Genomic DNA, 138418 nt, shown 5'->3' with positions numbered 1-138418 from the left:
AGTTAATTAGCAGCTAATAGTGTAGCACATGATTAATACCCCAATTAATGGTTTTAATATCTCACTCCTGATTTCCTTGTTGAAATATTGGAGCTTATATTAGAACTAAAACTTTAAACTGTGTGTGCTTTAAGTAGTTTGGAATTTAAATTACTTCCTTTTGTCATAACATGTATAACTTGATTTATTGTACTCTGTAATTTCCTACAGTACAAATAATTACTTCTAATTATATATACAGTACACCCACACCTCTCTCTCTCTCTCTCTTTCTCTCTCTCTCTCTCTCTCTCTCTCCATTCCTGTCTTCTTCTTTTTGTGGATCTCTCTCTCTCTGCCTCGTCATGCTGACCCCTGACCTCCGCAGACACCTGGCTCAGAACCCCTTCATGTGCGACTGCCACCTGAAGTGGCTGGCCGACTACCTGTTCGACAACCCTATCGAGACGAGCGGTGCGCGGTGTAGTCATCCCCGCCGCCTCGCCAACAAACGCATCAGCCAGATCAAGGGCAAGAAGTTCCGCTGCACAGGTACACAGTCTCTCTCTCTCTCTCTCTCTCTCTCTCTCTCTCTCTCTCTCTCTCTCTCTCTCTCGCTCTCTTTCGCTCTCTCTCTCTCTCGCTCTCTCTCGCTCTCTCTCGCTCTCGCTCTCTCTCGCTCTCTCTCGCTCTCTCTCGCTCTCTCTCTCTCTCTCTCGCTCTCTCGCTCTCTCGCTCTCTCGCTCTCTCTCTCTCTCTCTCTCTCTCTCTCTCTCTCTCTGCACATGTTCACAAAAGTCCAGTAGTTCGATGAAGGCCCAGGCTTGGCGGGCCACGTAGGAACCGTCCCCGTGCCCGCGTGGCCTTGGCCAGCAAACGGGGCCCCCCGCGGATCAGGCAGTATGCAGGGGTCAGCCGAGTCGACCACAGTCGCCGGACAGGTTTACCCTCCGGAATTCTGTGGGCAGGCTCGCGTGCGTGCGTGCATGTGTGCGTGCGTGGTGGGGGAGCTGTGTGGCATCCTCAGGCCTGTGGCAGTTCTGGGTTACATACTGCCAGGCTTCAGAGTGCTCATGGGACGTCACCAGGAAGAGGTGGAGTGGCTCCAAAAAAGGCAGTCAACACCAGCACCACCTGACCTGGTACAGGCCAGCGTCAGTGTGTTGGGCGCGTGGGCGGGTGGGTGGGGGGTCTGGGAGACCTTCGGACTGTCCTTTGAAGTGCAACCGCTGCTTGCTTTGGTATTAACCCCTGGATTTCCCCTAATTCCAGCTCTGCCTGCATCCATATAGCAGCACAGTAACCGGTACACACCAGCTGGTCCTAGGGCGACGCTCCGGAAGCTTCTGAAGCCGAGTGTGTATGTGTGTGTGTGTGTGTGTGTGTGTGTGTGTGCCTATGCACAGCAGCAGAAGGCTTCACTCCATTCCTTTTCTCCTGTGCCACATCCTGTGCGTATCAGTGTGTGTGTTCCGTCTCTCTCTGTCTGTCTGTATCCTGGCGTCACGTCGTCCCGGTAACCGCACCGGGGGACAGGGATGGGGCGGCCCACCCGTCTGCATGGCGTCCCGGTTCTTCCCCGGGCGGCTTCCCGCTCTCTACCTGGCTGCTCCGCTCCTCTCCCCACCTCTCCGCTGCGCTCCTCCTCCACTCTGGCCCCCCCCCGGCTCCGGGCACGGGGCCCTCTGGGCCCCCTGGTGCAGCTGTCTCTTGTGCTTGATCTAACCATGTGCCTCCGCCTACACTCGCCTCACATGGTTCTGTCAAGCACCAGGGACCGCTGGACACACTCGCACGCAGCATGGCAATCTGGGATAGCGTGCGGGCGAGCACCCCCACCCCCTCACCCCCGAACTGCCGCGAGGAAGAGGAGCACGGCGGCGTAGGGACCCGCATCTACGAGTGCCACTGCCTCTCTCTCGTCGGCATGCCCCGGAAAGGACTGGAAACGCGACCCGCACAGGCCAGGGGGGGAGGGGCTCCTGGACCCGGCTCCTGGACTTGGCTCCGAGATCAGCCCTGCAGGCGGCTGAGACTGAGGCGGGTTTTAGATAAACAGCGCACCCGGAGAGATACCAGTGATGAGAAGCAGATACGGTGTTCCCCAGAAACAGGCCATGTTTTGCTGTCAAAACACATTCCAGGAGCAGACGTCCAGCGATGGACCCGACGCCCCTCGGACTGCGTTATCTGCCCTCTCCTCAGGATGGATGTTTGTTTAGGGCCAGTCAAGCACAGGATGTTGTGTTTGTGCACTAGTATACGTGTATCTGCTCATGCGATTGATTAACGTGACTCAATGCTTACATTTGTATTTCTTTAAATACGTGTGTGTGTGTGTGTGTGAGTGAATAAGCTATTTCACAGCCTTCTGCTCTTTCTCTTTTTCCTTGGTCTTTCTTTCCCCCTCCCTCCCTCCCTCTCTCTCTCCTTCTGTCCCTCTCTCTCCCTCTTTCCTGGCATGGTCAGGTTCGGAGGACTACCGGAGCCGCCTGACTAGTGAGTGTTTCCAGGACCTGGTGTGTCCGGAGCGCTGCCGCTGTGAAGGCACAGTGGTGGACTGCTCCAACCTCAGACTGACCAACCTCCCCACCCACCTGCCTGAGCACACCACCGACCTGTGAGAGAATACACACACACACACACACACACACGCGTGCGCACACACACACAGATCAATCAAACCTACTCACCCACCTTACACATATACACAGATGACCTTCTAGCCACACACACTAAACACCTGCAAAAGGTCAGCAAAAATTCACACATTCACACATACACATATACACACACTCCACACATCCACATAGGCACACACTCCACATATGCACACATACACATATGCACACATACACATATGCACACATACACATATGCACACATACACATATGCACACATACACATATGCACACATACACATATGCACACATACACACATGCACATATGCACACATGCACATATGCACACATACACATATGCACACATACACATATACACATATACACACACTCCACATATACACACACTCCACATATGCACACATACACATATGCACACATGCACATATACACACACTCCACATATACACACATACACATATACACATATACACACATCCACATAGGCACACACTCCACATATACACACATACACATATACACACATACACATATACACACATACACACATACACATATGCACACATACACATATGCACACATACACACATACACATATGCACACATACACACATGCACACATACACACATGCACACATACACACATGCACACATGCACATATGCACACATACACATATGCACACATACACACATACACACATGCACATATACACACATGCACATATACACACATACACACATGCACATATACACACATGCACATATACACACATACACACATGCACATAGGCACACATACACACATCCACACATACACACATCCACATATACACACACATACACACATACACATATACATATACACACATATACAGATACACACATATATACATATACACATAGACACATACAGATATACAGATATACACATAGACACATACAGATATACACATATAGACATATACACAGATACAGATATACACATATACAGATATATATATATATATTTACACATATACAGATATATACATATAGACATATACAGATATACACATAGACACATATAGACATATACAGATATACACATATACACACAGATATACACATAGACACATACAGATATACACATATACAGATATATATATATACACATATACAGATATATACATATACACATATACAGATATACACATAGACACATATAGACATATACAGATATACACATATAGACATATACACATATACAAATATACACATATACACATATACAAATATACACATATACAGATATACAAATATACACATATACAGATATACAAATATACACATATACAGATATACAAATATAGACATATACACAGATACAGATATACACAGATACAGATATACACAGATACAGATATATATATATACACAGATACAGATATATATATATACACATATACAGATATACACATAGACACATATACACATAGACAGACCAGGTTTTAGCCTGTTCATAGCGAATAAAGAAGGGAAGCGTCTGATGGAAAGTGCAGTAAAAGATTTGTTTATTATGTTTGTTCTTTTCACTCTTTTATTTTTATTTTTATTTTGACTTCATGTCAAAATGTTTAAGAACCCACTCCAAACGTCCTATAGACAGGGTCCAAACAGCAAATACCGAACAGGGAAGACCAAACAGCAGGCACCAAACAGTAAACACCACGGCATGCCCCAAACAATAAACACCGAACAGTAAACACCACGGTGTGCCCCAAACAATAAACACCAAACACTAAACAGCGAGTTCCCGTGGCCAGCTAAACTGAACTCCAGCCATCTAGATCAGCAGGCCTTATATACTGGCAGGACACACCTATGCATCAGTGGGACCCATTTACCATGAACCTCTGCTTCACAGTCTGCCTGTAACAATCCTTAAAGCATCTAGACAAAGCAAAGGTTCGTCACAGCATACACACTCCACGTGATCTCTTCTGTCATCCCTTACTAGGGTTGGAGAACAAAATCAGATATCAATATGGCACCCATCCCTATATAACTGGTATTTACCAGACCAACGCGCGAGGCAGAGTTCGATGCCTCATTTCCATGCAACTTAAAGTTCAGCCAAAAATAACATTCCCATGTAATTTTTTTTCTTTTTATTGCCTCAGATCGACCGAGAGTTTTTTGGAGTTCATCTTTTGCTTCTTTAGTTTAGAGCAAAAGATGATAACGTTGGTAACAAAGAATGGAAGTCAACAGCAATGGTAACAGCCATCGTAGAATTGCAGAGTTGCGTGTTCACAGACTTCTTTCAACCTGTTGAAAGCGCGTCCAGGGTACTGGCCACAGCCCTGTCCTAAAACACATGGACTGGTCTGTGAGGCATTTTTTAACACCTGCATGCGGTCTGAGCAGGTGGCGAGAAGTTTGTGGGCATGTATTTATGAAGGTTATGTGGGTTTCTGTTGATTTCCCGTGTTCCCTAACAATGTTAGCAGTTTGCAACTTTTGTTCCAAAGAAACACAACTTGTCCTCCAGACATGTCTAATCGACTACATATGGTGTAATTTTATTTTTCACAAAATCAAAAAAAGACCCCTTTAAACGGCTGAGCCGTCGATTGCAATATTTGCCCTCCAGTGCTCCAAAACAGACACTAAACAATGATTAATTGAAGTATGTCACGTTGCCATCGCTAGTTAACATCACACTTGCATAAATGCCTAAAGCTAAATGGTCTAAAGTGTGGTTGAAGAATATACTTTGAAGTTCAAATTTTTCTTAGCAATACCTCCTTAAAAGACCTCCTTTAATGTTTTATTTTTAAGTGCCGCTTCTAACAGTGTTTAGGCACCTGCGCACGGATACCCAGCGAGATACCCAGCCCTATTCCTCACTTCTCCCTCACATATCTGACCTCTCTCTCTCCCTGGTCTCTCCCCGGCCCCTCTCCCCGTGGTCTCTCTTTCTTGTCTCTCTCTGGGCAGGCTCCCAGCTCCGGCTGAGGCGTGGGGAACGCTACAGGCTTCTCCCGGGCCTTCAGCCCTGCGCCACGCTGGGTCTGTCCCCCAGATATCACTTGCCCTTCGTCCCCGGAGCAGAGGACACGTCACGTCACACTCTTCCCCTCTGCAGACTCGTCCGCTTCGCTCATCCATCACCCCCTGACACCTCCCCCCCTCCCTCCCTCCCTCCTGCTCAGCTTTTCTCTCTCCCGTCTGCAGTGCGGCTGCTTATTTATGGAGCGCTCGCGGAGGGGCCGGCAGTGGGCCCTCTGTGTCTGCGCGTCCCCTTCCTCCGCTGCGTCCCGCTTGCCATCCCCGAGTGCTCGCGCGTCCTCCCCGCCGTCCACGCCTGGAGAACGGACCCGATGACTTTAAAAAAAAAACAAAACAAAAAAACTCGCTTTTCACTCTCCTCCTTCCATTCAGCCTCGACATTCCTCTTTCATCCTGTCGTTCTGCCTTTACGTCGTCCCATCTCACCATCTCGGCCCACGTCACACCCAGGCCCACGCGCAGGTGTGTAGACCAGCGTAACATGGCACTGCTGTTGGGCGAGCAGGGATCGAATACCAACGTCTCCGCGCGTCTCGGAGCCATGACGTGCTCTCGCTGCGGCTCAAGGCTTCTTTTCCTTTTTCCACCTCCTCTTTGCTACGACTTTATCTCCGTTCCACGCTGCGTTATGAGTCATCCTCACCGGTGTGCCATTAAACTCTCTCTCTCTGTCTCCCCTCCCTCTCTCTTTGTAATCCCGTCTTCACCAGGCGCCTGAACGACAATGAGATCTCATCCCTGGAAGCCGCGGGAGCCTTTAAGAAGCTGCCAAACCTACGCAAGATGTACGTCTTTTTTTTTTCTTTTTTTTTTTTTAAGAGGCACGGGGCCGAGGGGCCGAGGGGCCGGGGGGGGGGCGTTTCCACGACAGCACCGCGAGCCGCACACGGGACAAAAGCGACGGATTACCCCGGCCAAACGGGTGCAGGCTTGGTGGGGTATTCCACCCGCCCACCCACCCGCCTGGGCGGCGGACAACAGCAGCGGTCCCTCACAGAAAGAGGACCGCTGATTTATCAGACACGAAATTGCTTATGACCCTGCACTGTCAGGATGGTTATAAATGAGCGCCCTCTCAAACATCCCCACGCACGCTTTCCTGAGGCCCCGATTACAATCGGCTAGTGAATCACCAGAACACACCAGAGATAACACCATGCCAGAAATCATAAGTGAGCGTTTAGGACATGATTACAAATGAAGAACATATTAAACTCTTGGTGGCGAGCCAGTAATGTATTCATCCGTTTTGCAATTTTGCCAAAGAACTGCGCGGACGTGTCTTCTGCGTGGACCATTGGGACTCGTTGACAAATTGGACAACCAAAACAAATAAAACTCGCCGACAGTGACATGTTAATATTTTTAAGGCGTCAGAGGATTGTGGGGATTAACAAGGCGCTCAATAAATTCTGTTCTTTTTGTTGCTTCGTTCCAGAAACCTGAGCAACAACAAGCTGCGCGAGATCCAGGAGGGCGCGTTCGACGGGGCGTCAGGCGTGCTAGAGCTGCTCCTTACTGGAAACAAGCTGCAGGCCGTACACGGGCCCATGTTCCGGGGCCTGAGCGGCCTCAAGACCCTGTGAGTACAACCACCCTCTCCCTGCACCCCCCCTCCGTACGACCTCCCAAGGTGAGGGGGCGTGGTTTCACCGTGCGGCCGCACGTATGCCGTGGGGCTCGGACGGGTCCGCTCGTCTATTTTGGGGGGGAGGAGATGCATGTTGCAGGAAATTCCGTCCGTAGGTTAGGGACCAGCATGCACTGGAAGAAGCAAACTTCGCTCATCCAATTAAGACGGCAACCGCACCAACCCAAACCAGGAGTCCCAGCGTAACGAGCTGCCTGGTGCACCATTAAAGCACCAGCCAGAGCTCCTGGCAGTTCGAGGGACCGCGTGCGGGCCCCCGCCGCCTGCTTAATTAGCCAAATTGGAGAGAGAGGAGTGTACAGTCTCAAATGAATAGAATCATGGCGGGCAATATTGAGTTTCGTGCCTTTTAAATCCCGGGAACATGGCAGCCAAATTGAGTTTGCCTGTCTGGGGTCACTAACGTCACATCTGCAGCGGTTCAGGTTTTCATCCCTGAAGCCTCTGGTTTGCATTTGGTCCATTTGCACAGCTGGACTCCTTTTAGAGGCCCAAGATTAGTCTGGCTTCCCCCCCGTTCACCACACCGCACACGTGCACATACACACACACACACACACACACACACACACACACACACACGCTCACGCTCAGTTGAACAGGCTACTTTCTTCTTCCAGCCTTACAGATTCTCAGGAAGATATTGCATGGTTGACTTAGGGCACTAGCCAGAACAACACACACACACACACACACACACACACACACACACACACCCCCACTTGTAATGTTCCAAAAGCCTCAAAACCTGTCTGACAGCTGAGCTCCCTTCAGACTGCCAGTAGGTGGGCTCTGGGCGGGCCTTAGCTCCCAGAGCCTATCATTCCTTCCACCTGTCCGACGCATGCCGGCTCCCCGTGCAATTCCCCTCCAACCATGTGTGGCGCACACCTGAGTGCGCACGCACGTATGCACACACGTGTGTGTACGTCTTTGTTGGTTTGCGCGTGCGTGTGTGTTTGCGCCTGTGTGTGTGCGTGCACGCCACGTGCTAAACGTCGGTATACAGTGGAATGCTTGATTGCTTCCGTCCAACCTTCACACACTGATTAACACATTCATGCTCACGTGTCTTACCTCTCTGTGTCGCATGGGTGTGTGTGTGTGTGTGTGTGTGTGTGTGTGTGTGTGTGTGTGTGTGTGTGTGTGTGTGTGTGTGTGTGTGTGTGTGTGTGTGTGTGTGTGTGTGGTGTGTGTGTGTGTGTGGTGTGTGTGTGTGTGTGTGGTGTGTGTGTGTGGTGTGTGTGTGTGGTGTGTGTGTGTGGTGTGTGTGTGTGTGTGTGTGGTGTGTGTGTGTGTGTGTGTGGTGTGTGTGGTGTGTGTCCAGGATGCTAAGGAGCAACCAGATCACCTGCGTGGACAACGCCACCTTCACAGGCCTTGGCTCCGTGCGCCTGCTCTCGCTCTATGACAACCACATCTCCACCATTGCTCCAGGGGCCTTCTCCACCCTCCACTCCCTCTCCACCATGTAAGTGCTCCGCCCGTCAACGCGCAGACACAAAAACGCTCAGACCGCCAAAGAACAAGACAAAGGCGAAAAGGATCGGAAAGTAAGCCGCCCTCTGAGCGCGAGCGCGGCCCGGGCTTTTTGCGAGATTAGAGCTCGCTTATTCCGTGTTATTCTGTAACGCAAAAAACGTAAGATCACAGGATCTCACAAAGTCATTTGTCACGCAGCCATCGCAGCGGGACGGAGGTCCCGGGTCACCCTTTGAGCCGACGATTTGAGTGGCGCGGGGTTAAAAACTGCGCTCTGCTGCGGTCCGCGGTGCGGAGACGTTAAACACTGTTATCGCAGCAGGCCGAGCACGGGGGCCGGGCAGACTGCTCCTTTGTCTTCACGCGTTATTGTTTGCAGGTGCTTTTTCGGTTCCTGGGGTCACCTTCTCTGCTTCCCAGCTTTTTCCCTTAGATATCTAATGTCAGGATTTTGGTTTGGCTGTCTCCATCCATGGCCAATGACAGAGAAGGATCAAAGGAGGCGGCTGCAGATGTTTCTTCGCTAGGAAACGGCGTTCTTTGATGGCGATGTCCGGAACATTCCAAACCCATTAAAATGACAAAACGGTACAACGCTAGGGTTAGCGCTAGGGTTCCGAGTGCTTGAACTACAGTATTTGTTCATTATTAAAAGAGTCCAACATAATGTTGCGGATTTGAACCTATGAGGGCAATTAGAAATGATTTTTTAATGACATTCAGAATTGCCAAGGATTTTGTCGCCTTTTGGACTGAAAATTGTGTAGTAGTGCAGTGTTCCGTGTTTGAAGACATTGGAAGAGTACAAACGCGCGGTACCGACACATCCAGCAAACCAGTCTAAATTACTAAAATTGCCTTCAGGTAGAACGTTTCTTGAAACGTGGAATCAATCGGACCAGAGTATACACTTGTAGGTCTGCGTGTGCCGGTCTTTTTTTCTGATTTTGCTTTAAACAAGTGTTTTTTGTTTTAAAAAAACCAAAGATTTGGCTCATGGTCACAGGAGTGACACGCAGGTTTCCAGGAAGGAGAGAGTTCTGTTTGTTGACTCGTTTGTTAGGGCTGGCCCTGCCAGCTGTGTGGAAGGCTAGGACTAATGAGCCTCTCAGGCGTGGCTGCATTGATCTGAAGGAGAGCCTACGAGCACGCCTAGCAGGCTGACTCGCGGCGCGCGTGATCTGTGAAGCGCAGGCGACAGGTTTTAATTAGGATGCATTTCTGAACTGTGTCGGGGATGAGGGCGGTACTCATTTGTCTGCATTTGTCGTTGGCACAATAAAGACGAGTTGAATCAAAGCACCCTCTCTCTCTCACTCTTCTCTCTCTGTCTGTCTGTCTGTCTGTCTGTATTTTTAGTTGCTTAGTGTTGGAATGGATCAGTTTGTGTCAGCTGCAAGGTAATTAGAGAGAGAGAGAGAGAGAGAGAGAGAGAGAGATATCCAGCTGTTCTCTCACCACCTTTGTGCATTTTGGCTCTTTACCCAGCTGCTTGCCCCTCCTCCACACAGGTTACTAGACTGTTGCTGAGATTGGGGATTAGGTTCAGTAAAGGTCGCTTTCTTTCCAGCTACTCATTATCAACAAATCGTTCTAGGCTGTCCCACGGCTTTTATGGTTTTTTCAATGGGTTCTCCATCTGCCTTTGTCATTGGAGAATGTCAGTATAAGCCTCTCTCTCTCACCCTCTCTCTCTTTCTCTCTCTCTCTCTCTCTCTCTCTCTCTCTCTCTCTCTCTCTCTCTCTCTCTCTCTCTCGCTTTCTCTGAAGATAATGAACCTATTTGGTTTTGTGTTGTTTATGGAGCACAGCCTGAATAATTAAAGGCAGACACATGGCGGGTCGGCTCTGCTACCCAGTGTCTGTCAGCGGCGCGCTCGAAGGTCGGCTCGCGTAATTAAGCCGCGCCCTTGGCTGGAGCGGAACGGTGTCTCTCCACCCGTTCCCATCCAAGGTGCTCCGCCCGGCCTGCCATGGGCGAGCCCTGTCCGGACCCCTGCTACTCCAGTCCCCCAGCCCCCCACGGCTGTCCTCTCACGGCTGAAAATTTAGGAGTCAGGTCCCTGTAGCCCCCCTGGACCCTCCGAGCTCCCTTGAAAGAGGACACTTGAAAAATGGATCAATAAGCCGACTCTGAAGGCCCCACTCCTGTGGTTAGCATAGCCTTCTGGGAAACGGAGTTCAGCGCCTGGATCGGGCTGTCACTGATAGGAAGGTGTTTCTTGTGTTCCTGCCATGACCTTCTCCTGTAGCCTTCAAGATGAAGATAAATCACAAACACCTTACAAACTACATCACAAACACCTTACAAACTACATCACTGCTCTTCAATGAAGGTCAGCACTAAATCTGCAGTTGTTGTACATGAACAACAAAAACGTTTTGACTCGCTGACCGGGCCGGACGGCTCTCTCCTCCCCTCCCGTGTGCGCAGTAACCTGCTGTCCAACCCGTACGTGTGCGACTGCCACCTGGCCTGGCTGGGGTTGTGGCTGAAGAAGACGCGGGTGGTCAGCGGAAACCCCCGCTGCCAGAAGCCTGCCTTCCTGAAGGAGATCCCCATACAGGACGTGGCCACGCCCGACTTCACCTGCGAAGGTACGCAGCCAGGCATCCTGCCGGCGCGGGTCTGGCTTCCTGACAGGTCGGATGCTCTGAGAGACCCTCCCCGTCACGGGCGTGCTGCCGCCGCACTGTTCGTTAATGCCGTGTGTGTGTGTGTGTGTGTGTGTATACACTGAGAACAACAACATAAGGCTAAACTGATTTGCACGGAGGTTTTTTTTGGCAGTTTGAAGAGGCCCAGTCGAGGTAAAATGGGCCTCGTTCCGTCTGCTTTCTCCAGTCCACACCATGTTTCTCTCTCTCTCTCTCTCTCTCTCTCCCTCCATCTCTCACATTTTTCTCCCTCTCTCTGTCCCGCTCTTTATTGGCATGAAGGTAATAAGATACACTGTTGCCGAATGAGTTAACAAGAAACACATAAACATAAACATAACATAAATAAGAGGAAGGTAATATTATAGATTGGAACAGAACAGCCGAAACTCGGGAGAGATGCATATCATTTTCATACAAAATCCATTTCTAGTGGAAACATATTTAGAGCATTCTGTTAGGAAGAGCTCAGCTCTGTCTCCACCAATGGGAGCTCACGGTGAGAGCACAGCCAGGCCTCTCTGGGTAACAGCTCTGTCTCCACCAATGGGAGCTCACGGTGGGAGCACAGCCAGGCCTCTCTGGGTAACAGCTCTGTCTCCACCAATGGGAGCTCACGGTGGGAGCACAGCCAGGCCTCTCTGGGTAACAGCTCTGTCTCCACCAATGGGAGCTCACGGTGAGAGCACAGCCAGGCCTCTCTGGGTAACAGCTCTGTCTCCACCAATGGGAGCTCACGGTGAGAGCACAGCCAGGCCTCTCTGGGTAACAGCTCTGTCTCCACCAATGGGAGCTCACGGTGAGAGCACAGCCAGGCCTCTTTGGGTAACAGCTCTGTCTCCACCGCTGAGAGCTCATGTAATCTCGATTTAGGGCAAAATAGCATTGAAGTCTTTGTTGGCGATGTGCATTTTCAGTGCAGTGGGTGATGTTATTGTGTTTTTCATTGGTTGGGATGATTTTGGCCTTGAGCGTGTGGTCAGGCTGACTAATGTTGTTGATGTTGTTGAGTTTTAGGTTGCTGGGGCTGAGGGGTCTCCTTCACATGTTCAGCTCATGACTGGCCAGTGCTTTATAGTGGAGTGAATGGGAGTCACTAGAGTTGATATGCTTCCAGAAATGTAGAGATCTTTTCTAAATATTTACTAAAATGTTAAATATCTCTCACTCTCTCCCTCTTTCTATACCTCTCTCTCTCCCTCCCTGTCATTCCCTCGCTCCCTCCCTCCTGGTGCTGTGTGCAACCTGTTGTTGTTGTTGTTGTTGTTGTTGTTGGAGCGCTCCTGCTCCTCTGTACCTCCATTGAACTCTTAATTCCCTGGTTCCGTATTAATCCGGAGGGCCACTCAGGCCCTTAGCAGATAGTGTCTCCCCGGCCAGGAGGGAGCACGGGAGCTCCGCCTGGGGAAGGCGGAGACCCGCCCCAGCCAACAGCAGCATTTAACGTAGGAGCCTTAATTCCCGCGTGCCATTCCGCCTGTCAGGAGGGAGCACTTCCAGCGCCGACTGTCGGATCGCCGCGGCATGTGGCCAGCAGGGCTCTTTAGGGAAGAACTCTGCTCAAATCAGTTTTGGCCCAGTTGTGCGAACACACACACACACACACACACACACACACACAGACACACAGACACAAGCGCCATCGCACCTGTCTGTGTTCTCGGTGCCATTCTGTTCTTTTTTTCTCCATTTCTCTTTTTCGGACCCTCTCTCTTATTTATGAACATCTATATTAAACCTTTGTCAGCGACGTGCGATTTTTCTTTTCAGGGTGCGACGTCTCGATAAAGAAGCATTAAGAATTAAACGTTCCCCGTACACCTTCCTTTCTGTCTCGCCCTCTGAACGCGTGTCTGTCTCCCTCTCCCTCTCTCTGAGCAGGTGTCGAAGACAACGCCTGCCTGCCGCCGGTTCCGCGCTGTCCTGAGCCGTGCACGTGCGCAGATACGGTGGTGCGCTGCAGTAACCGTGGCTTGCGCGCCCTGCCCAAGAGCATCCCCAAGGACACCACTGAGCTGTAAGCCCTCTCCCTCCATCCCTCTCTCCATCCCTCTCTCCCTCCCTCTTCTCTCCTCCTGCTACCTTTCTTTCTCTCCCTCCCTCTCTCTCCATCCCTCCCTCCTCTCGCTACCTCTTTCTCTCCCTCCCTCTCTCTCCATCCCTCCCTCTCCTCTCGCTACCTCTCTTTCTCTCCCTCCATCCCTCTCTCCCTCCCTCCTCTCTCCTCTCGCTACCTCTCTTTCTCTCCCTCCCTCTCTCTATCCCTCCCTCTCTTTCTCTACCTCTCTTTCTCTCGCTACCTCTCTTTCTCTCCCTCCCTCTCCTCTCCCTCCCTCTCTCTATCCCTCCCTCTCTTTCTCTACCTCTCTTTCTCTCGCTACCTCTCTTTCTCTCCCTCCCTCTCTCCCTCCCTTGTTCTAATTCACTTTGCCTCTTTTTTTCCCTCTGCTGGTCCTGTTGCTCACATTATTCTGTCAGCTTTCTTTCTTTTTCTGTGGTTGCCTCACCGGTTACCTCACCGGTTACCTCGACGGTTGCGTCAACGGTGTTGAACCCCAGCTGGCCACGGGCTGTTCCAGTAATGCGCTTGCTAGGAGTGCTGTAGTCTCCTCTGTCTCCTGTTACATGAACCCAGCACCACATCAGAGGGGATGTCCAGTCCTGCCATGGCCACGGTCCCGCAGGGAGTGTCCTGCTGGGAATGTCTGAGGCGGGACCCTCCGAGCCATTCAGCAGAGCATGGCTCTTTCCATTCCTTTAACACAGGCTGAGAGAGAGAGAGAGAGAGAGAGAGAGAGAGATGGGTAGACTTTAAAAAGTGACTCTATTTAAGGTTCCATCTACCTATTCTATCAGTGTGTGTGTAATGATAGACTCCAGTGTGCGCGCGTGTGTGTGTGTGTGTGTGTGTGTGTGTGTGTGTGTGTGTGTGTGAGAGAGAGAGACTAGACTCCTCTCCTAGTCTTTACTGACAGGCTTCATTAGCCCTCTGTGTGATATTGAGCTGCTTGAAGCCTCCATCTGCTGCCTGCGCCTCTGTCTTTGTCAATGAACCACACACTCTCAGCCGCCTGGACTGCTCAACACACACACACACACACAAACACACACACAGGCACAAGCCATACCGACTTTGACAGTACTGCCTACACACCGCATTCTTGAGCTGGTACCAGCATGGCGGCATATAAAGAGCCATAATGCACCAGAACGCAAAGCCCCTCCCACAGGCAGGCGTGACTATACCCACCATGCAGCCTCCGGCTCTCTCTCGAGCAGCGCCGGCTTCCCATTCACCAAGCCTCTCTGGCTATAATTTCTGCCTCCCCCACGCCTCCTGGCAATGGCCGACGCCTCGTACGTCTGGCTGCGGAGTGGTTGTGATGTGTGACGCGTGTGTGTGTGTGTGTGTGTGGCGCTTAGTAAGAACACGTTTGTCTTCCATGGCACAGGTACCTGGAAGGAAACCTGCTGACAGCCGTCCCTAAGGAGCTGGCGCACCTGAAACAGCTCATGCTTGTGTAAGTCTCTCCATTCCTCCAAACCCAAACAAAATCACCTTGACGTCCTTCCACCTCGTGTCCAGCTGTCGAGCCACTGTGGATAAACGGACATTTTGTTAACTAGAAGTTGCCAGATAACGTTCGAGCACCTTGAAGGCTGATTTGATGTGTTTTATTAGTGGTGTAAAGCAGTGAGGCATGGGATTTGTCCGTGTGTTTGGTTAATCGTGTGTGTGTGTGTGTGTGTGTGTGTGTTTCTCGTGCTCCACAGGGACCTGAGCAACAACAGCATCAGCTCCCTCACTCCTCTCGTTTTCAACAACATGACTCGGCTCTCCACACTGTGAGTCACCGTGGCTACTGTCTGCTGCACGACGCTGACAACATCCGCAACGCGGCGTCGGTGTGCGTGTGAATTTGGATGTGTGGGAACATAAATGTCTGGGTGTAATATCACTCCCTGTGTGTGTGTGTCTCTCTCTCTCTTTCTCTCTCTCTCTCTCTCTCTCTCTCTCTCTCTCTCTCTCTCTCTCTCTCTCGGTCTGCAGTATCCTGAGTTATAATCAGATCCGCTGTGTGCCGGTGCATGCGTTTGATGGACTGCGCTCACTGCGACTGTTGTAAGTCCTCTTCCTGCTTCCACCTATGAAACACACACACACACACCCACACACACACACACACCCAGCTTTATTATCTTATTAGGTGACTGTGAAACAGAGCAGGTTTTGGAAGGAAAATGAGTTTCTGACCTCTGCAGGTTCGACCCCCACTATATGGAGAAAGAGATTCCCCCCCCCCTCTTCTCCACACCCATCACTCACTCTTAAGGTCAGTCTGGAGGTTATCAGGAGCTCTTAGGCTCTGCCTCTGCAGCCCTGTTGTGGCAGCAGGACATGGTGGCCCCACTACCAGGCATCACTCTCAGTTGCTCATTTCCCAGAATGCCCCTGGGGCACCTCTGGCATGGCCTCAGCGGTGCAGGGCTGTACGGTCACAGGGTCTGATTGCTGTTAGACTGACACCTCTTCAGACCTTTCTGTGTGTGTGTGTGTGTGTGTGTGTGTGTGTGGCTTCAAATGAGGGCAGTGGAATAAGCAGGACAAAGTGACACAGTGTACTCTACACACGATGAATTTTCAGTGCTCAGTCCCTGAGCGTCGGAGCAGAGCTCTTCAGCAGAGCCCCCGTCCCGTCCTCCCGTCCTCTGGGGGGTGCCAGCGAGAGCTGCTCAGCACTCCACGTTATCTTGTTTTCAATTCCTCCTTTCTTCTCTTTCAGAACACTCCACGGAAACGACCTTTCAACTATTCCAGAGGGAGCCTTCAACCACTTGACATCTCTGTCTCATCTGTGAGTGTGTGCAAGCCCATGCAAATATGCTCGCTCTCTCTCTCTCTCTCTCTCTCTCGCTCTCTCTCTCTATTAATGACAGGCTCTCAGCATCAAACTCGGAAACTCACTCCGATTTTTACGACCCATAGAGGTTTGCCTTCATTACCGGGCACGACCTGGAAGTGGAAGGAGTGAGTGAGCAGCGTTCCTAAAGAGCCCCAAAGCACCTCCCCCCCCCCCGGGAATCTTTGTAAAATGTTATTACCGCTAAAAGGCATCCGTCAGCGAGCGCTTCTGACCAGTTTATTCTCTTCGCCTGTGGCTCCTGAGTTACCAGAGGGCAGCCATTACCGGCCCCGACAAAAAGGCTGGCTCTTCTGGAGAAGGGCCCTCTGTTTCATTAGCAAGAGAGCGAACGGAAGCACCTTCCCCTGCTCTTTAGCAGATGAAGAGGTTCCCTTTGTGCCTTGAAGTAGGATGCACAAGTGTGGGCGTGTGTGTGTGTAGGAGCTTGTGTGCAGGGTATTGTGATGAACTCTTGTTCGGCTGTGCGTGGGGCTAAACCATCTTCCTTGATGTGCGTGCACGTGTGTGTGTGTGTGTGTGTGTGTGTGTGTGTGTGTGCGAGACAGGGCGCTGGGTGCCAACCCCCTGTACTGTGACTGTGAGCTGCGCTGGCTCTCCCAGTGGGTGAAGGCGGGCTTTAAGGAGCCTGGCATCGCCCGCTGCAGCGGGCCGTCCGACATGGCTGACCGCCTGCTGCTGACCACGCCCCTCAACCGCTTCCAGTGCAAGGGTAAGTCTCTCCTTCCACCACCCTACACCTCTATTCCTATCTTTCTTCCTTCCTTTCCCCCCCTCTCTCTCTCTCTCTCTCTCTCTCTCTCTCCCCCCATCTCTCTCTATTTCTGTCCCTCTCCCACAGCAAGAACCAAGCAGCCAACTGAAAGATTTAGACCCCAGAAACCCCAGAAAACCAATTAGCAGAGCCAGAGGATTGATGGGAGGTTAGTGGCAAGATTAAGGGGATTTTTAAAATATATTTGGACAGAGCGGTACTTAAAATAGTGGTGGTCTTAGCGCAAATGGCCTTCATCCCGTGTCCCGCCGGTAGACCTCCACCCCCCGGTTCTGTCTCCCTCCTCTGGACACACTCCCTCTCCCTCTGTATCTCGCAGGGCCCGTCGATCTGCACCTGATGTCCAAGTGCGCCCCCTGCCTGGCCAGCCCCTGCCAGAACAACGGCACGTGCGTCGGCGACGTCACGGGCTCCTACCGCTGCTCATGCCCATTCGGCTACAAGGTGAGTGAGGCTCCGCCTTCTGCGCGAACCACGCAGCCCTCTGAAATGTGCATATCCTTGCAGGAGTGCAAAAGGTTGCTGCCATCACTCTTCCTAAGCGCGCTCGATATATCGGAGGCTTCTCTGCTCATGCATACGCAACGCTGAGCGAGAGATCAATGAAAAAGCGCTGACTTGGCTGAGTGCAGCTTTGAAGTCCTAATCAGGGTGTTTTTTTCCGGCTAAACTACACATCGGTCTGTCTGCGCATATTACCGGGAAGCGTTAGGAGATCGAGGCTGTCTCCGGCATGCAGATCAGTCCAAACGGGGCTCATCCATTCATTTCTTACCGTTTGGGGGTAGAATGATGAGCAGTCTGCTGTAGATCAGCGTGAGACATCCGGGGCTTTGCAGGGTATTTGGTTTGAGTGTGTGTGTCCACGCCTGTGTCTGTGTGGGGTGTGGATTCCCGTGTGAAGTGAGTGTTTGTGAGTGTCTGTGGAGTGACGTGTGTGTGTGTGTGTGTGTGTGTGTGTGTGTGTGTGTGTGTGTGTGTGTGTGGCCCTGTACCTTTGCTATTACAAAGATACCCTTTCCCTCAGTGTTCAGCCACTTTTAAATGCCTTTGATCAGTGACTTGTGAGGTCCTTTAAAGAATTTCTTCTTTCTGTGTGTATTTCATGTTTGTTTGGGTGTGTGTGTGTGTGTGTGTGTGTGTGTGTGTGCCCTGACAGCAACATGTAATCATTAGCCTTTTGTTTGATTATGGGATTCCTCTCAGTGTCCTGCTGCAGTGGAACTGATAAGAACTTAACCTTTAGGCCGCTATAACACAAAACCAGTGACTCTTTTTTAATTAAAATATCTAGACCCAAGGTGAGCGCGTGCGTGCGTGCGTGTGTGCGTGGGTACGTGCGTGGGTACGTGTGTGTGTGTGTGTGTGTGTGGGTGCGTGCGTGTGAGCACATGTGTGTGTGTGTGTGTGTGAGAGTGCGTGGGTGGGTGTGTGTGTGTGGTTGTTTGCCAGACTCTCTCATTTTCGACAGCCTTCAGTCGGTTGGCTTTCCTCGCCTTCTCTCGTCTTCCTGTGGTCTAGATTAATTAAAAGGTGTGAAGAGAATCAATCACAAATGCTAGCGTGTGTGTGTGTGTGTGTGTGTGTGTGTGTGTGTGTGTGTGTGTGTGTGTGTGTGTGTGAGAGAGAGAGGGAGAGAGAGAGAGAGAGAGAGAGAGAGGGAGGGAGGGAGAACACAGTAGCTATTAGTGGAGGTGAGGACATACGCATGGATGGGTGTCTTGTAACTGAAACAGGCAGAGAGAGAGAGAGAGAGAGAGAGAGAGAGAGAGAGAGAGAGAGAGAGAGCGCAAAAGCATGGATGGGTGTCTTGGTGTAACTGAACCAGGCAGAGAGGGAGAGTCAAACGTGTCTGGGTCCATCAGCAAACCCCCATATCAACATAATTCGCCTTTTCCCACTTCTGCACCAAGATGTGGGAGACAGAAGCACAAACCAGGTGTGTGGGCTTACGGCGCTAAAGCTGCCGTGTCAGACTTTTAAAGGCCAGCGTCCCCACAAAGCACAGCCTGGCACAGCTGGGCGGGTGGCAGCGGTTTATCCAGAGAAATGCACTGTAGCAACAACTGGCTACATCTTCAGTGACATCAGAGACTCGCCATCCAACTCCAGCGCAAGCAGAAATGTGCATGGTTAAAGCTACAAACGTTGACTTTGTCATTCCGTAATTATCGCATTTTTCGTTTGTTCAGTGGTTTCCTATGTGAGTGTTTCAGCGTCATGCCTAGTCTCATTACGTGTACTCTGCTCTCAGAGTTATTGTCACGTTAATGTACAGCCTGACGCTCAGCCCGAGTCTCGAGTGAGGTGTTTGCAGCGGACGTAAATCCACCTCTGCTTGTCTCTCTCAGGGTCGCAACTGCGAGATCGTCATGAACGCCTGCCTCAGCCAGCCTTGTAGCAACGGGGGCACATGTCACCTCCCACCTGGCCAGGAGGGCCAATACAGGTACCCGCCAAGCCTCACCCGTTCCCTGCCGCGCCGTGCTCGTCCATGCTGGCAATCTCAACTCCGGGAACCTTAGAGTAGAGCTACTAAATGCATGTAGTTTTGATGATATTTGCCCGGGGCACTTTAAGAAACCAGGAGGCAGACAGGTTCGGTTTTATGTGCCAGTAAATTTCCTGCTTTCGGATGCTCTCCGCCTCCTAAATCACCCTGTAACCTTTAAGCACATGCAACTTTGCCCTTTTCTTCTGATTACCGAACGGCCCCGGCTGCTGCGGCCAGACAAAACAACAAACAAGCCGGCGTCGGGTCCTGCATTGACATTACAAAAAAAAAAAAAAGCAATGAAACGTCTCTGGAGTGCCGTTTGGGCGGAGTGGTGTCAGGGTGGCGTCAGCGGCGAGGGAGCGGCAGGTGATGTATCGGCTCATATACGCGCGCTGCCGTTCGAGGCTGAGGCACCGATCCGGCCGCAGCACCTGGGGGGCTTCACGGTGCCTCTCTTCTTCTCACTCTCCCCCACTACAGCTGCGCGTGCCCTCCCGGGTTCGAGGGCCAGCGGTGCGAGGTGAACCCTGACGACTGCGAGGACCACGACTGCGAGAACAATGCTACCTGCGTGGACGGCATCAACAACTACACTTGCGTGTGCCCCTCCAACTACAGAGGTAGGAGGCCCGCCACGTCCGTACGGCGGCCGGGTTGTAGCGGTAGGAGACCCGCTGCTACCCGGATGGGGAATTCCATCCGCACCGGCAACTTTGTCGCGGCGGTAACACGGTGTTTCGGCCTCGTTGGCCGTTTTTAGTTATAACCCTCGTCGTGTTTATCCGGCCACACGTTATACGCTAGGGTGGCTTTGGAGTAACACGGGACCCAGAAAGTGCCAGAAGGCAAAGCGTTTTTAAACGACTGGGCCTAATGCAGCTGTTTGGAACAGGCCATTTGGAGAGGGATCGTTGTAACTTTTACACCGTATGACCGAGAGGAGAGGAGACATGTAGCTGTTCTCAACAAGCCCTGTTATTACTGCAGAAAGTCTAATTGTAGCCTCCCCTGGGAGAGGGTGTGGAGTGTGTGTGTGGGTGCAGACACATATGCGCCTGTTTGTACGTGTGTGGTTTGTGTGTGTGTGTGTGTGCGCGCGCACGCCCACTCTGGTGCCAGGTTTGGACAGGAGAACACAGCTGTAGACTTGCGTTATACCCAACTGCTGGACAGCCCGTGTGAAAGGCAGGCGGGACAGGAAACCCCGTAGCAGACACCAAGAACCCCTTCAAATGAACCGCTCCTTCTTTTCCTCCATCCCTGTGCCCTGCCCTGGCGTGTGTGTGGAAACACAACATTGCCACTGCAAAATGCACCTGTGCAGGAATGAAACAACCAGCGAGAGAAACCGAGCTCTAAAGGGAGGCGGACAAGCTAAGCCAGTGTCTTTGTGTTTGTCCCAGTGCATTTTGGGAACTGTAGTTTCAAAGTGAATGTGGCGCTCCACCGTGACCCTGAATATTTGGTTCGCCGACAACCTGCCCAGGGGCATGACCGACGCCGACTCCAAGCACAGACGGAACTTCCTGCGCCCATAGCCAGCCTCCTGCTCTTTAGAAGGGGTCAAAGGTCTGCCCTAGGCAGTGCTCCCTCCCTGGGTTACTGGGCTGATCTCTCCTCCCGCTGCGCTGCGGCGAGCAGCCCAACTGCAGGCTGCCTGACAGCCTCTGCCGGCCTCTGCTGGGCTGCCTGGCTGCCTGGCCCCGCCGGGGCCCCGGGGGGGAGGGCGGCTGGGCAGGCAGAGCTGGCAGCCTGGCCTGTTGCCTCCTGTCTTTTTCGGCACGGCGGTCTGCGCAGCGCTGAGGTACCGTGGAGTACCTCACACTTAAAGGGGATGAAGGGGATGGCCTGGAGGGCCTCAGGTAGGAAGTGTTGGAAGATAAGGGTGTGTGTGTGTGTGTGTGTGTGTGTGTGTGTCCAGTAGCAGGTGCAACAGGACAGAATCTGTACTGAAGGGAAGGCTCTAGCTGGCAGTGATCTTTTAGATCTTTTAGAGCAATAGGGGCCAGCTTGGCTACACACGCACACACATACACGCACACATACACGCACACACATACATGCACACACACACACATGCACAAGCGCACACGCATGCGCACACACACACGCACGCGCACACATGCGCATACGCACACATACACGCGCGCACACACACGCACACACACACATACACGCACACACACATACACGCGCACACACACACACACGCATGCACGCACACGTACACGCTCGCACACACACGCACACACACATACACGCACACACACGCACGCACACACACACACACACACGCACACACACATACACGCACGCACACGTACACGCTCGCACGCACACACACATACACGCACACACACACACGCACGCACGCACACACACACACACACACGCACGCACACACACACACACACACACACACACACACATACACGCGCGCACGCACGCGTTCGCCTGTTTTAGGTTGACATGCGACCCATCCCACCCCTTCCCACACCAGCTAACAGCGTAAAGACTAAAAGTGTCAGTGATCCTCTGAGGAGCCATCGAGCGCAGGCTGTGTGTTTGATCAAAGCCAAACACATCCCCCAACTGCTGGCTGACGTTTACACACACTATCACGTATGATCTCCAGAGCGTGCGAACAGCTATAGGTTCTTGTGTAAAAACAGATGTGAGAGAGGTTTGACAGTCTGTCTGTGTGTGTGTGTGTGTGTGTGTGTGTGTGTGTTAGGAGACCTGTGCGAGGAGGTGGTGGACCCCTGTCTCCTTGGCTTTGACCCTTGCCAACACGACTCTAAGTGCGTGCCCTTGGGTAGAGGATACAGGTGAGTGGCTCTGCTCCAGAGAGACCCATCTCCCATGACCTCTGCATTAAGGTCAGAGTTCAGGGGGCAGGCCTGTGTGAGTGCTCCAACAGATGTCAGGTCTGGTTCCATCTGCTGATCAGACAGCACAAGTGTGTAATTGCTCGCAAAATGTCTTAGTTAGAATCGAATTAGACATGCTTGAAAATATTTAATATGTTTTGACTACCACAAAGGGGTATGTTCAAAGTGTGCGTGCGTGTGTGTTTGTGTGTGTGCGCGTGCTGCAGATGTGAGTGTCTGCCAGGCTATGTAGGGCAGCGCTGTGAGCAGGACTATAATGACTGCGTAGAGAACAAGTGTCAGCATGGAGCAGAGTGTGTGGACGCCATCAACGGCTACACGTGTGTGTGCAAGGATGGCTTCAGGTGAGACACACACACACACACACGAACTCACATACGCTCCTACTGGCACACACAACAAATGCAGAATTAATGTTTGGATTAACTAACGTTTGTCGTTCTGCACCGTGCATCGTTTGGTCATTGTAAGTACAGCATTGACATAACACTGACATTAGAGAAGGCTACAAAAGAATCCCTGGGAATGAACGTTTTTACTGGGTGCTGGGAGTGTCTCTGGTCTCGGATGCTTCAGGCGAGTGCTCAGCGGGTGTCCTCTGGGTGTTTGGAGGATTTGCATCATTCACACTGTCCAGAAAATGCCAATCATTTTGGTCAAAATTAGACGGACCTGTGTTTAGCCATGTCACACGGAGGGACCATCACTGTGTTTGAATCTGGAATATGTAGCATATAATATTGCAGTAGCAGTATGATAGTGGTATCATGATTGAAATGGCCGTATATTTAGCAATATCACACAGTTCTAGGAAGTATTGCACCATTCATATGGCTCAGTAAGTGTCAGATTATTCCAAAATATACACACACATTCATATTCTCTCTCTCTCTCTCTCTCCCATACACACGCACACACACACACACACACACACACACACACACACACACACACACACACACACACACACACACAGACTAACCTCCTGAGCTCCAGATGGTGCTTTATTATATGGCACTGGGCTGTCTCATCTGAGGCAAATGGCAGATGAATCTCCATGTGGCTAATTATAACGCTATAAGTGTGGGACTGCCCTGTGCATCAGAGTGAGGTGTGGTTATAGGTATTTGTGTGTGTGTGTGTGTGTGTGTGTATCTATGTCTATTGCATTCAGTGCCAGCAAGGAGCAGCTTGGCACAACCCATCATTATCTTCTGAGAGTGTTATGCAGTTTCTGCAGCCATTGGGTGCACGTTAGCTCTCTCTGCAGTGCTTAGCCCCTCCCCCTGCTCCAGGTGCACGTTAGCTCTCTCTGCAGTGCTTAGCCCCTCCCCCTGCTCCAGGTGCACGTTAGCTCTCTCTGCAGTGCTTAGCCCCTCCCCCTGCTCCAGGTGCACGTTAGCTCTCTCTGCAGTGCTTAACCCCTCCCCCTGCTCCAGGTGCACGTTAGCTCTCTCTGCAGTGCTTAACCCCTCCCCCTGCTCCAGGTGCACGTTCGCTCTCTCTGCAGTGCTTAGCCCCTCCCCCTGCTCCAGGTGCACGTTAGCTCTCTCTGCAGTGCTTAGCCCCTCCCCCTGCTCCAGGTGCACGTTCGCTCTCTCTGCAGTGCTTAGCCCCTCCCCCTGCTCCAGGTGCACGTTAGCTCTCTCTGCAGTGCTTAGCCCCTCCCCCAGGCATAGCTGGTAATTAAGTGTTAGTGGCTTTAATTTGGCTCACCACCTTCCCTGGTGCTTCGTCAATGCTGTAACACAACACTAATCAGAGTAACATATAATATAATGAAAATCTAGAAGTGCATTGGGATGACAAAACTGTTCCGCTACTGAGAAAGCAAACTGATGAATGTTTAGGAACATTTATGGATCGGAGTGATTGTGAGCCTCTGTGTTTTTCTCTCTCGCTCTCTCTCTCCTTCTCTCTTGCTTCCTGCCCCCAGCGGGCTGTTCTGCGAGAACCCTCCTCCCATGATCCTCCTCCAGAAGACGAGTCCGTGTGACCAGTCGGACTGCCAGAATGGCGCCCCCTGCGTGCTGGTGGAGTCCGAGCCCGTCTGCCGCTGCCTGCCGGGCTTCTTCGGCTCCAAGTGTGAGAAGACGCTCACCGCCCACTTCCTGGGCAAGGACTCGTTCATAGAGCTGTCCGGCGCCAACGTGCGCCCCTCCACTCACATATCCCTCCAGGTATGAGCTGCAGCCCCCACGCCCTCGCAGCAGACGCTCCGAGCGCTTTTTCCGCGGCCTTTCGCAGCCTATAAGTAGGCTTATATCTGTGCTGCTCAGGATTGGGGTTTGTCTGCTCCTAACACTTCTCTAAGGCTGGGTAATTAGCTCACGTATCGGATGAAGTGTCTAGACCATTCAGTGCCGGAGATCTCTGCAGGACTGTGAGTGGGTTTGACCTGGCAGATTCATCGCCGGCACCACGACCTGAACGTCTGTAAACGCGGCGCTGTTCCTGCTCCCGCCACGACGTTATCAGAATGCCACCTTTTGTCCGCCGGCGGGAATAAAGTCTCCCCGGAAGACACGTGTTACGGTGACGGAAGGCAAACCGGGTGCGTTATCGCCCAAGATCAGGAGCCTGACCAAGCCACACACACCCCGCCCCCCTGCCCCCCCGCAGCTGGACTGCCCCTCGCCACCGACGGGGCAGCCGAATGTTAATTAAAAGAGGAGGAGCTAAAAATAACCCGCCTGCCTCTCCATCGCTCTGAGCTGCTGGTGTCGGGCTTCACGGGAGAGTCGCTGACACCTTCAGAAACCTCAAGGGTTTGTGGGTGGGGTGGATCAGACACAGCCGGCGGTCTGTGTTGAAAAAGAAGCTGTCAGCTGTTTAGAAAACACAACTTTTTGTTCTATTTATTATTAGTATGAGTAGTAGCGGTAGTAGCAGCAGTAGTAGTAGTGTATGTTAGACCAAGGGAAGCCTGGGAAACGTGTGGCTTGGCCATGGCAGTTAACGCTTTTTTGAGCCTCCGCTCGTGCGGTAGGTCAGCGTCGCTCGGCTGCCTCGCGAAATGTCCTTTAGCTGAGATTTGGCGCTAGTGCTTGTCCAGCACGCATGCTAGCTGCTCACACGGCTACAGGCTACCGGGCAAGAGGCTGGCGACTCCACCGGGGCTCGTTCGACGTGGGCTTGGACCTTCCACACTTCATAAACCCCGTTTTCTTCTGTCTCTCCCTCTCTCTCCCTCTCCCCCGTTCGCGGTCGCGATTAGAACGAGGCTGCTGGCCCCGGGTTGTTCGCAGGCGTCCTGTCTGACACGCTTGCCTGAGCTTGAAGCGTTTGGGACTAAGCCCCGCGGCTCCTCACGGGACCTCCTCCCTGCGCTCTGTGCAGGTAGCCACTGACAAGGATCACGGCGTGCTGCTGTACAAGGAGGATCACGAACCCTTAGCTCTAGAGCTGTACCAGGGCCACATCCGGCTGATGTATGACATCACCAAGTACCCTCCGACCACCGTGTACAGGTAAGGACCGAGCAGAGCCGGGTCTCCAGGCTTCCTATCTGCCGTTGCTCATTGTGAGGCAAGTCTCACATACACGCATGCGTACATATACACCCCCTCCCCACACACACACACACACACACACACGTCTCATCCTAACAAGGCCATTTCGGCTTCTATGTCTCATCTCCTTGAGCCCCTTTGCTCAGTGGAGCACCATAATGACATTTTCAGATCAGTGGTCCCTTTGTGCCCACCTGTGGGTTCATCTGAGTACACAGGGTTGTTGGCAGTCATTTAGAAACCCCTCTGAGCTCCTGCTAAATTAGATTTCCTATCCCTCTGTACGCTTACCGGTCACTTTATTAGAAACCCTAATAAAGTGCATTTTTATAAGGTGCATTTTTATAAGTGTACATTTACGGACTGTAGCACATCTATTGACAGCCGTCGTTTATAATACCCCCGACGACCGGGTATTAGTTAGGTGTCAAATGATGGCACTATAGAGCAGTGGCACTTACACATCAGGAACATGGCGGTGGGCATCAAGACCAAGTTTATCGGACCCAACGGCATTGTGGAGTTCGTACGCGTCGTTCTCACCCCTGGGTTAAGAGCGTTTTCTATCCAGAAACTCCCAGGCAACGGTGATCTCGCGGTCAGAAGGTAAGCGTGAGTGAAGGGCTAAAGGGGGGCTGGCCATGTCGAGCCGGAGAGCCTGCTTCGGCCGCGAGGCGTGTCCGAGTCGAGTTGCAGGGCGAAAGTCTCCAGGTGTGCCATCCTGCCTCCCGACTGAGCGAACAGGAAACTCCCAATCCGCAGATAGCGGCAGATGAGACGGGCTTCTGTTTAATGGTCTACGGGGGAGACCCAGGGCCGAGCCAGTCGTGTAGGCCCTGCCTGCTAGAGAGACCGTATCAATCCAGGGGCAAAGCGCCCCTCTTAACTCACGCCACCGGCCAGGGCCTCGTTCGATTGCTCCTTCAGGAGTGTCACGGCATGGGAAAATGACGCTCCGTCTAGGAATGGCGCATTTGTGCCACATGATAGCCCGACTCGTGCAAAGACCTGATCCTTCTGAGGTCACTACTACCACAGGGGTATTAGTGTGGCTATCCGGTACACCCGCGCGGTTTATCTGTGTAGTGTGTTTATGCGATCTGTGCGTGCACAGCTCCTGCTGAGCGATAAGACGAGGTGAACCCGGCGCGCTGGTTCCGACGGGGGGATGCGTTCTAGGAGGTGCCAGCAGCCGACAGGTCACGTCCGAGACCTGCCGCCCTACCGCTAAGCCCGGTCAGGGGATCCGGAGCTTGTCTGTCTGCTGCGGGTCAGCTCTTGGGGAGGGAGAGCGCAGCTGGGGCACGCACCTCCCAGAGGTTCCGGAACCGGCCGGGCGATCGGCTTGGAACGCCACAGCGGTCCACCCTTCCGCCCGCCGCCTCGCCCAAGCCAACTAGAAAGCCAGAGGAAAAGAGAAAAGCGGCGGAAATATATTTTTCGCGAGAGCCAAGGACGGCGAGCAAGTAGCCGGGGGGGTCCGCGGAGAGGAGCAGACTGAGGAAAGACGGATCAGACCCCAGAGAGAGTGACTGAGCGCTGGCAAAGGGTGAAGGACAATTCTCAGTGCAGAGCGATCTCGGCGGACGGGGTGGGGCGGAGAGAGGAGGGTGGGCAGTAAAGGATCATTAGCGTCGGATGAATGTGTGGGGCCTCGTTGCCCGTGAACACGCTGAACGCTGTGCCCTTTCCCAAATGCCACACTAATCTCACTATTAGTTTAAGGGGCCGTGCAGGCACTCCTCCATCCGCTGTGTCTCTGCGGCCATCGCAGGTCTCTCCGGACCCCCACCCCCACCCCCTCGCCCGCCCAGCCCTGCACCACGCCTAACCCCACTCTGCAGAAAGCAGCCGGCGTTCGCCATGGCGACCGTGTCGAGTGTGGCCGGGGGTGGGTGGTTATTGGCCGTTTTCTTTCCCCTGCACTTGGGATCAGTACTCACACACTCAGGCCGGAGCAGAAACTGGAGTCCTTCAGAGGTGCAGCCAAGAGAAGCGAACCCAGAGGACATGGTGGAGATGGAGCAGAGCAGCCTTGGGCTGGCCGGGTCAGGTCGGACCCGGGCCGGGGGACCGGGCCTTGAACCTGCGGTCGGGCTAGCAGTATGAGCTGGGGCTGGGCTTTTGAGCTGGACTGCAACACCATTTTAGATCAAACCAGGTCCGATCCGAGTCCATTTACCCATAAAGAGCACGGCTTCTTAGTACTCTGCTCCTGTAATCCCCTGAAAGCACAGTTCTGAATGTCTGAATGTTGATTTTGAAACATGTAAACACCTCTGCACACTGATCGCTGAACCACATATCTGATGACAGCTCAGCTTTCTGAGGCTAGTGGTGCCTGTATATTTGACGTTTATAATGCGGGTTCTCAGAGAGGAATCTGAGTATTTTATTTTCTCCTGACAAGAAACTGACCCCATCACACACCCCACCTCACCCCTGCTCACCCCCCCCCCCCTTCAAAAATATTATGATCTCTGGAAAATTTCTGCCTGTCCAAATGCAAACAAAAGCCCTATACTGGTAAATGCTGCGGCTTCAGAGTTGCTGGCTTAGTCTCTGGTGACCCCTAGTGGTACCGTCAAGCATCGGACATCATATTCTCACTCCTATATTGAGAGAACTGGGTTCAAAACTTTTTTTTCATCGTTTAAGAAGCAGGGCCAGGCTATACCGTAAAATAATGCCTGAGGAACAAGGTGGTATTTGTTTATCAAAGGGTCGGGCAGCAGACGTTCTACTCTGGAGGACCCAGCAAGCAATCTTTATCGGTTGTGAAGAGCATGTTACGAAACCCAGAATTCGAGTTATGAGGCAACGCCCCTGACCACACGGATGGGTCCGGACTGGGCCGAGGACACGATCAGCGCCTGCAGCCTTCCCACGTCTGCGATGGAAAAGCCGCGCTCCGGCCAGCTCAAACACGAGCACGGGTGCCCGGTGCCGGCCCGGTTGCCTCGCGCCTCCGATCATGTCCAATGCGGGATGGCTGTAGCCAGCCATTGGGAAAGGGGGAAGCATAGCCGGACTGGTAACGGTCAACACGAGTGCATTTTATGAGACGCCAGGCCTTTTCCCAGAATTTACACCCCATTAGTTTGAGCTGTTAACCCAATGGTTGAGCAACCTGACCTGCAGCGCAGTTGGAGGAAAGTGTCCGATTCTCACCACGCAGAGACTCGATTTTTTGACACATCATGCCCGTGTAATGGTCTTGGCCAGGTACTCGTCTTTTCGTAGAAAGAGATGGCAAACCGGGGCAGAACACACGGCAAAGAGTTGTGTTTAGTGGGGAAGCCACACTCCGCTGGCCGTAATCTCTCTATCCCTCTCTCCTTGCTCCCCTTCTCTCTCTCTTCTTTTTTTCCCTCCATTTTTCTCCAACCCACTCTCTCTCTCTCTCTCTCTCTCTCTCTCTCTCTCTCTCTCTCGCTTCCTCTGCCAAACCACTGTCTCTAGCTGTCTGTGGCCGCCTGTGTTCCCTCCAGGAATAACTCCTGCAGCTGAGTTTTTGTAGCCACAGTCGACCTGCTTTCTCAGGCTCTCATGTCAGTTCGCAGGGGCTCAGCGGGGTCACGCCCCCATACGCCATGCTCAGACAGAACGCAATTGCCCTACTTCACCGGGGCCAGGCTAGCATGGGAAGCTGCAGCTCGGCTGTGGGCGTATTCAGACTTGGGGCCGCGGGAGCGGTGTGTTATCCCCCCTCCAACGGGGTGGGAGGCTCACGGTCGTATCCCGGGCGCTCCGACTCGCCGACCCGGCCATCGGGGGCCACCGTCGCGGCTCCGTCCGTGCGAGTGGTCTTGCTGCGAGTGTCGGAGGGGGCGCGCACCCACTCGGGAGAGGACGTTTGGGCTCTGCAGTGCGCCTGAGGGAAGGCCCTCGGGCCACGCACGCTCCTCGGGTTCCGCCGGCGCCAAACCAGAGCTCACAAAAAGCACAGCCGCCAGAATCATCAGCTTAGCCAACGCCGGAGCGCGCAGGCCAGACTCTGTTCTAGTATGACATGCCAAGATGGAGACCATGTAGAGTCATTAATATACCCTCTCTGTCTCTTTGTCTGTGTGTGTGTGTGTGTGTGTGTGTGTGTGTGTGTGTGTAAGTGTGGAGTCGGTGAATGATGGCACCTTCCACACAGTGGAGCTATTGATCCAAAATCAGACTCTGAGTCTGGTGGTGGATAAGGGAGCCCCTAAGAGTCTAGGCAAACTGCCCCGCCCCCCTGTAGTGGAGCCCAGCACCCAACTCTACATTGGAGGTCGGAATCAAACACACACTCACGCCTTGAACACTCGCCCTACTTCGAAGGCTAATTAATATTAAAGTCATTTCATGGCTACGATCCTGTCTTTTGGTCTAAAAATGTTAAAAGGTGTTTAATATTAATATTTAATACAGAAATACAGTATTCAGCATATAAAAGATGTTTTTAGTTTAGCCACACAGTACTGACTAGCGTTACGACCAATCGGCCGCTTCCAGGTGTGCCCTCGGCGCTTGGCTCCTTGGCCCTTCGCACGGGGCCCGACCGCCCCGCCCAGTCCTTCGTCGGCTGCATCCACAGCGTGCGCATCAACGGCGAGCTACAGGAGCTAGTCACGGGGTCGGCGGGCTTAGAGGGCGTGCTGGCGGGCTGCCACTCCTGTAGTGTATGCACGGGGCAGGGCCCGTGCAGGCAGCGAGGCGAGGTGGGTGTCACCTGCGAGTGTCCCGCCAGCAGCAGCGGACCGCTGTGCGAGCAACGGAGCTCCCCCAACCCCTGCCTGGGCAGCAGGTACACACACACACACACACACACACACAGTCGCATTTCGTGTTGTGTTTTGCCTATTCACACTGCGCCCTCTCACTGGTGTGCGAGCACAGGTGTGTACAAGGCCTGTGTGTGCCTAAGGACTCGTCCTACAGCTGCAAGTGCGCGCCGGGCCACTCGGGCCAGTACTGCGAGAGGAGAGAGGAACCAGCGGCCTGCAGGGGGCAGCACTGTGGGAACGGCCAATGCAAGGTGGACGAGGGGGGGGCGCCTGTGTGCCACTGCCAGCCAGGCTACACGGGAACAGACTGCAACACGGGTAGGCTGCTGTACTGTTGATGATACCAAAAAAGAAATCAATCAGAAATCCAACCACGCCCACTTGCATTAGCCGTTTATCTCCAAAAGCAGACATGACATTTAGCTGACACTTTTGTACAAAGCAAGTTACAATTCTGAGTGAACGCAACTTGTGCAACTGAGGGTTGAGGGCCTTGCTCAGGCAACGTTGGGGCTTGAACTGGCAACCTTCTGATTACAAGTCAAGTACTTAACCACTGAGCTACCACTGCCCACCAGGCATAACCAGGTTTCATAGCAAGTCAGATGGTTCAATGAGTTCGGAATGTCAAGCACATTTAATACTGTACTGCAGTGACACTCACAGTTCAGTCCTTTATGGTCAGAGATTCCAGGTCTCCCGGTTTCCTCCCTTCAACTAGTGGTAAAGAATTGTTTGTGTCTTTTCAGTTGCACAAATTAAACCATTAAACTAACAGTAATTAAAATTAAACAAGGGCAAGATTTTGATTTAAGAGGCACAATTGGCTATCTTGGCTGCATTTAAAGAGAAAAGCATTTGGTGAGTCGTATGGTTCCATCATTGAAGTCAACGCATCCTCCATGTCTCTCCTCCTCTTCCCAGAAGTTACCTGCCAGGGGGAGATGGTCCGTGAGCCGCTCAAACGTCACATGGGCCACAGGACGTGCACATCCACGAGTCGGGTGCCCCGTGTGGAGTGCCCCCGCGTGTGCCACCCGGGCCTCTGCTGTGCCCCCTCCAAGAGCCGCAGGCGGAAAATCAGCTTCAAGTGCTCCGACAGCTCGTCCTTCTCGGAAGAGATAGAGACAGCCCTGGAGTGCAGCTGCTCGAAGTGCCCCTCGTAACGACGGAACCGCCGAAAACCGCCGGAACCACGCTTCTGACCACAATTTCACAAGGAGCCAGAGGGAAAGAAGATATATTGTAAAATAAAAAAACAAATAGAACTTATTTTTATTAAGGGATTTTTTTTCTAAAGAAGAGACTGTTTTTATGAAGTTTCTTATGTGTGAATAGTTATTTTGTATTAATGAAAAGAAAAAAAAATCACACACGCAGATTAACATTCCTGAAAATATATGAATTTATATATATATATATATATATATATATATATATATATGTATATGTATGTATATATATACATACATATACATGTATATGTATGTATGTATGTATGTATGTATATGTGTGTGTGTGTGTGTGTGTGTGTGTGTGTGTGTATATATGTATGTGTGTGTGTAAATCTATATAAGTATACAACCTAACCTAAGGATTAATTTGGTTTGTGTATTGCATGTCTGTGTGAAGGTGTGAAAGGAGTTTTCAGGACACTTGAAGCCGTATTAAAATGTGTCTGTGCTGCCAGTCATGCCCCCCCCCGACACACACACGGAGTGCGCCAACCCTTCGTTGTGCTCTGCCGGTAAAAACAGGAACTGTGCCTCTTCTGCAGCCTGCCTTGCGATGGACTCCAGAGAGCTCACCTGTGGAGCTACAGGAATGGACCTCTTACCCAAGCTCTGAGCTGCTCGCCGCCTTCCCGTGCCAATCAGAAGCCTTTTCTGTTGGGTTTGGTTGGTTTTTTTTTGTTTTTGGTTTGTGTGTTCGTTCTTATTTTTGCTTATTTTCTTTGTTTTAACCATCCGAGAGCGAGGGCCGCCATGTCCCTAGACGGACAGCTCCGGACTGGTCCTCGCACGTCAGAGCTGAATGAATCTCCCTGCCATTTCCTTGCACGGGAAGTGCGTGTAGCTGAATGTGAACTGCTGCTCTGCTGTGGTCTAGTGGAGCAGCGACAGCCGGCGGTGGAGGGGTGGGGCATCCTCCCCTCAGCCCGGCCTTACCCGGTATGCTTGTCTCCTACACACCTCCTGTAGCACGGGCCAGCGGTACAGAGCACAGCTCCGATGGAAAGAAAGCTCTCCATACTGACGCAGTATTCCACCATAATCATCCCTTACTAATATATTAAACACAAATATGTTACACCATTACTACTGTATTTTGTATGCTATACCTGTTGTTGTTGTTGTTTTTCCCCTTAAACAAGCAAGGTTTTATCAGTGTCCATTTCAAAAGGAGATTGAGGGTGTGTAATTTCCCATAGGAGAAGTTAATTGGCGTTTAAAAATAAAAACATTCCATGTAGCCTCGGTTTGTACAGCCCAGCCCTTCATTAAGGAAACGTATGACAAGTAAAATGAGCTGACATGCTAACATCTGTAAAGATCAAAATGATGGAGCCAATAGCAGATCATTTGTGGTTGAATATGACCTAGAGAGTGATGAATAACATACTATGAATGTTGAATTAAAACCTTTAGTGAAACTGTTTTGTTTATTGATGTTTATTAATGTACCAGGGCATTTTGCTAACTTTGAGGACTGAGAAACACTTAGGGCCCACACTTACTGGGGGGGCAATATATATATATAAAATATTAGCACAACCAAATATTTTCCTTTTTTTAATGAGTTATCCGCTGTGGCTCTTTCCGTAGTACTTTTTGTCTTCCACTAGATGGCGCTATTCACGTCTTTGGCCAGACTGCGTATATAACGTTACTTCACTCTGCGTGGTCCGGGGCTTAAACTGGGAGACTGCTTGACAGATCAGCGCCCCCTCTGTGTGTTTACGGCTCAAAACAAGAACAGCGTAAACTGCAGATAATATGAAGGTTGCCTCGACTTACCGACTCCTCACTCGCCTCATTATCCCATTTCATAATCCCGTGGAAAGTAAAGCGTTATGAATGACATTCTTAGCGTATTAAAGGAGTATAGCCGGCTACAGCCCAACAGTGCCAGTGTGATCCGCGGCCGGACTGGGAGGCTTGCCCCGTGGAGTATCAGCCTGTTAATTACGAGAGCTAATCTGGGTATATAGGCCAGGGCCCAGCGAGGATGCGTGTTTACGAAGGGAAGGAGCTCTCTCTTTTCCATGCCTGTCAAACCCTTTCACGTCGTCTCTCATTATCTTCAGTGGCTCGTCTCCGAAACTTGGCATTCCCTCTCAATCCCCTCGATTGCATTTCTTCGCCCTGCAGGGAGGAAAAGGCCGTCTTTGCAGTGCTAGGGCATGTCGGGTTATTAACATGGAGGGGGTTTAGATTTCAGGAGCTGCTTTTCATGGGGGTCGGCGGGGAGCTGCGCGGATCCCGCCGAACAGCTGGTTGCGGCCGGACGCAGAAACTACGCAGATGGCGCCCAGCTACCAGTGTGGTCACCCAAGGACCCGAAAGATGCCCAAGAGCGCAAATTCGAGACCAGTGCGGGTTTGAAAGGGGACTGCTGGCTACATCAGTTGCAAAACAAAACAGCACAACATCATACAGCGGTTAAAACGGTCCTTTATGCAGTTACTCATAAATCTAGTTGTTGAATGTGATGCCATCAAATGCTTGGTTAATATAATGAGGATTGCGATATGTTTTAAAACTGCACAATGACCCGTTGTGGTTCAAAGGCCAATGTGTCATTTCTGGTAAATTGTTGAGGAAATGCTTCTTTATTGTAGTGGAGGATGGCGAAATAGTTAGCAGTCTGATCATGCGAAGTGGAATTGCGGATTGCTCATCCGCTATTTTTCTCTTTTTAGGGGGGTCTGCACATTGGAAGTCTTCCGTGGCGCCCCATTATTGTTGTGTCCTGTATTTCTTAACACCGCATTCATAGCCATACCATTAGGTGTCAGTAAACGCTTTGAGCGCTACAGGTAGAGAAGCGAGGTTGTTGTATGCCTGCCTGATAGAATAAATTTATGAGCTGAGATGCCCCTCGCCTTTTGGTCAGCAACCGTAGTCTTTTGGGCGGCCGCGTCTCACTTTAGCTGGCAGCTCTTGCGGGATTCATTCAAATAACGCTTGAAGAATGTAAAATGACATTTCGCTCGTACACACAATGTTTTCCTAGCCTGCTTGCTGTATTAACTACAGTGTGTGGATACGTGTTTGCCGACAGAGGTTCAATCCGATGCGGGTCGCTCGGTTCAAGCAGCCTCCAAGACTCCATACCTCCAGGTTCTTGCATATGGATACCCCTTTTTGGTTTTCTGTCTGTTCCAGGGCAGCCTGCTTGCCATTCCATTCATGACCTTGGAAAAGATATTTAAAAACTCTTGGCCGTCAATGTCGACGGACAGAAATTGACTTGTACTACACTACTACTACACTGTCTAGACCCGGAGAGCCAGCGAATATTCTACATGGGTGTCACGTTGGATTTGTCTCTGATTGCTTTGCATGGCTACTTCACGCCAAAGGTAAACGCGGTGGAGTGACAAACGAATACAGTCATTTAGCCGATGAGTCCATAATACAACACACTGCTGCTCTGCAACAACTACTTGCTACATGTGAGTTTGATAAGGACATGATACGAGATCAGTTAGTGGGACACTTTGGAAACCCCCCCCCCCCCCCCAAATAGAAACTGACACTGAGACTATTTACTATTTTACTATTACCATTGCTATGCAAATGGAGAGTAAGATAACAATCTGTTACTTAGGTGTGCAAGTGGTCTAATTACAGAGCAAAGCTAAAAGTAGACAACCGCAGAGAAATGCACATTCGGGAACTGCTGCTCATTCTACATGGTAGCCGTACTGCTTATCTGCTTTTGCATGGTTCGGATGGGCATCTGGCAAATGTACCCAAATGCCCAGCAATTAAAATGGTGTGCAAAACATGCAGTAGAAAGGGACATTTTGCACGAGTGTGTAGGTCTGCACCGACGTCGTAGAAATAGTAGAACACACACTGCTCTTACTGCAGCACTCTGAACCACCAGCAAAGCTCTGTTGCACGGTGCACATTCATGCTGAGGAACACAAATGACTGTTAAAGTGAAAGCGGATACAGGCACTCGAGTGTCCGTTTTACCAAGATGCACGTATGATGACTGTTTGAAGGGAGTGACCTTGGAGCTGCCTGCAGATTGCCTTGTTGCATACTTCAGTCAATGTGTTCAGTTGCATGCAAGAAAAGGGGAAATGCATGGATGTAAACTGAACTTATGTTGGCGAGAGTGGAACGTGGATGGGCATGGACCTCATGTCTGCCCTCAAGTTGTGTTTTCTGACGTGCCTGCCTGCACTTTTCCCTCCACCTCAGTGCTGCAGCTCTCCACAGCCAGTCCGAACTCTCAGGCTGTGTGAAAGGATTCACGCCCAACGTCACAGCCTTTGAGTCTGCCACACCTGTGCAACAAAAACTACGTGTGTCCTTTTCTGTGAGGCCTGAGAAGTGTCTGACGAATTGAACTAGTTGCTTTCCGCTGGTGTAATTCTGTCGGCTTCACCTTGGGTGTCACCAATTGAAGAAAATGGATGGCATAAAGATGCGTGTAGATCCCAAAGAGCCCAATAAGGCCATTGAGGTGGACAGTTATCTTCTACCACATATGGAGGAATTGCTTGCTACCTTAGCTGGGTCTACAATTATCTCAACAATTAACCTTGAAAGTTCGTATGATCAACTGCCACCACACCATGATGGCTGCAGTTTAACAGCATTCTAACACGAGAATGCTATTGCACTTCTGCTGCCTGCCATATGGCTTGGCATCAGCCCCAGTGATGTTCCAGTCAATGAGGTCCATAATTCTGGAAGGTGTGGCCAAACGTTCAGATAACGTGATACGCTTCAGATGCATGCAAGCTGAGCACGATCCTGCAGTGCTCTCAGTGCTGAGGCGACTCAGCGAGACGGTCCTCTGTTTGAACAGAAAAGTGTCGGTTCAGATAACACAGCTGTTGCCTTTTTTTGGACACGTGGCGATTGCACAGGGCATTGAGACCTGCAGAACATGTACGAGACATCACACAAGCACTTCCACCCAGGGAGGCAACCATCTTACATTCTTTCCTGGGGATGCTCCCATCATGCAACAAACACGTACCCAACTATGCAATAGTGGAGGAGCAACTGCATGCTTGTGTCCACAGAGTAGGGCCTCCACAACCTGTGTGTTTACAGAAAGATCTTTGAAAATCTGAAAGCATTTCTTCAGTTCTCCCATTTGTATCATGCCTGTATCATCTTCAAACAGTGTGGTTCATTATGGATTTTCCTTGCCCACTAGGGCACATAGTTTGTACGCTACTTATTCGGGGCATTGTGGAATGGTTCTAGTGCAATGGATATCCCACACTAGGTTTCCTGACACCGCTACAAGATGGCGGAATGCCAAAGTTGTGCACTATATAGCATGTTGTCAATCATATCACAATGGACTGTGGTATAACATGGTATATCTGCTGTCGTACATTAATGAGCTAACATGCATAACCTAGCATTCAAACATTGTTCACTACATTGATCAATTCTGTGAACTTTACATCCACCTGTGGTATAATGGTGTGTATAGGCAAAATGCTCCGGAGCAAACCGGAGTTCAGAAGGCAAAATGCTGCCCGACTTGTTCATCCCTTCACTAGCCATGAACGGATAAGAAAGTGAATGTAAAGTACTGGATGATATCTGGTTTTGGAAGGGATTATCAGCAAATGCAGGTTATCTGAGACGTGCGACACAGGTGTATGGGTAAACAATCAGCATCCTTGTTGCTTCTCTGGCATGTTGACACCTCTCTCTGACGTTGCCGTTTTGCCTCCTGGCCCTGGTACAGAAAACTCCACTTTGCCTGGCGTGGAAGACTCCATCCTGCCTCCGGACTACGGCATGGAAAATGTCACTCTACCTACTGTGTGAAACATGCTCCAGTGTGGAAAATGTCACCCAGCTGCCTGCCTTAGCTTCCAAACGTGCTACCACATCTCCTGTATACTTTTCTGGAAATATCAGACCCACACCCATGCTCTAACAGGACTGCTACCATGCTTCCCTCCCAGGGTAACATGACTGTACGACTAGATCCTCCCACCATGGCTGCTGCACTTTCACAATTGCCCGACTTTTGTCTTTTTACAGCCGCCAGGACATCCAAGCCTGCTCAACCACAGGGCCGGCTGACCTTAGCCGTCTCATCAATTCCTGGTCCAGAGTCAACTGTGTTGTCTGCTCCCAGCTCCGGGTTAGGGTCTCCACCTCCATAGGCTCTGGCCTACGCCCAGGTCTGTTCTTGTGTCTGCCTGCATCAATGTCCACTTCTATATCCATTTCTGCTTCTCCTCCCGCTTCTATTCCCATATCTATGCCTGTGTGCATTCCCCTATCTACATCTGTGGCTATCCCTGTGTCAATGCCCAGGTCTGTCCCTGTGACTGTGTCTGTCCCTGTGTCTCTGCCTGTGTGCATTCCCCTATCTACATCTGTGGCTATCCCTGTGTCAGTGCCCAGGTCTGTCCCTGTGACTGTGTCTGTCCCTGTGTCTCTGCCTGTGTGCATTCCCCTATCTACATCTGTGGCTATCCCTGTGTCAGTGCCCAGGTCTGTCCCTGTGACTGTGTCTGTCCTTGTGTCTCTGCCTGTGTGCATTCCCCTATCTACATCTGTGGCTATCCCTGTGTCATTGCCCAGGTCTGTCCCTGTGACTGTGTCTGTCCCTGTGTCTGCCTGTGTGCATTCCCCTATCTACATCTGTGGCTATCCCTGTGTCATTGCCCAGGTCTGTCCCTGTGACTGTGTCTGTCCTTGTGTCTCTGCCTGTGTGCATTCCCCTATCTACATCTGTGGCTATCCCTGTGTCATTGCCCAGGTCTGTCCCTGTGACTGTATCTGTCCCTGTGTCTCTGCCTGTGTGCATTCCCCTATCTACATCTGTGGCTATCCCTGTGTCATTGCCCAGGTCTGTCCCTGTGACTGTGTCTGTCCCTGTGTCTCTGCCTGTGTGCATTCCCCTACCTACATCTGTGGCTATCCCTGTGTCTCTGCCTGTGCCAGTGGTTACACCCCAGCCTGTTCAGGTGTGTCTGCCCCGACCTGCTCCAGTTCTTCACCTCACACTTCATCCATTATCCCCTAGCCTGCATGGCCTCTTCCTTCCTGTGCATTTGCCAGGATGCCATATGCCCCCTTGGGTACCTGGACTACAGTGGTGCTTGAAAGTCTGTGAGCCCTTTAGAAGTTTCTATATTTCTGCATAAATTTGACCCGGTCAGATTGTCACACAAGTCCTTAGAGTAGATAAAGAGAACCAAATCAAACAAATGAGAAAAATATTAGACTGTCATTTATTTATTGAGCAAGATGATCCAATATTACATGAGACAGGCTGAATTGTTTGCTGTTGACAGTCTTTATCAGTGTTCTGTGACCTGGGTGGGTTGAGTCCTTGATAATTATTAGTTACATTTATATTGTGCCTTTCTCAAACTCAGGGGCGAGTTTTACAAATGAGAAGCAGCAGCCAATTTTGCACACAGCATACACTCAATCAGGGACTGCACCAGCCATCACTGAACATATATTCTGGACACATACGAGTGTATGTGTAATATATATATATATATATATATGCAAAAATGCAAACAGGACTATATTACAGAACTTCAGCAAGCATACACAGAAAAACAAAGAAAAAACCCAGTACAGAAACTGAGGCTGTTTTAGATTAAACTAAATGGAAGTCCATGTTCACATGGTTATTGCAGCTAATAGAATGTTTAGTACCATTCCCACGGGAATTCCGTAAAGCTTGTCCTCATTACAGGTGTCAAAGCGAAAATATTTTTCATTTGATTCCCATACCCATGGACCTTCATGTTATACCATCCCCATGCAGCTCTCGGGTCTACATACTTTAACACTGTGCTACGGAACGCAGAACGCGGCTCATCAACAGTTTCGGCGGTTGGACAGCTGTGGAGATTCGGCTCAGTCAAGAACCATGCAAAATCTAGGCTAAGTGAATTAAAAATATATGTAGTATTTTGTGTTTATTTAATTTGCCTCAACTAATGATTGTAATCGGTTTTATTAGAATTAGCCTATAGCATGACATCAATGTTGCAAACTAAAAATTTCTTCAGATTCTGCTGGACCTTTAAATCGGTTTGGCCGATTTACATGAAACACACTTGTCAAAATTAAAATAAATATACATTTTAAATGTTCAAATAAACATGTGCCAGTTATTCCTACATATGGCTTATTATTTGAACAAGGTTTGTGTGGTTCAAGTTGGTTATCTCTGCATGATTTCTTCAGTACCTATTTGAGAGGTATATTAGTCCTAAAGGCCTACAATTCAACTAGATGTGTAGAAATGTGAACCAAATCCTTTGAGTAGTAGGACCTGTACAGCAAATATGAAGTCAGTAGAGTAGTGTCATCTGCACATTAATTTTACAGGTCAAAGTCATACAGCTCTGGAAAAAAATAAAAGACCACTCCAATTTTTGATTAAATCAGCATCTCCACATGTACAGCAGCCATTCCATTCAAGTGTTTGTTGAATTCCTTCACAGACACACCTCATTCTACTTAATGAGATGCTGAATAGGTGATCACCTTAACAAAATCCTATTCTAACGAGCAACAGTATAAAAACTACTGCATCTGTCATCACTATTCTCTTGTTGTAGAACCAGCTGAATGGGAAAAATAAGTGTATTCAAAATACAGCTACAGGCCAAGCCCGAAGAGTTGAAAACAAAGGTTCTTAATCAGGAAAAGAAGGGTTCAATTGTAGCGTTACTGGCAGAGGGATACAGTGAGCGTCAGGTTGCCTCTATCTTGAAAATTTCAAAAAGTACAGTTCATAAGAACAAGGCCAAGCAGCAAACACATGGGACAACAACAGCTACAGACGGGCAGAGGTCGAAAACGACTCTCTACTGACCGTGATGATCACTACCTCATTAGAATGTCACTTAACAACCGTAAGATGACGTCAAGCGACCTATAAAAAGAATGGCATGCATCGGCTGGGGTGAATTGCACAGTGAGGATGGTTCGAAACAGGCTTCTGGAGGCAGGGCTGAAGTCGTGCAGAGCTAGAAAAAAGCCCTTCATCAATGAGAAGCAAAGAAGAGCCAGATTGAAGTTTGCGAATGACCATAAGGATTAGTCAGTAGAGGACTGGAGTAAGGTCATCTTCTCTGATGAGTGCAATTTTCAGCTTTGTCCAACACCTTGTCGTGTAATGGTTAGACAGAGACCTGGAGAGGCCTACAAGCCAGAGTGTCTCACACCCACAGTGAAATTTGGTGCAGGATCTGTGATGATCTGGGGGTGTTTCAGCAAGGCTGGAATCGGGCAGATTTGTCTTTGTGAAGGACATATGAATCAAGCCACTTACAAAACTGTGCTGGAAGAAAACTTGCTTCATTCTGCTCTGACAATGTTCTCCAACTCTGATGATTGTTTTTTTCAACAGGACAATCAAAGTGTGGATGAGGGACCACTAGATCAAGACCCTATCATGGTCAGTCCAATCTCCAGACCTGAACCCCATTGAAAACCTCTGGAATGTGATCAAGAGGAAGATGGATGGTCACAAGCCAACAAACAAAGCCGAGCTCATGGAATTTCTGTGCCAGGAGTGGCGTAAAGTTACCCAACAGCAATGTGAAAGACTGGTGGAAAGCATGCCAAGATGCATGAAAGCTGTGATTAAAAATCAGGGTTATTCCACCAAATATTGATTTCTTGACTCATCCTAAGTTGAAATATTAGTACTGTGTTGTTTATAAATGAATATGAGCTTGTTTTCTTTGCATTATTTGTGGTTTGAAATATCTGTAACTCTCCATTAGTCATTTTCATTAAAAAACATGCTCTAAAATACAATATTTTTATCTGGAATTTGGAAGAAATGTTGCCAATAGTTTATAAAACAAAACAAAACTGCTCAGCCTGGTCAAACATATACCCATCAATTGTAAAACTAGAGAAGCTGATCGTTTTTTAGTGGTGTCTTATTTTTTTCCGGAGCTGTATGTTCTTCAAATGCTCCTTTGCCCAGATAAATGGGTGGCACCACTCTTTAGTGTGGTCATGCTTCCCCTTTGCCACTTCACGTATAAATCCTGGGCAGGCCACTGCCTGACAAGCTTTTTGTGTCCTTTTAAAAGAACATAAAGGTGTATATCAGGTTTACCCGAACCCAAGCTCAGCCAAATCAAAGCTTACATAATTTATATGTACTACTTATTCGAGGAAGCAGCCGAGCTTGTAAAGCATACTGGCCTCCGGAAACATCTTGAACAAGATGCCCTGCTGCTCTGACTAAAGTGGTTGCATCATCTGCAGAATGCCGAAATCGCGAAATCGCAACGCAGCCGAGCCTCCCCAGGAGGGTCACGCTCACCTGCCTGCGTGCGCCTCTGTGTGAGGGGAGCTTGACACAACTCCGCTAGCTGCCATCTGCTCAAACGCCGCTCCTCACCCACTCAGAACCAGCCAATCTCACAGTCTAGCAAACAACACCAGGGCATAGCTGCCCTACACATGCCTCATTAATCCCAAAGACCCCGACCTGGAAAAGGTAACGTCCTTGACCGTGGAGAAAACATGGCAGCAGGAAACTTTTTTCTTTTTTTTCCTCTATTCGCGACGGCCGCTTTGTGTCAGACAACAGAACTGTTCTTTGGGGTAATTCATCATTCATTTGAAGCTCCCACTCATGAGTTGGTGTTCAAAGGCACAGAAAGGTCAGAGGCTGGACGCTTTGTCTCGGAAGGAAATCCCACAGTGATATAATAGACAATATGCGCACGAAAGCCCGCGCAGAGCCTTTTAATGTCATTGTGGAACATCAGGGCCGCTCTCAACCTGCAGTGAACTGAAGTGAGCAGCCTGTGCACAATCACATTTGTGTTGGTTTCAACTGGTTGGTTTCGGGTTTCGGGTTTCTGATGCAGCAAAGCTCAAGTCAGAAATGCGATGCTTTGGTACACATCAGTCATGTGTTCAGGTTTCATGCAGTTCTATGATCATAAAGAATGGGCAAGTGTACATTTTGTTCAGGCATGGACAACAACATGCATTTGACCTGGTAATTTGATGGAGGTTTATTTGTTCAGAGTACAAGGTCATCTTTGGAATCCAGAAACATCTGTTGTAGGGTGGGTGTGGGTGTCTGGGTTCGTGTGTGTGTGTGTGCGCGTATTGTTTGACCTAGATACTCCACCACATTATCGTTACATACCATAAAGCACACCTAGATTACTAGTTGGAGCCCCCAGGAGCATTTGATGAAATTCCAGGGTAGTAAATCTCCTGAGCTGTCCACCACAGCGGCCAGGCTTTCAGCGCTTGGGCATGAGCACTGCACCGTGTCTCTCACCAACACTTACATCTACCTGCCCCCTCTGTTGCCAAGATCCCGAATGACTGATAGCCTCTAGATCTGTCGTCACTAGCTACCCAAACCATTGTTACGGGGAAGTCACGAGGAAGAGTGATGTAACGCTTAGAAACATCCAGCGTCCCTGAAGGTCAGCGGCACGCGTGACAAGGTCAGACAATGGCCAGACCAGTGCTAGCGCTAGAGCCTACTCTACTGTTAAAGAGAATGCACGTTGCGGATGTGCTGCACGCCTGATGGCTGGGTTAATGCGACCAGAAAGCACAGGGGTTGACCATTTCGCTTAATGGCCACTGCACAAGAAGCATCTGGGTCATCAGCCCTGGTATCTCCTCAGAGGACATCAGCTGGCTGGCGTGATGTGTTTTATGACTTTTACAGTAATTACAGGCCAAGCATGCCTCCTCTAATTGCTTTCTACCACTCTTCTTCCACATTCTGCCCAGTTCCTGTGAGGGGTGTCTTCCTCCCCTTTGCTGTTATTAAGTCTCACCACTCACGCTTCCTCCACTCAGTCAAATGCAGGCTACATCATGTGCCCAGGCAGGTTGCCATTGGCCCTCTAAACAACGCTTCTTCTTCAGGAAAGTAACCGGAGGTCTTGTCTCCCTTCTCGCAGCGGCCCCTCCACTGACGAGTAGAGAGAGGGTGCCCACTGTCGCACCACAGACACTGACACGTTACTAGTAAAATTGTGTCGCAATATTAAATACTTATTTAACATGGCAAAACACGAGGCGGGCAACAAGTGCAGCTCGCATTCAAGGATGGGGCGTCCTCTGCTACGGCGTGTACCCCTCCACGCCCCTCCCACCTCTGCACGCCCCCAGTACATCATCAGTCCCTCCCCCCTCACTTTGATTCCCTAATCTCCCGGGACAGACATCTGCCTTCGATCCAGCTGCAGGCATCCGGCGTGCGAACCGGAAGAACAGGAGAGCTTCCGTAACCACAGCGGGACTTCTCATACCACTAGCTCGTTCAACGCAAACTATAGGCTCCTGCACAGAAGAGGCAAACTCTACGGTGTTAGGAGTGATGCTTAACATGGTCGCATGCTCACAGCTTAGAGCCCACCCTTCCATGTCTCATGCTGGTGTTGACTGAAGAGGGGGCGGCTCGGTGATACCGGGGTGTCGGCAGCGGAAGAGCAGAGCAGAGTAGAGCTGGCATTGCGATAAGCCTAAAGAGCTGTCGGTCGGCAAAGCGGTGAACGGTGCACATTTCTTTCACCGGCGGCGAGCTGTCAGGTTTCGGTCTGCTACTGTAAGATGGCTCCGATTTTCCAGTCGCGTCAGCACCTAGGCTAAAGATCTGGTCGCGCTCGGCTTGAGACACGAGGCCCCTCTCTCAGTCAGCAATGGTAACTGACAATGGGGACCTGTCTTATCAAGTCTGAGAGGAAGAAACACCCCACAGCTCATAACTCGGGGCTGGGGGGATTTACAGCCCTTCATGCAAGCCTTGGGACTGTTGTTTGAATGTATTGAGTAAGTGATGATAAACATTACGTTTCAAGGCTGGCAGAGACAAAGTATTAGCGGCTGTCCTTTTTTGGCAGTAATATCATTACATGCACGTTAGCCCATTTAACACCACTTGTAATAGCTGTTTTTAGGAACTTGAAAGAATCTGTTTAATCTATTTGTCCATTGAACTGGATAGAGGAGTCCACAAAATAGCAGTCTTTTCTGTGTCCATACTGTGTGACCAGTATGCAGTTTACAGTCTTACTTGCACCATGCAACTCTTGCCAAGTACAGCTGTCGTCAGTGGGGTTTTGAATTGCACCATACGATGCCTTACATATTTCTTATCACAAAAAAATCGACACTATTCGTGTTGTTTTCTGACTCCACTGGAGAAGCAGTCTGGGCCCAGTGATCCAGCGCGCACTTCCACTAGATGACTGCACTGCCAGCTGCACTGCCAAGTCTGCCTCAGCGTCCCCTTTGACTTCTCCGAGTTCTGAGGGAACACTTTCACAGCATATTAGTTTTGAGATTTCAGGAAACTATTGGGGTAAAGAAAAATTACTTGTTCACTTTTGGTGCAGATCTTTTTTACACTATCTGAAATCTTTTACATTTTTTACACTGATTTTATCTTCTTTTTTTTTAAATCACAAATGTTGTTCTGCGGGAGTGGTGCCGCTGTAATAATCCGTAGGGATTCCTAATGGTAGCATGTCAAAAGCCTTTTGTGTCCAGCATGGACAAACATGCCAACTCCCTCAGCTGCGAGCTTGATGCACAGCCCATTCGCACACACATTCTCCCAGAACGTATTCATTTAGCCGAGATATTAACAATTTTCGCAATATTATCTGAGCTAATTTATTTCAATATCTCTAATGTCAACATTCGGTGGTACTGTTTAAAAACTTTCAACTCTTTAATTAGTATATTTACGTTTTATTCCGTCGCTTTCCCACCACGTGCTTTTGCTTTAGGTGGTCTGTTTTGCAAACCGCTTTGGGCATATCGCCAATTTACAAAAGATTGTTTCAGTGGAAAATTCCATTCTGTGAAATCCTTCAATGCCAGGTTTATCTCTGACACTGTCACTGAGAAGCGCATTGCTCTCGGGTTGTCGTCCTCTTCCTCTGTTACAGCTGTATCGGTGTAGCATGCGCGCTGCGTGATGCATCTCAGATATTGCACGTATTTGACTGCATAACAACGCAACATGCCAACCTGACAGATTTCGCCAATATGCTAAAAGGAAACAACAGGGATATTATTTTCGGTGATTTATTTTGATATTGACAATGTCAGCATTCGGACGTAATGTTTAAAAGGCTTCAATGTTTTAATATTCACTGACGGTTTTATTCCGTCAATTTACCAGCACGTACGGTTGCTCCCGTTGGTCTGTTGGAATGTGCTGGGAATGGCGGATGCCATACCGACGGATATCATGCCCTTATCTTGAAAACGCACACGTTCGGTACTATGCAATTTATGCAGGAATGCAGCCTATAAATAATTCCCCCAGTAATATGTTCAGCAATGCGGTTACCCTGCCTGAAGTCATTTGCACCCGTTTGCAGTTGCTTAAGGGAGCAGCATGATGCATGTGTTTTATGAGGGTATGCGCGTGTGGGATGCGTGCTTGTTGCCATTTGTACTGAGCACGGACTGGCGTGAGAGACCCGCGCGCTCACGTCACCCTCCAGGCTCGGCCATCTGGCCCGATCCCTTGGGACCCAGCTGACTGCATTTATGTAGGAACAAGCACAGCGAAAACGTTATAACGGGGGATAATTACAAAGTGTTTCCAAACCAGACCAAGTCAATGTAAAAAAAAAAACAAAAAAAACCAACAACTATATCATTTGTACACATCACGACCTTCATAGTGGTTTGGACTCTAGCCAAGACTGAGCAGGTAAATGCAATGGAAAAATGGACATGATTCCATCCTGACACCCTGTCTGAGGTGTGCATTACGTTAGACACGCTCTTTCTGTTTGTAGGAATATATACATTTTCCTTACTCATTTTCCTTCTTCCTTCCCCCATATAGGCTCGTATTTGGCATTCTCTCTGGGTAGTTTCTGCCATGTTTGCCATCTGTCTTATATGTTGGTTAAATTTGTCAGTGTAGCGAAACAGATGACATGCTTGTGGTGGATGAAGAAGACTCGAATGGCAAGCATCGCCTCCCTACTTGAAGCAGATAACACGTGTTTAGGGGATGTTTTCTAAGATGAAAATGCATTATGAGTTTTCCACTTCCTTGTTCCCAAACCAAGGAAGAGTGCCACATACCACTTAAACAGGACACATGTGTGCTGGACAATTCACCATGCAAGCTTTCTAAATCACCAGTTATCTAATCTGGGACCAAACAAAAGTGCATGATTTCCTTGTTTAGATATCTGCTGCGTGGGGGGGGGGGGGGGGGGGGGGGACTATCTGTCTGTTCGGGTTGAGTGAACATGTAGATACCTGTGGTATGTGTGTAAGGGTTAAAGGTTGTGTAGATGGGCTTGTTACAACTGTGTTTGTCTCAGCCGGGTCGGTTCTTTTCAATGGCTTTATTATTACACCAAGCGATTATATAACATTCTGATCTCCTGTGCTGGCTTGCTGCTTGCCCCACATATCCCCCAGAGCTTTGAGACGAGATGTCCTCCTTTCATATGCAAACACGTTTCTTTTAATTCCTTTGTCTTTTTGCCAGACGCTTTTGTGCATGCCGGCTCAGCACGGTGGCATCTTCAGGTAATTTAACGGTTGTACCCACGAAACCGCAAAGCAGTTGCCTCACGCCGAATCCGCTCGCATCGGTTGCGAAAGAGAAGCTGCGTGAGGTGCTCGTAGAGTTTGAAGCACGGGACCTTTGGCCTGAGGAAAAACAAATGACTGAATTTGCACCCACAGCCACACACTGTGTGGATTCCTTACAACCGCAGAAGAGAAGAGAGCAGTGTGTGTATTGCGTAGTGCATAGACTAATAACACTCTCTACTTTCAAAGTGCAAGGTACTCTGTGCAAGCAGATAAGCTGTAATAACTTCAGGTAGGTCAAATTTTGTTTGTACTCTGCCCACTGCTAGTAAAAATCTCGGATCAGGTTCTTTGACACGTACCCTTTTAATTACGCAGTTCACTGTGCGTGACTCATGTTTCTCACACTCCATCAAGAAGCGTAAGCCAATCGTTGCTTTGGGTTACGGTGAGACGTGTTGTTTTTGTTCTCCTTTGAGACAGTATTCCCGTTTGATGCCCCACACTTTTGCTGACCACTTTGGGACTTCAGGCTAAACAATCCTGTTGCGTTAATCCGATCTTTTTTTGCCGTGACGTCACACGGCAGCACAGTGATTATGATTATGTTACTGGTTCAGAAAGCTCTACTTATAGATAAGGGTTGGAAGGAACAAGGCCCATCATGATTAGTGCATAAAGCTTTATTGTAAATGTCAGTATTACCTGGGGGAGGCTGCTTCTGCCTCTAATGAGCTGGAACTGATCTCAGTGCAGGGGGTGCGCTCAAAAACACTGACCTTTTGCCTCTCATTCCCACTGAAGGTCCCTGTAAAGCACCAGGGGTTCTATAAACTTTGAATGGGCCAAATTAGTTACTATCTAAACCCTTTTTTTTTTTTTAATCATACTTCCTTTAAACCATCTTTTGCACAGAAAAATTGGCTTCACGTCACTGGAACCACTCTAGTAGAGATTCTAACTCACACAGCAGATCACGCGTTCTCCTTCATTTGCCCCACGGGATTGTTCTGAAGCCTCCCCTACCAGTGATGCTCATTACTGCCAAGGTGGTTCCAGGTTTCAGCATGTGAAACTTGATAGAACCGGTTACCGTATTATTGATAATAATACCAATTTGAACTCTCTCTTAGCAAGCTTTCAGGCATAGCATTGCCTGTTGCCGTGGAGAGGACTACAATAACATGGAACTCAGACTCTGAAAAATGCATATTACAAAAGTCCGGAGCATGCAGGGAATCCTTAAGGATCTGGCATCCCTTTAATTGCCACATGGAAACATCATTACTTCTGCTTGTTGAAATACTAAAAATCTTAAAACGGTCCATATCTAACCATGCCAAAAGGATCTCTTTGATAATGTAGGGCTTAGTGTAAATCTATGGATTATTGCTATTATCTTTAAATTACTTTCATTATATTATCTTTATTATTTTCTGGGGTTTTTTGCCTTATCTGTCTTTTGGGTTACTTATGCTGTTTATGTTAAAGTATTTGTATGAATAAATGCATAATGGAAAATTAGAAATTGAAATATATAGAAAAAATGTTACAGTGGCTACATGGATCATGATACATCAAATCTGTTTAAGATTCTACGTTCTTTGTACTGCCTAGTCTCACCCTTGACTGTGAAGGCACTGTAAGCACAGTTAGACGGTTAAAGACTTGGAAACTATTGGACGAACACAAGCTCATCTGTTTTCAGCCGTTCTTCTGTTAGTCACCACAGTTTGGCAACAAATCCTGAAATGCAACGTATTCGGCCCGTGTATGGATCCTTGTTCGACTCCCCCCTTCTGAGGAAGCCGCGGCATGCTGAAGGCGACCGTGGTACGCGGGTTGGAAGGGGTGCAGCCACGGAACAGGCCACTGTACAGGAGGGGGCTCGGTGGGTGTACACACCGGCGACGGGGGCTGCTCTCTAGCCGCTGTGGCAGGAGCTCTCGAGAAGCCCACAGGGCCGTGTGTGGAAAGAGTAATTAGCTTCCCACCGATGACAGGGGCTTTGAAGGAGCCTCCCCTGCGGAGCACAGGACAGCAGGAACATCCTGCCTTCACCGTCACCTCTGGACACCCATATGGAACTGCACCACCACTGTGGCAACCTCCCACTGCTCGGTCCCAATCGCGTTTTCTTAAGTGCCGGAACTTTGTGAGTTCTTTAGAAATAACAGGAATGTCATGTTTGTGTTTCATGGTTGCTTTGTAAGGGATATATTAGTCCAAACCTGGTGGAGGGCATCTAGACAACAGCACAGGTGATTCTTTGCTGCATCTGTAGTCAGCCGACGTTTCAAAATCATCAGGAATTAAAGTTCTTTAGCAATTGATGCCAGTCTACACTGTGTTTTTGTTTTTTTTTTCCCTGCCTGAGGGGACAAGGAATTCACACCCTCCCTCACTGCGAGTTAAACTGTCCACACTTTAGTCTGTGACTCCTCCATCTGTTTCGTGCTATTTGCCAATGGAAAATTGCTTGCTCTTTGCCAGAGTAGCTGGGGACAAAATCCCAGCTGACCACCATAACAAGGAGAGCAGGGTTCTAGGTTACAGGCCTTGATATTTTGGTGCGGTATGTTGCACCAAACAGTTGAAAGGGGGGGGGGGGGGTGCATCTTATAATTGTAGTGATGACTAAGCAAAATCTTGCTATAGTTTTTCTGCCAGTTAGCCATGACAAATGGAATTGATGTAGTTAGATCTTCCCTATAAAAAGAATACAATTTCTTTTTGTGATTCACAGGATGTTCTGGTTCTGTCATCCTCTTCAGTGCCGTTATTGAGTCTAAGCAGCCGTTTGCATTGTTATTTTTCCCAGTTCTCTGTTGTAGTGTTAAAGGTGGGCTGTGACGCACTTTCTCAACAAAACAAAGTCTCCCGCAGTGACTCACGGTAGGCCGCATCTCAGCACTGCATTGTCCTCAAAGCTGCAACGTGGCTTATGCTCGGCTCTTCAAACTGGAATAACTCTCCATTGTCTGCGCATCGTCCCTTTTCACAGACTAAGAGGATGTTCATAGCTCATAGTTATCTATTCACACCGGGGCTTTGGACACCTTACTGCTTCCATAATCCAAAGTGTGGGAAAAAAAAGTCTGTTTCTTGTAGTCTGTGGGAAATACATTCTAAGTCATCCTGAGAACTGAGGCTAATTACTAACAAACACATCTCACAGCACATTGATTCAATCAAGGTGATTTCCAAATCCAGCATCAGAAACCATTTTCGTCTTAAAACCAAATTTTCAACTTGCCAAATTAAGATGCATGTAGATATGGTGTTGAGGTAGACAAATGGCAAAAGAATGCCAAACTGAGTATTTAGACGGTCTGTTCATACATTGTTCCACATGTTGCAGCAGGCCTACTGTAGATAATGAGGGGAATATACTGTGACTGAAAAGACGTCAGAACCTCCCCCTCAGTTAACAACAAAGGGCCCGTTGTCTTGTAGCTTGCGTCCTTATCATTTTTGTTTCATAACCTAGTGATGATTCCAATGACTACATCTTAAGAATGATTGGATTTATAATTTACGTCACAAATCGAGGGGTTGGGGGTGGACATCAATTACCAAATGTCTGCGTGACCTTTCCACGGGAGAACTAAGGAGGTGTAATAATTCACTAGTTGGCGTTTCATCCGCTTAAAATATTCTGTCAGCCGCACGTGGGTTGAGGCTTAAAATATTCTGTTAGCAACACGTGCGCTGAGTCTGGGAAGCTGCTGAACAAATTGCACATACTCACCTTTATGCAATTGGCCTTGGTTAAGTGTAAGGCACACTGCTGTTGGGGCAATTACGCCGGTGGGCATCTGCTTTCTGCCCCGTGCCACCCATTCCAAGTAGGTTTCCCCATGCCTGGAGATAATGAGTGCACAAAGCTACCATTATGGCCCGTGAAGAAACGGCCCTCTACCCTGGACGCAAACTTGCCTCCAGACTTGTGTCTCATTCACAAATAGTTTTCGCAGCGGGTCAATGGCAGTTGCTAAGATCCTGGTCTGGATGCCTGTTCACAACACCTCTTCTCAGGCCAGGGTTCAGAACTGAGAAAACGGGGCGCACAATGTCACGCTACAGCAGCGATGTTCACTTGTGGGGCAAAGTTTTTACCTGGGCTGAAGATGGCTGCATGGTGACATGTAATTGTGGCAGGGGGCGTATATACCATTTATGCTTACAGATGCGTAAAGGTGGGAGCAGAAACAGGAAACTGAGGGGCACGTGAACAGAGCACCGTCACTTTAGCGGTGTGTAGCATCACGTCAAAATGCTAATGCTATAGCAGCGTTGGGTGACGAAAGAAAAAAAGGACCTGCAGTGTTGCCAAAAATAGCTCCTGCTGAGGGAGGCTGAACAGGGCTTTAAAAATTCACCGCTCTCATGAATAGCCAATGAGCAACGAGCTGAATGCACAGCCAAGAGCAATTTAGTTGGATGATAGCACCTTCTCCTTGGGTTGTATACCTTACACACAGGCAATCCGTGTGCAGTCTCAGACTGCATGGGGATCCATTTACATGTCACATTAACTATTTAAAATTTTAGTTGCGTTACTCTAAAACAGAAGAAAATGTCTTGTTGACCCATATCCTATACACAATGAACAGCTGTCAGTAACACACTGCACAAAACTACTGAAAAAAAAAAGACTGCACATAAGAATGACACAAAGTTTTGACTTTGAGTAAATGTTGATGAGATTCACAGAGGCCTTGCAGTTGGTTTCTGATGAAAAGCTGCTTCTGTAAAGCTGTTGTTAAATAGTGCTATGTAAATAAGACTTTGATGACTCTTTTATCATTTAAATCCCCCAATGACAGAAGTGTGTGTGTGTGTGTGTGTGTGTAACGTAGAGCAGTTAGAGGCAGGGCACATGCTGAGAAGAGCGATATTTATGAAGGGCAAATACACAGCAGTAGTCGTGAGAACAGGCCAGGGTCAAAAAGCCATAGGAATCAGATAGAGAAACAAAACCGGAATACATGATTACAAAAGGAAGAGAACATGAAGGCAAAACACTGAATAAATATGCAAGAAACTAAATCAGACACGGAACAGGAAACCAAGGACAGAGAGCTATAACATAGGACATGGTACAACAAACATAGCACATGTAATATAGCACAGCAGCCAGGCGAGGGCGGGAGCAGGGACAGTATGGCGTCAACGAGGCCTTGTGGGAGGACGGGGAGACGAGACGGGAGTCTGTACAACAGGGGAGTGGACAGGATGCCGGATCGCAGAGGATGAGGCGAGGAACTGAAGGACAACAGAAATGGGCACAGGGACCGAGAGGGCAACGACAACAGGCACAGGAATAGATACGGTGGTAGGGTCCAGAAACGGACCCGGGAATGGGAGATGGGAAAAACAGGGGCAGATGAAGAGAAGACGCCAACGAAGCAGCCCAGGAGTCACGGGGGCCGACGGAGCGGACGCAGGGGTCACAGGAAGCCGGAAAGGTCATCAAGGTGACCACAGGAGGCTTGAAAGCTCATGGAGTGGCTGCTGGGAGCGACAGGAAGGATTAATCAAGTTATTCACTCTGCACAGATTTATTACTCTGTTCTGTGTTTACTTACACTAAAATGTTTCGATGATGTTCTGGGCTGCCACTTTGACAGCTAAAACCTGCAGTTTTCCTTACCCACAAAACTTCATTAAGATCCAAACACATACAATCTGGATTATTGCGGGTTTATTCCTATGGGATATGTGCTAAATCCAGAGCACTGGCCTGGTCAAGGCACTAGCACACTATTTGTCACTCTGCCTTGTTTTTGAGTGTAGTGTATGATGTTTGGAAGATTAGTTTATCGCATGCCTGTAATTGATTGCTTCATTTCTGCTTGACTTCAATAAATATCACCTAGGTCATGTTAAAATGATCATTTTTTTAATTAAAATGTACTAAATGTAGTGTTTTTATCCTGACCTGTTAATCAAATTTAGTGTTTTCTGAAGCCTTCCTGTGCATGATATCCAGAGCACAATGTCCAGTGCATAATGTTCAAGTCCAGTTTTATCATGGCTGTCTGTAGGACTGCTGAGAGGATGACAGGGATATGGTATTACATGTGGGGACTTGTGATATCATAACACCTTGGGGGAGAAATCACCCACCTTAGCAATTACATGAGGGCCTCTATTGTTGACCCCACCTCTCGATTACATTATTAATAGCTGCCTTCAGTGACAATACAGATCATGTTGTCAAAGGTCATTTTTGGCATCATGTTGTTTTGTTGTATTTTAAAAAATTAAGCAGTGTACAAGGATCAAGGGCCTTTTTTTATCTTCCTCACGTAGATGAGTTTTAAAATCCATTTTTAGATTCGTGCTAATGCCTCTAAAGTATCTGCAACATTGAAAATGCACCGAAAAACATGGCAACACCTCCAGAAAATGGTAGCATGTGGGTAGAGTAAGCCTCGGGTACGAGCTAAAAAAAAATACCGGACTGACGTCTACAGTCAACCGTGATTAGAACCATGGTAGCTGAATCCGCGGTTATGTAACATTATCAGCGATCAGTGACCTCAGCACACACAGACATGCTGAGCATAGAAAGTACTCTGGGGGCATGCGAAAGGCAGAGACGGACAGAGAAGACGGAAACTTGGCTGGAGTCCTCCGCACTCTGAGCAAGCGCGCCACAGGGCAACCGAGCTCTCCGGCTCGCCGCGCGCGCTAATGCTCCTGCTGTTTATGCCAAAAATGAGCCGCAGGAACATTTTGGTTTAAGAGCGAGATCCAGATTTCGGTCTCTAGAATAAACTGCTATGACAAGAGAAACGTACTGCTAGTCACAGTAAAAGCTTTTCAAGTGAGAAAAGGAGACACTGTGTCTGAAACCGAGGTCGGCATGCACCTGGCCAACACGCACGCAGGCGCGGCACGTGGTGCGGGCCTAGGAGAGAAAAATGGGGAAAGATTTGCGATGAGAATCTCCAGAATGTTTGGCTCATAATTATCCCCTCTGCCTCCACCAGAATGCCTTGTTGGCGAGTGTCGGGAAACACAAACAAGGAACCAGAAAGAATTTCACCCCTACGGGCCATACCTCACTAGAGCTACACACATTAAGTGCAATTAACTCCTTTCACCTGCTCACCTGTGCATACTTGTCTGATGGGCATGCATACAGCTACTGTGCTGTTCTTTGGAGCAAGCCATCCAGTCCGACTGAGAGCAGTATATTTATTTTAGTTTTGAACAGGCTCTCATTCTCTAATTTAGTCCCTTGTCTGGAAGAAAATCAGGATTATTCCATTATCTTACGAACAGCCCTGAGACATCACTGCCTGTTGTCATATAGCATTTAAAAACCGCTTCCCTGTTGTTCCAATGAGCCAGTGTAAATGTATCCATAAAACTCGGAGCACTGAACTCAATTAAAAATGGTATGAGCTGGTGTAGATCAGCTCAAGAGAAACCAGGTGCGTAAGAGCAGAACACATTACGGTGGGCAGACTGTAACTAAGACACAATGGCCTGAATAGCCAGAATAGTTGTGTATGGTCAGAGTGTCCTTGGCTGTCCTGCGTGAATGGGCTGCGTATGAGAATGTGACGGCATCTGTAAGTTGCATTAGATATTTGCGATAAAGTGTGTGCTTTGAGAGTCCGCTGACCCACATGGCGAAAGGCCTAATCTCTATTTCCCAGCCAGGACGGTCTGTGGATCCTCCTGTGCAGGCTAATTAAGAGGCCACAGACATGGCTTTGCTCTTCTGCCTATATCAACACCAGCATGGCTCGTGGACAGTTTTGCTGATAACTTCGAGGGCTGGCTCGCTGAATGTGTAGGCCGGAGCACACATTGATGGTATCCAGACAAAACCCAATTACCGTTTCACTCGTGGGTAGAGCGAGCCTTATTCGCGGACATGAGCTGGGCTGCGATGGTTTGCATGGCGTGGGAGTAGAGCCTGTGGCATTTCCTTAGTGGCTCCCTGACAGGGGTATGGTGTCAGACACAGGCCTCTCATGGGAGGTAAGAGGCAGGGGGAGACGGAGATTACGGGTCTGCCTCGTTACAGCTCAGCCATGAACTGAGAACGTTTCTCCAAGATTCTTCAAACTCAATTAGAGTGCAATGTGTGGGGGTTAACCCATAATAAAGTGGATGATTCTGAGATATACCAGAGTTGTGAGAGTTGCACACATCTCTCTAAACGTCCTTTCTTCTCAAAAAAACAGCAATAGCACTGCATAAAATAGTATGTTCAAATTATATATCTACAAATGATTACCGCACAGTCTCTGACGCTAGAAACAACTGGTCATTGTTGTGAACTGGAGCCTAGATTTGCTATGTTCTATTTATATGAATGAATGTAGCCTACCTCTCTCTAATTCTAAATCTCAAAGATGAAATCAACCCTGCGAAATCCACAGTAAACTGTGTCTGTGCTTTAAAAGTGTACAAAAAACTGACTGCAACTGTTCGAGTTGATTTGCCCCTGCCTGGAATGCTGTTACTGTTTGTTATCATTCTGTCTCCATAGTATTTCTACATGAAGGTCATGAGAGTCAGACTGTGAGTGACAGAAAGCACCATGTTTAATTGTCATGTTTGTGAATCCTCGTCAGCGATTGGTCGCAGACAGGCGTCTGATCGGCCAGGCCAAGGGATTGGCCGCAGACCTAGGCAGGGCAACCGTGATGATTCAGTCTGGTACCTCCCATCATGGAGACCGGAGGAGGAAGGAGACGGTCTTCTCAGGGCTTCTGCCAGAGAGCCGAGCCGACAACTCATCAGCACTCCCATGTTTTATATTTCAGCTACCATATGCATAGATAAACAAGATACGAGAGAGATGAAACTTCAACAACTCTGTTATGGATCAAACTCAGTTGTTTACTTGATTCAAGAATGGAAGAATGGTCTGAGTGATTTAAGGAATCCAATTTAGACCAATTTAGTCACCCACTAAATTGGCACCAATGTAATTTGATGAGGTTGCAGGTTTCCAGGATGATTAAACCATCTCACCCAGCTGGTCATGCTCTCTTATTCCGTCTAACACTTCAGTACAAATACAGATGCTGAGAACTGTTGTTACACACTCCATAACTCTTGACTAGTCTGTTTTATAAGCATAGTTATAATTATTTGCTTCTTTGAATTTGCATATCATCCGGCCTCTTATTTGCCCACTCTCATAGAAGACTCTCTAATACATTTGTCCTTTCTCTGGTGCCAGGCTATGGGAGGCATGTGTTTAAGTAATTAATATGAATTCAAATTATCTGAACTTTCTCTGTGTCATGATAGAAATCAATCATTTCGTGACACATCTCAAGATACACAAAGTTCTGCACTGGCTACTGCTGCAACTTAAATATATTGTATGACAAATGCCAGTGATGACTCATTGGAATGGTGGAGAGATTAGTGTCAACTCTGCACAATAGTCACCATGGTGCAAATGTGTAGGCTGACAGTAGTGTTATTTTCAGCAGTCGGATGTGCAGCAGGCTATATTATGAGGCCAACCAACCAAAAGTCATTGTTTAAGTGCAGCATAAATTGTTATAGGTCATAAGCCATTTTTTGTGTTAGTTACATAAGGAACATTGGAAAGTAATTAATATTATGCAAGACCTGCGATGCAATAAGCCTAAGTACAAACATGACGAAAGGGAGGAGTGTCTGCGATACTGAGAAGCACCCACCTGGAACCTGAGGTCTACCAAACAAACAAAAACTTGAAATAGGCCATATTTATCTCTCCCTTTGATAAGAAGGTTGAAATTATCTGCATAAGAGCGTCTCCTAGTTGATACAAACTCTTAATCAGAACTAAGGTGGAAGTGCGTTAAAAAAACATTCAGTTGTTTATTTGTGAAATCATATGTGGGGGCAAAAATCTCAGGCGTAATACTGTCCGAAAATATTCTCGTGTCCAACCATTAGTTGCCTGAATTAACGCCTTCTGTGCAAAATCACAGGCGTACATAATCTTGTTTGAATCAATCGGAACGAAACAAACGGGAGCCAAGAAAAGGTGTAAAAAAAATCCTATCTAATTATCTCCCCTAACAACCAAAAAACTCTTTAAATGAACTTTTTAATTACATTTCATTGCGTTCTTCCTCCTCTGCGTTTACGGTCGTGAGAAATCGACCGAACTCGTCGGGCTAGTCGTGCATATTAATGAGGCGCAGCCCGGCTTTTTTTTAAAAGCTCGACCACATCTCGTCAGATCGCAAACAGCGCACTCGACGGCGCGAGGGACATCTCGCGGAGCTCGTTCACCCTGCCGACTTCGCGCGAGCGTCAGAGAAAGCGGATCCCCGAGGCGCGCGAGAGAGATAGAGCGAAAGAGAGAGAGAGAAAGAGAGAGAGAGCGCAGACGCTGGTAGACGCGTTATAGTTTCGCAGAGAACATACATAGGCGGTTCTGTGGAGGTCCTCAACAACTGCTGCGATGAATCGTTGCGCAGCCGCCTTTCTTTTGTTGGTGATTGCCTTGCACTCGCTGAACACAGAAGGTAAATGTTTTCTTTTATCCTATCCTATCTATAAAACATTTTAGATGGAAGTTTGCCACATCGATTTTCCAGCGCGGTACTGGCTACTTTTCGGAACGATGCAATTGTCACGTTTTGCTGTGTTATCTTTGGATTTATGAGCGCCGTTAAAACACGTTCTTGCTGCTGAACGCCGAAATGGTAAACAGACTAGTGCTTTGTGCAGATGTATTTCGTTGTTTATTCCTTTGTTTGTCTATGTTTAGATTTTAGCCTTACTTATTCGCTCTAAGAGAAAGCAATTCGCACTACAAAAGTTGGCCGACAGTAAGGTGTAGTGAGCCTTGTTTTGGATGAGTTGGTTGCGGCCCAGGTCCTGCGAGGCTGTAGAAGGAGGATGCTGATTGAAAGAGGAGAAGATTGATGAAGTGAGAGATGCGGGTCCCTCCTCCCTTTCAGTGCCAGCAACACAAACAGCTGCTCACCTTCCATTTGCCCCTGCATGGTAGAAGTTGCTAGAAACCATTAAATGACACTTTCCTGGGACTGTTGCAGTTGTTTGCCAGTGCGGCCCGTGGTGTATGTTAAATGTGTAGTGCTGGTTGCTATTCCATCTCCAGTACAGTTTTATGTTGGACACCTCTGTATTTCTCAAGAAAGCAATTGCTGGAGTACATTCCTGTTAAACACATCATTATATGATTATGTAGCTCAACCTGTTTCCATTTCTTCTTACAGCATACAAGTGTAGATGCACACGGAAAGGGCCAAAGATACGATATAAGGACGTGCAAAAGCTTGAGATTAAGCCCAAACATCCATTCTGCCAGGAAAAGATGATATTGTAAGTTTTTTTTAACTCTTCCTCAGTTTATTCTTTTCTTTCTCTCTCTCTCTCTCTCTCTCTCTCTCTCTCTCTCTCTCTCTCTCTCTCTCTCTCTCTCTCTCTCTCTCCCTTTGACTCTGCCTTCTTTTATCAGTATCCTATATACCAATAGTAAAAAACAGATCCGGTATAGAGCCAGCCCCCACTTGTCACGTTCAGCACTGCGAGCTGAGAAACATCACAGGGGTGCTGCTTACCTCATTCATTATTGATAGTTTAGACCAGCAGAGCCAGTGAGAGTCTGAGTGGGATCTCATTAGAACTTCTTGTCACAGGTGTTGCAGATTTACAGTCTGACTGTAAAAATGAATAATTAATTCCCATTTTCTCTGCACCTATCCTATTATTTTGAGGTTTTCTAGTGGTAATAAAATGGTATTGTTTTCAGCTTAGAGCATTGTAAAATATTTTATTTTTGTATTTAGGGGGTTTATTTAACAGAAATGTGGAAATAGCTGATTCTTTATTATTAGGTATGTTGACGTTATGTGAACTGATCATGTGATAATGTGTTTGTTTTGACTTAAGTTTATATACTTAAGTTTATGTTCTAATCGATTTCAAATCTGGATGTATGTAGTCGGATATGCAGGGTAGACGCTGTCATTTACAATAAAGTATGCACGCCTGCCATCTGCTGTTCTGTTGAGGAATTGCGAAACTATGCAATAAATAAGTTAGTATTACTTGGCGCTCATACGTTAAAGAACGAAAATCATCCTTGAGTTTCCATAATATGAGACTGAGAAGGAGATGTCATCTTTGTATTCCATGTTGATGTGGATGTTTTACAAAAACAAATCCTTTTCCATGCAAAATTGCTCATAAGCAGACAAAAGCACATTGATATGAAAAAAATATAACGAAGCACAGATTTGGTAGTTCATGGTAATTATGTGTTATAATACAAATATCAATGTGTGTTAAAACAGACAAGCCAGAAAATATGAAACTGGAGATCAGACAGTAATTATTCACTTTACAAATAATATAGTCTCACTATTAGTTTATGATGGGAAGAACTGGATAGTTGGATTAATGCATGTGTAATGTCTATCTGTCGGAAATTACATGTCTAAGTGAAAAACAACCATGCTGTTTACAAAACAAGAGCCTTCTCTCTCTCCCAGTACCTGGTAGCAGACTCGCTCTCAGAGTTTAGCATTCTGGAGGCCCCATATTAGTTCTCTCTCTGTTCCCACAATCTAGTCAAGAGTTGGAAGTGAACAGAAGGCTCTGCTGGCTATGCTGGTGAATAATTATGTTGAGGGCACAAACACTGCTAAAGAGTTTCAGCACCTTTGTGCTCTGCAAAAGGATAGCTTAGAGTCTTAGTCAGCATATTTCACAGATTTACATAACTTCTAATGAAGTTTGCTATTTCATTATTCCGAATTGTATTATGAATAATTAGAAAAGATTGCTCTTAGACTCTGGCGACAATACTAAACTGTCATCCAGCGAGTGTTGTACTGTGCCAATCTGGGGGCATAGCAGGGTGCCTTTGTGCTACTTGGAAACCAGCCAGTTTTAACTGCACTCTCTGCAAATCTCTTTTGGTCTGTTTAGGATATCTTTCTATGTCCCACCACTGCATCTCATAAATCATATGGGAATTATTCTCACACAACTGTATACATCACTAACAAACTGTGAGGAGAATATAAAGTCCAAGCGAACAAGAAACTTCATTTATTAGTGCAACATACCGCAGAGCTCAAAAAGCCTTTATCCAACATTATCCTCCTTCTGCTCTCCTTCCCCTTTTTCCATTCCCATATTCCTTTGACTCTTTCTCTCCGGTTTAGTGTCACCATGGAGAATGTGTCCCGTTTCAAAGGGCAGGAATACTGCCTGCACCCTAGACTGCAGAGTACTAAGAATCTGGTGAAGTGGTTCAGGATCTGGAAAGACAAGCACAGGTAAGTTGCACCATGCAACAGGAGAATGTGAGAATCAAAATGGATTATCCTCTTGCTGGACTGTATTATCTGTGTCCACAAAGAAGAGAATACCTTGTGTTGTGTACTCGTGTGTACTTGCCAAATGCCAAAGTCCCTTTGGCGAATCTCTCCAATTCATCTGTTGGCATGTAATTATCAGGACAAGAACAGTCAATATCAGAAATGAGGGGTTTTAGAAAAAGAATTGTCAACCCAAAGTAATTTCAAAATTAGCATATAGTGGCATATGTTGCCATTCTGTTCCTCTGAGTTTTAGACGGGTGATTCCATTGTTTTTCAGGGTGTACGAGGCCTAAAGCGCCACATGGTGAGTCAGTGCAGAGGCTGAGGCTCCTGTGGAATGTACAGTACTACCAGCGGAACTGTCACTCAGCAGAGGACCAGTTTTCAGAGAATAACGAGGCAAAGTTTATCAAGCACAAGAGACCTTTTCTTCAGGAACAATGTCTAGAGAGACGTCTGTACAAAAAATGTCATTAGCTATATTTCAGACATAATTATCATCCAAAACAAACACTATTTATGCCAAGTGTCAAACTTGCAAATAAGACAGCATAGGAAAATGCATAGATAATCTCTGTGAAATAAAATTTAATGCAAAAAAGTGATCACTACCTTTTCAGGTATAAGATGTTATCAAGTTATCTATTCACAGCCTGACTCGTTATCAAACTACCTGAGAAATGCTTTTGTATAGTATAGTGTGCCATCTACATGGTTCAAACAACAAAATAACTGATTGAAAAGGAGTCCCCTTTCCCAGTTTTCTTTCCTATGTGAATACAGATCATAATATTATACATTATATACATATTAGATTAATCTGGTGAAATACAGCACACACAAATACAGGAAAACACTGACATGACTTGTAAAAATAATCCTCTTGTGAGGGTTTACTCTGTGCCATGCCACCAGCTGGTAAAATGAGTCAATGGGCAATTTCCCATCACTTTCACTGGTTTGCCAGGAGCATGTCCAGCTAGACATATTTACTAACCTTCTCAGTTATCTAGCTGAATGTTAGAATTGCATCAATCTACACCAGTCTTGTTCTTGCTCTCTTGATGAGCATGTGTATATCTGACATTCTGCGCAGGTATGTACACTTCCGTGCATTTTAAAATACCATATGGTTTATTTAGTGTCCGGGGCAACGTGTGTTGATGGCACGCAAATGATTCCTAAAAAGTGTGCTCTGGTTCTGAGCTATGAGAGTTGAGGCCTACAGGCAGTCAGCATGTTTGCCTTGAAACTTTATATTAAACAATATCCCTTCCACCACCACATGTGGCCCTCTTCTATGAGGTAATATTTTTTTATCATTGTTCTGGTATTTTTGCCACTAAATGGAATATTTTATTTTTTTCTGCCATGTAAATCAGATGCATAAGCATACAAGTAAGTATCTTGTAAATACAACATTTGACCTAGGTGGCTTCATTTAGAATTTCATAGTGAAGTTATGTATTGTATTACAAATGTTTCACTATTTAAATATTGAATAACAGTAATGTTGGAGTCTTTGTGTTTGGATTTACCCACCAAACATTGTACCAGCACAGCAATAAAAATATTTAAGTGACTCTGTTTATGTATCTACTGCTTACTGTACTTTAATGTTATTCCCTTTTAGTCACATACTGTAACTAGTTTACATGCCGAACTATGACGTTAAATCCGGCTCTTAATTTTATATACAGACAGCAGGTGGTGGCAGTGCAGTACAAGTAGGGTGTGTTTACCAAGTTTATGTACGTTTCTCATTTTCCCCTCATTTCGTGCTAGTTTTTCACCATATAGCCTACCATTTGACCTCAGGTTTATTACAAGCGATGTTTAGAGTCCCTTTTTTTTTTTTTTTTTTTTTTTTTTTTTTTCTAACACACCTGAGTGAAGGGTTATTACTGGAAGAAAATGTTTAAAATATTTTTTATTAACTGAACCAGGTTTCTTAGATGCAAGGATAGCCAAGACATGAGCGGACATATAGACTATCTTAACAGCCTCTAAACATATAAATTAATCTAACCACATTACATATAGGCTGCTGTGTGTGTGTGTGTGTGTGTGTGTGTGTGTGTGTGTGTGTGTGTGTGTGTGTGTGTGTGTGTGTGTGTGTGTCTGTCTGTATGTCTGTCTGTCTGTCGGGGGATTAGGTACCTATGCATTAGAAGTAGAGAAGGAAACTGCTGCATTCGAAAATTCTAGAACAGAACGTTCAGCGATCCTACGGGAGGGAAGGTTGGTGAAACGTGCGCCTGTGCAGAGGGAGGCGGGGCCTACGTGTTGGCATCGCTACTGCTGTGGGTGTGTAGGCTGCACTGTAAACTAGCTTACGGCCAGCTAGAGCTTCGGTTCTCTCCATTTTTGAGCAAACAAGGAAGCGGCTGGAAAAGAGCTGAGTATGCCTTCTGAATATTTTAGCTAGTGTTTTGTTTTGTTTTGTTTTTTTTTCGTTTTAAAAAGGTAGTCCGCTGGGACAGCAGATTTCCAAACCAGTTCATTGCTCTCGATTGTCCTTGGATTTGACCTGGTAAGTGCATAGTTTAGCCAGGCTTTTCGGTGCTTGGTTGGAGTGCTTAAGTAGCTAACCTAGCTAGCATAGCTAGCTAGCCGACGCTCACTGACTTGCAAGGTAGCGTTGCTAACTTATGACCTGCAAGACCAGTAAAGTAGAACTTCTTTCTTTCTCACTTTATTCCTACGTAATACTGTGCTACTTTAATAAACCATATTTCCGTGGAGCTGCGTGGTTGTTTGGAAGTGTAGTATTCTGGCTAGCTAAAGCCTTTGTGCCTGGCATCTGCCAGCCTGGAGGAACTGACATTACTCCATGGATGATACCAGGCACCTAGCGTTGGCTAGCCTCACTACTTATACTATTAATATAATGTTTGCAACATGACTGACGGGGATGGGATAATAACATAATTTATTATTCACAGACATACCATTTAACTTATTTTTCTCCTCTCAGTACTTTTACGAAAAACCTTTATCTGGCCAGCTCGTAAATATTTCTGGACTCCCAATTTTGTCTATTCAAACTAGCTAGCAAGCTAGTTTGCGTACAAACTGGATAGCCAGGTTAGGTTAGCTAGCGTTAGTTAACAAGCTAGAAGCCTAAATATTTCACGTCTTTAGCTAACGTTACCTCAATTAACTGGAAATTAGTGTAGTTGGCCATCTAGATTTTGTCCTAAACGACTAGCAAGTCAATTTGAGCTGTCACATTCACCTAGCTAGCTAGCCATCAAGAAACAGATGTCTGGCATATTATTTAGGTGTTCGCTAGCTTATATCTCAGGATCCAAGCCACTTCTGTTTTATGTGGGAAAGGAAACCGAAACTAGACATCATTCTCCTTTGATCAGGGCGTGAAGTACACGATAGTTTGCTTCAGTCCAGCCATATCCTTTTTGAATATTTTCTTGGGGCTTAATAAATTGCGCCCCCTCCTCACCTATTTAAGAAGGAAGACTAATCCTCACGAGAATACTCCACTGTCCAACAAAAGTCCAACATCCCACACCCTAACCCCAAAACGCTCCTATATATGACTTGCCAGTGACACTGTTGAAATGGTGACTGAGTTCCAAGTTAACCAGTACCAGTAAAAGGTAGAACTAAAATGGTATCAGCTTATTATTTGTTGTCACAAATAGCGACATGTAAAAACTTACCTATTTATCCCGTTTGTTTTACTTGACTACATGTACATGATTCCTTAGACATATTTTACGTGGTGAACTCTGCACAGAGATTATAAAGATGTGGTAACCTGTCTGCCCCCTACATTTTCTGTGTTAATGATACAGAGTTCTCTCATAGAAATTGGGACTTTCTATGTAAACCCACAACTCATCACTGAAACTGTGCTTTAAAAAGGAACCAGACAAATAAAAAGCTACTTTTAATTTTTAATGATTGATCTGAAATATTTTAAAGCACATTTGGTTCCAGTTCTTTACTGGCCTGTATGGTCCAAATCATTCCCAAATCATGGCAGCATTCACACTGTAAGTAAAAGTGGTCCAAATCTTGTGTATGTATGATCATTTCATATTTTTAAAACCGTTACATGATTTGTTGTGTGGCAAAGCAACTTCAATCCTGTAACTTAAGTCAGTCCAACTAAATAATGTAATTTCATGCTGGACATACCTGTTTTGCAGAGGCAGAACAATTCAATGGTTCATAGTAGACTTGTGCATGATTCAACACAAAACATGTCATAAGTTATTTAACTTATTTAACATTAATTTAGTTTTATGGCATTGCAATGATTGTATTGCTGAAGTATAATTGATAGAAAAACCTGAGGACCATTATTTGTCTGTAGGCTCCCAAGCAGATTATAAAAATTGATGTTTGTGGCCTAATGTAACATGTATCAAAACAACATCCTTGACAATAATAAACCCACTTGAAATTTAGACTTCACTATCAAATAGAATAAATCTTACATACGCCCATGTAGTGTATTTGCTGCAATCATATATTACTTCCAGACTGGAGCTGATTTGAAAGAAATGTATATCCTATACTTGTAAATATGAAGACTTAGAAGCTAAGGTTTTCACAGTATGCTTTGACACCCCTGTGTCTAATTAAATTCAAAGGAGGTGCAGGAGTTCATTGTACTTTAAATGGAAACTTAATTTCATAACCAATATTTCAACACCTCTCTAACATAATTTCATGTATAGTCTAATAAACACTGCACTTCATCCAACTCCAGGGTTAAACTTTACTCACACTGTCTTTGTTTGTCAGACCTCTTCAAGGACACACATTTACTGAGATCCTCCTCTGAACTTGAAATTTGAAATGTGGGCTAATAGTTTCCAGGGTGATTGCTTAAACACTTCATTACATTTTATGTCAGCTATGAGCTGGGTGTTCTTTAGCAGCAAATTGGATCCGAAGAACTGTGTTGTGGTATGCTAAGTGTTGCAGATTTAGTCTGCGATATGATATAAGCAAACTTAGGCCCTCTCTTGGAGAACCTCAACTACAATATTGGTGCCAAAAATCTGTTACTAGCAAACATACCAAAACTATTGTAATATTTCTATTTTAGTTAAAATAGGGTTTTAAAGTGATTGTCACTTGCAGAATGTTGTATTTTTAATTAAATGGTATGAATTGACTCTTGTACAGTAGCTGTAAACAGAGTTTTGTAGTTGGAAAACAGGTTTGGCTGTTTGTAATATTTTATATTTATATATTACTCATTGTACTCATAATAATCGTATTAATATTAAGTTTGATTTGTATAGCACCTCTGACCATGAATTGAGTTATTTTACATACAATTAAATATCAAATTATTAAAGGACAAAGAGGAAGGGAAAAAGAAGCATAAAATGATGCTTTCAATGTTAATAACAACAATAATAATACCAATAATAATAGAATATGAATAATATTAAAATTAACACATACTAGGTTCAGTGAAGTCTAAAAAAAAAATACCTAAGAGAAATAATAGCTGTCTTTCATAAAGATAGGACCTAAACCAGGCTTAAACAGTGACAGAAATTCCAAAATGAGAGTAATGACATGAAAGTAGGCTACTGTGAATAACTACCAAAAGCAGCACTAAGATCAAGAAGGAGTAGAATATTAATAGAACCGGAATCATGAGAACAGTGGCGGTCATTAGATACTTTAAGAAGGGCAGTTGCTGTGCTTGGTAAGGGAGAAAACTTGATTGGAATGTCTTGTGCAAGTCATGATTTGATATATATACCTGTAATAAAGAGGCAAGTGTACAAATGAAATTGCAAAATTTACAGATAACCTGCCTAATTTCCTGTTATCCTGTTGCTTTTTCCATTTGTCCCTTCTGAATGTTTGTCAGCAATGCAAAATTTGCCTGCTTCTGTTGCTTGCATACTAATGATCACTGTTTAATTCTGCGTTGCCGGGGACCCCCATGCTGCCAGTTGGGCTTTTTGCCATGTATTCGAAGTGATCTGAGCATTAGTGCAACGGTGTGGAAATTTCCATTTATCGCAAAGCCGAGAAAAGTCTCCAAACGGCCATATGTCACTGTAAAAACAAGTGATGCTGTTTGGCTTTCACAATTCATCTGAAGTGTGATAGAGTAGTTGTTTTCAAGAAAGCTAGGATTGCTCCTTATTCATCTGTAAATGGGTATAATGAAGACTCAGGTTGTTTTGCTGTAATCATGTTGCTTCTGAGGGGGTGCAGCATCGGAAACTGCGGTGTGTGAATGTCTGCCCAGTTACCATACAGCTCAGGCAAATGTCTGCAATATGCTTTGAACTGTGGATCCATTAGGCTTGACTGCAGTTAATGCATGGGACTAGACATTGTGACACATGCCTTTCCTACACCCAATTCAGGACACTTGGAGCCTGTCTCTCCATGAGCTTATGTGAGCGACCTGACCTTCCCACAGATCCATTGTTACTAATTAATTAATGACATAGTAGGGGAACTGACCTCAATACACAGCAACGCTAAGTACACAACCACTGGAAATTGGTGGGTTCTGATGGTCATAGTATGTTGCCTTCAATTTGTAGAATATATAGGAATTGAAATCAGGGGTAGGGGGAGGGTGTTTCTGAAATAGAGTGGAATAAACAAGGCACTTCACTCCATTGGCAGCCAGTCTGTCTCATGAACTTCTCCAACAATGGCAAACATTGTGAACAGAAAGGTCACTATGCACGATGTGCGGAGTTAGTAGAAGAGTGACTCTTCATTGTCTGAAAGCCAAGATGTTTGCCCTTAAGGGTCAACTCGCATGTCATTTTGTTCCTATTTTATATGGCTGATTTTGCACAACTGAAGGATTATAATGAAGAAAGGGGGTGAAAAAAAGATGATCTATTTGAAACCTAATAAGAGGATGTTTAATTAAGTGGTACCTTACAAACTATGCGGCTTTGTCCATCACAAGAGAGCTTTGTGTGAATTATGATGATTACATAGACCTCACTGTAATGTACTGATGCCATGTGTAGGAGAATTTGAGAGAAGCATTCTACAGACTGAGATAGTTTAGATAAGGGAACGTGATTTTTAACTCATTATTGTAGCTGAGTTTCATTTTAACACTGACATACTGAGTTTGAGCCAGACCTGCATGAAATGTAACAATAATCTTAGATCATCATGATTCTTCATGTTAGTATTAACTTTTGGTCTCAACATTTCAATTTTTGTGCATCTTTTTATTCCTTGAAATAAAAATATCAGCAACTTTTTTTTTTGCTCAGAACAAAAAACTGGAAGTAAAATATCATGCGTGTTGTACACACAATTAGGACATTGTGAATACAAGAATTGTGAAATGTGAAGTCTTGTAAAAAATGTTGATGCCGTCAGTATATTTAAATATTGATGCCATGATGTATTGGTTCAAATGAATGAAAAATAGAATTATGATCAATGATTAATCATATCAGCGTTCCTGCACTGAAGCCATTGGAAGAAATATTAAATGGAAATGAATGGCGTTTTGGATTAAAGGTGTTTAATTCAAATACTTAGCATCATTATGTGGATGGAAGTGATGTCACAAGGACTGGTTGCAGTGTTGCCTTTTATTCTCATGTAACCTGGGCTATGTTCAAATGTTTTTTAAGTACATAACTAAATTGTTGGCTTTTAAATGTGACCCATCTGGTGGTGATTTCATGGGTCAGTGTATGTTTTTTTTTTTACCACACTTAATGATGCAGTTTTCCATCCTCTCCTCAGCTTAACTACTGACATCCTGAATAGGATTTGCGGTTCGTCAATGAGGAACTACAGGCTCATCTTTTGCCATAACCTGAAGCAGCCATAGATGATCTTTCGATTCACTGCTAGTGAGTGGAGCAGGCGATAAGGTGAACTTCTGGGTTTTTGACGTAGTACAAGGTGCGTGAATTTCTGTTTTGCATTTTTCTGTTAAAGAAATGGCCGTGAATTACTGTTAAAGTGTTATTAAGTAACATAAGATCTTCTGACCGCTCAGGACAGTATTCTAATATGATGAGATGTTTAAATGGGCAGGTACACATCAACAGCTTTGGATTTTTTATTTTTATTTTCACATTGGAACCTGCAAAATAGTTGATGGTAATCTGCAGTCATTCGTGGGCAAAGTTCGTTTTTGTTTTTTGTTTTTTTTTACTTTACAGTATATGCAACACATCTTGTCTTTACCTGCTAGCATCAGCATGAATCTCATACCTCAACTGAAGCTTGTAAAATACCTTCTGTATGGCTGTCATCTCACTTGCGTAACACCAGCACTAAGATCACGATAAGACCTCCAGCTCCCAGGATAGGAGCGGCCCTTTACTGTGTCCAACTTGTTTAGCTTTTGCTTCATGTTTGTAGCGTTTGCCTGTGCCCCGCCCACGGTGGCACATACGTGTCAGCGGACTCGTCAGCGTGACCGTGGCCTCTGTGTGTCGGCCGTGCAGAGTGACTGAAGCAGCCCGGCTGTGGAAGCGATGAGGAAGAGCCTCTCTCCTTCCCTCAGTGACTCCCTTAACACTGCCAGGGTGTTTGGCGTCCCCCTGGAGGAGGTGGTGCAGAGCGGGCAACCGGGGCAGGAGGTTCCCCTACTGGTCAGGACAATTGTGGAGTACATTGAAGAGCATGGTGAGTGGTGGCGTGCCTCCTCACAGTCGGACACGGTGCCTTTCCTGAGTGAAATTAATGGTAACTTGTTTTTTAAATTTATTTTTACTGCAGCCAAGTGTTGCTTTGCTGATGAAGCTGCTCTGAGACTATATAAATAAAACAACTGAACTAAATTGAACAACCTGGTTCATGTTTGACAACGTCTATGAGCCTGTTCTTGTTCTAGAATAGCAAATGGACACAGCTTGGTTTAGAATGCTTTGAAAGTGACTATTGCAACTTTGTGTATTTTACGAACAAATTTTGCTTGAGTGTCTTAAGTTCTCTTGGATTGTTTTGTAGATTGTTTATTTGCTTTATCTTCTTTTTTTTTTAAGTTAGTTACTACTGTAATTGATTATTTGCTGATTGTTATCCTACTAAAAGGAACACAGGCACCATGAAGATAGTTTGTGCTGCTGATTTAAAAAAAAACAAATAAAAGTTTCATTTATTGTTTCTGGTAAGAAAGACCTCACATAATGTCACTACTCTCCTATGAAACATTACACCAGCTTCAGCTCCTTTCTGTCATAAAACCATGGCAAGGCTAGGAACAGGACAGATTTATCAAATGATAAAATGTGGCAAATGTGGCTTATTTATTTAATATGCATTGAATTGACTTTGCAATTATTCCCTAAAAACAGTCTTTTAAGCTCTTTTGAGAATGTGGTAGACACCTCAAAGTATAAAGACTGTAGCCAAGCTGGGAAAAGGTTGCAGTAGAATATGGTGCAAAAGGAGGTGTTGTACACTGCTGCTGGACACGATGATGGCTCCCGTCCAGTTCTCTTTAGTGGAGAAGTGTAGGGTATACAGTCATCAGCACAGGGCTGGTGAGACAGTCTGGCGAGTGAATGCTTATTCCCTGTGGCAACTGGTATGTAGGGAAACAGCTTTGGCACAGGCATAATGTTTTCTTTAAGATGGTGTGTAAACCATGAAACTCACAAGGACATTGACAGTGAAAGCAGAAAATCTCATTAATTTATTAAACATTAAAGTTGCCAAAATGTTATGATAAGCTATTTTTCTCACTTTCCAAATATAACAGATGCGATCATGTTGTGTTTGTGATCTAGGAATAAGGGTGTGTGTGTGTGTGTGTGCGCGCACTAGGTGAGTTGGACCTTGAAGGCCCTTTCCTGGTAAATGGGAATGCGGAGCGTGTGGAATGGCTTCGGCAGCGCTATGACAGCGGTGAAGAGGTGAACTTGGCGAAGGAGGCCGACCTGGCGTCTGCTGTCAGCCTGCTGCGTCTCTTCCTGCAGGAGCTGCCAGAGCCCATCATACCTGCAGCCCTGCAGACAGGCATGCTGCAGCTTTACCAAGGTGAAGCCTGGCTCTCGCTCACTTTGCTTCTGGGATTTCTATTCTCTCAGTCTACCCTCCTCTTCCTACTTTCACTTTTTAAAAATCCCGCAAAACCTTCTGTTCAGCATCACGGGGCCTTTTACCCCAACTAAAAGTTAAAAAAAAACTTTTTTTTTTTTTTTTTCAATTTCTACCTGCAGTCTATACCAGCGGGTAGTCTTTACCCCAGATGCAAATCATCATCTGCACCGAACTGCAGTGTTTAAATATTTTCTGTGCTTTCCGATTTGGTGGCTAATTATTTCTACGGATTTGGCAGTGTTTCTGCCTGCATGCTGATTGTGCACTGGGTCACACCCTAGCTTTCATATCCTTTGCATCAGCACATTTGTTTAACTTTCTGCCATGTACTCCTGTCTCTCTAAAGAGTTTGTATGTATGCATGCTTTATTCTCAGTCCCACTGCTGCTTTTTGTCCCTATTTAGAGTACAATAGCGAGGAGGAGTTGGCTAGAAACATGAAGTACTTCCTGCAGCAGCTGCCCCAGGTCAACTACAGCCTGCTCCGTTTCCTGTGCCGCTTCTTGTCCAGTGTGGCCTCACTTCAGGAGGAGAGCTGGAACATTGGTGCACTCGCTGCCGTCTTTGGTCCCGACATTTTTCAGTATGACACCGAGCAAATCCGATTTCCATGCCCTCGAAAGTTGTAATGGTTGAATTTGCACCAGAAAATGTCTAGGTGCCTCACTTCAGCTTGCAGTGATGCACTGGCACCATTATTTCATTATATACTCAGCTGTCTTTGCTCTCTCCTGTGCACTGCAGCTTGGATACAAACATGGATGACCTGAAAGAGCAAGAGTTAGTGAGTCGACTCCTGACCGAGCTGCTCGAGAACTGGGAGGACCTCTTTGAGACCGAAGAGGACAACATATCCACCACCAATGACTTCAGCTCCATTAACGAACAGGTAACTACTGTTAGATTTACCTTCATGGTCCTTAACACATTCCTGATGAATTTATCTGCGTCAGTGCAGACCTCTTATCAAACTAGTCAAACTAGAACTGCACACAGTCAGTCAGGTGGTGTCTGGCACTGACTTGATCATTCAGCAGCTGATTTTGTATGCTATGGCAAAGCTAAAGTTCACTGCCAAGTTCATGGACTTGCCTTTTGAAATTTTCAAACTCTTATCGCAACAGATTGATCTTTTTTGTTTTATTTTTTTGTGGAAGATCATCAGGTGGATGGCAAAGGAAGGTATAGATGTTTTGGATTCTAACAGTTTAGGGAAGCACTACAATGGCCCAAACTATCACTAAAAGTAATTATGGAATTACATGAGTAATGTTTGCTTCAGTCATTTAGCTGTATGTTGCATGTGTCATGAGCCCACACTGAAGCAGCACAGCTAGAGGAAAAAACATGGCAGTGTTAGAAGTCTGTTGGCTTGTTATGTAAACATTACTGCCTCTCCTTTGCAGTGGTAAAGGTGCGCCTCTAATGTCTATTTTGCAGAGCACTGCAGCCTGTTCATTCTCTCAGACTTGTAGAATGACATTTGTTTTGCTTCACAATTACCTTCTATTGCCATGCCTTCACAGGTTTGCCTTTGTGTGACCTTAGTCTACAGTCTATGCTAATATCATAGGATCTCCTTAAGCCTGTGACAATGAACCGATAAAGGAAATATTTACTGATAAGGCATAAACTCCCATCATGTGAAGAACCTTGCCAAAAGGTTGTATGATTGTTAAACAATAGTCCTTTTGTATGAAGAGAGTAACCATGGACTTACATAATTTTCAGAATATTCAAACTCACACCTACAGCAGTCTTGGTGGATACACTGTAATGCTGTAATAGCCTGACTAAGAAGATACAAGACTTGTGTAGTTTTTCTGCTCTGCACACAGTCAGAAGACTGAATGTGTTTATGAGCTTCTGGTATTCCTTGTTCATGCTTTAAGGCCACAGGCTTCAGACAGATTTGGGGAAGCCTTGCCTCACATTGCTGTCTACAGTGCTATTAGTAAGAATTGGGGGGAAGGACGTAGGAGTCTGTGCACATAGGCAGAAAGTAGGTTAACTTGTTTGTATCAAGGCCAGAGCCATGAGCTTTCAATTGGTCTATAAGTAATATAGGTATATATAAATCAGGGGACCTGCCCTCTACCAAGCCCATCTGTTCCCACTAAAACTCAGTTCTGCCTGTTCTTACTTTCCTAGTGCCCACTTGTCTTGTGACTATTCCTCTTATAGAGTCTTTTGATAATATCACTGTTTAGCAGATGTGAGTTATATCTTCATTTTCTTACTTATGATAAATAATAAACTAAGTGAGATTCAGGCCTTAGCCTTACTGTAATTTGTGCTGCACATTACACATGGAAATTGTTGTACTCCTACATAACTTTCCGAAGCTGAGTTTGTGGGGGAGCAGAGCAGGGGCAGAATTGACTTTGACTTTGAGCATTAACGCTAATGTACTTGTCTCGCCACTCGGGCCCTAGTCTTGGTTTTAGGATGACAAAGCAGTTGATGGTTTGTGTAATTGGCTGACCCAGTCCCACTCCACACAGCAGCACCATCAGAGCCATTTCAGGCCTCACAGCTATACGTGGTACTTATGGGTGGATCTGAGTGGACTTTACTGTGTAAGTAAGGCAAAGTAGGAGCCTTTTTTTCCATTGGATGTTTATTAACACACATTTATTGGATTAGAGGTATTTAGCCCAAGACCTGAGATGTTCAGACATGTCTTTATTGAAAGAAGACTGTGGAGTTCCAAAAGCTCTCACCATCATGCTAGTGACATCTCTTTGCTTTGCATGATCTTTTTTAAGGAGCCAATCTCATGTTCAGGCTTGACAGAAGCAGTGGTTGCTGGGCACCACCCAGGTCCAGTCTCCCTGGCAACACAAGGCGGGTTCTTTTCTAAACACGAGCAACTGCAAAAGGCCATGGCCTTTTGTTCCTCACATTCTTATCACTTCCCACTTGCCTGCTGTGTGTAAACTCATAGTGACACACAGGCAAAGAGGGGAAAAAGTCACCCGAGAGTGCTGCTAGAAATTTCCGCATGCATACAGACAGCACAACCTGACTTCATCCCTCAGAGGGTGAATGTATGATAGCCTCATCTTAGCTCGACTGTGTTTCCCACATATGCTCAGAAGTCTTAATCACTGCGGCTGCTAATAGGAGGACCAAGCTGCTGTTTGTACTTTTGGTTGTTTTTGTTTTTACTTTCTTGTTTTTGTTGCTTTTGGTTGTTTTTCAGAACTATACTACATGTTGACAGTACCTCCTGGGCCAAAGAAAAGTTCAGTATCTGCATACTGCATACCAACCAGCAGAAGTGACTCTACCTTGTTTAGCTCTGCCTGCTAGATTCTTTCCTTACAACAATTAAAGCTTCCCTGATCAACAAAGGGCTGCTTTAAAGGGTGTGTTGGCTCACGTAAGCTAGTAAAGCATGTTTCGAGTTGCAGGGTAGTTCTGTTTTATATATGCGCTGGTTTAAAATAATGAAATGTAATAATGTAATTAAACCAGTATAATTGTCTTCCACTGAAAGTTCATACACAATATAAGTATGTGGCTTGACCATGGGTGTACCACATGGAAGGAACACTTGCCATGTCTAATTGGCTACCCCCCCAGTGAGAGTCACTTCTGATTTGTATAAGGCTGAAAACTTCTCAGTGTTTTTCTTCTTATTGCCTGAGTTACGCCACTCCTTCTCCAACGTTCCTCACCACAAGACATTCACAGAAGGAGAATTGAAGATACTGAGAGAATCTCTTCATCCACTGCAATGAAATTGCACCATTGCTTACTTTACTTGATCCAATGGAGAGCAATAACAAGCAAACAGAACAGCAGGCGGTACCGGTAATTCAGGTTCATACATTAGTATTTATCTTTTGTCATTATGCAGACAGCTGAATATGAATATGGAGCTAATTATATTTCTGCAGCAGAACAATTCCTGATTAGTAGTGACATTGCAGTATGTACAAACACCAGCTGACATGAGTAAGAAAAATAAATGTTTTGAGTGTGCACTTCTCTTGGGCTGAATCTACCAATACTGTGTAAAAACTAGAGGAACCTGCAGACCTTTCAGTCTTGCATAACACGATGTTCAGGACTGGCAGTGTCACTCACTGTTGTGTGTTATAGTGTGGGAGAATGGCAGCATCCCATCTTTAAACCCCCTCCAGCCTAGCTAGTATGTTCGCTATGCATGACTCATATCTGCATACATGATGAGCAACTGCTGTGTTGAGCCAATCGGAGGGCTGCCAGACTGGTTGCCATGGCAATGTGGCAGCAACACTGCAGCAAATTTAGTAGATTGAATCGAGGCAGAGCTGAAGGCAGTTGTCTATGTGGTCTGGCTTTAGTGAAAAGGCTTTTCATATCAAAATAATTACTTTTTATCTGTTTATTTCACCATCATATAGGAGCTGACCCGTGGTTCATTTATCACCAGTAACGTGTATTTATAGATTGGACTGCAGATAGTATATAAACTAAGTCAACTATGTAGCCATGTCTTAAGATGGGTCATCTTTTTTTTTTCTTTTAAGTTTGTGATGAACATGCCCTACTATAAAAAATATATATATATAAAATATTTATTTATTTATTGTTTAATTTGTTTAATTTACATTCATTATTAGCATTATTTATATAGACTGATGTGTAGTTTTGGTCCAAATTCCATCCAGTACACATCCAGTTCATATCTATTATGTAATGACTGAAACAAAGAAATGTTTAACATTGCAGTTGGAGTAATTGTCATGTCAGACTTTTTTATCAATTAAATAGTTCATATCATGTGCTGTAGTTATACTATTTTATTTTATCAGCATGTTAAAGTGCATGTGAGAAGGTCATGAGATTAGAACAAAGCGAACTGTTTGCTTGCATAACATTACATAACATTTTGTGGCGATGTAGGTACATTGTGTCCATAAAGTTGTCCATCTAATATGAAATCTGCACACGCAAACATATAAGAGCTGGGACTTCATCCTAAAATGTCTCCCTTAACACGGCAGATCACTGAGCTCCTTGAAGATGAGAAGTTAGAAGTGTGTGAGGAACTTCCACAAGATGGCGAGGATGGACCTTCCCCACTCTGCCCCAAACACCCCTGTGTCTCCCCCTCTTCCAGGTAAACGCACCCCATTTAAGAGTCTGTGCTCGCTTGCTTGCTCTCACTCTCTGTCTCTCTCTATACCCCCAGTGTAAGCCAGTATCCTGAATATTTTATGGGTGCAGTTTGCTGACATGTTTAGACATGTTTCATGTGTTTTGTCATGTTCTTCCTGTTTATATTGTTTCAGTGCCATTTGCCAAAGCCTCTTGACTGAGTCAACCATGCAGTGAAATTTAGCTGGTATTTATCCTTGATATTTCATGTATTACTGTACAGTGGTATGAGCACTACTGTACAGAAGTGAGAGAGCAGTTTTTCAGCTTGACCCAAGGCTGATTCTGAGCTAGTAACTTACCGTTGCCTTGTCCTTTGAGAAGCTCTTATGATTCCACCTGGGCTGAGCTCATTTGAAGAGGATGTGGATTGAGCCTTGAGGTCTAGACAAGAACAAGGCTGCTGGATCCCTGAGCTCTGACCTCATCTGCTCTTTGTTCCTCTCAACCTGTTCTCGCTTTGATGCAAGTTGAGCAGCCTGGACCTTTTTAGAGCTGCCCCAGACTGCCTCATCCTAAATGTTTAAAGGCAGGTGCACGAGGGGTTGGTTTGACTAGGGAAAATGCAAGGAATCTACATTTGCATCTTTTTAAATGTGGGACTATTTCCATGGATGTGCTTTACATTTCGAACACGCCATTTGCAGTGGACTCCCAAGGCCATGTGTATGATTTGAGTGTTGGTTTCCATGGACATTCTGCTTGGTAAATACAAATGGCAGAGATGGGCTGATTCACTCTAGTTTTTTTTAAAGTACTGGCTGGCACAGGAGGTAAATACCTTATTTCATTTTAGATAGAAACTCTTATGTGAAGCCTTGTATTGTCATGAGAGTATTTCCAAAGTTTTCATTACATTTCAGAATACCGAGATGGAAGCATGGGTAATACTGAAATTTGGAAAGGGCTTGTTCTCTGTAAAGGATGGTTTTCTGTTCTTTTTTTTTGTTAACTTAAACTTTGATTGCTCTTGCACATGGGTAGAAAGTAGTTTCTGTGTAGTACAATCCAGTATATAACTTGTAACTTCCATTAGCTCGAGGTCTCTCGGGGCAGCGTTGAAGCTGCAAAGCTATTGGCTAATAATGAGTTATAAGTGGTATAGTAGTTTACAAAATAGCAGTGGTTTCCCCAACACTGCACATCAGTGCTTCACTCAGTTGTTTACTGTACAAGGTGCTGAAGTGCATTAATCCCTAATCCCTAAGCACAAACAGGCTGGCATAAGCATTGACCTGGGGAGAACTGTAAAATCTCTGATAATCTCTACTTTAGCAAATTAGCAGAGATTTATATTGTAGGATTTATTTTCTGGACTGCTGCCCACAGACTTGTTACCATGAAAATTCCTGTGTGTGCCATTATCATTGTGTTATAATATTGCGGGTGACCTTTGTTGTTACTGTAAGGTTTTTTGGTAAAAAGCCGGTACCTAATCACATTATTAACAACATTCACAAGATTCTTAACAAGGTTCGTACGATTTGCAAGATCTTTTTTGTTTATTTATTTATTTGTTGTGGAAATACAGTGATTAATGTAGTAACAATAGTAATAACAGAAAACTATTTGATACTTTATAGACCCTGAATACAAACTTGGACATGAACTTGCAGAACATAATTGCATGTTTAATTTGCAGTTGCAGTACTGCTTAGAAAAATTACACTTGGATACAGTTGGATATTTTCCCCAACTGTTCTTGCCTCACATATGGACCAGGCTGTTTACCCTGCTTGTTGAGCAGTCTGACTGAGAGTGTCCTTATGGAGGCATGAAAGGATTTCTGTGGCAGCTGCTGGAGAATTAAAACCCAAAGGGGCTGGTGCAGTCAGTATTATGTTCCTTAATCAGTGGTGATGGGCCCTAGCATTTAGCAAGGGATTTAAAATTCAATGACACTGTCTGGTTCTCATATCTCTTTATTAGTGCAGCGCCATTGGAGATTAACCCTTAACCTTTAGTTTTTATTAGCAATAAAGATGTCTCTGTTTACGTCACCATGAGAATTTTAGTTGTAACAGTAAAATGCAAAATCTGGAGATGGTTGGGTGGTAAGATACAGAATCTCTGAGTCCATTTCCTTCTGTTTTAATAAGTAAGTTTAAGCCCAGTCCAGACTGTCTTGATCTATACAACAGTGTCTGAAGCTGAAAGAATTTCAGTGTGAACTGGTATCTGAAATGAATGTCAGAACATGGCTTGACTGACATTTTGGTCTTGCTTGTGGTTAGTTTTACCATGCCTAGATTGGGCTGGTTCCATTTAGGTGTCTCAATCATTAAGACCAACCATGAATAATAATCCTCTTTAGGCTTTTGTAATTGCAAAGAACTCTATTGAATCTTACTGTCTTGGGCAGGACTGTACACTTAGCCTAATATTTTAGATCGTAGTATTGAGGCTAGCATGCAAAATTTTAATAGCAAAAGAAAACTTGGCAATGCACATGGAAAAATGAATTGTCTTTTTCCATATGGTTATATTTACATTTACTGCATTTGGCAGATGCTCTTATCCAGAGCGAACTACAAAAGTGCTGTCATTTACTCATAGAATGCATCCTAGCCAGTACAGCAGGTAACACCCTGCATTGAAAATATTGTAAAGTCATACATGTCTGATAACCACATTAACATGTCAGCATGTCAGTAATGTGTTGTCACCTGATATCACCTAGAGGGAAATCATTCAGCAACTACAGGTTCCACTGGTAGGTTGTCGTGTTGGCTGAGGTCTGCCCCTTCAGATGAGCTAACTTGTGCAGCATTGGATGATGAGCACTTCCCATCTTCTATAAGTTTGTTTTTTTTCCTTTTTCTAAATCTACAAGATGGCTATTGTGCCAACATACTGGTTTGTTGAGAACATTAAGAAATTAAATATTTTTGTAATGGTTTTGACTCAAGCTAACATCAGCTATGATAGCAAGCATAGCTAAAGGCACAACTGCACAATACATTTTGCCAACACGCATCGCTTTCAAGGAAGTCACGTTGTGTAGATTCAGAGTACCCTAGTAGTGGATACTTGCCTTTTGTTGCAACACACTGAAAAATAAGTTTCTTACATTTCACTTTTTGATTTAGCAAAGCTCAATGATGGCAATGGATACAGTCACGGATCACAAGAAGTTTGTTGTGTATATTTGGACAGAATATTTTTAACTATAAATGCAAACCAAACTGTATTGCACTATGAGACAGCTTTTTATTATTAGATGTGAAGCACCTCAGAGACTTGGCTTGTAACTCATGCACACACTCACTCATGTTTAGAGTCAAATTTAAATTCTCCAAGTTTAAAAGGGGTGCTGTTAGCACTGAAAGAGCTTTGATGCTTCATATCAGAGACACTGTCTCTGTGCCATTATTTAACTTCAGGGATGTTCTCACTATGACAATACATTTTCCCAGTTTTTATACAGATTCTAGAAGCTACTATATTACAGAATATTTAAGCCAGTGGTGAGATATTTTTGTCTGTCTGTCTGCATCATCATGCCTTATGTCGCAAAGGGCAAATTTTACTGCATTATCTAAGCACTCATAAATACTGAAGCCTTTAGAAACATACTGCTTACTGGAAGCATTATAGTTAGGTTTTTCTGTTTCATTGTCTAGATAACAATGGATTTTCAGACCTTTGTTCTGGATACAAATAAGTACAGAGTTAACATGGCTTACATTGCCTAGAGACACGTAACATGGATGGCTCATAAAGCAGTAAACAAAGGTTTCAGTTTACAGACTTGTTTTGAGGAAAGTGCAGAAGGACTGAGATGTTTTTTGTCCCAGATGCACTTCAAAGCTAAATTTAAACTTTGCCATATATTGCGTTTGACAGCTATGGAAAGTATTTTTCATATGTCCCCAAAATAAATGGAAGGAAACAGATGGGTGTTCTTGAGATGCTTTATTGGCTGGCGCCTTGCTGTTTGGATGTGTGAACAGCTGGTTTTCACGAGGTAGTGGCATGTGCAAGGTGGAAGGGTCACTGAGTGGTCCACCCTGTCTGCAGTTCCTCAGTATTACAATTCCACTACTAGAGAGCTGATTTAACAGCTCACAGATTGGCCACCTGATCATGTGTTGTGTGTTCAAAACAAAAAAGTGCGTTGTTGACTCAACATGCCTTTATAGATATCCATAAAGTGTTGCCCAATTCTAGAACAAAATCGAATCATTTTCTTGACGTGACCTATGTAATATATCTTGTCAATGTATTTATTACTGATGCTTAAACAGTGTTTTATCACAAATGACGTCCTTATCTCTTTACCTTATGGTAAATTAAAGATTTTACCATTCCAGTGTTTTCTTTTGGTCCCGGTGAAGCTACTGTTGCAGTGATTAAGTGGGTTATGGCAAATGCTGGCAGATTTTTAACGGCTTGTTGAAGCCTTCTTTTCTTCCTATGGATACAGTTGTCCCACACTAGTTAGGATGTGAGAACGGTCATCCTCTTCAAGTGTCAGAGCAATCTGTACCCTGTTTAAGGATGTATCCATTATGTGTGTGTGCATGAACTCATGCAAACAGTCACATAACATTATTATGCTTTTCCTCTGGAAAGGAGTGTGTTGAGTGGTTCTATCAGAACTAAACAAGTATGTTCCAATAAGGGGTTAAGGATAATGGGTATCCGGGTGCCAGGCAGTTATTTGGGTGATGAGTAGGTTATATAAATGAGGCAGCCTGACAGGTGCTGGAGTGTTTGAGCACTGCAGTATGGGGGTGTGTGCAAGACATCCCACCCCCACGGTTTACTGGAGGAGGCCGGGGGAGGGTCCTCCCATGGGGGGCATGGCCATTGGCCTGTAGTGCTACGTCACTTATCCCCATATTTGAGCGAGGGTCCAGCTCGTTTACTGCAGCACTTTCTCAGCCGAGTGCCGAGCCCCGTGCACGCAGGCAGCCAGCACAGACGGGACACTGCAGGATGAGTGCCGGCAGCCTCTGCTTGCTCTTCGACCTTCTCATACAGACGCTGGCTCCACAGAGCGCCCAGTCAGGATAACCAGACCCCCATCCTACAGGGCTACGGAAACAGCTCCCCACGCACACCCAACTGTCAGAAATGGCTTGTGAAGTCCTCCTGCACAGGTACCGTGTCTGATGAGAGTGTGGCGGTGGGAGAAGACCAGGCGATTCATTGAGGAGAGGTGGATTACAGAAGTGTGCTGCATTACTGGCAAAAGGCTGTGAATATTGAAACAATGCTGGTCATTCATTGCAGTCTCTTCATCTCCCTGCATCTGTTTGCCAGGGCTTACTGGTAGCCTTGCTTTGAACAAATCTCAAACTAGACCCTGTATTGCACAGGCATGTTTCTGATGTATGTCAACAGAAAGAATTCACAGCTACCTTAAATTTGGGCCGTGAGAGAGCAGCTAAGAATAATTATCGCCTGTATGGGTATTGTTGTGAATGGATATGTATCACAGCAGCAATTATCAAAGGAAAAGGAATACATTGCGAAAACTTGCAAAGTTGCTGAATCATAAGCCCCTGTATCTCACTGGTTGGCAGTGTGTGAATACAAGTATGTGAGCCGTCAGTAGGCTGAAAGTGCTGAGTCAGGGGAAGCGTATTGTTCCTGGTCCTCTATGCTTTGCACTCTCATGATGATACAGCAGCCTGGCTCTCTGAAACGCATGCTTTCCTGTTTTCAAGTACGCGTGTTCCCTCCAGGTACAGCCCTCTAGCGGAGAGGAGTGTGGTCGATCATATTCATCTCTGCAAAATTATGCATGTTATGTGGCTGAGTTTCAGCTCCAGGTTGAAAATACTTTATTTAATCGTTTCCCAATCAACCCCTCTGGGCTGTTTCCATACTGAGTAACTTCTGCTGAGTAACTTCACCATTGAAGCTGTTAACCTTAGGGGAAATTGATTTCATCACCCCAGTGGACATTGGGCTAGGTGGATTTGTCCAGTTTGAGAAGAGGAGACACACTGACTCATTCTATCACAGTGAACATTATGCCTCCTGGAATCTCACTGCAGATTTTGCATTAGTTTGTCCTTAGAGGAAAAAAATCCAGCAGCACTCCCCTGGAATCCATAGAAGTATTCCTGAGTAGTTTACAGGCTGAAGGAGAATGTTATAGGAAGCCTCCTCAGAGTGCTGCAGATGACTCTTGGCTCCTATTAAATATGTAAATCCTATAAGCCTCTCTGCCTTCAGCGATGTAACAAAAGAGGGTTTCGATGCCAGAACGTCCATATAACAGTGAGAGGTAAGGAGGCGGACGCGTGTGTGGAGAAGAGCTTGATTTATTAGGGGCGAATCCAGAGTCGTAATCATCAGAGTAGTCCAGGGTCATAGAGCCAATACTGAGATTACAGGGATGCATGATAAACAAACACTTGAAGGCTAGGAAATACGAAGCCTAGGATAACAAAACAGGCTAACTTAAACGAAGGCTTTGAAACACAGATGGACTTTCATACATCCACCAAACACAGTGAACAGCCAAAACACAGGGAGTCAGACAGTGTTTAAATACATGAACTTAACAAGGTAGAAACGAGGGACAGGTGTGAGCAAGCAAACGAGGGGCAAAGAAAACAAAAATACAGTACGGAACTAAAATACACAAGACAGGGAAAACATGGAAGCTGGGAGGGACAACTTTGACAGTACCAAGAAAAACGACATTCCTGGGAATCTGTCTCTAACCTCCCTTTTTCTAACCATTTCTGAAGTAGCATTGGAATTTTTTTTTTCTTAATGGTTTCTCTAAGGATAAATTGGTTTATTGACATATGGACTTGAGTCCCCAACAGTCTAAATATAAACATATCTGAGACAGACGCTCAGATCTGCCAGTGATGAAGTTGCTGGATATGTATTGTTACCTCCTCCTCTCCCTCCCACGCATGAACTTAGAACCATCATATGATTTCCTTTTGTTCTTCCACCCATCTTTGCACTGAGCTTAACAGTAGGGCTGGGTAATGAAGGGAAAATAGTCTGATCGCATTTTTGATATATAAAAATTGATGATGCTGTCACCTTGTACAGTATCCTGCTAATGATTAAAGCCTAAGAAAACCAGAGTGTCCATTAGTTAAACTTCAGAAAACAGTTTATTTGAAAAAAATAATGTAATAGACATTTAACTGTGCAAACATGCTTTATCTGCTTTAACAAACTTTATTTTAACAAAATAAAGTAATATTAATTAATGTACTGGTTTTACATGTCTCAGATGTGTTAAAGATTGAAGTCTGTAAAAAGTGAAACATGTAAACACTGTAAACTAGTTATTATGCTACATCTGTGCTTGTTATCATTGGAACTGTGCTGTTCTGTCCTTTCTCATTTTTAGTTGCTTTTCAAGAGTGGTTATGAGCACAAAAGACAACACGATTTATTGTTGTTTTGGTACAGCCCCACTAGTGCCGCCAAAATGTGGAGGTAGCCACTAAAGGGGGGCTGCATTTTCACACTGTGGGTGTAGAAAAGATTTGATGCATTTCCTGTCTTGGTTTGCGCTGACCAATGACATATTTTGTAAATGTCTTAATCTGTGTTTTATCGCTTTTCAGGTATCCAAACTACATCCATTTTTGTCAACATTTTCACTTTCTCTTTCGTGACACTTGCTGGTTCCACTCATCGTTTCCTCGCTTTCTTTAGCGCTGGTAGCTCAAACAATGCTTTAGGGTAGGAAAATTTGAATGTACTTTGATGTGCAAGCCAAAATGACTGGCTGGCTGTTGTCACATTTAATTTTTTTCTGTGCGATGGGCAGTTATATTCATCCATATTGAGTGAAAATGTCAAAAGCTTATCAACACAAAATTTCTCGCGATCCTGTTTTGAAATTCTTTTATCGCCCAGAACTACTTAAACAGACTTGTGCTTGATGCAGAGCAGTTTTCTCTGGAAGGGAACTGGTTTTAATGTAGTTTTACATCTTTTGTTGTGTAGGAGTTTACTTTTGAAGAGATGGTTCATCATTTTGGTGATATTCATATGTGCTTCGAAAGAGCTTCTGTCTTGACATACCTGCATGTCACTGTGTGGTTTTAATGCACTGTAGCTTACAGAGTCAGATGTCGGTGTCTTTGATGTCCTTGGACAGATCTATGAGACATGAGAATATTTGCCCAGCAGCACAGTTCTGGGAAGATTCTGACACTGCACCACATAACCGATCATCTTTCTTAGCTGACTTGGAATGCATGATCCTGTCATGTCTGTACTCTGGTGTTTGGCTGAATTTTGCACTTTACAATAGCCAACAGCGTCATGGCAGGTTTTAAAACCGCTGGGAACCATTAACCTGATACTGGCGCTGACGGTGACAAGTAAGCCTCCGTTATGTAAGTAGGATTCTTCACATGCCATATCATGTTTATAGAATCACCAAACACTTCCTGCCAGACACCCTCTTCCTGATCTGTTCAATGTCCACTATCACATTTGGCTGTACATGAAACAGGCGAGGACAAACTCCTGCGTTCTGAACATCTCTGCCTGCCCCTGCTGGCATTGGCAAGTATTGCAGAATGATGAAGTAGCTGTGTGAGAGGATGTCAGCAGCCCTCAATGGAATTCACCTCTGCTCACCACCCTGGCAGGCTGTCATGCACTAACATAGCAGCCTAGATTAAGAACAAGAGCAGAGAAGGTCAAGGGCCTCTTCTACACATGCAGGCACATTATGGTGCGACCTGTGTCCTAATGAGGGCTCCTTTCTCTTCTTTTCCAGCTCACACATCTCTTCCATCAGTATTCTTCCAGGATCTGCAGAGTAAGTACCGTACAGCCTGCTTTCCTTTGACAGCCGCCATCGGACATGTATATTGGCCACTCGGGCAAAGCTCATTTTGACAAAGCACAACAGTTTTCATATAGATACTTAATTGTGCCCATACTGAATTATGCCGCTGACCTTGACAAATGCACTGTTACATAAGTATAACAGACCATAAAATTCCTGCAGGGTGTACAGAAGGCAAGGCAGAGCTTAACAAATAAAATTGTATACATTAACCCAGAGAAGTTTAGGGCTGTTTTCATTATGTAACCGCTGTCGGAACAGAGAGGGTATTGGCTCAGTGGTGGAAACAGATAACCTGTGCTTCGAAATGATTAGCAGCTGCTGAGATTTTATGGGCTTAGTGGAGTGTGATGAAAACCAAGAAGTCCAAGGTTCCTGTGAAAAGATTAACTACAGAACAACTAACTACTTAACTACTCTGTGGAAGCTTAGCTTAGACGGGCCTACGGAAACTGGTGCCCCGCTGTAGTATGAAGTATGACCGGCAGATAATGGTTAACAGAACAAAAAGTTAACTGACACTTCTTTTTTCTTTTTTTTTTTTTAATTAGTGGTTGCCACTGTTCGCGCTGTTTTAGTAATGTGCATTATATGCACTAATGGATAAATAGTTTTCTGGCTGGGAGGTTGGTGAAAGTGCACAGTCATACAGCTAAGATCCCATTACTGTTTCGGCTGGACTGAGCCATCAGTGCAGGCTGTGCATTATCCTGCTGGCTGTTGTATAGCTCCAGCATACAGATAAACCTCAGACAAAGAGCACTCATGTGACCCTGAGGTAGGGCAGGGCTGCATGGTTGCGCACATGCCCAGCTGATGGACAGGTCCCAGCCACACATTTAATAAACAGAGAGCCTCCCCTGAGAGGTGAATAATGATATCTGCACGTACCTTTTGGCATGTAGAGAGATGGCATGACCCCAGGCAGCGGCTTGTGGCCCAGTCATCCACGTTGGGAGCTTGCGTGCTCCACACAAAGTGCCCAAGTGGGAGCATCCAGGACCAGCCAGCAGCCGGTCCCGTCCCTCACCTCTCGTGGCTCGCCTGCGAACACGGTGAAGGTGTCGGGACGCTCAGGCACCTTCGCTGCCAAGCAGAGAGGGGCAGGGTGCTTAAAATGGCGTCTTGTTATTGAGGACTCGAGGCTGGCTCTGAAAGGACTGCTTCCTGCTGGCAAGATCTTCTTGTTTAACCTTGTTAATCAGAGCTGAGCAGCTCTAAATGGGTCACACAATTATAAAGTTAGGAAACTTTGTCCAGGCCTCAGTAGTCCACCCTGTTCTTTGATGGAGGTGTATTGTGTTGACACGCCAACACACCCACATGTTATGGTTAAGTGTGCAACTAATTGTGCATGTTTGTGTTCTTGTCAGGGTCAACTCTTATGTGATTACCGTGTGTCTGTGCGTGCCTGCATGCGTGTCTGCAGTATCCTCCACAGGACTATCCGTGCAGCAGTTGAGCAGCATTTGTTGGACCTGCAAAGCTCTATAGACCAGGATCTCAGCAGCTATGGGAACCAGGGCTCATCCTGCCAACCCAGCCAAGGGTGAGCGTGTGTTCACTGATTAAAACGCACTCCAGCAGATGTAGCTATGTAGCCTGAATGTAAGCTAAGGCTAGAATTATGGTTACATTTTTTTGTTTCCCTGTTTACATTTCCTTGTAGACAAAATAATAAACACCTAGTTGTTTTCTTCTATATATTTGTTCCATATATATCCGGCTATCAAATTTGGTCTTAAATACTTGATTAATTATTCCAACAATTTTTAAATGCATCCAATAGAATATTGAAAGAGAATGTTATGTACAACTTTTTCATTACTTCTATCCAGTTATCTATGTTTGGTCTTTCGGGTTGTAACCATTTCCTGGTCTGCTGAGGTGTAATTAATTAAAAAAAATCTCATCATGCTTTCCCAACAGTATTCATCCATTTTATAGAGTTGCGTTGCCACGGAAATCTCCATATATCCATATATTTTTCATCTTTATTTATTTATTTATTTTTATTAATTATTTAATGATTGTTCCTTCCTTTTCCCATTTTTATTTCACAGTCTGTTGAGTGCATATTCATACTCATAAGGGCTTTATAGGTCTTAGAAATAATTTTATGGTACACTTCGTCTTTAGATGTATATGCCTTGATTAATTATTCCTCTGATTCAATTTGCATATCCCCTTGATTTTCTGGTCAAAGTCATTTCTAATTTGAATACATCTGTAAAAGTCTTCGTTCTCTAATAGAAAACATTCCTTCAGTGATTTAATCTCTATATATTTCTAAACCTGTGTCTCTATTTATGTGTGCCTCCACAGAAATGGTCCCATTGAGAAGATGGCAGAGCCAGAAGAGGATGAAGGAGAAGATGAGTCTGACTCTCCGAGCACTGCAGAGGCAGACCAGTCTGTAGAAGTCAATGAGGTTTGTAGGCAGGGTGATGTGCATGCGCAAGCAGGTGTTCTGATCTTAGTGCTTCACCACTGAGCCAAGAGCAGATGTTTCTCACAGCAGCATGGTAGTCATGGTATTCATGTCTGTGAAACAAGAGCTCTTTGTGTCTGTTGCCCAGTGACCCATTCCACAGCCTGTGTTCCTTGCTATTAGGAAGGCCGAGGTTTTGTCTTAATACACAACAAAGCTGTTGTCCCTTATACCTGCCTCCAAAGGAGCATGGAAAAAGTGTCAGCATGTCTGATGAACAGGCTGTGGACTGTTCCTCGCAGCCACGGGCCGACCTGCCCCCGACAGCCTGTTTTGTTTGTTTTTTTTTCAGTATACACCCATCACACCTGTGGTCTGCATCCCTGTAGGTCCCTGAAATGGGCCAGCCTCTTTTAATAGACCATCCAGAGGAATGACAGCAGTATCTGCATAGCAACATCCTGCACACACACACACACACATGCACAAACACACCATGGGCCCCTTCTTATCACCAGTTGGCCTTGAGCGCTTACAGGCTCATGTTCAGTTATGTCTTGTCCTCCTGTATTTAAAGCACTCCACAAGCAGTTTCCCTTGAGCTCTGAGTCCTGTGTACTCATTATTTGTGTATGCCCTCATAGTCACCCAAGCATTCTGTGCCTGTTCCTGTTCCAGCTCAAGCGTTCAGAAAATGACACAATTTTAATGTCTTTGTTTTATAAAAACCAAACAGAATCCACTCTTTTTTTCCACAGGCATTTCAAGCTTTCCAGCCTGGCAGCCTCTCACTTAAGGAAAGTTCTAGAATGGACCTCAACACGGAGGATCTCGTGGATGCTGAGAACAATATCAACACAAGTTCAAGGTTAGCTCTGAAGTATTACCAGCGTGAAGCACTGCCAGCGTGCTAATATTCTAAGATTTAGATTTTATTTCTACTGAGGAAGGCTGTGTTATTTTAGAGGCAATCAAGCTCCATAATCTTCAAAGCCGCTTTTCCAGTGTAGGGCCACACAGTTAATGGGGCGATTTTAGCCATATTCTGGACTCCTGAGAACAGTTAGTTTCTTTTTCCCCAAGTTTTATGCTGGCAATCGGGACCTGGAAGTGTATGAGGCAGAGACAGATACCAGTCATAATTTGTCATAATTATTACAGAATTATTAATAATTATATTACATAATTATGTAATTACAACCTCTAGTCACTGCAGATGTTTAATGAGATTTGAGTTAAGGAGATTTTGAGTTTTTGGGACTATTTAATGGAGGGTTTATGTGTGCAAAACAGCACAGGAACAATTGAAATGCTGCTAAGGAGAGAAGGCAACAAGAAGAGGCAGTAAATCTCTGTCATTAAACCATCCACCTGAACGGTTCTGCTGCTCTGGGTACAGTTAGCTAACTGTGATGGGGAGAAAAAAACTGAGCTAAGCACAGTTTGTAAGGGACAGTTACTGTCCCTGCTCAGAACTATTCAGCCCAACAGTGGAAAAGAGCTCATTTGTTTGATGACATTCAGGATTCAGTCGATACACTGACAAGTTTTTATGGAGCTTTTAGAACCATCTTGCTCATCATTAGCTGACTCTGTCAAATGTAGTGCTTTTGTGAAATTTTTGCTCAAAGCCATTTTTTATGAATTTCATAAATTCATTAGGCTACATTTCAGGGGAATATGTGCTGGTGAGCTGTAGAATTATGTGGTCATACACTTGTTTTTTCATCTTTCTCAAACAGCAGATTCTTTGAAGATCTCTACATGTATTCTGTTCTGTTTACATTTTATCTGTCATCACCCACTCACCTCTTAATCATCTTAATTGGAGACGGGAGACTCTGATGTACCACAGTACAGAATATAGGTTAATAATGGAACCAAATTTGCATCAACAGCTTTGCAACTGTTTCTAAGTGCACGTAGCGTTTTTTCCCCACAGACTAGAAGTGTACCCATTGTGGGAGCACATGGACCAGACTGATGTCACCACCTTGGTTAGTAATGCACGGATTTGACTACTGCTGATGCTACGCTGTGAGGCTTGGTCAATGTGGCTAACACTGCTCTCCTCCCACAGGACTCCGCTTTGGATACACGTGATCCAAACGCTAACACGGAGGTCATGGAGGAGCCTGGCCAGTTGGCCCGCACCAACCACATCCAGCTTGGTTCTGTTCCCGCTGATGGAACGTGGGAAGGTAACTCTCCCTGCTCAATTGTCCTGTTAGCACTGCTCATAAGCTTCAAGTGCAACCTAGTGTCCTACGGTGGATCAGCTACTCACTGAACCTGGTGGACATGCCCATATTGGATAGTGCACTGTATGCAGGGTTCCTTGCAAATGCAGCACATCTGCAAGTTTATACCCAAACAGACTCATGTTATGGGACTGACTGTGCATCTGTGTGTGCATGTGTGTGTCTGTGTGTTCCTGGCTCACAGATAAAGTAGTGACTTTGGTGTCCTTGACACCAAAAGTGTAAACAGGTTGATGGATTTAATAGGTCAACTATTAATTAAAGGGTAAAGAGTTCTAATAGATCAGCTAACAACTACATTCCGTTTCCAAACTGTACACGGTGTCATGCCATCATTTTTTACTAACAACATGGCTCACAGGCAGTGCAGGACATTTGGAACTCTTGACAGCCTAACAAATTGACAAGCACCACATTCAACTTAGCTAGTCATAACCTATTTTTTCTTCAGCTGTAACTTCATAACATTGTGTGTGTGGCCTTGTAGTGCCGTATGGCGAGTGATAAAGCTCACCATGGTCTTCTGTGCTATCTTCTTCTTCTCTCTCTCTCTCTCTCTCTCTCTCTCTCTCTCTCTCTCTCGCTTCCTCTCTCTCTGTCTCCTGTGTTCCTCCACCCATACGTGGTCAGCATCATGTCCCAACACTTTCCCCCTCATAGACTTCACATGTATGCACCTGCAGAAGGAAGGGCATGGTAAGTAGCAGTTCCACACCCACTCTTCCTCCTGACCTCTTCCTCCTCATAACCAGCATCTCTGTTATTCTCCTGTCTGAGAAAGCAACTACCCCGTGCAGCCCCAGTTAGTGTTGCTGCCCCCTGGTGGTGTCAGCCTTGACTCTGCCAAGGTGTCCCTTCATGAATCGCCCGAGTCAGACATGGAAACTGTTGAGTGGACATGGATGAGTTTCTTTAGCACTAGGCAGGAGTCCAGTACATTCTCGCTATTCATGGTGACTCTGACTCTGCTCAGTGTGCAGGTTTTGACATGGTTGTTCACTGTGCCAGGCAGCACACAGCTCCAGTGAGCTGTGGAAGGAACTGTCCTGTTCCATCACTAGTGGCTACTCCAACCTGGTACTGGCACCCATAGCATGAAGCTCAATGTTGAATCGCATGTCTCTATTAGAACAGGTCGGGTGTATTATGGCAGCCTCCTCCGTTGGTGCAGGGCAATTATTCCAGTTATTTCACCCACAGCCCGTGCCACAGACCCCCTGGTTGGTCTGTGTGGAGTTGTGTTTTGTAGCCACTGTGCTCTGCTGGTCCCCGATGTGTTATCCTGGCCTTCTAATGCCCATCCCTCCTGCAGATCCACACTCAAACTGTGGGATGTTCTCAAGATATTGAGCTTGCTAAATTCACATATTGTTTTTAGATATTGAGATTGTTGACTCACGTATTGTTTTAAATTTGGTAATGTGTGTGTGCGCGTGTGTGTGTGTGTGTCTAGACCCTGTGCCAGTGTTCATGTCGTGGCAGGAGGACAGTGAGTGTGGAGAGGCCCAGCTGTCTCCCCTGGCCGGGCGCATGCTGCCCCTCCCCCTGGAGGAGGACACCCAGCCGCTGCTGGCCCGCCGCTTCCTCGACTTCGGGCACACCCAGCGCTTCCTACAGCATGACTCAGATGCCACGTCCCCCTCCAAAGCACTATCCTACGGGAGGTAAAGAGGCCAGACATTGCACCAAAGAACTAATCACATTCACATTCACAGACAGTCCCCACTGTTCAGACATGTACAACTCTCACAGCTCCCTGAGATACACACACTCCCATTTTTACACTAAATGATTGTACAGGTGCTTGAGTGTGGCTCACCAGCCTCCTGTGCTCTCTTCCAGGCCTCGCCGGGCCTCCTTCAGTTGCCGAGAGAGTGTGAAGGGAGACACAGTCTCTCAGCAACTCACCAAGAAGCTCCAGAACCTCAAGAAAAAAATCAAGCAGTTTGAAGAGCAGTTTGAGAAAGACAAGAACTATATGGTTGGCACAGCTACATCATGAGCCTGCCTTTACTGCCTGTTCACAACTTCGCACTGTCAGCACAGAGAAGGCTTAATCTCACTTCTGCCTGTTCACAGTTTAACATTGTCAGCACAGAGAAGGCTTAATCTCACTTCTGCCTGTTCACAGTTTAACATTGTCAGCACAGAGAAGGCTTAATCTCACTTCTGCCTGTTCACAGTTTAACATTGTCAGCACAGAGAAGGCTTAATCTGACGTCTGCCCTTCATTTTTAGCCGTCTCATGCCGACAAGGCTGCTAATCCCAAGGTCCTAAAGTGGATGACCGACCTCACCAAAATCCGCAAACAGCTTAAAGGTAAGATGCCTTTAAGCAAAAGAGAGTATGTGTGCGGGTGTGGGTGTGAGTGTGAGTACAGGTGTGAATACATGTCTGTGAGGGTGTTGGTGTGGTTGTGGGTGTATGTTTGTGTACCTGAGCGCAGGGTTGCCTGGGTCTCGAGTCAGTCCTCACTCATTAGCAGTAATCTTGTCAGTGGGAGGTGCAGCCCCTTCAGACAGAGCGGAGAGGTCTCCCCGTAACTGCTCCACGTCACATGGGACCCCCACCCACTCACACATGTGTTAGTCCATTGTGATTGGCCCCCACCCCTTTCATTTTCCATTTCCATTTGACGCCCCCTCAGAGGTGCACTGCCAAATAAGCTTCTCTCTCTCTTTAACTAAACCCCCCTTGGATGACCCCCATCAGCAGGACGACAGCACCTTTTACCCAAAGGGTCCCTGAGGCACCAGGCAGTGCTTCAGTCACACAGACGTCACTCCTCCGCCCCGAACACATCTCATTTTACACTGTCCCGTCCCCTCAATGCCTCTAGACAGGCAAGCCACTTCTGTAAGTACACTCAAACAGCAGTAAGTAGACATTAGCACTTGCCTTGTTCACCTAGCATTTTTTGGTGGGGGGGTGGGTTTTTGTTTTTGTTTTTGTTTTTTGTTTATATATATATATATATATATAAATTTTCCTTTTCTATCTTGTCTTGTTTCTTAGGTTGTGTTGCTCATACCGCATCCTATTGTACAGGAGCGCTCTCAGCCACGCGTCTCGGTTTTTGTCAGATGCATTGTCTTTTGTCAGAATTTATTTTGTGGGGTTTTTTTCGTGTTTGTTTGTTTTTGTTTGTTTGTTTGTTTGTTTTTTTCCCTTTCTTTGGTCCTGTCATTTTGGAGGGCGTGGCTCTTGTAATCGGCCATCCACCTCCGTGCTGATTTTTATTTATTTATTTATTTTACTACTACTACGGTTTATCGGCAGTGTGTTCTAGGACAGTCTTCCCATGCTCACATGCCCTCTAATTTTACAGCTAGGACACTACTGATTGAAACAGTATGCCGGGTTTAATAAACCTCTTGGAAGTGGCCATCTTGAAGAGCTGCACTAAGTTATCTCTTCATCTCAGCAAGCCACTGTCTCTCATACCTGCTAACATCTCTCACCACTCTCTCTCTGTGTGTGTGTGCGTGTGCGTGCGTGTGCGTGTGTGTGTGCACGCGCACAGATGTGAAACACAAGGGCGAGAGTGAGCTGAGCCCAAAGACACGGCCCCGCAGTAACACGCTGCCCAAGAGCTTCGGCTCCACGCTGGAGCGAGCTCCTGGCAGCTTCGCCGAGCAGGACAGCGAGGGCTGCGTGGGCCGCCCCACCTGCGAGGACACGCTCGAGCTTATCCAGCAACACATCAGAGGCAAGCGAGAGGAGGACGGCTGGCCAGAGGACATCAGAGTGAGGAGCCCACCATACCGCGCCACGCAGTCACGTCACATCCTGTAGTGCCTTCAGTAAAAAACTCAGTGCCGTGCTTGTTACGGATGTACTGCACCAAAATGGAATGAGCCTAACGAGAGGGGGGGGGGTTATGGCATGAAGTCATTTACCTAGTGCTACAGATTTGGTATAGCTACAATACTGTGCAAACGGTTTAGGCAGGTGTGCAAAGAATGCTGCAAAGTAAGAATGCTTTCAAATGCAGAAGTGTTGTTAATTTACATTTGTCAAGTATCAAAATGCAAAATGAATGAACAAAAGAGAAATCTAAATCAAATCAATAATTGGTGTGACCACCCTTTGCCTTCAAAACCACATCAATACTTCTATATACACTTGCACAGTTTTTGAAGGTACTTGGTAGGAAGGTTGTTCCAAGCATCCTGCAGAACTGACCACAGATCATTTGTGGATGTAGGCTTGCTCAAATCCTTCTGTCTTTTCATTCAATCCCAGACAGATTTCAGGATGTTGAGATCAGTACTCTGTGGGTGTCATCATCATTTGTTCTTCTTTATGCTGAACATGGTTGTTAATGACATTGGCATTTTATGTTTGAGGTCATTGTCCTGTTGCAGAATAAATTTGGAGCCAATCAAAGGTGCCTCCCTGATGGTATTATATGATGGACAAGTATTTGCCTATATTTCTCAGCACTGAGGACATCTTTAATCTTGGCCAAATCCCTAAGTCCATTTGCTGAGATGCAGCCCCAAATCTGCAAGGAACCTCCACCATACTTCACTGTTGCCTACAAATACATTATTGTATGGCTGTCCAGGCCTTCAGCGAACAAACTGCCTTCTGTTACAGCCAAATATTTCATATTTTGACTCATCATCCCAGAGCACCTGCTGCCATTTTTCTGCACGCCAGATTCTGTGTTTTCATGCATAGTTGATTCGATTGTCCTTGTTTCCATGTCGAACGTGGAAGACCACCACTTCTGGCCAGACTTTTCCAAGCAGCAGATAGGTGTACCTGGTGCCACTGCTTTCAGCCAGTTCTGAGTTGATGGCACTGCTGGACATGTTGATTTTGAAGGGAAGTAAGCATGACGTGTCTTTCACCTGCTGCCCTGTTGCCTTGGCCAACCCCTGCGTCTACGGTCCTCAGCGTTGCCTGTTTCTTTGTGCTTCTTCAAAAGAGCTTGTACAGCACATCTTGAAACCTCACTCTGCTTTGAAATCTTGCCTTTGAAACCTCAGTCTTACAGATGCAGCATAACTACCGTGTCTTGTTTCTGTGCTCAGTCTTACCATTGTCTATGACCTGTGACAGGTGTGCAACCGGTCATCCACAGGTTCACATTTTTAGGAGTTTGGCTCCTCACCCTGTTTTCAGCCTCCTACACAGCTGTTAATGAATGTACATATGAAAATGCTGATCCTTATCAGCTAGTTGGTGTAATTGGTCAATCACACACCTGATTATAATCCTACAAAATCCCTGAATTTGTGTACCTAGATTTGATGCTGTTTTGAAGGCAAAGGGTGGTCACACCAGTTATTCATTTGTTTTAGATTTCTCTTTTGTTCATTCACTTTGCATTTTTGACACAAACAAATTAACACCTATTTTTGAAAGCATTCTTACTGTGCATATTTTATTCCCCACACCTGCCTAAAACTTTGCACACTACTGCATGCAAGGAGAGAAAGCGATCCAGATGTGGGATTAAAATGTGGCGTGTGTTGTTGACAGAAAATGACCAAGGAGCAGCTTTCTTGTGAGAAGACGATGCTGCAGAAGAACCTGCTGTATTACGAGGGCCTACACGGCCGCCCTGTAAGGCTCGGCTCTCCGCCACTCTTGCACACATGCATGCACACATCAGAAAGGCAGACAGTAAACTGTGACCAAAAAACAGGCTCCCTGACTACATAGCGCTATACTTGTGCACACTGTGTATTGCAAGCATAGTGGTCTCTGGAGGCCAGTGCTGAAGGATGTGTTTCTGTTCCTACAGGTGACACGTGAGGAACGCCTGATAGTCAAGCCCTTGTATGATCGGTACCGGCAGGTGAAACAAATGCTCACTCGAGTCAGCATCACGCCCATTATTGTAAGACTCTATCCTTGCCTTGTCTCACACACACTTTTCAAAAGATTCAAATCTGCTTGGGTTTTCTGGTTCTAATGTTTATTTAAAGAGTGCCCCTTGTGAAATTGCCTTCTTTGAAGCATAATGGACCAGTTGTGTAGTGGCTGTCATTATTATGGTCCTCACAAACAAACTGTTGTCTTGCTGGCTATGTTGAGGAAAATCCGGTCGCGTGTGCCAGTGATGCATTGGTACAGTACAGTGATATCTTCACGAGCAGAATAGCCTCACCACTCAAAACCACCCCACCCCGCACCCCCAGGCATCTCCCTCCAGCAAGAGGCGCAACCAGACCCTCCAGCCCATCATTGAGGGAGAGACGGCCCACTTCTGTGACGAGATCGAGGAGGAAGAGGAGGAGGAGGAGGAGGAGGAGGAGGAGGAGAGCAACGGAAAGGAGCACGATAGCGGAGTCCTGCCGGGCGAGGAGTCCGAGGTGATCATCGCCCTGGACCCGGCAGCCCGGCCCAGCTCAGAGCAGCCTCAGTTCGACAGCATCCTGAGGCCTAAGATGGAGAGCTCGGGCAAGATGACCCTGGACCTGCGTCTGTCCAGCTCCAACGCCTCGTCTATGTAAGTGCAGCAGACCGACAACACTGGCCCAACCTTGGCCTCACCACCCACAGATTAAAACAGCTCTGGATACCAGCCACAGTCACTTTCGCCTTTAGCAGAACCGTTAATGATCACTTCAACCCGCCAGGTGCCGTTTAAGAAAAAGCCACTTTGCACGTTTTAACTGTTGGCTCTCGCACGCTACCCAGTGCCATACTCGGCAGTTTATGAGGCGAGAGCGATCCTGTTACGCACAAATTGTGTGGCAACCCATTTAAAGCACTTGGCACAAGGCTTGTGTGCCTGTAAAAGTCACTCCATAGAAGGATAAGGTTGTGATCCCTTTAGAAGGAAGTGCTCCACGTGGACAGTCCAGGCCAGGCTGATCTGGCTGCCACTCAGAGTGTGGTCACCTCCTCGGCCTCTCTCGGCACACCGCCTCACTTCAGTGCCCCTCCTGTACCGCAGGGCATGGGCGCTTCCTTCTCAGAAGGGAAGGGCATGATCTGTGCCTTTGAAACCACACAACATCCAGTAGCTGTAAGCGAAGCTCTATATAGGGACAGTGAATAACCACGCTGTATTCCCCAGGCCTGAGCTCCTGGAGCAGCTATGGAAAGCCCGAGCAGAGAAGAAGAAGCTCCGGAGGACCATCCGTGAGTTTGAGGACCAGTTCTACCAACAGAATGGAAGGTGAGCCACAAGACATCTGGACAGATGGTGCTGGCACACTTTGGGTGAGCTGCAGGGCATTTAGAGTCTCCGGTGTCCGTGTTCACAGGCCGCACCCTTTGTACGAACCTTTCCAGGAATGAAGGGCTTCTACTCACTCACTCATGCACTTTCACACACATTAACACACGTTCCTTCACATAAGCTGCAGTGGAAACAGCATTAACCCTACAATGGATTCGATTAGCCCCTGCTCTAGTGCACTGGTGTAGTGCTTATTCCGGAAGCATGACGCTGTTCCAGTGACGTGAACAGAAGACCGGTTTAGCTAACAAAGGGCCTTTGTGTCCCCACAGGAACGTGCAGAAGGAGGACCGCGTGCCCATGATGGACGAGTACAAGGAGTACAAGCGCATCAAAGCCAAGCTGCGCCTGCTCGAGGTCCTCATCAGCAAGCAGGACTCCTCCAAGTCCATCTAGGGCCTGGCCAGCCTGACATCACCCCACAGCCCCGTCCCCTCCCCACCTGTTACTGCTGCTCCCAACCTCACCTCCTCAAAGACACCATGCCCCAGTGCTGCTGAGGAAGGGGAACATTCACACCTTTTGTCCTGCTGCCTAACAGCCACTCACCCTTCCTGTCTTCCTTTTGTGTAACTCAGACTGAGGATGTTGGGATTTTTTTTCTCTCCTTTTTATCTCCTCTGGGTGTGACATTGAGACTTGGGTTTCTCTTTCCTTCTCGCTTCATGTCAACCTTGTTTTCTCATAGTGAGAAAACTTTTAAAGTGGAGAGGGACTCGCTCGGCGTTGCAGCCCACGACGTGTTTGAACGGCTCAAACAGAACTCCCGACCACGGCCGTGGTCAGCACCTTTAACAGACTCATGCTACAGGCTTCTAGCTGCCTCCCCAAACACTGGGGATCTTTTTTGCTGTTGGAGCACGCGCATTTGGACAGGCTTCTGTGTCTACACTCATGTAAATCCTTTATTTATGCACAACAGCGATGCATAATGTACGCGTTACCGTATGTCTTGACAAACGCAAAGGCGTTACTTACAGACACTGTATTGTAAATTAATATCAGTGGTTTTCTTTCTTAGCTCTTTTGGCTCAAAACGTTGGTGCTCTTTTCTCTTTCCTTTCTAATAATGTACACTTGGACTCTCAGTCAAGCTTGAACCGGCATACAGAAGACAATTTAAATGCTGCAAGCTGGACTATCATATAGTATTCCCTAATTTCTGGCTGCACTAGGCTAATATTTTAACATGTATCTAGATGTGTAATTTATTTATATAGCTAGTTTCCATATTCCTGCTTTAGATTCCAGTTTCTCTTGGCTCTGTGGATTGACTGGATGGGAGAGTGAATATGCCAAATGCACAGGAGCAGCTGCCATGAGGCTGGTGTTAAGAGTGAGGTCATGTCCACCATCAGTCATGGAGTCCTGTGCTCACTGCGCTCTCTCTCCCATGCGGTCAGGTCGTAGCTCATCCTGTGGCTGGAGGGCCCCATGGCCGCACTCGAGAGTGCATAGCAGTGTTGCACTCACGCCAGCCCTGCTTAGTGCCAGCAAGACACTTTGCCCTGGGAAGGCACGCCGTCAGAAAGCACCGGCCAAAGCACTGGGCGGGGCTGCTAATGGCTGGCTACCCTTCCACCTACATTCCATCAGCATCAGCTAAGCTCAGCAAGAGCACGCTGCAGCCCTGCCGTTCACCTCGCTTGTTCATCGTCGCGCTGTTTTTAAAATGGCGGCTTCGTTGGGATTTTATTATCAAAGGCACAGAGGAATCGAGAATGGCTTTAAGTCAAAGTTCAGGCAGTTCCTGCAGTGCTACTGGTTTCCTGGTTAAGGAGAAAAACCTCCACATTACCTGATCCACTTACTGTACACACCTGCTTCGTGGTGGCATTTTAAGGGCCTAACGCTGGTCATCACTGATCCATGAGCATCCCAGGATAAGAGCAATGTATCACAATGACAACAGTCATGTATCACCTTGTGAGTTAAATCAACCTTTTACTGTAGATGCCTTCATGTATCTAAAGTTGTTTTCCCTGCTTGACTGGAACAACTCTAAAGTGAAGGGCACTTTTTTGGACATATTTGCGTTCAGCTATGGGCATTAGGTAGCACAGCAGAAAGCACTTCTTGTAATGGGAGACAGTCTGGGGATTCGTGTCAGAGATGTGTGACAATGACCTGTCATTGCTCCAGTGTTTTGGGATTAAAAAGGCTAACTCCAAAGATGCACTTGATGAGCTTGTAGCTGTTGAAGCCGTGGAGGTCAAGTTCAGAATACAGATCTGAAGTGGATGAAAACAGGATGGGTTCTGAATTTGTGTGGGAGCTAATAAACATTTATTTGCACAGCATTCTGAGAATGCAGCCCGTTTGTTGCAGTTTATTAAAGCACTACTAGTGTCTGAAGGATGTTATTTCTCGCATGTTAAACCCATATGTATCACTTTGTGATTGTGATAATGCAGATGTCCTTTTTTTAATGAGCAGTACTTTGTACTCATTTTGTAACTTTCACCTTCAACAATATATACTTCTCTACAGTGTAGTAGCTGCTTGTATTAGCTGAGCATCTGTTTTGTTTTGTAAAAGCTGGTTAGTAGTGAGTTTGCATGGCAAGTATTTGTATTTGTTTTAGTGCCATGAAAAAAGCAATAACTTTAGCATTGAGATTGAGGTCTTTATCAATGGAATGAGAGGCCTTCTGTATCCACTATGTGCATTTTGAATAAATGGCTTGTTAGTCTTTTTTGTTCTTAAGGCTGTTTGTTCCATGGTTAGCCAACTTAGGTAAAACAGAGTCACAATTGCCATTCAAAGGGGAAGAAAAAAGTGTCCTGTCAAAGGAAGTTAAAAAGGATGCAACAAAGAAGAAATAAAAGTATGACCCAGCAAAGCTACAGATGGTCTAAAACTTCCTTTGCTTTGTGTGTCTCAGTAACATTTTAGGCTTTTGCTGCCACCCTCTGATTGTTCACTGATATTTTCAGACAGCTTGAAGTTCATAAAAAGGTGCTTCACATTCACATATTTTCAGATGGAGTTCATAAAGTTTGTTTTAAATGGAATATGTATATTACCTATTAAAATTACTTAATATGCCAGAATATTACATGTAAAAAAAAAAAATAATAAATTCTAAAGATAAGGTTAAACTAATAAATATTGTGCAAGACTTCATTCCACTTTAACTTTCAATATTTTAAACATGGTTTGAGTTGAACCTGCTATGTTAGTGATTATCCACTATTAATGCTAGCATGTCCCCTTTCTCATGGGTTAGGATTATGGTTAGGGTTTAATATACTTGACCTAGACTTGGTTATCAAGCTAATTTTATAGAATTGTCTAATAAAATAATATAGAATTAGGGCTGCAGTTTCTTTATGGATTAGGATTAAATTTAGGGACAAGCAACACTTATCCAAGACAATAAAAAAGGCCAACCTTCTCACCAATTTTAATCTTGACTTGTATAATGGATATCCTAAACCTCTTAACCATTGAGACTGGCCAGCCTTAATCCTAATATTTACTCATCTAAATTGTCAACAATTAACTCTGGTGTAAAACTACTAAAATAAATATATTAAGCATGGCCACATTATCCAGTGTGGAATGATCCCAACAAAATGAACCCTTCAACAGCAGTGATAAGTTACTGATGGTCTTCTAGGTGTGTGTTTGGCTAGAATAAGTTACTGATGGTCTTCTAGGTGTATGTTTGGCTGGAATAAGTCAGTGATGGTCTTCTAGGTGTATGGCTGGAATAAGTCAGTGATGGTCTTCTAGGTGTATGTTTGCCTAGAATAAGTTACTGATGGTCTTCTAGGTGTACGTTTGGCTATAAGTCGTCAGTGATGGTCTTCTAGGTGTATGTTTGGCTCTAAATCATCAGTGATGGTCTTCTAGGTGTATGTTTGGCTAGAATAAGTCAGTGATGGTCTTCTAGGTGTACGTTTGGCTCTAAGTCATCAGTGATGGTCTTCTAGGTGTACGTTTGGCTCTAAGTCATCAGTGATGGTCTTCTAGGTGTACGTTTGGCTCTAAGTCATCAGTGATGGTCTTCTAGGTGTACGTTTGGCTCTAAGTCATCAGTGATGGTCTTCTAGGTGTACGTTTGGCTCTAAGTCATCAGTGAGGGTCTTCTAGGTGTACGTTTGGCTCTAAGTCATCAGTGATGGTCTTCTAGGTGTATGTTTGGCTGGAATAAGTCCGTGATTGTCTTCTGCCCAGGAAAGGGCCAACCTTGGCATACTCATGTGTGTTCATTTCTGAACGTATGTATTTAATATTTAGCAATTATACCATAATTTATTATACTATAAACTACTACTTCGTTTTGACAGATAATTTTCATGATGAACCACCCACTGCCCTCCAGTGGTCAGCAGATGAGGTGAGAGAAAACATGACATTTAGTGCTACATTTACATGAATTAGTATATATAAGGATACAGTAACTGGGAAACGACCAATTGTTAATTCATGATAAGGTCCCCAAACACAGCACATGGTTTAAACATTAATTTATTAATGCACCGACTCAGAAATACATTCAAGTCTTTTGTGCGCACAGTAATCCAAAGACCATAAATTCTAAAATGTTACATTATTTACAGAGCTTGGATAACTGCACTTATATGTAAGTTGTCAGGCCCAGTCGCTTCTTCCAAAGATTTTTTAAATGATAATAACTGCATAGGTTTGCTGTGCTGTGAATGTAAAAACTGAGATATTAGCACTGTCACTGATATTACCATTAATAATGTGGTGAACCACACTGCAATTCATTTGTTGTCTGTTGGTTTACAAGGAATGCAAGAAATGTTTAGGTAATAATTTCAAATCATGAATAAACATATCCATGGCCCCAATCATATATCACTTCAATGAACCTAGAATTCAAGCAACTTTACTCTGGCTCTGTAAGGTCATCATGCCAGTTATTATAAATCATTAATATCTTTTTAAAAACTTAAATCAGTTGATTAGTTAAGTTCTAAACTCCACATATTGCCATGTAAAATAAAGTTGTTACAATATTGTGAATTAATCCAAAAGAAATATGTAAAATGATACTTAAAATTCAAAAGTTCCATAACCTTATGTACACGAACATTTTATTGCTTTTAAAGACTGTGTACTGCTGTTGAAAAATTACAGTGCAATATCAAAGATCTCTGCAGAGATAATCCAGTTCAGTCTCTCCCATAAAGCCACAACAGATACCTGACCTGATGATGTGCATTTCACACAGTTAGCAATTTATGAATATAAATTATTACTGACCAAAACTGGCTCACTTATAAAAGTGCTTATATGAAGTTATTGACATTGCCATGTTAAATTTGGCATGTTACCCAATGTTTATGGTGTTTGTTGGCATTCTAGTACAGATATGCTATATTTTAAATGCATTATGGCACACGAGCAGCAAATTTAAACTGTTCTTTCAGTTAGCGTATGTTTCTTTGCAGTGTCGTTTCTAAAGGTACTTCTTATCCAAAACCCTGTATATTGCTCAGTCACTGTCACGGTCACACAGATAGGAAGGAAAAGTGAGATCCCTTCACGAGAGCATGGACGGAGTCCAGATGCCAGATGCTGGCATCGCTCAGTCCTGCCCCATGTGGCTCATTTTAGAGGATGAGATGCAGCAAGTAGTGCAAGCTTGGCCTGGTCACAGAGCGGGCGTGGAGGCCGAAGGCCCGTGCGGGAGCACCGTAGAGGCGCCACAGACCCCGGCTCGGCTGCGGCCTACAGAAGACCCCCCCAGTAGGTGCACCCTAGCCCCCACCGTAGCTGCGCCACAGACCCCACCGTAGACCCCCCCCCCGACTACGCCTCCTACGGCCCCGTTCCCTGACTCTGACCGCAGGCACCCTCGCTGCTGTCGCAAACAGGTGAGAGGCAGCGGGTCGCTCAGTGTGTTGCAGATCAGTATTGGGGCGGAGAGGGAAGTTGGCACTTGCTCTCCAAGCGTTGCGGTTCCGTTCCCCCTCGCCGGTCCGTCCCCTGCTGGGTTGGCTTGGGGGGGGTGTTACGTGCCTCAGGTCTCAGAGTGGGACCGCCTGCCGTGGCGTTCTGGCGGGCGGGTGGGTCTACGCGACTGCGTGTGTCGAGCGGGTTTTTTCGGGGCCCACAGGGCCACGGCGACTCTGCCCACCTGCACCCACACCCAAGCGTTAAATGACAGTGTGTCTCCCGTGGTCCTTCCCTTCGTGTGGAGGTGGCAACCTGCTCACCAGGGCTCTTAGTCATAATGGCTTGTCGATAACCGACACCCCTGAAACGAAAGCAAAAACGAGTACACACAAAGCTCAGCATGACTGCGCGGTGACCCCAGGGTCCGACGCGGATGTGCTGTGACGGGGGGCTGACCTGCGTAGCTGCGCCCGTTGCTCATGTTGGTGGGGAGGAGGCTCCATTTGTCTGAAGCAGGGTTATAGTACTCCACGGAGGACAGGTTACACGAGCCGTCATCGCCGCCGATCACATACAGCAGGCCGTTTATGGCACACACTCCTGCAGACAAACAAGGTCATATCAGAAATCACATACACACACACACACGCGCAAATCAAGGACTCATTGTTTTACTTCACATACAAGACGATGTGCATAACACCATTTAAGTAATACTTGACTTCATAAGGCCCATTTCCTGCATTTCAGTTACTAACTTGCTATGTGGACGCTTTCCCGCCTGCAGGCGTGTAGCTTAGCCCGTCACGCCGGGCCTGCTCACCTGCATTCCTCCTGCACATGTTCATGTCACACACCTGCCTCCAGGTGTTAGTGGCTGGGTCGTACACCTCCACACTCTTCCTCACCAGAGGACCGTCGTGTCCTCCGGCTGCAAACAACTGTCCATTCAGCACTCCGACTCCTGCATGCGTGCATGGGCGTGCGCGCACACGCACACACGCGCACACACACACGCGCGCACACACGCGCACACACACGCGCACACAATGTAAACCTCTGTATATGAAGCTGAGCAGATGGCAGCACTGAGGACAAATTCAAGGATTCTGGGCATTTAGCAGCGTGTGCAGCTCCGGTTCGGCGTGTTGTGTAGAGCCACACCTGCTCCGCTGCGTCTGGTGCTCATGTCGGCCACGTAGCCCCATTTGTTACTGACAGGGTTATACTCTTCCACCGTGCTGAGACACTGCCGAGACGCCCCATCATATCCCCCCACTGCATAGAGCTTCCCTGTAAACACACACACCAGAACCAACCCTCACCCTCTCATACACATGCAAAATAGAACATTCCTCATACAAATACACACACACACCATAACCGTTCCTCATGTGCTCATACACATGCAAAATCTACCGTTCCTCACATATTCATACACACATCATAAGCGGTCCTCCCGCACTCATACAAACGCATCGACTGTTCCTCACATTCATACACATGCATCATCAACTACATGTTCATGCACGCGCGTCTTAGACTGTTCCTCATGTTCATGCACGCGCGTCATAGACTGTTCCTCATGTTCATGCACGCGCGTCATAGACTGTTCCTCATGTTCATGCACGCGCGTCATAGACTGTTCCTCATGTTCATGCACGCGCGTCATAGACTGTTCCTCATGTTCATGCACGCGCGTCATAGACTGTTCCTCATGTTCATGCACGCGCGTCATAGACTGTTCCTCATGTTCATGCACGCGCGTCATAGACTGTTCCTCATGTTCATGCACGCGCGTCATAGACTGTTCCTCATGTTCATGCACGCGCGTCATAGACTGTTCATGTTCATGCACACGCGTCATAGACTGTTCTTCATGTTCATGCGCACGCGTCATAGACTGTTCCTCACGTTCATACACACGCATCATAGCTGTGACAATTCAGCAGAGCTGGAAAGAGTACAAATACAGATGTTTATGAACTTCCAGCGCACAAATCCCTGAGCAGAAGAACAGTATCTGTGACATCACCGCTATCCAACACGGCTCAAGTGGATGTGCAGTGCGAGACCCGTACCGTCTACAACTCCTACCCCCACACTGCTTCTTCTAGTGTTCATGGGAGCCACAAACGACCACTCATTAGTCTTGGGGTTATACGCCTCCACTGAAGACAAGCCTGTAAAAAGAATGAGGGAGAGCGTGTGAGAGAGAGAGGAAGAAAATGTGTCAATGCCTACATTTACACCAACAATCCTAGACGCACACAGAAAACTGCCCACCAGGTCTACGACTCTCTCTCAAAGTGTTACAGCAGAGCTGTGTCTCAGCCCAGAGCCAGTGCTTATAGTCGGTTTAGTCACGACCACGGCTCATGCAAGAATTTGCCGTTTTGTTTCAAATAATGCAATACTGTCGACAACTGTAGCCATCAAAGTACACCACCATTTGCAAGCTGCCATCTGAACGTCTTTAGTTCAGCAACTTCTGAAAGTATCGCAACTGACATTTTAGATTTGGCACATTTGGTGGTTGGCGGGTCAGTAATAATGGAGAAGTGACGAGAGGCTCGCTGTACCCGTGCTGCCGTCGAATCCGCCCACGGCGTAGAGCAGATCAGCCAGAACGGCAGCACCCAGCGTGCTGCGCCTCTCCTGCATGCTGGGAATGACGCTCCACTGGTCCCGCACGCAGTCGTACACATCCACAGTCCTCACGCGCAGGGACCCGTTAAAGCCTCCCACAGCATAAACCTTGCCAGCCATGAACACCACACCTGGAGCACGTGCACACACACACACACACACACACACACACACACACACTCACGGGGTTAGCCCAAGAGGCAGCCAGTGGAGAGTGAATTCGGGGCTTAAAGGGGAGGCTCACCTGCCCGGCAGCGTCTGGAAGGCAGGTTGGCCACCTGGTACCAGCGGTCCTCCTGGAAGTCATAGCACTCCACACTGCGGATGGCTTTAGGAGCCTGACCACCCACCACAATCATTACCTGGCAAGAAGAAAGAGGGTGGAAAATTCTTAAAAGGACAGGTCACACATCACTGGACAAAGGCACTTAAAAGGTGGAGCACTGAGGGAAAGGGTTTATCTCTGTAATGGCAGAGGTACGGGGCCGCACACACGCTCACACACAAGCTCAAGTCGGAGTACCTGTCCTTGCACACATAGTACTTCCCACCTTAGGCAGGCTGACCGGCGTGCGGGGGCGTGTCCTGTCTGTCTTCATCAGGTGCCGCTGGTCTGCGGGTAACAGGTGGTACTTCATGGCTTCAATTAGAAAGTCCTTACATGTGTTGTTGTTTTTGATTAAAGCCTCCTCCTCTACGATCTGCTCAGACACAGAAAACGTGCACACGCATACTTCAGTTATGCGGAAAAGGCTCGAAGCAATTTCAATAATGCAACCTTAAAAAAAAAAATTATTATTATTATTTTTTTAAATCTTTCAAATTATTTGTGAAATACTGCCTGAGCCCACGGTGTGAACGGACTTGGCGCTGGCCCACCTGAACCAAGTAGTCTCTGGACAGGAGCGGCAGTCGGACATGCTCCATGAGCTTTGGCATGTGCTCTAAACGGGCCTCCTCGTCGTGCTTTATCCACGCGATCATGGCCTCGAAAACCTGAGGAGGGAGGGGACCGGTGTGAGGAGCCTGGGCTGCCAGCCTGAGAAGGCAGCATCGTCGTGCCTGCTCTGGTGCCAGGCGACACCTGGCAGCAGGCGAGCGCGTGGACGACGAGCTGGGATGCGGTGTCGCGGGGCGGCTAACGGGCCGCGAGGGCTGACGCGCGGCTCGTCGAGACGACGCGACACGCTGAGAGGCGAGCTGTTTATGACGGAGCCTTTCGCGAGCTGACTACTGAACAAAGTACAGATGAGATTAAACAAATGTGCAGTGCTGAGTCAGTGGATTTGGTCAGGATGAGCCCCGATACGGCGCTCGTGTCGTAGAGAACGACGGATTATTAGCGGAGAACACGAACATATACGGACACTTCACGGGACAACAGAAGTAAGCGGCACGTGGCTTAAACGAAGGAGTCAAGGTTACCTGCTCCTCGGTGGACACTGTCAGCTTGTCACTGGAGATAAGACTGCACACCTGCTGCAAGGAAAGACCCAGGAACTCCTCCCCCAGCATGACCTCGGAGAAATGCTGCTCTGTTCAAAACAAGAAGGGGAGCACACGCACACGCACGCACATTACTCAACTGTCCTGCTGTCCAGCTTTCTCCCCTCAAGCTGGGAGCAGAAGGGCCGTGGTCAGCGCACTGACCGGCGTAGGCGTGGGCCTGGCGCAGCAGGTCCGTGCAGGTGTGCAGGTCGGCGAAGGCGCGGATGCCCAGGCAGTTGGTGGGATGGAGCTGGCTCTGCAGGAACTCACAGCACGCTTGCCTCACATCCATCAGCTGTAGCAAGCCGGCGGCAGCCAGGAGCACCTGGGCACAAACGTGACAGTGTGGCGAAGGCGGTAGCTCGGTGGGCCACTATTGGGCCCCTGAGCGAGCCCCTTAACCCTCAATTGCTCAAGCTGTATTCAATGATAACTGTAAGTCAGATAAATGTAAATGGACATCTATGTGAACTTTAAATAAGTGAAGCAAAATACTATACATATAACGAATGAGAGCATTTTTTCCTGACTGCTTAATATTATAGTTCGTAGCTACATGGATAAATTGATAATAGAGTGCCTGAGGAAGCCTTGCTTAGTGAGCTCAGAGACAAATACGCAAATACGCAGCTCAATGCCACAAATGTAAATGGGGACCAGGCAGGATTAGGGGCCCGAGGCTTTAGGGAACAATGTGGAACTCACTGTGAGAGTTTCCTGAATTCTCAGAAATAATATGATAACCCAGCTAAGAAACAGCACACTCATTAATGCGACATCACGAGGGCTATGGAGTTTAGCCGTGCTTATATCATCAATAAGAAGAAATAGAATCCACTAGGTTTCTTTCTAAACTTATCATCACAGAAACAAAGAAAGGTTCGTGCCTCCATCTGCACACAATGGGTCAGGAAACGACAGCCATCAGTTACAGACTGAGGCACAAAAAGAGCAATCGAGACCCATCTCAAAGGGGACCGAAACTTTCATCACGGAAATCATCACCGAAACTAATGCTTATCTTTTTTACACCTAACAAAGTTTCACACAACAGACACAGAGCAGGAGGACACAAAATATCAGCCATCATATAATCTGCTCTACCATGAGATGGATCTTTTGACCACACTATCTGTTTTAATAAAGAATTATAAAACCAATTCTGACAAACTTTTGTCAGGAGGCTCATGATACAGTATTTGTTTTGTGATTTCTGTGAGGGCTTGTTTGCATACATCATTATTGCAAAAGACTATACCTAACGACCACAACTAACAAATAAGATATAGTACACTCCAACAAGAAGCTCTGATACAGCCCTCAGACCCAAACCCCAAACCCCCTGTGAACAAAGACAATGGTGGTAAACACATGCAGCCCTTTCCTCTGCTAATAATGACAGGAAATGCTGTGGTGCAGACTGCACTGGCCAGAAGCAGAAAACAGGGGCAGACGCATTCCAAAGGGGTTAAGGTTGCATGGCTAGGTGGACAAGGCAGAGTCAAAGTTCATGAGTACAGAAATGCACTTTCTGGGCACCGTTTTCAACACTACATAAAAAGCAGTGGATGAAACACGGCTTGTGTTTCACCACACTAGGATTGCCCCGTGAATGTCAACCATCTGCTGTCGGTTTGCTGAGCTATTCAAGTCATGCAGTGGTTTTTGTGTGTGTGTGTGTGTTTTTTTTGTTTTTTGGGGTTTTTTTTGGGGGGGGGGGGGTTCACTCAGTATGCAATAACAGGATAAGACAGACAGCACCTTGCAGAAATGCACTTCAATGAGGAATTCTGAATAAGGGCAATCATAAATATATATTTACATTCTAGCAGGACCACACTGGCTGAATGAAAAAACCCATAACAGCATGCACTGGTGGTTGACTGAGGAGAGAAGACGAAAGCTGGACGTGGAGTGACTGGTAAAGTAGGGGGTCTCTAACCATGTCTAACGTACAGTAGCATTTCAGACTTTACCGAACAGCCAACTCCGATTCGACTGACAACATTTGCGTTCAGCCCTACGACATACCTGAACGCTGTCCTCAGACACTTCAATCTCTGCTGTATAAATGTAGTCCACCAGTTTTCGGAGAGTCTGTCCATCCATGTCCCTTATCTCCACACATGGGGCCTTACTTTCAGTCATTTCTCCTGCACACAGCAAACAAGACACAGAAACTGCACCGGGGGAATTGGTGTACACTTGGTCATGCTGAACATTCTGTTCATATGCAGAGTACTTGTGAAGCAAGTGGAGAAGAATCCAGACTTGATAGTAATACACAGGAGACATTTGTCTTAGGCTCAACGAGCAAGAATATTAATCACTCTTTCTAAGCAGTGATATACACTGCTGGTACACAAGTAACAAACAAAGCCTTTTCTACACTGAATGGCAACATTCTACACAGACACTGTATCAGGCTTCTGCACCCAGCAGTGAACATTACTGGTTAGACATAGTAACCAATATTGCAGCTCACTGAGCCCAAGACAAACATCTTTCATGTTAAGTGAGGTCATAGGGTTTTGATCACAAATTTTGAACATGCATGCAGAGTTCTGCATTTTACCTTTGAACAGATTATGTTACGTAGCACACATCTTACACTGAGCCTAGTACCTGTGAACATAGCGCAGAAGTAGGGACTGCATGAAGCCAGCACCACTTTATGGGCAGGAATTTCCACGTCTCCAGCTACCAGCAGCACATCGCAAAGAATCTTCCTGCTGTGGAAGATTGCAAGACAGAATGGTAAGCATTTCTTTGTTGTTATTCTGACAAGAACTGGCCCGTCAAAAGTCTAAAAAAATCATTTTGAAAAAAATCACAAGGTAGTGCACCTGGATACAAGATAAACACTACAAACAATCTTTACTAAATAAATATTTTAGTATAAACTTTACTAAATATAAGTAAATATGCCAACAATACATGTATAAAAATGTTGATATAAAAGCCTCGCACCAACCTCCTCAGGTCGTTCATCAGGCTGAAGGCTTTCCACATATGCGTATGGTTGAAGGTTTGCATCCCTGCATCTCTACCATCCACCTCTAGTTCAAGTCCTGGTGGGGTTGTAGTTCGACTCCTACAAAGGTCACAAACATCACTGTAAACATCTTCTTTACACACACAACCAGGAGACACAGATATAGTTCACAGTCTTAACTTTCCATGCAAAGTATTGCCTCCGTGAGCAAACCAATTACATAAGAAAATGAACATTTTGAACACATTATGTTAAATTTTTGCGTGTTTGGTCAAGCATCTCAAGACATGCAGGTGATATCAACTACTGATGTCACCTTAATGACATATCAACTGCTATATTCAAATAATTACAAAGCAACTGTTCCCAATTTTAGAGGCGCCTATTGACAGCGTTAAATAACGTATGTTGCAAATGTTAATGTAAACCCGATATTGGTCAAAAGGTCTTTTTTTTCTCCTACACTGCTTCTACACCACGGTCTACAGCAGCTTTTACAGCGAGCATAAGTAGCCATGTCACATCACACTATCCAGCTTAGTCAGCTAGCTTAGCTAGCGTTGCATCCTATCACATAAAGCTTTCCCACTGAGTTGTTCAATGAGCGGTTTGTTTCGTTGTTTGCGTATTCAGCACTTAAAAACTCTTATGGCGGTTCCCGTTACCGAACCTACAATCACTTACCCGTCAAATTCCATATTTCCTGGAAGAGTACCTAGCTATCGAGCTAGCCGAATGGCTAACGCTGGCGAGTCTGGCCGTCTTCTCGATAACCAGGCTAGGTTAACTAGCTTAGCTTAGCTACATCGCTCGTCCCGCTGCGCCTCGCCGGCCCATAACGGTTTCCTATAGCAGGGACCGGTTTGTTTTTCCAGTCGGGCTGTGGTCTATTAGGCTTCTATATTTCAAGGCGTCCTAGACAATGTTTACATGCTGACTGTCAGAGTCCGTTTTAGCCCACCCTGCTCGCTGATCGCTCACTCTAGACCGTCCAATCAGCACGCCTCCATCACGGACCGTCTACGTTGCCAAGGAACACACCAACCACCTCCCGGGAAATGTTTTTTTTAAATAATGTTAAGCGTAGGATGCGAGATGTTTAGGAACCAACTTGAATATACGCTGGAGTATATATACGCGAGTTTTTCATGCTTAATGGTAGATACAAGTAATCAAAATTCCCATCAGTTTGACATACTGCTCTGAAGGAAATTGATTCACAAATTAAACAAGAATTTTACGATTTGACCTTTGCATGGTATAACTGATTGAACTGTTTTAGCAGTTAATGTCACATAAAAAGTCGTTCAATGGCATGCACCAATACGCAAGAGTAAGATACTTTCAGTTTATTTAGATACTTTAAAGATCTGGACATGGAATTGTACATGGCAAACAACTTTACATACATTATTCTCAAGTGAGTTTTAGGGGCCATTTCATTAACTGCCATTTTTATATTTTAAAATAAAGATGGGAAAAACTGATTCAAACAACAGTCTAATTCACATTTTATTAACCCATAAACCAATAGTGAAACATTTACATTTACAAGCCACCCTTATACACAGAAACTCCCATATTTGTCATGACAATTGTGTGCTCCCTAAGAATTTCCATTCATTGTTATTTTACTAGATTTAGACTTCAGAACTCAGTCGAGGGATGTGACGTGGTCGAATCCATATCTTGCAAAAAGCTGTCTCCATGGCTGCAACTTACTGGAAACAGCAGCATACCAGGTTCTACTCAGTCTGCCACATAGAAATGAAGAGGGATAGCAAAAAGAAGACACTTGCATTAATTAAAATTACCATTGTTGATGATTACCTACCCTAGAGGGTCATCAATGATTCCTGAGTACCTTCCAGTACAAATATCAAGCACAAACTTTTAGTATAGTTAAGAGTTAATGTAAAATGAACTTACCACTGCTGTATCACACAGTACTCTGTGTGAGGGGGTGAGCAACTGCCTTCCAAAGGTTGCCATTGCTAAATTTCAAAAGGGGATGGGGGTTAAGGCTCCAAAATAACTAAAGACAAATCAGACTGAGCCTAATAATTCAACTGTTAAGACTTGTTCTGCACTAGTCCAATCTTGTTCGAAAAGGTAATAAATGCAGGTCTCCCAAATGTGAAATGGGACATTAAAATACATGATGTGCTCACCTCATTTGCTGAGAGATCCATCAGGTCAGTCAACCCAACTTCAGTTCCTGCAGTTTTTTTTTTCAACCAGCTGGACTCAAAACTGAGAAACTACCTAAACGCATCCGTTTTTCCATTTCTGCAGGTAAAAGGAGAAAGAAGTCATTATTATGTGATGAACTAATCTGCAGTTTCCTAAGCAACAGGTCTACATCTGCCAAACCCAGTCAATGATTCACATTCTTTCACCATCATTCCTTCAAGGCAAATGTAACTGTCCAAGATATAGAAGGGAGGAACAATACAAGTTGTGCACACACGTCACCAGGCCAGACCATGGCTGATTTAATCTAGCTACTTCAGCTATGGAAGAGGTTTACAGTTTAATGCACAGAACATCAATATCCAAGTCCTTTCAATGTGCATATAAAATGTATAGGGACAAAACACAAGCAAAAACACCAAGATGATGAGGGAGGGGGGTATTGATAAGATGTAAGGTAAATAACTGAAGCCACAAACCTTGCATAAAAATGCTGATCTCCTTGTATTTGGTGTCAATTATATCTGGAACTAATGCATCAAGTAAACAGGAACTCTAAGCCCCACACTCCGGTATGACCTTAAACTGAAAATTGCCTAAAATATTGGATTAGGACAACTAGACGAGTATCACCACAGCTTCATACACATTGAACCAAACAATATTCTAAATACCACTTGTCATTCACATGATCACCTCAAATTAACTGATAAGTATAAAATTAAATGTTGGAAGTCATGTTGCATGCACGCTTTACTCGTTCATCTAGCAAATACCTGATAGTACGAAGTTCAGTGGTTCCGGGTGGATCCATATAGTGTTTAAGACACACTTAATGCAATATCTTGTGTATAAAGTATTTCTACAAACCTGAAACCTGGTGCGAATATCCTATGGACTTTCAGCTGGTTTTCTACAGCACTGGCGTACCCCTGGAGAATCCAATGACGTAGTAGTGGACACAGCTAAGGTATTGATCCATCTTATCTGATCACTAAAAGTACTGGAACAAAGCTCTAGACATATTTTTACAGTAAAGACAACATCCTTATTTAATGGTTGGGGAAATATTACATTCCCCATATGCTAATGTAGAGATGATCAGAGTACAAAGAAAATTTGAGCCTGACCAGCAGCATGTAATTGCAATGATTTGGGGTTACTCAGGCAACTAATCTAATTGGTTTAGTCTACTTCAAGCCACCCAAAAAGGTTCACCTTGTCAAAAACATAATGGCTAATAGAGTAAGAACTTTTATTAATAGAAGTACATACAGTTTACTTGTAACTGAAAACAATATTTAATAGGTCAATACCTTATCAGTAATACAATGAGACAATGCATTTAAAGGAATTTAAGTCCTCTTCTGAATTATTTAAACCGAAATATGAAAAACTAGAAAAGCCGAGATCAGTCCTATAACCAGGCTTTTCAATGAAAACAAGTTCACTGTAACATCTTTAACAATGATCATAATAACGAGTCAACTATTTAACATTATATTAATTGGAGGTTACACGTCAGTCACTACAACGGATTACAAAGTAGCTGATGAACCGCAAAACGAAACGTATCCGATCCTTCTACATGCTGCGCTCGTATCTGCTTTCTGAGACCGAGTTCGACTTTATCCATTTTAGGGCGAAGAGAGACACAAACCCCGTTCAACTCTAGTGACCAACGGGCCTATGTACAGCTGAACTAAGGACTAAAATTAAGTTCACGGGAACTGACGTGGCTAGCTACCTCTGTTCAAAACAATGTCCCAAATTTAACACTTCATATGCTTAAATAAAAAAGAAAAGAAATAAAAGACAGGATACAATACATATGCTAAAAGAGAACACATGCCTACACTAACAAGCAAGTGTACTAAACTTAATTCAAACAGACACACAAGCTTGGTAAAAACAGTTTTTCGACAGGTAACCTGCCCTTGCCACCCCTTGGGAAGTCAGGTAAAGAAAGAATCCAGAGTAGTAGTCCTATGACTTGCTGAAATTCCAACTAGTATCTTAGGGAAGAGAGATCGATGACTGAGAATGAATCGATTTGTTATATAGCTGCTGTAAGAACTTGATCGCTGGATTTAACTGTAGCATACAAGTTGTATAGGTACTCCCTACCTATAAGTCTGCTAGGCTGGATTAGTTGAAGATTCCTGTATGAATGATGAATGAATCGAAGTTCATTCGAGTCCTGGGGAAGGAGCAGCTCTTAATTTCAGACCTAAAATCACACCCTTAATACGAGCCTCCGTAACCACCCCTGCCGTAACCACCACCACCTCGGGAGTAAGGAGCGTTGCTTCTGCCCGAGTAATTACCTTTCATTGGCCCATAGCCAGAAGACTGCTGGCCATAGCCGCTTCCAAAGTCATTGTAGCCGTTACCGCCGCCGTAGCCTCCCATTTGGTCCCCGTAGCCTCCCCCATACCCGCCACCGTAGCCACCACCATAGCCTCCGCCATAAGCTCCGTCGTTGCCTCCATAGCCTCCGCCGTAGTTTCCGTAACCACCACCTCTTCCACCACCGTAGCCGTTCTGAGGTCTTCCCATGCCGCGTCCTCCTCTTCCTCCTCGGCCACCACGACCGCCAGCAGTTTGCATCTCTTGCTTAGTGAGTGCTTTTTTCACCTCGACTTTGTGTCCATTAATGGTATGGAACTTAAGCACTACCGCTTTGTCAGCAGAGTCGTTATCCTCAAAGTAGACGAAACCGAAGCCGCGCTTTTTACCGGTCTCTTTGTCCGTGATGACTTCGGCTTTCTCGACGGCGCCAAACTGTGAAAAACACTCGATAAGGTGATTGTCTTCGATGTCGTCTTTAAGGCCACCGACGAATATTTTCTTGACTTTAGCAAGAGCTTCTGGTTTTCCCGCATCTTCTCGGGCTACCGCTCGTTTGAGCTCAACGTTGTTACCATCCAAGACATGGGGCCTAGCAGCCATGGCCGCATCGGCCTCCTCGGGCGTCGAGTAGGTCACAAAGCCGAAACAGCGAGAACGTTTCAGCTGCTGATTTTGCACCACGACGCAATCAGTGAGCTGCCCGTACTGCTCGAAATGTTTGCGCAGTCCTTCGTCCGTTGTCTGAACATTGAGACCACCGACAAAAAGTTTGCAAAGCTGGTTTTCCATCTTACGTTAGCGTCCTCTGTTTTTAATGGTTTTACTGCGCCTGTGGACAGTATCTAAAATGGCGGCTTGTAATAAATGGCGGCGGACAGTCACCAGGCGGAGTGAAGGATGACTACGTCACCGAAAAGGTTAGCCCCGCCCCCATTCAACTGTCATCTTTACGCCTCACATATCTTGGTAAAATGTGAACATTGCTAACGTCTCAACCAATTTATCTTAGTTGTGAATGCCCTTTCACACTCATATTTAAGATCCTTATATATCTAGACCAATTTAGCTTTAGCTGTTAAGAATGTGCGCGGTAGGTAGTTACGAGAGATGAAACCGGCGTAATGACTAAATAGGAAGCTAATTTTCTTTGCATAAGTGATCTCGGTTTAAAATTCAGGGTTTTATCTGTGGGGTTTCCCTCTCCAACCGAGAATTTAATGTATAAATTAAACAAAATGAAAACTATTTGCCTGAACACGAGGGAGCTATCTTCTGTCATATAGCGTTAATCTAGGTAACTAACCTAACCTAGTTACCATAGCTAGCTAATGTTAGCTGGTTAGCTGGCTACGCACCTGGAGCACGCAAGCGCAGAATCCACATTTACAGCCCATCACAGCAAAAAATGGCGGCGGCCGTTGAGAATGTTGTTAAAGTGTGAGTTGATTTACGCGTTCCTTTTTTAATAGTTAAGTGAATATTCCCTGCATGGTGCCATCTAACAATCGGATAGTTTTATACTTAAGTAATGAACATATTGCTGATCGTGAATGAAAGGGTGTTAAAATTGACCTGCCAGCTACCTGCTAGCTAGCAAACTAGCTGCATCTTGTTCATTCATTGTTTTCCAAGGAAAACCAAAGCCTGATGTTTTCTAGCTAGCCACTTATTGTCCTTTCTGTTTCTTCGCTGGGCCAGTTAGCTAGCTAGCTAGTTATGTAAATAATCAGATAGCAAAGGTATAAGCATGTTTTACAAGCTGCTTGTATTTTGTGCATATTCAGCACCTCGTATGAACGCTTTCATGTTTGTGTGGGATAAGTAGCTAGCCATCTAGCTAGCTGTCCTAGCTATGTAGCAAGGCAGCATAGTTATTGTTTGGTTCCTGTAAAACGGTATAACGGTGTACCGCGCCTGTTTTGTTTAGTGGTAGTAGATTACATAAACCAAACAAATCAAATTAGATAGTCGTTAACATGTAGTCTTTTCCCTCTTGCTTTTAACCGCTGTCTGTTTTGGGTCATAGGCTGGGGGAGCAATACTATAAAGATGCCATGGAACAGTGCCACAGCTATAATGCCCGACTGTGCGCGGAAAGAAGCATTCTTATGCCTTTTCTGGACTCCCAGACTGGTGTAGCTCAAAGCAACTGCTACATTTGGATGGAGAAAAGACACAGGAGTGCAGGTTTGATTTTCTTTTATTCTTTAATCGATTGCCCCAGTGTCTCATGCTGTGTTCTTACCCACTGCTTATAGTGAACAGTGTATAGTTTGACATTTACTCTTTTTTTATCTTTACTAATTTCTTCCATTGTCCTTGATCAGGTACAGCACCGGGGCAGCTGTACACATATCCTGCCCGTCGCTGGAGGAAGAAGAGAAGGGCACACCCACCAGAAGATCCTGCTTTGGTTTTCCCACCCCTCAAAACAGGTAATTATATCTTTTACTTTGCTTTTTTTCAATTTAATTTAGAATGCTTAGCTGTTTTTTGTTTTTTTTAATGATCTCCTCTTCCACATCTCTCAAAGCCGAGCTGGAATTAGGGCTCAAGAAAGATGTGTTGGGGACCTTGGATGGTAGCAGCCTAGAAGCCTTGCTAAAAGGTGAACCACTAGATAAGAGAGCCCCTCCAGATCTCAGGGGCCCAGAGGAAGACACCAGTCTTGCAGACATCTCGGGGACCACTGGGGCCAGTAGCCACACTGGCTCCACACGGATCAGAAAGGTGAGTAGATTCAATGTTGATGTAACTCTGTTTTTTTTGGGGGGGGGGTGTTTTTTGTTCTAACACTTTGCCTAAACTTTGTTTTTGCACCTTCGTAGCTATTGATAATATTGATGCTCTAAGAAAAAACATTTTTTACGAAGGTCTGACTGCACTAGTCAGAAAATGTCTCCACAAAGAGCCAGCCTTCCTTGCCTGTTAACTGTTTTACATGTGCACACAGTGTATAAAGGGATAGGCAGAGCACTAAACATGCATGGCTTTTGAAGAAGGTCTGGATGGATAGGATAGAGCTGTGGGGTGGATAGCCCCTGGTCTTAGACTGGTGGAAGTCAGCAGGAACATGTAAATCACTTTTGACAGTTGAAGAGCAGTGTATAAATATAGCTGGATGTTTTTTTCCCCATTTCTTAGAGAATCCTGGAACCAGAAGATTATCTGGATGACTTGGACGATGAAGACTTTGAGGAAGAGACCCCAAAACGACGAGGGAAAGGAAAGTCCAAGGTAATTTATGCTGTGATATGCTGTTGCTTATTTACAATTTGCTGCTGGGGCATGTTTGTAAGATGTGACGGTGACATGTGAAATGGCTCTGTTTGCCAGGGTCGTGGAGTGGGAAATGGGAAAAAAAAAATGGAAGCTGCTGCAGCAGCACTGGAAGATCGTGATAAACCATATGCCTGTGACAGTAAGATTTCTCTTTCTTGTACAGCTGTTTTCTTATATATAATGTGTTGAGACATTAACACAAGTTTTTTTCTGCCTAGTCTGTGGAAAACGTTATAAGAACAGGCCAGGCCTGAGTTACCACTACACCCACTCTCACCTGGCTGATGAGGAAGGAGAAGACAAGGAGGAAGCTGAAATCCACACTCCTGCACCACATGAGGAGACCAAGAGTAAGTGTTGGCAGTAACACGCAGTAACACACCGCTCCTGACTGACTTAGTGTTTTAGATTATTCTAGTATATATCTGTGTTTTCAAATGAGTCCGTGATGCTAGAGAATTCATTTCTGTGTTTATTCCTCAGCTCCTAAAAAAGGTCCAAATGGTTTGGCCCCACCAAATGATTACTGTGATTTCTGCCTGGGTGACTCAAATATGAACCAGAAGACGGGCCAGTCTGAGGAGCTTGTGTCTTGCTCTGACTGTGGACGCTCAGGTAAGTCACATGTTTCTTTTTTCACCAATGTCAAGCCCTCTAGAAACAGTCATGCTTGCAGCAACCCAGGAATTGCAGCTTTTATGGGTTGTAGTTTCAGGAAAGTGACATTTTATGGTTTTGTTGGGTAGTTATTATACCTGACAATATACTGTGTTTATAGTATTGTGCAGGTACATGATATTTACAAGCCTAGGATACTGAGCATTAAGTATACTTTTAAAATTGTTAGGGAATTAAATGTTTACAGCTTCTAATGTTTTGATACCTGAAACTCAAGTTATCATTAAGGTTTTAGTGAAGTGTCTAACTTGTCCATCTGCTTGAAAAGGTAGTTAGCAAATGGTAAACTCTTGCTTGGCAGCTAATTATAGTGGTGTGAAAAAGTGTTTGCCCCTTCCTGATATCTTTTTGCATGTTTGTCACACTTAAATGTTTCAGATCAAACAAATTTAAATATTAGACAAAGATAACAAGTAAACACAAAATGCAGTTTTTAAATGAAGGTTTTTATTAATAAGGGGCAGGGGGATCCAAATCTACATGACCCTGTGTGAAAAATTGATTGCCCCCCCTTGTTAAAACACAAATTAACTGTGGTTTATCACATCTTTGGAGTTCAATCTGAGTTCAAGTTCTCTAGCTACACCTAGGCCTGATTACTGCCACACTTGTTCTCAATCAAGAAATCACTTAAATAGGACCTGCCTGACAAAGTGAAGTAGACTAAAAGCTAGAAAGCTTTTTACTGTGAGCTAAAGAAATTCAGGAACAAATGAGATACAAAATAATTTAGATCTATCAGTCTGGAAAAGGGTATAAAGCCATTTCTAAAGCTTTGGGACTCCAGCGAACCACAGTAAGAGCCATTATCCACAAATGGTGAAAACATGGAACAGTGGTGAACCTTTCCAGGAGTGGCCGGCCACTCCAAAATTACCCCAAGAGTGCAGCGACGACTCATCCAAGAGGTCACAAAAGGCCCCACAACAACAGCCAAAGAACTGCAGGCCTCACTTGCCTCAGTGTTCATGACTCCACCATCAGAAAGAGACTGGGCCTGCATGGTAGAGTTCCAAGACGAAAACCACTGCTGAGCAAAAAGAACATAAAGGCTTATCTCAGTTTTGCCAGAAAACATCATCTTGATGATCCCCAAGACTTTTGGGAAAATACTCTATTGACTGACGAGACAAAAGTTGAACTTTTTGGAAGGTGTTGGTCCCATTATGTCTGGCATAAAAGAAACACAGCATTTCAGAAAAGGAACATCATACCAACAGTAAAATGTGGTGGTGGTAGTGTGGATGGTCTGGGGCTGTTTTGCTACTTCAGGACCTGGAAGACTTGCTGTGGTAAATGAAACCATGAATTCTGCTATCTACCAAAAAGTCCTGAAGGAGAATGTCTGGCCATCTGTTCGTGACCTCAAACTGAAGTGCACTTGGGTTCTGCAGCAGGACAATGATCCAAAACACCAGCAAGTCCACCGCTGAATGGCTTAAGAAAAACAAAATGAAGTCTTTGGAGTAGTCTAGTCAAAGTCGTGACCCGAATCAGATTGAGATGCTGTGGCATGACCTTAAAAAGGCGGTTCATGCTTAAAAACCCTCCAATGTGGCTGAATTGCAACAATTCTGCACAGATGAATGGGCCAAAATTCCTCCACAGCGCTGTAAAAGATGCATTGTCAGTTATCACAAATGCTTGATTGCAGTTATTGCTGCTAAGGGTGGTCCAACCAGTTATTTGGGTTAGGGGCAATCACTTTTTTTTTCTTTTCTTTTTTTTTACACGGCCATGTAGGTTTGGATTTCTCTCCCTCTTAATAATGATAAACCTTTTGTTTAAAAACTGCATTTTGTGTTTACTTGTTATCTTTGTCTAATTAAATTTGTTTGAAGATCTGAAACGTTTAAGTGTGACAAACCATGCAAAAAAAGATACTTTTTTTTTTTCCCACGCCACTATAAGTGCAACCATAGCAAAAACTAAACTTATTGTGTTGCTATTGTAGAAGCCCCAAGCAAACCTTTCAAAGAGTTGTCAGTAGTATTGAAATCTGCAAATGTAATTATTAGGTGACACTGGTGGTATGACTTTCAAAACACTCCCTAACTGTTAAACTGATGAAATTCATTGCTGTCTTTTCTATGACTGAGTGATGTAACACCTAATTTCCTGCTCCCCCAGGACACCCTTCTTGTCTTCAGTTCACAGCAGTGATGATGGCAGCTGTAAAAACGTATCGTTGGCAGTGCATTGAATGCAAATGCTGCAATGTTTGCGGCACATCTGAGAATGATGTGAGTTCACACTCACTCATGTACTGCACCCCATCTCACATTTATGCAAACACTGCATAGCATAACGCCTCTGTTAACACACATCAATGTGTCGGAGTTCTTGTTTTGCTCACCCAGGACCAGCTCCTGTTTTGTGATGACTGTGATAGAGGATACCATATGTACTGCCTCAGTCCTCCCATGTCAGACCCTCCGGAAGGTACTTTTTTCTGATGCTTATAACCACTGCCATCATGATTGTAAAGTTTAATAATATCCAAACCACTGCATATGACATTTAATTATTTCAGTCTCGCTAAAATTGGCAGGTTTAGTTTAGTTTTTTGTTTGTTTGTTTCCCCCCCCCCCCCCCCAACTAAACTTTCCTGCAAGTTATCTAATTAAAATATAATTTTCTTAATTTAATACTGTTGTCATTGTGAACAGATTGTAAAGTTGAGTGAAACTGCTCATGGTATTTTCCATGAATTGCATGCAGGAAATTGGTATCACTTCTGAGTTCATCTACCTGTTGATCTTATGGTTCTTATTAACAACTACAGTTGTGTATTTCGTGTGTTTTGTGTGCGTACAGGAAGTTGGAGCTGTCGTTTGTGTTTGGATCTTCTGAAGGACAAGGCTTCTATCTACCAAAGCCAGAATACTACAATGGAGTAACCATGACAACAGGACTGCTGATCGAGAGCCTTCATCCTCCTCACAGACGCACACAAACAGCCCGTTTTACACTAAATAAAAAACAAATCCCTGTCCTCTCGACCCACTCCACTGGGGTGTTTGGTACAGGGCTGGAGGGGGCAAATGATATCCTTTAGGAAACAAAAGCTTCATCACATCACCTTATGTTCTGACTGTTAAGCGTTTCTCTGTATCTTGAGTGTTTGAATGACTTGAGCACACTAAGGAAAGGAGTTATTTCCTTTATTAATGGTTGTTAAAGCTGATTATTTGATTAAGCTTCTGTTTTTATTGGTTGTCTTTTTTTCTTTTTCTTTTTTTTTACTTGTTTACAATGCATGTCATAGAAATCTGATAAGGATATGATGGATTTTAATGTCTGTATGTATCTGAAGTATACCTCTTTCTTGTAACTTTTCCTTGCAGGAACTCATGGTGCCAAGGTCCAAATTATCAAAGCAGTTGTCTGTTTATTGTTGTTGTTTTTGTTTTTTTTCTGTCCATTTATGTAAAATTTTAAATATTGCTTTTGCTCTAGTTGTGTAGGATGGGGCAGTAACCAAGAGTTTGTTTATTTAAAAATATGGTTATATGAGCATATGATGTGTACTCTCATACACAAATAGTCTCACATGGGTATCTAAAATTTTTAGTCAAATTTTGTAAATGATACAGCTTGAGCTACGTTCAACTAACCATATTTAATCACTGTGTACTGTAACTTTTTTCTATTTGGTTTTGTGTGGTTCTTTGGTTGTTTTTTGTTTTGTTTTTTTATATTACAATAGAGTTTTGTGTCTGTTAGTATTTGGTAATGAAACTAGTGTTGTCTTTAGGCTCTAGTCTTGTCTCTTTTTAACCTCAATAAACATTCATGTAACACAAGAATAAATTCTTTCAAGTATTCTAAGTATCTTAAAAACTGTTACAATGCAACAAACAGTAAACCACGATTACAGTGTAGGAAACATTTTAACATGGTGCAAAAGAAGCATCCTCCCCAACTCCCATGGTGTCCACAAAAATGTACTGCAAGGTACATTTGCAAACCATCCAACCTTGGGTCCAGTTCAAAGAAGCTTGCATTTGAGTGAGATCAAATCTCTTGTATCTTTCAATACAAAAATCTATCCATAACATCAGTGGGCAAGAAAAGGCTTAACAGATGTATAGATGTAGTTTCCAGTGGGGGCTATTAGCTGCCCTGTAAACTGTTCCCCTTCTTTTGCTTCCTCCATCCGCAGAGGAGCAAAGCCTTAAAGGTGACCCGGAAGTGCTTGTTGCAGAGCGCATAGCAGACAGGGTTCACCGTGCTGTTGACATAGCAGAGCCAGTAGCCCAGCTTCCAAAGTCCATCAGGAACACAGTCTTCGCAGAATGTAGACACCAGCACCATGATGTTATAGGGTGTCCACGTCACCATGAAAGCCAGGAGGATGGCAGACAGGGTCCGCGCTGCTTTCTTCTCCCTGATCAGAGACCAGCTACGGGGCTTGCGGCTCTGCCGTACTGCTGTCCGTGAAAGAGGAGAAGCTTGCAAAGGAGCGTCCGGAGAGAGGCCGAGGGGGCCACCTGACTGGTCGAGTGACTGCAGGCTGTCTGAGGGACAGGGTCCGATGTTGATATCAGACTCAAAGTCAGAATCATTCACAGAGTCCAGGCGAGTTTCAAGCATGGGAACGAGGTGAATGTATGGAGTGTTCTGCTCCTCCTCCCCAACTTGGAGACTGCAGACGGTGCCGGTCCGAGGGAGGCTGTTTGCAGCGTGCGAAGGTGGTTCGAGGCATGGCTTCCTCCTCCTCTTCCACCAGGCTGCGGTGCAGTGAGTGATAGGGGGACACAGATTTGTGGGGTTCTGTTCTGGTTCTGGCTGCGTGGTTCTGTGATCGTTCTGGTTTACATGACTGCTACTACTCTGGGAGTTCTGATGAGAGGATCTCTGTGAGAAAAGGATACAAGCAAGCAAGATTTAAGACGAATGGTGTATGCTTTGCCTCTTGTCCCACAAGTTGGCCGGTTTTAAACGTGATCTTTCCTATCAGGAACCATCCTATCATGAGTACATAGTAATAAAATCTGATTTCAAAATGGATTGAATAATGCTGCGCTCACCTGCCATGGTCTGTTTTTGTCACTGCCCTCGGATGCCATTAACCCGGCCAGCTGCTTTGACCGTCTCTCTGTCTCTCGGTACACCTGCCAGTAGAGTGCCACCATCACGCTGACAGGCAAGTAGAAGGCAGCGATGGCTGTCCCAAACGTGATCACGGGCTGAGACAAGAACTGGACTGAACAATGGCCCTCTGCAACTGTCCTCACGCCTACTATGTGCTGCCAGAACAAGATGGCCGGTGCCCAAAGAAAAAATGACACACCCCATGCCAGGCCGATCAACAGCGCCGCTCTTCTGGTTGTCCGCCTGGTCCGATAGGTCAGAGGACGTGTGACAGACAAGTAACGGTCAAAGCTGATGGCCAACAAGTTCATGACAGAAGCATTGCTTGCCACGTAATCCACAGCCAACCAGACATCACAGGCAAGATTCCCTAAAATCCAGCGGCCAATCACAATGTAGGTGGTGTACAGGTTCATTGAGATGGTGCCGAGGATGAGGTCCGCCACAGCCAGGCTTAACAGGAAATAGTTACTGACAGTCCGGAGGAGCGGGTTCACCCGGAAGGAGATGATGACTAGGATGTTGCCCACAATGGTGATGGCTGACAGGGGGACAGTGATTAGAGTGATCATGGCCGTTCTCCAGGGGTGGGGACCTCCAGCAATCACCTCGGTAACATTGAATGACCTGGACAGAGTAAACGTGTCTGGCGTAACATTCATTATGATGAGAAACTGGAAGATTATCTTGACTCACTGGACTTCGGAGGCATGTTTTTTATAGCCATTACTGTAAGTTCTGTTGCCTTGCATGTTGTAGCCCTCTTGGAACCTGTGTGCAGAAATAGTTCTCTTATCAGAGTCAATGCTCTACAAAAATGGTTACGTATTTGAAAAAGGATTAGACATGAATGTAGCAAAACATAAAATATATAGTGCAACTGTAGCAAGGTGAAATGGACATTGAAAGTACTGCTTGTTTTTCATCTGCTACCTTAAACTCTTATCTAATCAGTCATTGGTGGTGTACTTTGTGATTAAATGTTTCTAACGACTAAAGTGACGTAATGTTCAAGAAAGGTGATATTGTTCAGTGTTAGTAAAAATCAGTGTTGTAGTAATGATTTGTTTTGTCTGCTTTCCATTTTAAAATCTAATTGCATTTGATTCATGTGTACACTCGCGCAGTGTAACTGATCTGTTTACAGTACGTTTTTGAGATTTCAAATATATAGGCATGTCTTAAAAATTCACCAATCACATTGTCAAATGTTCCAACTTATGTTACATGATAGCTCCTTTAAATAAAGCCAACATCCTGCTTCATTAATCAAATGTTCAGCTAGCTTTAGCTCTGTCATAACAGCAATTATTTTCCGCCTAAGCTAAATAATCGGAAAGTTTTGTTGCCATGCAAGTTCTCATAGAGCAGTGTCTCAAGACCCAGGGTATTTGACAAAAACAGTGCTTGGTCCACGGATACAGATCCTTCTCCACAAGTGAGCAGCTAATCCTAATACGAGTCCTACGTCATTAATAGACATCATTCAAAAAACTAGAACACTTACTCCACCCTCAACGGCAAACTACAGAGTTCAAATAAAGTCAGACAGAGGGAATCATGTGGGTCAGTGTGAACCAGGGTAACGCCACGGTTTTCCACAATTTATCAATCTGTCATGCAAGAGTGAGGCTTGAATCCCATTCGCAATTCACATTCAATTCATGTCCTTTAGGACTTTTCAATGAAATATTGACAAAGAAAAGTGTTTTCAACAATGCATTATTCAGTTAGCCATAGGTAAGAAGGAAACCATCATTGATATTTGTTGATCCTCACAACAAATATCCTAAAAGGCCTGATAAACACAGTGAAAGGAGAAAGGTCTAGAGAAAACATTCAGTTTGAGTCTTTTGCCTTTTCTCATATTAAACCAGAATGCTGAATTGCCTTCTTATTGAAATTCTAATTTAGAAATAATGCAGTTTTGAAGAGCTGTGAGTTCGACAACAAAACTAACGTTTTTTAGTTTCCTATTATCCTTCAAATTTTAATTCTTTTCTTGCCTTTAATGTTTTTTTACATGAAGTCTTTGTTGCGCTGTTACTACAAATGTTCTATAATACGGTTTAAAACAATAGTAACAAACGAAATTTTGTGATTCTTTTTATGAAAGAACTGATCTCTAATTCGTAACTTGGTAGGCGTTTGATATTATTCTGTTCACGAATGCACAAGTATATCTTAAAATACAGAACATCGCACCTTCCAGCGCAGTATTAATCTGGAAATTACAACTTTCGTACTCGGAGGCAGTGCATCTCAAAGTCCAATACCTGCGTCGTTTAGATATATTTTAGCTGCAGATGCAACACTGTTTCTGTGTGCAGACATCAACTCCATGCAAAGAAAGCGGGCCTCGAAATGGAAACCCACATACTCGTCCAAAGTTTTTGTGACAAGGAATGCATTTACATAAATATTGCATATAGCGCTTGCTTTAAATACAATACAAATGTATGAATATAACCTTTCACACACGTTTAATTTGTAATCCAAATCATAAACGCAGTTCTGTAACGAAATAAACGCAAAGTAACTAGAACGGACTTACTCAGTTACGGTAGCAGCCCATTACACGTGGTGCGACCGCACCGGCCAAAGCCACACTGGCACGTTGCGCTCCGGCGGAAAGTGAACCACTCCAATGCCCCACCTGGAGCGTGGGGTGGGGTAGCCTATAAAAGCCTGGGTGGATCAGGAGATGTGACTTGTGCAGCGAAGGAGAATGGCTGGATGAAGCTAAACTCTCAAACACATAATGAATAGCTCACGCCTAGAATGCTTTGGTTATGTAACGGGAATGACTATAGTCTGTAGACTAGCGTGGTACTAGACTTGTGGTACTAGACTAGATTAGACTTGTGTGGTACAAAAATGCAGTAGCTTTACGATGCAAGGGAAACCTAATCAGTTAATGAACGAACCGCAGGGTTTGGCCTCAATACATTTTTGACATTGAGACATTGAGAAAGAAAGTAGTTTAGGATGCAAATTAACACCAATGTTCTACCAATGTTCTTTCTTTCGAGTTTGAAGTACTGGGTGAGCAAATGGCTAGGCGTTTTATCTCACACACACACACACACACACACACACACACACACACACACACACACACACACACACACACACACACACACACACACACACACACACACACACACACACAAATATTTTGATGCATAGAATTCTCAGCTCAGTTCGGCAGAGGGTGCTATTGAACAAGACATTCGGGCTCACTCCGTACTGCATGAACAGCAAGGCTGGGCTGCAGTGTTCAACAACGCTCCATCATTCAAAAGATGTAGCCTAAATATTACTATGCTATGATTATTCCAATCAAATACCGTTTTAATATATCACAAAATGTGTTAGAAATCGACAGTTAACAGTCGATGAGCTACACTGAAAATGTCCACAAGAGCTTTCGCCCAGCAGGGCTGGTGTGATGGTTCAGCCTGAATGCGCCTGAATCTTTTAACCACGGAACCAAGTTTGAGCAATCAAGTTTAAATGGAGATAAACCTGTTGCTGTGACATAACATCAAACATCTCGCTAACAATTTAGGCTATTTGAATCTATGAATGGAAACGATCTTTAAAAAAAAAAAAAAAAAAGCCTAGTCCATTTCATCGATTGAAAATGGTTAGGATCGGAGAATTGCTTACAATTCAGTTGATCAGTAGACATAAGATATGGGGTACCTTCTTTTGAAGATGCACCTTCTTCTGTTACCAACCCCCCACCTGTCGTATTTTTTAAATTTGCATCTATTTGTTATATAGATTACTTAATATTTCAGCTGTAGGACAAACTTTGTAATTGTGTTTAATACATGTTGTTTATTCACAACAGTCCTCAATTCACTTGAGAACTTCCCGACGTTATTAATCAGTTATGCAGGCAATGTCCGCTTAATATTTTCTATCTACTATCTATCTTCTGTGTCTGTTTATTCTGTGTCTTGTATGTCCATAAATATGTCTGGGCTCTTTTCAATCTGCCGACAGCCAGGGGAAAGAGTGCCGATGTATGTATATACGTGTATGATCAAAAAACAAGTCCATGAACAGTTGACAACAGTGCGATCGACAGCTGCACAGTGTCATCGTCATTCCTGTTTTTGCTATTGTTAATGTGTTTCTCTGCCCTCTGGTGGCAACTTTCTGTAGTAGTTCTTTTTTTCTTGGCTCTTCCCCTGTCTGCAATCAGGAGAATCATAACATTCAGATTTTAGGCTGCGACAAGTAGTCACAGAATGCATGCAAAATGCATGCTACTGCATGCAAAGAAACGTCAGTCACAAATTCACCAAGAGATTGGCACCTGAGACCAGAATTGGCACAACGGGTTGCTAATCCATTTCTCTAACTTTCACTCTTTACCTCTGAACTCCTATAGCTCATCAATCTACAGCAGGCAAAGCAATGAGCCTGCAATGTCAAAAGCATAGTTTTTGATCCCCAGCATGCACAGGTAGTAACTGTTAATTGAAAGTCACTCAGGATAAAGGTGTGCGCAAAATGCTGAAAATGTAAAGAACATCCTTAGGATTGTTTTCGCTACATTTTCAGGACTGTCCATCACCCAGAGTAGGGCAGAAATACAGACAGGCAAATATTGCACTAATGTTTGTGTGTCAATTGAGTGAATAAAAGGTTCAATGTCATGGTTCAAACCAAATATGCAGTCCAAGACATGTTCCACTCCAGCAGTGTGGAAAAGTGCTCTGTAATGATATAGTAATTCAAATGGAATAAAAAGCACTATTAAAACAATACTATTCTCAAGGACCTATATAATAACACTTCATTACAACAATAACAAATAACTCTGAACCCCAGAGGGAGGAGTAACAATGTAAAGGAGTAATTAAGTAATGATGCTGTTCCCCAGCCAGGGCTGCCAGACTGGCATGATACGGTATTTGGCTTGGACATGGCTGAAGTGTTTTGGGGGTCGTAGTCGACAATAGTGGATCCTCCAATCACCCTCCCCCACCATGGTCACTGTGCAAGCCTGACAGTCTGTGAACTCCAGAGGGGTTAGGCCTAGATGTGTGTGTGTGTGTGTGTGTGTGTGTGTGTGTGTGTGTGTGTGTGTGTGTGTGTGTGTGTGTTTGTTTATCTGTTTGTGATTGGTGCATGTGTTTGGTGCATGTGTGTGGGTGTAAACCTCTATTCTTTCGAGAGAAAGTTAACAGGATCTTCTTTTTCTTATGTGTCCATTCCATTACTCACCAGTCATCATTCTCCAGCTCTTAGTCCTTTATCACATTTCTCAGCACTCTCTCTACAGATGACGTCCTACACCTACTTGACACCCAGCAGTGCATCTACCTGTCTGCTGGATCCCATCCACATTGCTTCAGTCAATCTTCCAGGGCCATTGTGGTATCCATGCTGAGATAACCCACACTAGACAGCTTCACCAGCAACAACTACCGACCAGTACATCCCCTTAATTTCTCTTAAAGATTATTATTGCTGTCAATAACCAATTGTCTCTCTTCCTCACCCGCATCCAGCCTTAGAACCTTAATCAGTCTGGCTTCAAACCAATGCTCAAACCAGTCCCTTACTTTGAGTTACAGAGAATAATAAAACCAATCAGTCAATCTGTCATCAGCCCTGGTTCTTTCATACCTCTCTACTGCCTTCAACATTTGTGGACCACAAGATTCTCCTGTCAGTCTTCTCCGGCCCAGGAATCACTGTGCTTAGCAAGGAAATGGTTCAAGGATGCACATTCTCTGCATGTAGACTATCCACTGGAGTCCGACAAGGCTCAGTTCTGGGTCCTCTTCTAAAGGGATGGGACCTTGCCATCTCGTTTGAGAACTCATTGATTACTCTGTCCAAGTATGCAAGAAACCTTTGTGTAATTGTGGATGACCAGCTGTCACAAACTTGACTTGGTTGTGCAGATTTCTCCTCTTCAAAATTCAGAGACTTCACTGTTTTCTCTCTTGTGAGACCAGGCTTGACAACTGCAACTTACTCCTAGCGGGTCTTCCTGTTTTTCCCATGTCACGCCATATCAGATTTAAAAATCTGATGCTTGCCTACAAGGCCAAAAATTGACCTGCTCCCTCCTACTTGATAGTATTGGTCAAATCCAGATCTGTGCTTCAAGCCCTTCAAGCTTCAAGTATGGCCTGACTTGACCCACCATCCATCAATATTTATGGAAGACAAGCATCAAGATTATTTTCCATCCTAGCACTCAGATGGTGAAACGGACTATTGGCTATTTAAACAAGGACCGAAGACACATCTCTTTGGAAAACATTAATTAAACTGAATCAAGCATTTGTAGAGAAAGCAGATTTATGGATCAAGTTGGATGAAGTGGTGAAAAGTGTTTTCAAGGGGGAAAGAGCCGTGATCAGAGTGGACATCAGTGGGCATGTTGGTATGGTGTAAGGGAGAGGAATGAGGAAGGTGCTGAATGTTACAGAAGAGTTGCCAGGTGAAGTACAGGAAAAGGTAGACAGAGAGGAAGTGGGATAGGCAGACAGATGAGAAGAGTAGAAAGGAGTACAGGAAAAGGTAATGTAAGACCAAGAGGGAGGTAGCCATGGCTAAGAAAGAGACATATGGAGATTTGAACGCGAGGTTGTATACTAAGGCGGGAGAAAAGGACTTGTACCAATTGACAGAGAGAGAGAGCTCGGAAGAACCTGTGGCAGGTTAGGATGATGAAGGATAGGCGCAGAAATGTGCTGGCAAGTGAAGACAATGTGTTGAGAAGACTGAAGAAGTACTTTGAGGGGCTGATTAATGAGGAAAATGAGAGGAAGGGGTTAGATGATGTGAGGATTGCATCAGGAAGTGTGGGGGACCAGCAAAGACTAATGATGTTATTCAGTTAGTCCAAATGATATATCTGTGGAGCCATGGAGATGTTTTGGATAGATGGTAGTGGAGTGCTTAGCTAGATTGTTTAACACAGTCTTGGAAAGTGAGATGATGCCTGAGGTGTGGAGAAGAAGTGTACTGGTGCTGATTTTCAAGAAGAAGGGTGATGTGCAAACTTTATTAACTACAGGGGCATAAAGCATGACGCTATCAGAAAGGGTGTTGGAAGTGAGAATAAGAGAAGAAATGAGGAAACAACAGTATGGTTTCCTGCCAAATAAGAACGCTACAGATGTGACGTTTGCTTTGAGAATTTTGATGGGAAAATATAGAGAAGGGAAGAGTTACACAGTGTTTTTGTGGACGTAGAGAAAGCATAGGACAGGGTGCCAAGAGAGGAGGTGTGGTATTTTATGAGGAAATCTGGAGAAGCAGAGGAGTATGTCAGAGAAGTGGGATCACATCAAGAGTCGGCACTCAGCACTTTCTTGTTTGCAATGGTAATGGACAGATTGATGGATGAGATCAGGAAGGAATCTCTGTGGACTATGACGTTCGCAGACGACACGGTGATCTGTAGTGGGGTCAGGGCGCAGTCTGGAGAGCTGTAGCTATGCACTGGAGAGAAACGGGATGAAAGTGAATAGGAAAAGTACGAAATATTTGTGTCTAAATTAGAGGGGTGCAGTAGAATGGTGAGGATACAAGGAGAGTCAGAAGGGTTTACATACTTGGCATCAATGGTCCAAAGGATTGCAGAAGAGAGGTGAAGCAGAGACAGCAGCCAGGATGGAATGGGTGGAGAAGTGTCAGGAGTGATGCGCGACAGAAGGGTACCAGCGGCAGGGAAAGGGAAGGTTCACAAGATGGTAGTGAAACCAGCTATCTTGTATAGTTTACAGGACTTTGGCATGAATGAAAAGACAGGAGGTGGAACTGGAAGTGGCAGAGATGAGGATGCTAATATTTGGGAGAAGGATGCTAAACATAGAACCACCAGGAAAGAAGAAACGAGGGAGGTCATAGAGGAGGCTCTGGGATATGGTGCAGGAGGACATGCAGGCAGTGGACATGGCGGAGGAAGATGCAGAAGACAAGACATAGAATCAGATCATCCGCCGTGGCAACCGCGAATGGCAACAGCCAAACGAGGGAAGGTGGCAATTCTAGGAAGATTTTAGATTTGCTATTGTCCAATCTTTCTAAAATAATTGCTTTAGTAATTGTTAATAATTGCTCTAAAATGATTTTGTATTTCTCAATTTAAGTTTTAGCACTGATGCATTTATGACAGTGTCTCGATTAAGGGTATTTTTGAACTCTAATTGAAGGATACATTTCTGATACTTTTCTTATTAGACATCAAAAGCATTTTACTTAATGTAATTATGCATGAATACATACATACATACAAACATATATATATATATATATATGTGTGTGTGTGTGTGTGTGTGTGTGTGTGTGTGTGTGTGTGTGTGTGTGTGTTTTGCTTGTGTGCATGTAGTTTAGTGTGTTTGGGTTTGCTACAGCCACCAGCTGGCAAGGTCAACATTCACCATTTAATCTCTCCTTCTGTCTCTGTCTTTGTATGTACCCCCCCCCCCCCCCCCGTCAACCAGTCTCCCTGTCATCCATTTTAACTACAGTGCATCTCTGTCTGTCTCCTGCTTTTAAATTCTCCTCTAGCCATCCGGTTATTCGTAATATTGCATCACAATAATAGTTCTTTTTCCCACATCTATTTCAAACAGTGTGCATCATCAATTATTTCATCCTGTTAAACTACTGTGCTAAATCACTGAACTAAAAATATTTGTATTTATTTTGAGTTGATCAGTCTAGGAATTAAAAGGACAGTTACTGTGAGAAGAAATCTCATGGCTAAGAAGGTGCCATTTTGTGTCTTTCACCACTAAAAAAACCTGAAGCTCTATTAAATGCATCAGCCAATGCGGAGAGTTCAACCTGAGCTGATCAACAAGCCAAAATAACATGTTACTGCTAGCTGGGACATGAGATAGTACAGACATGAACGCTTGCTTTCTGGACGGTAAGATGAATTTCTTCTTGTTCCCAAGTATGTACCACTAAATACATACTAAAGAAAAATGTACTACCCTGCTGCTACCATGCTATTCCAAAAATGATGAAATCAGTTCAGGTAAATAAATTTATGCTTGAACTTAGTACATGTTTGTACAGAATTGATCTGCTGAACAGTGCATTGTAAAACAATGTAAAACCAATATCCACAATTCAGGGGATTGCATTCACACATCTCTGTTAAGCCATCTTTGGGATGTTCATTAAAGACAAGAGAAAGAAGGCTCATTATGACAAGGAGACCCACACAGGCAACCGCTGTTAGCTGGGTGTGACTGGTGCTACCCACACATGCTCACTTGCCTGTTACAGTATGGCCAGGGCAAGTGTGAAGATCAGAGTGTTAATACTTATAAAGACTTGTGATTCCCGCTCTCTCTCTCTCTCTCTCTCTCTCTCTCTCTCTCTCTCTCTCTCTCTCTCTCTCTCTCTCTCTCTCTCTCTGCTTCTCATCAGGCTGGTGGATTTAATTACATAGATAAGTCTACATGTCAGACATGCTTATTCTTACTCTTGATAATAATTATTCCTGGCTGGTTAATTATGAGACATGCAACATGTCTGTGCTGTCTGGTGCAGCGTAGCAGGCTCGGGTGGGTATTGCTTGTCCTTATCCACTCAGCTCAGGATTTCAGTTTTTCTTTTCAGTTTCTCCTTGTCAGGTGGAGTGTGACATCTTTATCATTATATGTCAAATGTTAGGCAAGAGGATGGCAGCTTACTGATTGTAATCATGTGTAAATGTCACAGCTTGGAAACAGAACACACTAATATACTTTTGGCTGTCACACACACACACACACACACACACACACACACACACACACACACACACACACACACACACACACACACACACACACACACACACACACACACACACACACACACACAGATGGTCCACTGGTAAGCACAGAGATTACCTGCAGTTGTAAAGGCAGAAGAGGTCTGGGAGGCACAAAGCTGAGAGGGTAAACCAGATCTGTAAAATTTATTTTTCTTATTTCAGCAAAGTCAGCAGTCTGGGGGACTTGAGTGTGCTTGCATGTGCTTGCACACATACCCAACACACACACACATACACACTATTTGGAACAATTTTACTCAAACACATGCACATGTGTCTCACACACACACACGCACACACACTATTATGCACAATTTCTCTCTCACTCACACACACAATTATATACACTATTAGAAACAATTTCTCTCTCTCTCTCTCTCTCTCACACACACACACACACACACAGAGAGTTCCACACTATTTGGCACCATTTCACATAAACACACACACACACACACACACACACACACACACACAGTAACCAATGTTGCCCTCAAACATGCACATGCGAATATTAAGCACACCCAGACCATGCAGTCTAACAGCATGATGGGGGATTCCAGCAGAAGCTTTATCGAGGCCAAGGAGTCACTTCCTTTGTTTTGTCTCCTTCCGCTATTGTTACTAATTTGTCTGACCTTTTGATGTGCCATTACTGTCATTGCGCCTCGTAAGAATAATGTGGGACTGAGGGCAGGGCTATTTAAACCAGGAACAGCTCTCATTCCCTCATGTTTCAATTAGGTTCGCACAGACCGCAGAATTATGGATGCGACAATGAATGTAGACTTATATTGTATCACAAGCAGAATTTTGGATGTGTTCAAAGTTCAAAGGTGATGGGTTATTCTCTGATATGAATAGTATAATAAGTGCCATTGACAAGTCCCAGTACATATATGAAGGCATACAGGCACACAGCACACATATGCACAGAAAGCTCTGATGGTCGCTGAGGACATTATCATTCTGTCAGTACACACTAGTGCACGGTCTCTGAGCTGTGATCGGAGCCTGTTCCGAATGACCACTTTCCCCTCCCCAACACCGAGCAACCTCCCCTCCCCCTGCAAACACAAATGTCAGCCAGCCCATCCGGCCATCCCACACAAAACGCCCCGGTATGCCCCTGCTCTCTCAGCCCTGCCCCTAACCAGCCTTGCCCTGGTTACAGGAGAGGCTCTCTCCTCTTTTCCACTTTGTCCCTCTCAAGCTGAGTGCCAAGCTGCCCTAAGGGGAAAAATAGGGCCATCTTCTTTTCCATCTCTCTACATTCCAGCTGTGGAAGTTGACCCACACCCCAGCACACCTTCACCTTCAGCCCCCATTCCATTACATGCATCCCCAGTCGGTTGGACTCCTTTCCATTTTGCATCAAAACTCTACACACAAATAACAGTAATGAATAGTACTTTCTACACACCAACCATACACTCGTGTGATAAATGAAAAGCACTATTAGTGTGTAGAGCACAGCAGTCTGTTGTAAAGGTCTGTCATAGTACTCTCACATACATTTATTTTCAGAAATATACTGGTAATAATTAATTAATTTAATTTATACACTATAAGTTAAAACACAATTACAGGTACTCGACTAGTAATCAGAAGGTTGCCAGTTCAAGTTCCATCACTGCCAGGCTACCGCTCTAGGGCCTCAGCGAGGCCCTTAACCCTCAATTGCTCAAGTTGTGTTCAGTCAGAATTGTAACTTGCCTTGGATAAAAGCATCAGCTAAATGTAAATGATGTATATACTGTAATAGAAGATAGCAAAAATAGGCTTCTTATTGAAATCCTGTCTTCTATTTGGGTCTGCCTCCAATATTTCATAGACATGACAGGTGATGTTTACCCTGGCCAGACAGCAGGGCGAATACCGTCTGGGGTTACATGTCTACGTGTGCACGTTCTCCCTTCAAGCCAGCACAGACCTCCTCCATCACCTAGAGAAGGGATGTGCATCGGTGGGGCTGGTAACCATAGACTGTCCAACACCATGCTGAAAAGAACTCTTCAACAGGGTTGAAGAATAGAGAGTATGGCAGCAGGTGCCAAAAAAGGTCAATGAACCAGACACACACCACAGCCTCTGGTTCATTGATCAAACGCACACCATAGCCTCTGGTTCACTGATCAGACGCACACCACAGCCTCTGGTTCATTAAACTGGTGGATACTTCTAGTATCCCATATGACAACAAACCTGGACTTCTCCGGTCCATTCCCTTGGTGAATGGGAATAAGTATACTGTGCATTGTGTTGAGGAAGGTGATAATGCGGGAAGCGTTGTAGGGACCAAGAGTGGCACGATGATGAATGACACCCTTCTGCGTAATGGATACACATATTGGGATATTGAGATCCAAGCTGCCCACAGACACTGACAATAGCACTTGCTGATACCTGCTAAAGTCTAGTGGCTCAGATTAAGCTGGCCCCTTTGCCCAGCCTTCTGGAAACCCAACCCATGATCAATCATATGGTAAATAACTCAATAACTGTCACAAGTACCAGTCTTTGTGTCTTAAAAAATCTTTAAAAACAAAAAAACAACAACAACAGTAAGCAGTTCTCTCACCACTTCCCCTGTGTTCTCAATCTCTCACTGTTAGAGTCATACACAGCTCATGTAACCACTCTGGCCTTCATCCAATTTAAACATGGCGATAGAGAACAAAGTCATGAAGCTAGCAGATTAGGTAATGTGTGTCAAGTGTATCTAGGTGCAGCTTTAGTCTTTTGTACCATAATAAACAGTGACATTTATCTGACGCTGTTATGCAAAGCGACTTACAATTATAACTTGAGGGTTAGGGGGTCTTGCTCAGGGGCCCAACAGTGGCAGCTTGGCAGTGGTGGGACTTAAACCAGTAACCTTCTGATTACAAGTCAAGTACCTTAACCACTGAGCTACCACGTCAAATGCCCATGTCACTGCCCATGTCAAACATCCTCATGTCAAAAGAGTCTTTGACCAGCTAGTCTCGGACCAGCTCTTACATTTGCATGTTTAGCATTTAGCAGATGCTCTTATCCAGTGCGGCTTACAAAAGTGCTTTGTCGTCTACTCATAAAATGAATCCTAGCCAGTACAGTAGGTTAGAGTTCAAGATACCGTTGAAGTAGAATAGTGCTGAAATACAATGTTGATACTGCGAAGAAGTGCAAAACTAGCATAAGCTCAATATCGGATGATAAGTGCAATGACAAATAATCCCTTACAGTACATGCTAGCATTTCAGTTACTCACCAGTAGTATGAAGTTTCATAGGTGCAGTAAAAGTTAAAGAAATATGTAAATATTCCACAAATAGATATGTCTTCAGTCTGTGTTTGAAGACCGCAAGAGACTCTGCTGTCCTGACAGCCAGTGGAAGTTCGTTCCAGCATCTGGGAGCCAGGACAGAGAATAATATAGATGTTTGTCTTTCATGAGACTTGAAACATAGTGTTTCAAGCCAAATCATATCATTGTCATCATGTATGGAAGGGTAGGTCCATTTTTGGCTTTGTAGGTGAGCACCTGGGGTTTTAAATCTGATGTGGGCAGCTAATGGAAGCCAGTGAAGGGAATGCAGCAGTGTAGTGATGTGCGAACTTTGGAAGATTGAAGAGACATACTGCTGTGTGACTAGATCAGCTGTAGAGGTCTGATGGCCTGTAGTCTGTTTGTCCAAAGTTATGCCCAGGCCACAAGCAGCTTCAGACAATGATACAAGCTCTTAACTCTAAAATGTTAGCTGTATACAGGTCCAAATACCATGCATGTCCATAGACAATAATAATGCAATTTCTAATGCATCGCTTTTGTTGCTAGAGTGCATTTCATCTGTGCTTTTCCATTACAGATTAGGCTGACCCAGTGCATTCCTGTCAGGCCTCTGTCTGGCTCTCTGGCCCTCTCCAGGGCTGCTTCCTTAACCTCCCCATCATCACTCATCTGAGCTGCATCTCTGTCTGCTCTCCCCCTTCTTCTATCCATCCACCGATTCAGCCACTCATCCTTTAATCCATCAATTGCTCGTTTAATTTCTCCCCTTCTTCATTCATCACATGTTCACTGATGCACCTACCCACTCCCTCCTACCATACAGTTCTCTAAGTTAGTTTAAAGGATGCTTCATTCATCATTCCCATGACTGCCAGATGATCAATTCATTCATTCATCCATCCCTCTATCCATCCATCCCTCCTTCCCCCCATCCATCCATCCATCCATCCATCCATCCATCCATCCATTCATGCCTCCTTTACGTCACTGTATTTTCAGTTATCTATACACCTCATGCCTCATTTCTCACCCCACCCCCTCCACCCATTCAGGAAGCAGCCTACCCACATCATTTACATTTGCATTTCCATTTTCAGCACTTAGCAGATGCTCTTACACAGAACAACTTACAAAAGTACTTTGCCGTCTACTCATACAATGTATCCTGACGGGCAACAGTAGGTTAGAATTAAACATACCATTGTGCAAGAATACCGCTAAGTACAGAAATCAATGCGGAATCCTAGAAATACAAAATGAACACAAGCACTGTATTAAACAACAATAAGTGCAATACCAAACAATAAATGCTACAAGGGTTCAGATAAATCAATAATAGCAGGAGATTTCCATAGGTGCAGGACTAGTCATTTAAATGCTCCACAAACAGATGAGTCTTCGGTCTGCGTTTGAAGACTGCAAGGGACTCTTGCATCACACCTCTCTCGTCCACCCTCCCCCGTTTATCACCTATGCCTATGCTCCTTCTCTCCTACATGCACAGCAGACACCACACCGCATTCCCTCCTCTTACCCACGCCTCTGTCCCATGGGACGGGCGTATAGCAAGAGGGAGGAGGAGTAAATGAATAAGTCATCATGACTGACATGGTCGGCCACGGCGTCTGGGGGTCTGCCATGGCCTTGCTGTCTTTTTTCACCTCTCTCTTCATTCTTTCCTTATGTATGTGTCTCGTTCTCTCTACGTCTTGCAACAGTAATAAGCTCACTGACGTCTGTGCTCCCGGCCTCCAGTCCTTGAGGCATCAGTGTCTGGAATGTAAGGCTGTGGTCCTAATACATTGAACTCCAAGGTTTCTTCCCGAATTCTTATTCCACTGCACTCATGATTTAATTTCTCAAGAATATTCAGTCAAAGTGTTTCC

General features: G+C 45.4%; 7 protein-coding genes across 16 annotated transcripts in view; 4 read left to right on the top strand and 3 right to left on the bottom strand.

The window, feature by feature from the left end:
* The window catches only part of slit3 (slit homolog 3 (Drosophila)), a 119052-nt gene extending 85576 nt beyond the window's left edge, over positions 1-33476 (top strand). For 2 of the 3 annotated variants that reach the window (XM_035532272.2, XM_035532274.2), the window contains 23 exons: positions 368-531; positions 2449-2599; positions 6386-6460; positions 7114-7257; positions 8654-8797; positions 11243-11406; positions 13348-13483; positions 14919-14987; positions 15241-15312; positions 15518-15589; positions 16251-16322; positions 16937-17100; positions 17483-17607; positions 19515-19612; positions 20141-20280; positions 22395-22488; positions 22758-22895; positions 24488-24731; positions 25891-26021; positions 30173-30327; positions 30552-30843; positions 30936-31141; positions 31748-33476. In XM_035532272.2, coding sequence (XP_035388165.1) covers positions 368-531; positions 2449-2599; positions 6386-6460; positions 7114-7257; positions 8654-8797; positions 11243-11406; positions 13348-13483; positions 14919-14987; positions 15241-15312; positions 15518-15589; positions 16251-16322; positions 16937-17100; positions 17483-17607; positions 19515-19612; positions 20141-20280; positions 22395-22488; positions 22758-22895; positions 24488-24731; positions 25891-26021; positions 30173-30327; positions 30552-30843; positions 30936-31141; positions 31748-31989 — 3292 coding nt within the window. In that variant the 3' untranslated portion in view covers positions 31990-33476. The remainder of the gene's footprint in view (positions 1-367; positions 532-2448; positions 2600-6385; positions 6461-7113; positions 7258-8653; positions 8798-11242; positions 11407-13347; positions 13484-14918; positions 14988-15240; positions 15313-15517; positions 15590-16250; positions 16323-16936; positions 17101-17482; positions 17608-19514; positions 19613-20140; positions 20281-22394; positions 22489-22757; positions 22896-24487; positions 24732-25890; positions 26022-30172; positions 30328-30551; positions 30844-30935; positions 31142-31747) is intronic. The other variant, XM_035532273.2, reaches the window with a different exon arrangement.
* Positions 33477-57805: 24329 nt separating this feature from the next.
* On the top strand, positions 57806-62517 carry cxcl14 (chemokine (C-X-C motif) ligand 14). The gene is made up of 4 exons (XM_027003637.3): positions 57806-58103; positions 58821-58926; positions 60777-60890; positions 61213-62517. Exons 1-4 carry the CDS (start codon positions 58040-58042, stop codon positions 61226-61228), a joined length of 300 nt encoding a protein of 99 aa, XP_026859438.1. The 5' UTR covers positions 57806-58039; the 3' UTR covers positions 61229-62517.
* A 636-nt stretch (positions 62518-63153) lies between these two features.
* Positions 63154-99527, top strand: fam13b (family with sequence similarity 13 member B). 8 transcript variants are annotated; one of them, XM_035532245.2, is made up of 24 exons: positions 63155-63468; positions 68676-68837; positions 69303-69569; positions 70713-70925; positions 71394-71571; positions 71733-71877; positions 75986-76101; positions 84865-84906; positions 86366-86485; positions 87262-87367; positions 88126-88235; positions 89310-89364; positions 89448-89568; positions 90259-90324; positions 91082-91292; positions 91471-91609; positions 91867-91948; positions 92345-92485; positions 93153-93376; positions 95123-95206; positions 95388-95483; positions 95785-96095; positions 96669-96770; positions 97106-99527. In XM_035532245.2, the coding sequence occupies exons 3-24, from the start codon at positions 69419-69421 to the stop codon at positions 97227-97229; spliced, it is 2937 nt and encodes a 978-aa protein (XP_035388138.2). In that variant the 5' UTR covers positions 63155-63468; positions 68676-68837; positions 69303-69418; the 3' UTR covers positions 97230-99527. The 8 variants fall into 8 exon arrangements, with proteins under 8 accessions (XP_081555132.1, XP_035388138.2, XP_081555131.1 ...); XM_081699005.1 differs by having other exon boundaries at positions 63156-63468; positions 68676-68806; positions 92342-92485; XM_035532244.2 differs by having other exon boundaries at positions 63156-63468; positions 69389-69569; positions 92342-92485.
* A 1764-nt stretch (positions 99528-101291) lies between these two features.
* Positions 101292-110843, bottom strand: klhl3 (kelch-like family member 3). The gene is made up of 15 exons (XM_027003554.3): positions 110524-110843; positions 109819-109938; positions 109470-109576; positions 108876-108997; positions 107007-107169; positions 106782-106891; positions 106236-106352; positions 105908-106057; positions 105601-105718; positions 105290-105487; positions 104789-104890; positions 103872-104000; positions 103531-103671; positions 103164-103307; positions 101292-103068 (listed from the first exon to the last, which is right to left on the bottom strand). The coding sequence occupies exons 1-15, from the start codon at positions 110535-110537 to the stop codon at positions 103040-103042; spliced, it is 1764 nt and encodes a 587-aa protein (XP_026859355.2). The 5' UTR covers positions 110538-110843; the 3' UTR covers positions 101292-103039.
* Positions 110844-111173: 330 nt separating this feature from the next.
* Positions 111174-115265, bottom strand: hnrnpa0a (heterogeneous nuclear ribonucleoprotein A0a). The gene is made up of 4 exons (XM_027003578.3): positions 114360-115265; positions 112011-112128; positions 111769-111833; positions 111174-111593 (listed from the first exon to the last, which is right to left on the bottom strand). Exons 1-2 carry the CDS (start codon positions 115171-115173, stop codon positions 112073-112075), a joined length of 870 nt encoding a protein of 289 aa, XP_026859379.2. The 5' UTR covers positions 115174-115265; the 3' UTR covers positions 111174-111593; positions 111769-111833; positions 112011-112072.
* A 70-nt stretch (positions 115266-115335) lies between these two features.
* dpf2l (D4, zinc and double PHD fingers family 2, like) lies at positions 115336-122153 on the top strand. Its single transcript, XM_027003576.3, has 11 exons — positions 115336-115821; positions 116411-116571; positions 116712-116819; positions 116918-117114; positions 117529-117621; positions 117721-117805; positions 117885-118016; positions 118150-118281; positions 120475-120587; positions 120705-120786; positions 121162-122153. Exons 1-11 carry the CDS (start codon positions 115790-115792, stop codon positions 121242-121244), a joined length of 1218 nt encoding a protein of 405 aa, XP_026859377.1. The 5' UTR covers positions 115336-115789; the 3' UTR covers positions 121245-122153.
* Positions 122154-122251: 98 nt separating this feature from the next.
* Positions 122252-125162, bottom strand: chrm1a (cholinergic receptor, muscarinic 1a). Its single transcript, XM_027003575.3, has 2 exons — positions 123378-125162; positions 122252-123204 (listed from the first exon to the last, which is right to left on the bottom strand). Exons 1-2 carry the CDS (start codon positions 124101-124103, stop codon positions 122461-122463), a joined length of 1470 nt encoding a protein of 489 aa, XP_026859376.2. The 5' UTR covers positions 124104-125162; the 3' UTR covers positions 122252-122460.
* Between the last annotated feature and the right edge of the window lie 13256 nt (positions 125163-138418).

This window comes from Electrophorus electricus, chromosome 16 (assembly GCF_041902795.1).
Source record: "Electrophorus electricus isolate QZ-2024a chromosome 16, ASM4190279v1, whole genome shotgun sequence".
Lineage (NCBI taxonomy): Eukaryota > Metazoa > Chordata > Actinopteri > Gymnotiformes > Gymnotidae > Electrophorus > Electrophorus electricus.
This window is presented reverse-complemented; position numbering and strand designations above follow the sequence as displayed.

Coding starts and splice junctions, on each gene's coding strand:
- cxcl14 (XM_027003637.3), top strand. CDS start 58,040: ATGAATCGTTGCGCAGCCGCCTTTCTTTTGTTGGTGATTGCCTTGCAC. Junction 58,104..58,820: donor GCACTCGCTGAACACAGAAG/GTAAATGTTTTC, acceptor TTCTTCTTACAG/CATACAAGTGTAGATGCACA. Junction 58,927..60,776: donor TGCCAGGAAAAGATGATATT/GTAAGTTTTTTT, acceptor TCTCCGGTTTAG/TGTCACCATGGAGAATGTGT.
- fam13b (XM_081699005.1), top strand. CDS start 69,419: ATGAGGAAGAGCCTCTCTCCTTCCCTCAGTGACTCCCTTAACACTGCC. Junction 84,907..86,365: donor ATTCTTCCAGGATCTGCAGA/GTAAGTACCGTA, acceptor GCGTGTCTGCAG/TATCCTCCACAGGACTATCC. Junction 96,096..96,668: donor AGCTCCAACGCCTCGTCTAT/GTAAGTGCAGCA, acceptor TGTATTCCCCAG/GCCTGAGCTCCTGGAGCAGC.
- klhl3 (XM_027003554.3), bottom strand. Junction 109,577..109,818: donor CTGATGAACGACCTGAGGAG/GTTGGTGCGAGG, acceptor AATCTTCCACAG/CAGGAAGATTCTTTGCGATG. Junction 107,170..108,875: donor TGTCTGAGGACAGCGTTCAG/GTATGTCGTAGG, acceptor GTTTGTGCCCAG/GTGCTCCTGGCTGCCGCCGG.
- hnrnpa0a (XM_027003578.3), bottom strand. CDS start 115,173: ATGGAAAACCAGCTTTGCAAACTTTTTGTCGGTGGTCTCAATGTTCAG. Junction 112,129..114,359: donor TGGCTATGGGCCAATGAAAG/GTAATTACTCGG, acceptor TTTTACCTGCAG/AAATGGAAAAACGGATGCGT.
- dpf2l (XM_027003576.3), top strand. CDS start 115,790: ATGGCGGCGGCCGTTGAGAATGTTGTTAAAGT. Junction 116,572..116,711: donor GAAAAGACACAGGAGTGCAG/GTTTGATTTTCT, acceptor GTCCTTGATCAG/GTACAGCACCGGGGCAGCTG. Junction 117,622..117,720: donor GAGGGAAAGGAAAGTCCAAG/GTAATTTATGCT, acceptor TCTGTTTGCCAG/GGTCGTGGAGTGGGAAATGG.
- chrm1a (XM_027003575.3), bottom strand. CDS start 124,103: ATGAATGTTACGCCAGACACGTTTACTCTGTCCAGGTCATTCAATGTT. Junction 123,205..123,377: donor ACAAAAACAGACCATGGCAG/GTGAGCGCAGCA, acceptor CTTTTCTCACAG/AGATCCTCTCATCAGAACTC.